The following is a 131,573-nucleotide window of genomic DNA, read 5'->3' on the forward strand; positions in this document are numbered from 1 at the left end:
ACGTCAGGAAAAAGGATATTGAAAGTATCTTGGAAATTCTCCTGTCTTTCTTCCAGATAGCATCGTTCTCCCACTTAAATGCAACCAGCATTTTGATTTTTATGGTTACGATGTCCCTGCAGTTTTTATTTTTACCTCCTATATGAGCAATAGAGTTCAGTCTGGCTTATTTTTGAACTTTCAAAATAGAAATACACTATACATATTCTTACATATCAAGTCTTTTTTATTTTTACCTCCTATATGAGCAATAGAGTTCAGTTTGGCTTATTTTTGAACCTTCAAAATAGAACTATACTATGCAGACTCTTACATATCAAGTCTTTTGCTCAACTTTAGGTATGAAAGACTCATCCATGTTGACAAAATGCAGGTTCATTTTGGTATATAATGTTCTCTTTAAATTTTAGTCAAAAAAATTGTCTTTAAATTTCCACTATTATTATTCTTTGACCAGGGATTACTAGATGTATATTTCCTTAGTCCAGAAATATGGAGATTTTCTAGTTTTCTTTGTATTACTGAATTTAGCAAAATTTCATTATGGTCAGAGAGCATGCATTGAATGATTTCAACCTTTTCCATCTGTTACTTGTTTTATCTCTTGTTAATGGCCAATTTTCATAAAAGTTTATTTTATGGTTGAAAAGAATGTATAATCCACAATCATTGTTAATTTATCTATTATTTAAACTTATACTTCAAAAAGTCTATTCTATCGATAGATTGGTTAAAAATATTTCTAATTTAATTACAGAGGTATTTGTTTTTTCCTTGTATTTCTGTCAATTTTGTTTTTTGTCATTTTTGCATCATTTATTTAAAGGAAATTTGATGAGGTGAATACCAATTTAAAATAGTTAAATTTTTCTGGTTCATAGACCTGTTTATCTTTCTCAATTAATCTTTCATATCTTTAAAGAAGTCATTTTTATCAATTATATTCTTTATCTTTAAGCTTTTTGCCTTAAAGGCTATTTTGTCTGTAATCAATAGAGGCTTTTTGCCTTAAAGGCTATTTTGTCTGTAATCAATCAAAAAACACTAGCATTTTTTTGGACAGTGCTTGCTTGGTTAATCTTTTTCCTTTCAAAATTTTGTACTACTCTATTTTACAAGTGTCTGTCATTGATATCACGTAGTTTTAAAAAATGTAATCTGACAAATATTGACTTTTTGTTGGAACACGCACAGCACTTACATTCAAGGCTATATTCCAAATTTATAAAATATAGAAATAATATTAACATATTTCTATATTTTATAAAATTCCAAATTTATTATTATTATTATGTACAGTAAATATAAATGTTTATTAGGAATCGTTGGGGTTCTAGAATCCTGTTTTGATGTCTCTCAATTCTGAAAAATCCTCAGTTCACCCACACACATGCACATCTATTCACAGTACTTATTGACAAAAAGTTTTCAAAGTAGTCGTTTAACTATGCCAATATTATGCTTTTTGGTATGCAAATCGTCTCATCTTGGCCAATAAAAACCACTCTCTTGAAGCACCTGCATGCACACACATGACTTTTTTTTTTTTTTTTTTTTTGAGACAAAGTCTTGCTTTGTCGCCAGGCGCCAGGCGGGAGTGCAGTGCCCCCCCCCCCCCAGCTAATTTTTGTATTTTTAGTAGAGACGGGGTTTCACCATGTTAGCCAGGATGGTCTCGATCTCTTGACCTTGTGATCCACCCGCCTTGGCCTCCCAAAGTGCTGGGATTTTAAGAACAACATAGCAGTATTATTTTTAGCAATATGATATTGAACATAGCTTACAATTTTCTTGAAGACTTCCTTGTCCACAAGGTACATTCCACTGTAGACACAGTTTTAAACTCATTCGAAATATTTTCTCTGAGATTATAGTATCATGTAGATATGTAGCTAGATCCATTTATTGTATTTTATTCTCAAATTTAACAATTACTTTTCGCATTTTCATTTAACTTTATTTTACATTTCATAATATTTCTAAAATTTGTAAATTTTTGACTTTTAAAGTGGCCATTTAGAAAATATTTCCTGTATTTTTTAAGGTATCACAAATATAATCTGATTCTGTGGAGTAGTGTTTTACAAATGTTTGTTAGATCAAGCCCACTGATAGGATTTTTCAAATTTTCCATACAGGTTTCTGTAAAGGTCACATTTCCATGACTGATTTTCTTTAACTGGCCTTCTAGACAGGGATTCTGCCTCCTGTGAAGCTCCTTGTAAACCAGCCAAATCCGGCCACTTAAGGCAACAATTTCTGGCCAGCCACAAAAATTGAATCCCCATTCCCTGATAGTGCCAAGGAAGCAAGCAGCAGGATTTACCACATCAGTGTTTATCTAGCCATAATTTATTTACCACACCAATGTTTATCATCAGTGTTTGTGGCTAGATAAACATTGGTGTGGTAGATCCTGATGCTTGCTTCCATACCAAATAGCAGCATCTTCAAGACTGGGACACCAATTCCTAGTCATACCAAGGATGGGCTTATCTTCCAACAACGAACACAAATGTGGAGATGCCACGAAGATGGGCTGGATATACATTCTGTTACATTATATTGCTATTATATCACAACCCGTGATAACACCAGGGGAATAGTTATAGCTTTTAAAAAGGATGCACCTAGAAGTCTTGTTGCCCAAGTATCAAGATCTCTGCTGTAGTTTTACTCTGGCACTGCTAAATTGCTCTATGCTGCTAATCTTATTATGAACAAGACAGGATATACAAGTTTGCTATGGATCTGTCTTCCTGAGTTTTCCTCCAGTGAATGCTGATCCAGCAGACCTTGTGCAGGTGCTACCTGGTCATTTGCCCTTGTTTCATGACATTTGCTAATTTATTGCCACTTGATCAAACAGTTACCTAAAAATATCACATAAATTGTCCTTCTGTTGTATTGATTAGTAATATACTTTTTAGTGCACAACTGGGCCAAATAAGCATGTCTTAGAGTTACTGCCGTGGTGGGGATTTGGGGTTCTGACAGATGCAGTCACTGTTACAGCAGGTGGTTTGGCTCAGTCCCTAGAAGTGATCAGTGAGACTAACCTGCCTGTCTAGCTCCAGCTCATAGGAATAGAGATTTTCCGTGATTTTTTTAGCCTTTTTTAACATGTTGTAGGGCTTGCCTATCTTCTAGCTTCCAATAGTGATCCTGTCTCTGGCCAATCATTTCCTGTGATGCCATTTTGGTTTCCTTTAACTTCTAGATGCCAAATTCCTTACTGCCAACTTCTGTATGAACACACTGGTAAACTCACAAATTATCTCCTGCCAAATATTGTTAATATGGCTTTTCTTTTTTATTTTATTTATCCAACTTTTTTTTTTTTTTGGTTTGTAATAGAGGAGGTTTTTAAGCCAAAACCCCAGTAATCCATATTGACCTTTTTGTAAATGTGCATAATTGACTTTATACAAATTCTAAGCATAAAGTCTTTTAAAATAATTTTTTTATTACTCGAATGTTGTCAGCTTTAAACTGTTTATTTTGTTGCCTTATCATCAGATTTCTTTATGCCATTTGGAATTTTAATTTTGTCTTGAGAGAGAGGCTGTCTACTTACTCATTTGTTTTACTTTCCTTATGTTCACCCTTCCCTGTCTGTTAGGTTTGTGACTGTCTTCACTGGGCTTCTGAGGCCCTGCTCCAGAAGCAGGTCTTATACTCATGACTAGGGCATTCATACCACAGTTATTTTCTAGATCCAGCAACTGAGTGAGTTGGTATTTAAGGCTAGCCTTGACTGAAGCTATCTTTTTTCCTCCTAACAGGGTATATAAACTTCAACCCCGAGTAGCCATTGAAAATCTTCCACTTACTATTTGTGAGGAAGAATTCTGTCACAATCTTTGGATGCATGCAGTGACACCTAATCTGACCTCCTATTACACTGTAGGGGACAAAGTGACATCTGCTATTATACTATAGGGGACAAAGTGACATCTGCTCCTACTTATTAGTAAGGGTTTGCCGTCATCATCAATTTATTACTGTGTACCTGATTCCAAAGAGGTGTTTATCTTGATTTGAATGCAATGATTTTTTTTTTATTGCATTTTAGGCTTTGGGGTACATGTGAAGAACATGCAAAATTGTTGCATAGGTACACACATGGCAGTGTGATTTGCTGCCTTCCTTCCCCTCACCTATATCTGTCATTTCTCCCCATGCTATCTCTCCCCACCTCCCCACCTCCATCCCTTCCCCATTTCCCTCCAATGGACCCCAGTGTGTAGTGCTCCCCTTCCTGTGTCCATGTGTTCTCATTGTTCAACACCCACCTATGAGTGAGAACATGCGGTGTTTGATTTTCTGTTGTTGTGTCAGTTTGCTGAGAATGATGGTTTCCAGGTTCATCCATGTCCCTACAAAGGACACGAACTCATCATTTTTGATGGCTGTGTAATATTCCATGGTGTATATGTACCACATAATTGAACATACTTATTATTGCTATACATTTGAAATATCTTGTGCCATAAAGAGTGCTCAAAAATGATGAGAACTTTTCAGTAGGATAGAGAAGACAGCTCAAAGTGATTTACACAGGCCAACATTGGGTCAATTTAACATCAAAATAAGTAACAATAATAATAGATTAAAAATAGTTGACAGGACATGGTGGCTCACACCTATAATCCCAGCACTTTGGGAGGCTGAGATGGAAAGATCACTTGAGGTCAGGAGTTCAAGACCACCCTGGCCTATTGGCAAAACCCCATCTCTACTAAAAATACAAAAATTAGCCAGGCATGGTGTCAGGTGCCTGTAATCCCAGCTACCTGGGAGGCTGAGGCAGGAGAATCACTTGAACCTAGGAGGCGGAGGTTGCAGTGAGCCGAGATTGCATCATCACAATCTGGGTGACACAGCAAGACTCCATCTCTAAAAAAAATAGTTGAATAAAATAAAAACCCATGAGTTTTTAGTGATATCAATAAGTAAATTAACAAGGAAATGATAGAATGCCAACTACTAACTGCAAAAGAAATGATAAAATTTTAAAATCATTATTGGAAAGAGAGAAAGATATAATAAATACAATAAAATGTTAGTTGTCGAATTTGGGTAAAGGATATTCAGATGTTATTTGTATTACTCTTGTGACATTTGTCTTACTTTGAAATTATTTCAATATAATAGTTTTGATATAATATATTAAAACTGAAATTATTTCAATATAATAGTTCAATATAATATATTAAAACTGTCTCAAATTGTGTTGCTTTAAGAAATGCTGAAAAAATTCAAAATTAGAAAATATATCTACATAAATATAAATCAAATCAATATGTTTAAGGAGGAAATATATACAAATATCTTAAATTTGATAAAAATGTTAGGTAAAATTTTATGTTCATTTGTTTAAAAATAACTTAATATTTATAAAGGTATCATCTCAAAGAGAAATTTAGCCTTATGAACATAATAAAACATGAAACCTTTTCATTAAATTTAATTTTAAAAATGAGTATCCGCCTTCATCATAGGTTTTAAACTATATTTGCAAATTTTGTTTCTTCAGTATTATAAGAGAAATATTGAAAAGATTTTGAAAAACATTATTTTCATAAGATACTATCTCGAGAAGCAAAGATAGGCAATAGGAAAACTATTAGGAATTTTTATTTATTAAACAAAAATCAGTGCCATTCTGTATCTGCTCAGGTAATTGCTTTAAAATATGTTGAAAAATAAACCCATGGTAAAAAATAGGATGTGGCCTTTGAGTTATTGAGGAATTTAAAATTTTTGGAAGATGGAGAGCAGATAAAAGTTTATTTTACAAACAAAATAGATGAGTTGAGGAAAACAGATGTGAATACATACAGAAATGCTATAGTGAAGTTTGGTTTCAATTGGCCTGAAAGAACTGTTAGAGCCAGCTATGAATGAGTAGGGAGGTAGGGAGAAAGAGTGCAAAAACTGCAAGTATTAGAAGAAGATTTTACAGTGACCTCTTTCTCTGCCCCCCACAACTCCAGCACCTGAAACTGTGGGCAGCCTGATGTTAAACCCCAGATAGTCTGTGGATGGACCAGAGAGCATCAGGGTCAAAGATATGTTTTTGAGAAAAATTTTCTGGAAACCTAAGCTGCTGTGAGACATTTTTTCCCCCTTCTGTAGTATGGAGTGATTCTACTCTGTATTTCTGTGGGAAGTTCACCCTGTAAATCCTGCAAAACAACAGCAGAGCTTATATGTCATATGAAGTCTGAAGAAAGCAGGTCTGATTAAATTTGGGAAGCAGAAAGCTTTGGCTCTTCAATGTAGAGGAGAGGGACATGAATATTTCTCTTGGTTCACTTGTTTGTTTTGTTGTTGTTGTTTTGACACAGGTCTCACTCTGTTACCACTGCTGGAGTGCAGTGGCATAATCACAATTCACTGCAGGCTCAATTTTCTGAGCTCAAGGTATCCTTCCAGCTCAGTCTCCAGAATAACTTGGACCACAGATACATGCCACCATGCCTGGTTAATATTATTATTTTTATAGAGACAGGGTCTTCCCATGTTGCTCAGTCTGGTCTCGAACTCCTGAGCTCGTGATCCTCCCACCTCAGCCTCCCAAAATGCTGGGATTGCAGATGTGACCCATCACACCCAGCCTCATGCTCCTCTTTGAATTCTTAGAAAAGACTATGGCTCACAGGCCATACATGAGAGAATGCATGTTTACAATAAATATTTTACATTAGTATGGTAGATTTGTTATAATTAGTTAACCAATTTAAGTACATTATATATTTTATATAAAGTTTATATAAAGTTCATAATATATTTGCTTAATTGTTATCTAATGTCCTTCTTTATTCTAGGATCCCATACAAGATACCACAATATAGTTAGTCATCATGCCTCTTTACGCTCCTCTTGGCTGTAACAGTTGCTCTGACATTCCCAGTTTTTGGTGACCTTGACAGTTTTGAGGAATATTGGTCAGGTACATGGTAGAATATCTGTCTATTGGGATTTGTCTGATATTTTACTTGTTATTAGATTGAGGTTGTTGACGTTTGAAAGAAAAACCATTGAGGTTAGGTGCCATTTTATAATATTTAATTAAAGGCATATAAAGAAATGGTGTGCTCACTCTCTCTCTCTAGCTACAAAATGGATGTGTGTGTGTGTGTGTGTGTGTGTGTGTGTATGTGTGTGTGTGTGTTTTAGCTTAGATATGTGATAACTTGAAGATCAAGTTATTTTATGTTAGCATCTCTAAGCTAACATAAAAAGCCCATGTTAAATTATTTTGTAAATATTAAAGCTTTTTAAAGTATACTTTTGACAGATTTTTAAAATCTTTGTAACAAATTACTTGATATTTTTTTCCCAAAGAAATAATGATTTAAAAACAATAATAAGGTTACCTATTACCTATTTATTAATGATCAGGTAGAAAAATGAGATCATAGGGTTGATTAAATGCAGATAAGTTTAATATTAAATCCAAGAAACTTATACACTGACTTTACAAACTTTGTTGCACAAACATATCACATCATCACTAGATCAATACATTGGTCATCTTAGCTAATTTTTAATCTAAATGGCTCAAGCATAATTTCAAAAGCCTTTAAGGAAATGTATTGAATAAATGAACCACAGTGAACTGAGCTTTCTATTTTATAATATTGATAGATCTCACTATGGTTAAATGAAAGAATGTTTATATATTAACCACAATTAAATTCCAAATGAATATTATTTCAGTGTAAGCTGGAAAGTTCTAATGTCAATTAAAAAATATAATAATTATCATTTATGTAAATTCTCAAAGCCCTTTGGTTTCATATGTTTTATTTATATTTCTTTTACCCATATTTTATAATAGTAAGATTAACCATAATTAATAGCGTGATACAAATTTGTCTTAATTCTCATCTTTCATGCTCTTTCCCCAGAATTCAAGTACATGACTTTTGCCTTTTTACAATCCTGTCACTTAATAAATCTCATTCTTTGGAATTAACATTTGGGTATAAGAGAAAAGAGTGAGTTTAACATTTTATCACTTCTGCTGAAATAATATTTGCTTTGAAACGGGCATGAGAAACATACCTTAAGATATAATATTCTCCCTTATTCATGAGGGATACATTCCAACATCCACAGTGGGAGACTAAAACCACAGACAATCCTGAACCCAATTGCTGTGAATTGAAACGTTTCTTTTCATGTCTTCCACCCACAAATATAATGCCTTTTCCATCTTAACTAAATACCATGCACTGTGGCTATAAATTTTGCAATTTGATGTGTGACAGAAAAACCAGCATACAATTATTTTTCCTTTTTTGTAATTTTTTGGATAGAAGGTTTGTTCTTATAGATCTTAGAAACCTCAGCATATTCCTTATCAAGTTGAGAACTTTCACCTTAACACTTTAAGAAAGAACTTTAAAACTTCTCTTTGGCGTATCTGAATTATCAGCATCACTATTTTTTTCTGCTTTGTGGCCATTATTAAGTCAAATGAAAGCTACTTGATCATAAGCACCATGGTTCCTTGAAAGCTGATCTGAAAATAGAGCCAGCTGCTAAGTGGCTAAGAGGCAGGAAGCATAGCTGGAGTGGAGATGCTGGACAAAGGGATGCTCATGTTCCTAGAATGGAATAGGATGGTGTGAGATTTCATCAGCCTTCTCAGAATAGCATGTAATTTAAGGCTTATGTTCTTTCTTGGATAAATAAGCCACAAATGATACACTAAGGAACAACAACAAAAAAGTCTATGAATTATTTATTTCTGGAATTTTTCATTTAACATTTTTAGACTCTGGTTGAACATGGGCAACTGAAACCTTGAAGGGAAAAACCGCAGATAGGGAGAAACTACTGTGTTAGTTCCAAGAATCTAAAGAGAAATTAAGAGGAAGCAAAAAGCTAATATCTATGATGTTACTTGCTCTGGGATGGCTAATGACAAAAGGTAAAATCACCTGGCAGGTGGGTTTCTTAGTGGTCCTTCCAGCATAGATCATTTCTAGAACGCACTAACATGTCATAACCGACTTTTGATATTTGTGCACACTACCATGTGTCCACTCCTGTGCTCTCCCCGATATCTCTTTGCCTCCAGTCTTTCTATCTTTTCCTTCCAGGTTTCTGACCAGCTGACCAGGACACTTGTCACTGTCCAGGAATCCATTTACATTTTCACCTCTAGGTACTTTTCCTTTCGCACAAAGTGGGTACCAGGTGCACGCCTTACAGATCCTCATCATATGTCAAAATGTCTTTGATAGCTATTAAATGCATTCATGCCTGGGCCCCACTTTAGAATGTAGTAAACATGACAACAATTTCCTGAATGAAATAACGAATATGTGAATGACTGAGCCCACGAGAATAAGAAAATTTCAACTACTTTTGAATGAACTCTTAACAAATATAAGCCAGATTTCATGAGTAAAATGAGGTTTTAGAAGATATGGATTTAATATTTCCTAGATATGATTATGGCATTTTTTCATAACAATACTTATTAAATGATGGGGAAAATACACAATTTGGAAATTTTATGTATTCATTAGCATTATTTCTTTCATCTAGCCTTTTACCTGAATTTACAAGATACACATACATTTCCCAAATTCATTTGTTTTCCATCACAGTGTTACCCTGCTCAAGTATACTTTCATGCTTTGGTTTACTTTGCATACTTTTCCTAGTATTCTCTCTTTTCTAGTTATATTCAATAAACATTGAAGATACTTTTTGTTAATATAACCCTTGCCATGAAGCTCTGTCTACTACAAACCTCAATGAGTTTTACTTTTACTTGAATTCTTAGAGCGTTTTATCATTAAACTGTGTGTTATCTTGCAGTTTATTTTTTACATAACTTAAAAGGCTTTGTCCATCCCAAGCTGTAAGCTCTCTGAAGGCAGGAATTAAGATTTCTTCTCATTACATATACTTCCTAATCTGAAAAAGTGCCCAGCAGAGTAGATGCTCAACAAACACTCATCACATAACAAATTCTCATTTTCTGTATGTTTCTCTTTTCTGGAATAATTTTTTTAACCTAAATATCTTAGAAGTTAAAGATGCTATTTCTATAGCTGTAATATAAGCCCATTTATTACTGTAGAAGATGAAACTAACATTTTTCTTTTATTAAGCTATATAAATTGGTAATGTGTGGTAATATCCTTTCAAAATAACAATTTCAGCAGAGAATTATTTAATTAATGTAAAAATTATCTGGTCTCGGAAGCATACTTGCAATAATAATCATTCTAAGCTTTAAAAATTCTACTTTATTCTAAGATGACAGTGTTAATATTTTTTGGTTACGATCTAGTGATTCCCTTGGGCCCCAAACATGTTGAACATTTTATAACATTTTAGCTTTCTAACCTGTAAACAAATAAAATATGTTCAATTCCCTAGGGAGACATTTTATTTCTGAAGTTTTATGAACCTCTCTCTGTTTTTTCCCTCAGGGTTGACATAAGTTAAGTGGCTGGTGTTATATAATTTACAATGTGGAAGAATTTACTGGATAAGGAGATTCAAAGTGATTACTTGCTCATTATATATATATATATATATATATATATATATATATATATAAGTTGCAACACTCTGTTGGGTGTTGAAAGTAAATACATGGACCTTGCTTTCTGGGAGCTTACAATTTATAAGAGATGAGATATTTCTAAATAAGATCAAAACTGGTGATTTAAATTGCATGTGACTGATGTAAAGAATTTCATAGTCATACAGAAGCAGGAAGATTATTCCTAGTTTTATTGATCACTGAAGATTTAATGGAAGTGGTGGCTGGCCATTGGGAATTCATTAAAATGTACGTAACATAGAGAAAAAGAAAACTCCTGCCAGAGATTGAACTGTGACAACAAATGCATGGCATTGTAAAGGAGATAGTTTAATGAGATTTAACTGGCAACAAATTGAAGACTGTATTAGTAAAGATGGTTTGTCAGTACAACTGTTATGTTAAGGAATAAGCAGCAGGAATAGAAGTGAAGGATGAGGTTAGCCTCTACACTAGAATTAGAATTCACCACTGAATGGACTACAGTTGTTGACAGAGAAGGTGAAGTTAAAGCAACAAATTCAATCCAAATATCTGGGAGTGTTGATTGTACAATAAACAGAAATACATAATCAGGAAAGACCTATCTGAGTCTTTGTGAAAAAGAAGATGAGTCCAAATATACCAAATTCCTACAGGAAGAACATCTTGAAAACAGGAGTAAGGAAGTAAAGATTCTGAGAGTTCTGAGATGAAGAGGAAGAAATACAATAGAGATTTTAGCAGATGAATTCAGTCTCGTTGATAAGGCTGTGGCAAGAGCATTTGAGAGTGGGTGGAGACAACAAGTTAACCCTGGATCAGTATTACTGATTGTTCCTTTGGCCTCAGGTTCCAGTATAACTGGACGTGGCACTTGTACTGATCCTGTCTTTATTTAAATTTTGATATTCTGTCTGCCATGGATTTTTTTGCATTAATTTGATGCATTAAGAATCTTTCATTGAAATGTTTATCTTCATTGTTGTGTGTTTTGGCACCTCCTTAAATGTTTGACCTGATAAAAAACATGATTTCATAATTAGGGAAACATCTGCGTGGCATTTTATACATAATAGAACAGCATGTTGTGATGAACACAAATTCTCAGTGAACTAAAGGTATAACAGAGGTTTCTTTTTCTTTTTAATTATGCTAAAAATGTATAATGTAAAGTGTACCATCTTAACCATTTCTAGTATACAGTTTAATAATGCTAACTATATTCACATTGTTGTCCAATGGATTGCCAGAACTTTCTCATCTTGCAAAACCGAAACTTTTTACCCATTAAACAATAACTTCTAATTTTCTCCTGTACCGAGCTCTTGGCAAATAACATGCTACTTTCTGTTTCCATGAATTTTACTGCTTTAAATAACTCATGTATGTGGAATAAAACAGTATTTGTCCTTTTGTGAGTGACTTATTTCACTAAGCATAATATCCTCAAGGTTTATTTATGCTGTAGTCTGTGACAGGATTTTCTTCCATTATAAGGCTAAGTATTATTCAGTTGTATGTGTATTTCAGATTTTGTTTTTCATTCATCCGCTAATGGACATTTGGGTTGCTTCCACCTCTTGGCTAGTGTGACTAATGCTGCCGTGAACATAGTATGCAAATAACCCCTGAGAGCGTATTTTAATTCTTTTGGGTATATACCCATATATGGCATTGCTGGATCACACGGTAGTTCTATTTTTAATTTTTTAAGTAACTGCCACATTGTTTTCCATAGCAGTTGCTTCGTATTCTAATCCCACCAGCAGTGCACTAGGCTCCAAATGCTCCACATCCTCACCAAACCAGTTAGTTGCTTTCTCTTTTTGATAGTAGCCATCTGAATGGGTGTTAGGGCTCATTGTAGTTTTGATTTGCATTTCTCAAATAATTAGTGATGTTGAACATTATCTTATATGCTTGTTGCTTATTTATAGATCATCTTTGGGAAAACTTGTATTCAAATCCTTTGCCTGTTTTTAATGGGATAATTTTTTTTTATTGTGGTTTGAGTTGTAGGAATTCTTTTTTATATTCTTGATATTAATCCCTTATCAGAGAAATAATTTGGAAATATCATCTCCCATTCTGTAAGTTTCTGTTCACTCTGTTGATTGTGTCCTTTAAAGCTCAGAAGTTCTAAATTTCGATGTAATCCCATTTGTCTGTTTTTGCTTTTGTTGCCCATGCTTTGGTGTCATATCTAAGAAATAATTGTCAATCAAATATGAAGTTTTCCCCCTGTTTTCTTTTATATATTTTATAGTTTTGGGTCTTATGTTTATATATTTAATCCACTTTTAGTTGATTTCTGTACATATTAGCCTAATTTCATTCTTCTGCATGAGGCGATCCCATTTTCCCAGCACTATTTGTTGAAGAGACTGTCTTTTGACCCTTGTTAAAGACCAATTGACTGTATACGTGAGGGTTTATTTCTGAGCTCTCTACTCTATTTCATTGATCTACATGTCTGCCTTTATGCCAGCACCATGCTATTTGGTTACTGTAGCTTTGTAATATGTTTTGAAAGTAGAAAGTGTGACTCTCAACTTTTTTCTTTATTGGGATTGTTTCAGCTGTTTGACTTTCTTGAAATTCCATATGGATTTTAGGGTTTTTTTTTCTAGTTATAAACAAATTGTCATTTGGATTTTGATAGAGAATATTGAATTTGTACAACACAGGTAGTGTCAACATCCTAAATATACTGTCAATATACATCAATATGCATGTCTTTTCATTTATTTGTCTTCGATTTATTTCAACAATGTTTTATAGTTTTCAGTGTACAATTGTTCACAACCTTGGTTATGTTACTTCTAAATATTTTTTTCTTTTTGGTGCTATTATGAATAGAATTGTTTTCTTAATTTCCTTTTGGATTGTTCATTGCTAGAGTATAGAAGCTCAAGTGATTTTTGTATGTTGACTTTGTATCTTGTGACTTTGCTGCCTTCATTTATTATTGCAACTGAGGATTATTAAAAATGCATATTTGATAAGCAGTACTGTGGACATGAAATTATGAGAATCATCTCACTAAACTCTACCTTGGTCAGAGGACATGAAAAATTATATTTAGTAATAATTGCAACTTAAGAGAAATTCTGGAAAAATAAAAATTCCTAGAAACTACAGGATTATATTTGCTTTTATTAAAGGCAGACTGTCTTGTCATATAAGAAGCAGCTTTAACATCTGCTACCATAGATAACAGGGGATAGATCACTATATAGTTATATGAGTAAGTAATTTCTACTTAAAGAATTATTTTGTAATAAGAATTTAATGGTCCAATAATTTAATGGCTGGACTTGAAAAACTAACAAGACTCTCATAAGTTTCTAAGTATAGATTATATAATAATATAATGTTGGAATATCAAGATATTGAAGTATTTTATTAATAATTTGTCAATAATATATAAATATATCAGTGAAACTTAGGTAGATCTATATTTTATTTTAGCATGTATTAGATAAATTTATGTTTTACTTTGGATGTCAAAGTAATTCTCTAAAAGGTTAATTTCTGAAATAAATGTGAATACAAATTTATATATGCATATAAAATAGAGTATTGAGAAAATAGCTATCTGCAAATTAGTATTTAAATTTTTAAAAATAAAAATTCATAGTTTCTTAATAGCCAAACTTATGTTATTTTCAGATTAGCTAGAAAAAAATCAGTTTGTTTATTTTACCATTATATAGGTTTTCAAAATATCCTAAAATAATCAACTAAAATTTATGTATCCTTTAGATACTACTCATATTCTAAGAATGGCAAAACTAAGTATATAAAAGGCAAAGGGAAAATTAGCGTTTGTCACAATGGTTACATGATATCACTATGAACAACTATTGATTTATCAAAGTCACAATTTGGGTTATTTAGCTTGCAAACTGCAATCAGTGTTCACTTCTGTATGCCAGATGAGTGGTGATGTATAATGAAATTCTGAGTCCCTACAGTGTATATTCAACTTCCACTATTTCTGTCTGAAGCAAAGTAAGTTATGGCTAGGTGATTTTGTCCTGAATTATTCACATAAACACTCTTCCCCTGAACTTACTTTTCCTTCCCTGGCACCATGAAAACAACTATATTGAATTTACAATTGGTGATTTCAAGTATGTGCTGGGGAGAAGGACATGGGAAGAAGTAGGAAAATCTGCTCTGTTCAGCTTTGGTGTATATCAGCCCATGCCCAGGAACTTAAATTTAGTATAGGGAAATCTCTCATCAAGAGGCTTAGTATTTAATAGATTTAGAGAATAAAACCATTTCCACATTCTCATTTCTTTCAAAGTATAGTGTCTGCTTTATTGACTTTTAGGTATTTAGGTGGTGGCAGCCCCAGGTACCAGATCTTATTTGAGATGTCCTTTTTTTCCATTTCCATTGAGTTCCATGCTTCTGGCATCCTGTTATGACAGGGGCTCTACTGGTGACAACATCTCATTATCGCTTATGAATAATAAATGATTTTTGAATTATATTTCTTTTTTCTTTGCTTTTATGTATATTTCAAATTACAAATTAAATGTCTTTATGAGTTAAATGGCTAGTAAGATTTCTAGTAATTCCGAGATCAGATTTAGTAATGTGCTTCTTTCAATGGATATGTCCATTTTGTCCTTGCTAAATATATTAGCATAAAATTGTTTATAATAGTCCCCCAAATTTCTTTTAATACCTGTAAGATATTTAGTAATATTCTCTTTTATTCCTAATGTTCATAATATTTATGTCTTCCCTTTTATTTTTTCATGATCAGTCTAGCTAAAGGCTTGTTAATTTTATTGAGCTTTTCAGAGTCAGCTTTATGGTGAGCAAAATAATGGCACCTAAAGATGCCCATCTGCAAATCCCTTGGAGCTATGTAGCAAAAGGGACTTTGCAGATGTGATTGAGAATAAGGTCTTGAGATAGGAGAATATTCTAGATTATTCAAGTGGTCTCAATGTAATCACATAAGTCCTTAAAAGTGGAGAACCTTTGCAGCCTGGGTCAGAGAGAATTGTGACTTACGAAAAGTCAGAAAGGGGCAACATAAGAACAACCTTAAAATTCCCTTCTGGCTTTGAAGATGGAAGAAGGGGTCTAATGGAAACACTGACCCTTAGGAGTTAGAAGCAGGTCTCATTTGAGAGCTGCTAAGAAAACCAGGCCACCACCCTGTAATTGCAAGAAACCGCATTCTGCCAACAATCTGAGCGGAAAACAGATTTTCCCCCAGAACCTCCAGAAAAGGACACAGCCTGCTAACACCTTGGTTTTATTCCGGTGAGAGCTGTAGCAGACTTCTGATCTTTAGAACTGTAAATTAATAAATTTTTATTATTTTTCGCACGGATTTTATGTTACCTTAAGCTGCAAACTTTGTGGTAATTTGCTACTGGCAGCAGTAGGAAACTACATGGTTTAACTGAATCTCTCCATTGCCCATTTTCTATCACATTAATTTCGGGTCTTATATGTTATCTCTTTCCTTCTGCAACTTTGGGTATATTCTGCTCTTCTTTTTCTACCATTTTATAGTGGGAAGATAAATAATTAATTTTAAACTTTCTTTTCTAATATAAACATTTAGAGCTATATTTTTAACTCTAGGTAATACAGTTTACAGCTCTATCCTGAAACTATATTTATGTTCTCATTATTAATTTACAAATATTTTCAAACTCCAATTGTGATTTTCTTTTTTACCAATGTGTTGTTTAATTTCCAAATATTTGAGAATGTTGTGGATACTGTTCACTTACTAAATCTGAATGACATTCACTTCTAGCCAAAGAACATATTCTGTATGATTTCTGTTGACCTCATGGTATTGAGGCTTGTTTTTTTGGTTGTTGTTGTTGTTTATTGTTTTTGTTTTTGTTTTGTTTTGTTTTGTTTGTTTTGAGACAGAGTTTCGCTCTTGTTACCCAGGCTGAAGTGCAATGGCGATCTCGGCTCACCGCAACCTCCGCCTCCTGGGTTCAGGCAATTCTCCTGCCTCAGCCTCCTGAGTAGCTGGGATTACAGGCACGTGCCACCATGCTCGGCTAATTTGTTGTATGTTTAGTAGAGATAGGGTTTCACCATGTTGACCAGGATGGTCTCGATCTCTTGACCTCGTGATCACCCCCTTGACCTCCCAAAGTGCTGGGATTATAGACGTGAGCCACCGCACCCAGCCTTGAGGCTTGTTTTGTAGGTTGGAATATTTTCTATCTCGCTGAATTTTCCAAGTGTACTTCCAATTTTTCTATGTACAGCATAGGGTGTGTATTCTGCTCTTGTATGGATTTTTAAATGTGACGTAGGTCAAGTTGATTGATAGTATTGTTCTGTTGTTTATTTTCTCATTGATTTTCTTCTTCTATAATTACTGATTGACGAATGTTTAGTTCTCCACCTGTAGATTGGTATCTCTGTTTGGTTCTGTCAATTTCTGCACATATCTATTGAAGTTTTGTTATAGGATACATATACATATACATCTTGTTTCAACACAACTAAATGATTTACTTTTACAAAATGCTTATCTACCTTTGGTATAGTTTTTGTTCTGAAGTTTATGTTGTCTGACATTAATATAATTCCTCTAGTTTCTTTTTTTTTCAGGTTTAAACACTGATTTTTTTACACTTTAAGTTCTGGGGTGCATGTGTGGAATGTGCAGTTTTGTTACATAGTTATACATGTGCCATGGTGGTTACTGCATCCATCACCCCATCATCTACATTAGGTATTTCTCCTAATGCTATCCCTCCCCTAGTCCCACAACCCCTGACAAGTTTTGTTGTGTGATGTTCCCCTTCCTGTGTCCATGTGTTCTCATTGTTCAACAGTCACTTATGAATGAGAACATGTGGTGTCTGGTTTTCTGATATTGTGTTAGTTTGCAGAGAATGACAGTTTCCAGCTTCAACCATGTCCCCTCAAAGGACATGAACTCATTCTTCTTTATGGCTGCATAGTATTCCATGCTGTGTATGTGCCACATTTTCTTTATCCAGTCTATCACTGATGGGCATTTGGGTTGGTTCCAAGTCTTTGCTATTGTAAATAGTGCTGCAATAAATATACATATGCTTTTGTCTTTGTAGTAAAATAATTTGTAATCCTCTTGGTATATACCCAGTAATGGGATTGCTGGGTCAAATAATATTTCTGGTTCTAGATCCTTGAGGTATAGCCACACTGTCTTTCACAATGGTTGAACTAATTTAAACTCCTACTAACAGTGTACAAGCATTCCTATTTCTCTGCATCCCCCTCAGCATATGTTGTTTCCAGACTTTTTAATGATCACCATTCTAACTGGGATGAGATGGTATCTCATTGTGGTATTGATTTGCATTTCTCTGATGACCAGTGATGAATATCATCATTATTAATTTCATAGCCATACTGGTTTGTTATTTTAGTGATTGTTCTGGGATTTGTGATTGCATCTACAACATATTAAAATCTCCATTCAAATAACATTTTATCATTTTATAAATAAAACCTTCCATTTACTGTTCTTGTTCTTTGTGATATTCTTGTACTATTTTTACCTATTTAGGTTGAGCATCCCCTATCCAAGTTGCTTGGAACCAGAAATGTTTCAGATTTCAGATTTTTTTTCAAATTTTTGAATATTTGCATATACATAATGAGATTTCTTGGGGATGGGACTAAAGTCTAAACAAGAAATTCATGTATAATTTATACACACAGCCTAAAGGTAATTTTATATAATATTTTAAATAATTTTGTGCACTCATCAATGAGATTGGAGGTTTGGAATTTGCCACTAGTAGTGTCATGTTGGTGCTCAAAAGTTTTGGATTTTGGAATATTTCAAATTTCAGATTTTTGGATTAGGGATACTCAATCTATATTCTAAACCTCATAATACATTGATACACATTTTACTTTATACAGTTTTATCTTCATATAAGTTTAAAACTAAGAAAACGTTAAAATTCTACCATTTTCCAGTGCTCCTAATTTTTTGTGTAGATCCATGTATCTTAGGTCATTTCCCTTAAGACTGAAAAACTAACTTCCTTTAGCATTTTTTTAAATGCAGGTCTTCTCTTGATGAATTTTCTTATAATTCTTAATTTCTTTAATTAAAATTTAAATTAAATTTTTAAAATTTTAGATGAATTTTAATTTTTAATTAAATTTATTTTCTTTTATTTTTAGATAAATAATTTGAGGCTGTTTTTTTTCCCCTAGCACGCTAAAGATGCTAAAACTTTGCATTGTCTTCTTAATTACAATGTTTCTCACATGAAGTCTATGATCATTCTTATTATTTTCCTTGTATCTATTCAAGAGTTTTCTTTTTGTCATGTTTCCAGCAATTTGATAGTAACATCTCAACATAAATGCCATGCTTTGCTTGGAGTGTGTCTCCCTATGCTGTGGTCCAGAAAGTACATTTAGGTAGAAAGCTAGGGAAATCACAGGACTCACTTCATTTGTACTTTTTTTCTCTCGGAGATTATAGACCCACATGGCCTCTTGTTCAGTGTCTGAAAACAGTTGTTTCATATACTTAAAACGGTTTTTATATTGTTTATAGTGGTCACATAATTTTTGAGTCTGTTTTTTCATCATGGCCCAATGCAGAAGTCTATACTGTGTTTCTAACCTATGTCTTAAAAAGAATAGGCCCTACCCATTCGATTTGTGCAATGTGATTATGTTGAATTACAAATAATAATGTAGTTACTTTCAGTAGTCCAATTTTTTTTCCTTTTCTTTCTTTTTTTTTTTTTGAGATACAGTTTTGCTCTTGTGGCCCAGGCTGGAGTGCAATGGTGTGATCTTGGCTCACTGAAACCTCCACCTCCTGGGTTCAAGTGGTTCTCCAGCCTCAGTCTGCCAAGTATCTGGGATTATAGGCATGTGCCACAACACCTGGCTAAATTTTGTATTTTTAGTAGAGATGAGGTTTCACCGTGTTGGCCAGGCTAGTCTCAAACTTCTGACCTCAGGTGATCCATCCACCTCGGGCTTCCAAAGTGCTGAAATTGCAGGTGTGAACCACTGTGCCTGGTCTGTAGTCCAATTTTTGATAAGTTATATATCTCTGATTTAAGTAGGATAGAATAATATTTCTTCTGCTTCTTATTCTTCTACCCTTTATCTGAGCCTCAGAAAAGTTTCTCTGCTTAAACATCATACATAATCTTTTAGGTCAGGGTCATATATTATATCTTCCATAGTGACTTCCCTACATTTTTCTCAAGAGCAAGAAATCTTTTTATCCTCAGTCTTCTCAGAGCATTTATGCATACCTCCTTTGCTAGGGCAGTTACAACTTGAAGGCAGGCGTATCTCTCATTATTACAGCTTACTTGCAAATTCCCTAAGCAAAAGAAGCAAATCATATTCATCTATTAAACAGCCATGATAGCCCAAAAGAAATGTTTTTAAATTAATGAATAAATTTAACTCTTTTGATTGGTTTTGCATTCACTTACCAACATTCCTATGTATTGTATGTAAGCAAAAGAGAACTATACTTTCAAAGCGTCAATAAAATAAATATTAAGCAATGTTTTAGAATTAAACTTTGGAAATAACTGAGTCATGCTTTAAGTTTACAGCTAAATGACCTACAGGTACAATGAAATTCCCAGTAGTTTATTTCTCCCTGCCAAAGAATATTACTAATCTATGATAGAAACCCAGAGGCACATTCTCTACAGAATTCTTCTTTTTTGGTACTTCTGTCAATCATAGGCATAATTAACCCAAAAATTGTTTTGCTTCAGTTTTCATATGTACTGAGCAAACTGAAAAGAAAATTAAGACTATTGTTCTTTCTTTGAAATAAAATGAAAATAAATGAAATAACTTTTAAAGATAAAAGGATATACTATATAGCACTTAGAAACAAACATTTATTTTTAACAAGAAAACTTATTGTTGCTTATTTTTTTTTGTTAGATTTCTAAATCTACAGATAAATTGAAAGACCAGTACAAAGAATATATGCACAGTCTTCACCTGGATTCACTCCCAATTGATCAATTTTGACGTTTTTTTTTTTACTCCCCTCAACACACATTTGAACTTTTGTTTCTGAAAATTCACCTTCAGCATTCATCTGCAAGAAGTATATAAACCTTCGAAATTAACCTAAGAACAATTTCACTAATTCAAAAATACTACAATATATACAACCAGTATTTAAAAAATTTCTCAGTTGCACAAGACATATATTTTAATAGTTGTTCATTTACTTGCTTTTTATTCATTCATCTTAGGTAATAAGATTCAGAATTCATAGCAAAAGTTCACACACAGCCTTGAGGTGTTATATATCTTTTATCTATTTAGATATATAACAGTAGAAAAGCCCCGAACCTGTTTGTTTTGCTTTTTATAATATTGAGTGTTTTGAAAGATCCAGTCCAGTTCCCTTGTAAAGTATGATATTTTCTAGACTGATCTCATAACTTCTCATAATTACATTGTCTAGACATTTTGAGCAAGAATACTATATTATCAATATTGCAGATTTCTTATTGCAATATATAGCTTTAAAATGTCAGATCTTCGTGCTACTAGTAATGCTATGATTGCTGATTGTGTTTAAGAAGAAAAAAGTAAAATTTACACATTTAAAATTACTTATTTTGTATTGTTTAATCATACCAAATAAAGGCATTTAAATGAATGCTAAATATAACATTGTTGTTTCTCCATTTCATTGAGTAGCGTATAAATTTAGCACGAATACACATTTTTAATCTTAATGTTAGCATTATAGCTTTGCTATATTAGACCAATGATATGTTTCTTTTGAATATGTAAGTTATTGTACTAAAGAGCATAGAAAGGTAACTTTCAATGAAAAAATAAAGGCATATATAATCAAGATAAATTTGATTGGAAAAATAATACAATTTTAATGAAGAAGTAAAATTACAAATTAATATTAGGAGCATGACTAGGACAGCATGCTTGTCATTTACAGCTATTTGATGAAACTGATTTTTATACAATTTTATGTCTCACAGTTTTAAATGAGCCTAAATCACCAACAATCTTAATTATTTGATAACAAGGAAGAAATGACTATGCTAAATAGCTTTTACTGACTTATTGGCTATATTTTGAAGCAATATAGTATGCTAGAAGTTTTGATAAGTTGTCATAGAAAGTTTTTGTCAGTAATAGACAAGTAAAATGAAATGCTGTTATGACCTTTGTTTGCAAACCTACCTCTTATCTTCCCCATTGAGTTTGCCAGAAATAAAGCATTAGTTATTACATAAAACACCCTATTGAAATGCAATTTTATGATAAAAAAATATAGACTGGCAGAGTAGTTTGTCATTAGAATTAGCCTAGGGATAAGGAGAGCTGATTTATAATTATGAACTCTCCTCTGAGTCATGGCTTGAAAACAATAATTTTTTCTCAGTTCTTCCCTCTGGGGTTGTTAATATAAAAATATTTCTTGTCTGTCTGCCTCTGAAATAGATATAAAAATGACTTTGGACATCTTTATCACTTTTATTTACACAGTGAAAAATACTCTGAAATATTTTTAAACTATTTCAATGACTCATTTATTCAACAATTACTTATTAATAAGATACTAGGTTCTGGGTTATTGTTGGCTAGGCATGAAGAAGGTAACATCTTCTATGGAGCCGATATATTTAGAAAGCCAAATAATATAAATACATTTAAATAATACAATATCAAATAGGAACAATTACCTAAATAGAAAAAAAGCAAGATAAAGGGAGAATGATCAAAAATGAAAGGTATTTTATACAGGGTGGTTAGGAAAGACTTTTCTGTCCCAGTGGCATTTTAGCAGAGACCAGTGAAATGAGAGAGTAAACTATGAGCTGATTTGGAAGAAAGTCGCGTAAGTCAGATGAATGAGCAAGCAAAAGCCCACGAAAAGGGAAAGATCTGTAGTTCCCAGAAAAACAAGGAGGCCAGTGTCCTAAGGCAGACTGAACACAAGAAGAATGAATGGGAGATGTGATAGGGTTCTATTAAAGCTCGCAGGTTAAAAATGAACTGGGATTCTATCAGAATGTGAAGGAAAACTTTTAGTAGTTGTTCTCAACTTGGAGTGATTTTGCCCCCAGGGGACATTTATCAATGTCTGGGGAAATTTTGGTTGTCACAAGTTGGAACTTGTCACTGGCCTCTAGTCATCTAGTGGGTAGTGGCCAGGGATGCCACCAAACATACTACAATGTGGGCACAGCTTCCACCTCCTACAAAACACTGTCCAGTCTAGAATGTCAACAGTGCTGAAGTAGAGAAACCCTGAGGAGCAAAGCATCTCTTGGGCTTCTCTGTGGAAGATAGAGGCAGAGGTGGACATGCAGAAGGTTGATTAGGAGGGTAATGCGGAATGGTGGCTTGGACTATAGGAACTAAGAGTGGATGTGGTGAAAAGATATCTGATCTGAGACGAATTTTGGAGTCATGTCTTTGGGCATTGCAAATCAATTATATGTAAGTATAAGAAGAATCAAGGTTGATTCTTGGGTCTTTCCCCTGTGCAGCTATGAGTCTGGTGGTAACATTTGCTGACATGAGGAAGAAAGCCCGAGAGAGAAGCATGAGGAGAGAAGATGGTGAGTTTGATCTAGGACAGAGATAGTTTTGGTGGTTAATATTGAGTGTCAACTTGATTGGATTGAAGGATGCAAAGTATGTGTCCTGGGTATGTCTATGAGGATGTTGACAAAGGAGACTACTAACATCTGAGTGAGTGGACAGACTGGGAGAGGCAGACCCACTCGAAATCTGAACGTGCACCATCTAATCAGCTGCCAGAATGGCTAGGATAAAAGCAGGCAGAAAAACCTGGAAAGACTAGGCTAAGTCTTACAGCCTCCATCTTTCTCCTATGCTGGATGCTTCCTGCCCTTGAACATCAGATTCCAGGTTCTTCAGCTTTTGGAATCTTGGACCTCTTGGACTTACATTAGTGGTTTGCTAGGGGCTCTTGGGCCTTTGGCCACAGACCAAAGGCTGCAGTGTTAGCTTCCCTTCTTTTTCTTTTGAGGTTTTGGGACTTGGACTGCCTTCCTGTCTCCTTAGCTTGAGGAAGGCCTATTGCGGGACGTCACCTTGTGATCATGTGAGTCAAAACTCATGAATAAATTCTACTTCATACATACATCTATCCTATTAGTTCTGTCTTTCTAGGGCTTCCTAATACCATAGTTTAGGATTCCTATCAAATGTCCAAGTACGGCCATCAGGTAAGGCCTCCTCTGGAGCTCAGAGGAGATTTGGTGAAGATAAATATTTGGGAATCATCAGAACATAGACAGTATCTTGTACCACAAAGCCAAATCAAGTCAGTATTGAGGGATTACAGATGAAGAGGAGATGGCGAAGGACCAAGCTCTTGGATACGCCGACATTTAGAGGTCGGGGAGACTAGAAGGAAGCACTGAAAGAGACTGACAAAGAACACTCAGTGAGGTCCTGTTTTGCCAATGCCAAAAAAACCAAAAGGATTTCAAGAAGAAAGGAAGGATCAGTTGTGTCAAATGCAAAACATAAATGGAGAATTTACAAAGAAATATATGGACAGATAATCATACTAGTAAATAAACCAAAACTTTAATAATGAGATATTATGTTTCATTGATAACATTGGGAGTCAAGGGATAATTTGTGCTTTATGAATCCCTGCAAGCTGGCTTTCCAGAAACTCAATCTTCACCTACCCTTGCAATGCTCCCAAAACACTGGCATGGTCCAGTACCTAAGGCAATCAGTCCTGATCAACCCCAGGAACTGGACCGCATGGGAAGGCTTGGTACTCTTACAGCCAATGAAAGCTGATGTAAGTCCTGTCACCAGGTTGCTCTGATAACTAACTGTAATGAAAGGCTTTGACCCCAGACACATGAGTTTGCTGGGAAGAGTCAGGGAGGGGATGGAGCTAAGGTTCTGATATATCATATTGCTCCTATAGCTCAGTCCCTGATCCTATTAGGGGAGAGCTAGATGCTTTCCTAATCATAGAGTTAAAAGCCACACAGTCTGTGGGTCAGGGACTGTCTCACTGAGCTGATATTCTTTCCTGCCAGATCACTGCCCAGTGCCTCAGATTGTGATAGGGCAAGGAGGCAAGGGTGGTAGGGGGACTAAACCGCTATTGCTCCCATCTCAGGCAGCTTTCCCTATGAATCAGATCCAGGAGATGCTGATGTACCTGCTGAAGAGACTTTTGGTTTCATTTGCATGTAAATATTGACAAAAATAAAATAGTGACTAATGTCAAATATTAGTGAGTACATGAAGAAATAAGCATTTGTTCACTTGTTTTACTGTATATTCTAGGATCTTCCTCAGGTAAAATCTGACAGTGGTAAGTACCAAAATATAAAAGATAGAAATGGTTGGTTCCAGCAATGTAACATCTAAAATAAGTCTTTCTCATACCTCTTACTGAGTTACCCCAGCATTTGCCATGGTGTAGGTTCTCCTTCATTGCAACAAAAATAAAACCAACTATTCAACTATGGGTGTGTCCCTAGTGGTGTTTGAATGGCAGGCATTGACAATGCATTGGTTCTTTGAATGGACAAATTTGTCTTTGTGAATACTTTAAGCTGTAAGATCTGTTGTTTATCGTGAAATTTGTCAGAATCAAAATGAAGTCACTTGTGTTAAAAACAAAATAAAACCCTAATAAACAGAGCTAGGAAAGGCAATAAAAAGTGAGTTCTCACACTTATATGTCTAATTAAACTATCACAAAAGACTGCAAAAGCCACAGTTTTGCAAGCTTATACACAAAAAATACTTCTGCACGGACATCTGCCCAGCAACTGCCTGTCTAATATCGGCATTGTGCAATGCTTGTTAATGATCCTTGTAGCCAAGGATAATTATCTCCAAAAGAAGTATGTAATCCTCCTCATTTTTTCTTTAAATTTTTTTGGTCTTCTTTTACCTTTTTGAATATGCACATAGTTTACTACAACATGTGTAGGCCCACTGCAGTCCTATTTTACCCAAATAAATATCTTTTTGTTTTAGATAGCCTGTCTCAATTTGTTTTATTTTATTTTATTTTATTTTATTTATTTATTTATTTTGAGGCGGAGTTTCGCTCTTGTTACCCAGGCTGGAGTGCAATGGCGCGATCTCGGCTCACCGCAACCTCCGCCTCCTGGGTTCAGGCAATTCTCCTGCCTCAGCCTCCTGAGTAGCTGGGATTATAGGCACGCGCCACCATGCGCAGCTAATGTTTTGTATTTTTAGTAGAGACGGGGTTTCACCATCAATTTGTTTTTAAAGTTGACATAGTGTCCAGATTTGGGCTCTGTATTAAGTGACTTGACAGAGGATTTTAAAAGTTGAGCTCTGCTCTGGCATGGATGCTGTCAGAAAAAGGAGGATAGTTCTAAGACTGTATATCACGATAAATCTAGTCTAGAAGATGAGCAAAATGAAATGAAGCTAAAGCCTAACTGGTAAAGAAGCAGTAGTCACACACATTAGACAGGATATAGAGTTGTTTGATCATTTTTTGTGGTTTGGACAATACTCATGATTTGTCTGTGTTCAGATACGATTACACAGTGGTTTTGTTTTTGCTTTGATTCTTCATGGCCACAACCTTGTTTGATGTCAGTGTGAAACAGCACATGACCAACATGAGAATACTATGACATAGTTAGGAGTGGCAAGCCAGCTGCTGCATGGCAGAAGCAGTTTTTCTTTCTAGCATTGATAAAAATGAGTGATTTCTCCGTGTGAATGTGCTTTCTCCTTAATCTTGGCATAGATTTATTTTGTTTCTTAATTTCAGGTAATAGTGAGGAATTTAGTATATATCATAGTTTCAGATTGGAAATGCTATTTTCTTCATTCATAATGGTAATTACATTTCTCTGTGTAAAGTTTTTTTCTTAAAGTTTGTCAAGTTAAAATCTCAGAAGTTTAACTTTTGTTGTTTCTCACTGCATGTGATTTGCAAGACATACAGAGAAAGTCCGAGATAATGAATCTCCCCTTCAGAAGATCTAGGATGATAACTTTTACCAGCTCCTGTAAGTTTTCTCTCTAACTCTGCTGGTATGGCCTGATGGTAAAATGTTATCTTAAAGGCTCAGAAAAACAAGATTTTCCTCCAGTATAACTTGATTCTGTGCTCTTGGCCTTTTTGAATGTGTCTGAATTGTTTCATGTAACTAGAAAACTTCCCAGGCTGTTACTAAGGGCCAGATATTACTCTAATTAAGGTACTCATTTTCTTATTTACATTCTTCTATAACATGGTGTACACCCATAACCTTAGACATATTCTTATTGTATCTGATTAAATTCAAGTATACTTTTCATCAGGTTCAACTTCTAGGTTATTAAAATGGGTTTTCAAGAAGAAGAAGCAATCACACTGCAGGAAGTTTTTCTTTAACTTTTTGGTAACTGACCTAAGAAATAAGGCTTTTTTATTTTATCAAAATAACTTCCTGTGTTATCTTTGTTAATTTTTAATTACTTAGGAAAACTGAGCATTAAAAGGATTAAGGTTTTTACACTGATGTAACATTCTGTATTGCTTTTGATGTCCTTTGATTATCACTTTAGTTAAATTAATGACTATTATTTCACAGTGATCCTATTTTTAGTCAAGTGTTTGAAAGTTTTGACATCTTTGGCTGACTTCCCCAGGATCAAAATTTTAAATTAAGACACTTTGACCTAGGATTAATTTTGAGATTTTTAAAGTGGGCTCTGGAGAGCCTCAGAGAATGTATCTCTTATTTTATAAAAATATTAAATAATTAGGATTATTTTCATGGGAAGCAAATTAAAGGATCAGTGATGGGAGATCTCTCTTCAACTCCATTTATGGGTATGTTATTGGCATTAATGTTCCAAAATCACATAAAACTCTTAGAAATTAATTTATCAGGTACACTTCTGGTTGTTAAGATTGTATGCTACAAAAATAACCAAATTTCATTGTCATTCTGGTTATAGTGAACTTTAATCAGATTTTTAGCCATGGTTATTCTAAGTCTCTGTCATCCACGTTTTTAATTTTTCTCCAAAGTCATCAGACTCATAAAAAGACTCTAGCAAGTACTGTTAAATACAGGGCTCAAATAACTTAAGACCAATAGACTAAGTGAATTAATTTTTTCAGAATTTTGACAAAGTAATTGATCGGTTCATGAAACTTGAACATAATGTTTTCATGACTTATTTGATATAGTATTGGTTATTAACTTGAATGGTTTGTTTTCCAGATTTGAGGATTTTTTCCTTAAGCTATCAATAGTTTAAAACAATTTGGTAAAGTATATTTTTGTAAACAAAGGTGGAAGCGTTTTTGCTTTTTCTCCATACTTAATCCCTCTAAAATTTGGAAATTAATCATGACTATTCTTGTTTTTTATTGCAATATTATTATTTGCATAACTTCAATAAAAATTTGGTTTCTATATCAGGATGTAATTCTAACAATTGGGTATATTACCAAGGCTTTGACTGGAATATCATTTTTGAGAATATATGCATAAAATACCTGGCAAGAAGGGTCTCCAACTTTCTAATGAATAAGTAAAAATCATAATTTCCTCACAAGTCTAGGAACTCTAAGACTCTAAATAAAACCTGAAGTCTGCATTGGTTTGTCTTCCTAGCTTCAAGAGGTTTCTAAATGTGAGATTGCTATGTGATCACTGCAGAGAAAAATAAATGTTTCTAAAGAAAAGCTATAATGTGCCTGTTGATAGATAATAGTTCTGTGCATTACTATTGAGTTTTTGTCTTCTCCTAGGATCAGACTAAATCCTGAATTATTTTAGATTCCTCCAATCCAATTTTATTCCATGTAATTTCCAAAAATAGACATTTCTTCTTTCCCATAGCCTTATATTCTAAAACTAGATAAATTTTAAGGAAAAAATCCTGTGTCTGATGTAGAGGTCACTCAAATATTCACAAACTGTTTAATGCCATAAACAGAGATATTACAAAGGCAAACCAGAACAAGAAGTTGTCATTTTTATGCTATAGAAAGCTTTCCAAAGACATTGGAACAAGAATCCACATAAAATTAAACTCTTACTCTGCTTAATGCTATCCTCTTCACTTGACAGGTAATAGTCATTTAGTTTATTTCATTGGCTGTATTTAAACCTCAGTTCATATTATTATATTACTATTAATTTTACTTTGTATTTTCTCTTTAAAAAATTTGTAGCTGTTTCTTGTTATATTTTTGCAGAAATACAACTTCTAACAGAATAATGCTGGCCCAGCTCTTTGAGATAATAACGAAAGACTGTTGAAGAGATAAAATTGAAGTTAGTAATGAAATCCAGGTAGATTTAGTCTAAGGGTCACTCCCTTCAAGCTTCCTTGTTGCTCAAAGGTGGCTTAAAGGGTTTTGACGCAGACCTCTAGTTGCCAATTGCTTTTGCCAATGTGGTACCAGACCAGCAACCTGGGACAGGGTCATTCAGCATAAAGGAACTGTAAAAACCTAACTAATGCATGATTGGTCATGGATGCTTTTACATAAAGATCTTGATCAATGGGGAAATGTGAAAGTTGTATGTTGTATGAATCCAAATGGAGTCACTTGTGTTAAAAAAAAATAATAATAATGACCCTGAAAAATAGAACTGGAGAAGCCATAAAAGGAGGGTTCTCAAGCTTGTGTGCCTAATAATGAAACTATCATAAAAGACTCTGCAAAAACCACTGCCTTGCACAAAGGGCATTAAAACCTAACACAAACAATACTTCTTCGAGGTCACATGCCCAATAGCTGCCTGTCTAATCTCAAACTAGCTCTACCCTTGTTAACTGGTCCTTGTAGCTAAGAATAATTTTTCTCAAAACATTTATGTAATCCTCCTCATTTTCCTTTAAAAATCGTTGTCTTTCTTTACCTCTCTGAATATGCACATAGTTTACTATAGCACACATATTCCCATTGCAATGCCCTATTTCTGAATAAGTATAATTTTTATTTAAAAAGCCTCTCTGAATATTTAGGCAGACATTGTCTAGTCATATCAAAGTTGTCAAGTTAAACCATTCTTAAACAAATGGTTGATGGTACTTTCTGGAGACTGAGACCTCTGTGCCTTGACATTAAATAATTATATTATCCTGAACAAATTATTTAACCTTTTCAATTTTAATTATTTTAACTGTGAAGTCTAGAAAATAATACCTCTCTGAGAGGATTTGTTAAGGATCAAATGAGATAATATATGGAAAGTATTTAGCAATATTCCTATAATATAGTAATTACTGAATACCTGGTAGTTGAATTGACTGTTATTGTTATGCTTATCTTTTCTATTATTGTAATTACATTCAGTTTTGCAAAATCAAAAATATTTTTGATAAATTCTCTTTGTAGATAGCTTTACACACTATGTCTAAATTGAATACTTTTGCTGTATCAGCAAATATTTTTTAAAAAATGAACATCTACTTTAATGTGCTGTAAGTTAGCTGCATTGTCTTTTATTGTTACCCTTTAGCTATATTACTGTTTTAAATCATCCTCATTTCTTTAATTTTTATAACAATTATATATATGATTTTCAGTTTCTATATTTTCCTATTTCAGGATATAATGAACAGAATATTCCACAAAAGAGTGAAAAATCCAAACTTAAGGAGTGTTACTTTGAGGTTGGCCTCTATTCTACACAGTTTACTTATACTTTGCCTGTAGTTCACTGTGATTTTTTTTTTCATTCATACCTTCATTGGCTTAGGCTATAAACTTACTAGTCACCCCTAGTTCTTTTCTTCCTATAACTACTAATCACTTTTCTCTCCCTTCCCCTGAGCTGAATCATCACTCCAGCCACTTCCAATTTAACAGTATAGTCTTTAAAATATGTAATGATCTCATAGTTTGTCTTCCTCTCTGTGGAATCACATCTATTTCTAACCTGGACTATCACAATAGCCTCCTAACTGACTTGGCTGTTTCCAGGACTTTTGCCTCCCTGCTGTATATTTTCTGCCCAGTAGCTGGAATAATATTTAAAAATAGAAATCATATCATGTCAAAAATATAAATCATATCATGTCATTTCCCTGCTTAAAACTTTGCGATGGTCTCAGTAAACTTAAAAAACATCCAAAGTTTTTAAAATGGCCTACCTCATTTAGATCTATCTCTTCCAACTCATTTTCCAATCTTTTTCTTTTGTCATTATTGGCTTCTCTTTAGATCTTTGTTGACTATCCATCTAAAAGGATCTCTCCCACTAATCACTTTCAAACTCTTTATTCTATTTTTCAATAGCATCTATCACTACCAGACGTTACTTTACTTGTCTACATCCACTTTTTTTTTTTTTAAACTAGAATGTAAGCTACAGGGGAGCAAGAATGGTGCCTAAAACAGTGGCTGATGATAGCTGGTATTCAGTAAGAATGTTATAAGTGAACCAGATATCTTTCATATTTAAAGTTTTTTCCTAATCATACTATTTTTCTTGTGCAAAATATACTTTACTCAGTTAGTTTCATTTTGTCCATTTTGCTGATATTACTTATTTGAAGCCAGTTATATAGTATGTCCAAGCCCTAAGGGAAAATTTTAAATAATCCTAAATTTAATATAAACTCATACAATTTCTTACCTATTATCAATATAGTCACATTATTAGAATACATAAATCAGTATTTATAGTGGATCCAAATCTTTTATATATGTTTGTGTACACACACACAAACACACACACACAGAGCATTAATTACTATACTCTTTAATAAATAAACAGCTCTAAAAGGAAAAATTTTGTTGTCAATTTATTAATGTAATAAGTACATAGTAACATAATAACAAGTAAAATATAAAACTTTTACTTCCCATCAGTTTATCAATCTGCTTGTTATTAGAGAAAATCATATGAGTCTAATGGAACTTCTTAGCATCTAGTTATGTTGAGTTTAATTTTTATTCTTCTCTTGTAGAAAGTTGAAAGAAAAAAACAGTTGTAAAACATGTAGAGATGTTCAAAGATCTAAGGGTAGGATTACAACACCAATCAACCTTCTTCTCTTCTCCAACTCATCAAATCTCACAGAATGATGGAAACAAAGGGAAAAATCCTAGCCATGAAGGTAGCTAGGGTTGTTAACATTAAACATGACAAACAATTCCCAACAATGCAAAAACTTTGTGGCAATTTGGTCAGATAGAGCACAATTTATGAAAAATGTAAAGAAAGCAATGAAAACCAACACTTACTGCCCTTTCCAAGAGGCCAATCTATTGTTGAAGAAAGTAAAGATGTTCTAACAAAGGGTCATCAATATCCTTTCATGTCAAGAGACAAAGAGAGGCATGAGGAAAGACGTAGGAAGATTTATTCACCAGTCATCAAGATGTCTCCCCTCTCTTTGCCATACCCAAATTAACAGAAGTTATTTATTTTATAAGATCATGTGTAGAAAAACTTAGAATCGGTACTTTTTTAAGTGAAGTTCCTTTGGTTTTTATCTCATGAATGATACTTAGATATTATCTGCACTATTTATTTCTGGTGAGCTTTCTGTCTTTAATGCCAGCACTATTTCAAAGTTCCAGCAGAAATTTGAAATTGCCTCCAAACTGCTCATTCCCCATCCCAGTCATAGGAGAAGCAGATAAAAAGATGTTGCTCTACGGAAAGTCTCCTGGTCTGGCCTGGTCATTGCTTCTTCCTCTAAAGTTGTCAGAAGGTGATTGATTATGATGAAATCAAAACTTAGCTTGTCATTTCTCATTTTGAGTATGAGGAGATTGGCTTCATCTATTCTCAAATAGAGCTCTTAGAACATGACAAGTACAAAAAAGAATGATCATGATATAAGCTATAAAACTAAAGAACAGACTATGCTTTTACTCCATTCCCTTTTCAAACTTACACAAATGAATCTAGAGGGAATGAAAAAATATGACCTTGCTGACTAATGCTGTCCATGCTGCAGATCACTGGGTCCATATGTTCACAAGAAGGAGGGGTTATCAGATAGAAACTGGTCAAAAAGCTCTTTAAGCCTGCTACGGAGGTATTTTTCAGTGTTCTCTGGCAAAGTAAATATTGGAAGAGAAGAGAATTGCTACGTACATCAAGTCCCTTTTCCTGAACAATCTGTGGTCATGAAAATAAAATGCTAATTTTCCATTTTTACCAATAAGTCTGTTTATAATTGAATAGAATCACTTTAGTGAAAGAGAATCATCTTAATATTTAGGGAGAAGCCTGGAGATAATGAAAGCCTAAGAAAGAGATGGGGATTGATGTACTTGTGAGCAACTCTGCGGCTGCTGACCCACTGTCAAAAGGTGAGTGGCTACATGTACCACAGGTAACTGCTCTAAAAATAATCCATATATATACATATATATAATTTGTTGGAGAAGAGAAGGAGGTTGATTGGTATTGTAAACCTGCTCTTATGTGTATGTATGTATATATATATATATGCATATATATATATATATATATATATATATATATATATATTTGAAAAAGAATCTCACTCTGTTGCTCAGGTTGGAGTACAGTAGCACCATCTCAGCTCACTGCAGCCTCTGCCCCCTGGGTTCAAGCAGTTCTCCTACCTCAAGCCTCCTAGGGTGCCTACCTGGATACTTGTATTTTTAGTAGAGACAGGGTTTTACCATGTTGGCCAGCTTGTCTCAAACTCCTAACCTGAAGCGATCCACCTGCCTTAGCCTCCCAAAGTGCTGGGATTACAGGTATGTACTAAGCCCGACCAAAAAATTTATATTTGTATTTTTATTCTGTCTTTTTTACACTTAAAAATGGGAATTTTTAATGCACATATAACATCTAAAGCTTTTATCTATTTGTACCTTGAAAATAAAACCACACATTTTCTCAAAATTCTTATTGTAAACACCAGGATTTTAGTAGTGTTCTTGACAATGGTTATTGTGATATGACTTAAACTTGAATGGTTATTTCTTGACACAGGTGACAGTCCTGGGTTCATGTCATGATATCTCATTGAGCTAGCTGTTTATGATTCATGGACTTTTCTACGTAGATGTTAACATTTTATGGACATATTTGTTCTAAAAGAGCTTGAGTAGTTTTTTTTAATATGGGTTGTTTGATGTAAATTAGAGGGTCTTTTTGTTTCTGTTTCGCTGTGATATGAAAATTCATGAAATTTTTGACAAGCAGCTAGGCACAGCAGCAACCTGGGGAGCCATGGCAATAAACAAAAGCAAGCGCTGCTTCACCTTGTTATTAGTAAAACAGATAATGGCAAATCATACTGAGCATCAACAATACACACTATTAGGCTCTGACTATACCACTCTAAATTCATATCTATCTTTAGAGAAGGCTAAAAAAGGGATCACCCTCAGGGAAAATCTGCTTCGAAAAGCCAATAAAATAGAATGAATCAACATTTTTCTGTGGATAATAACTTTGTAGAGGAATATAAGGATATGCTTTGTTGTTCTTGTCTTTAGAATGATCACAAATAACTATATCATTTATTAAAATCACAGGTTATAAAAGCTTATTTCAAAAGAAAAATATGTGGAATGAAGTAACATCAAAAGTTTCCATGTACATTCAAAGATTCATTTGGATTTGATGAAGATAAATTAATTCAGTGATTCACATAGCCAGTTAAGTTGCTAAATAAATTTGAAATTAAAATTAGATTAGTGTAATTTCATTTAAATATTATCTATTTTTCTTCCAACTGAAGCCAGAGCTCAGGTTTATCATAAATATAAACAGTAAAAATTCTAGAACACTGGATAATATAAAATTTTTCATCATTTTAATTTTGTTTTCTATTCCTTAGTTATAAACAGCACTATTTACTATTAAAGTAGGAAATCTGACAAGGGGATCAAATAGATGACTTTTCTCCAAGTACTGTTTACATTTTATAATCTAGATGTATCTGTTACAACCTTAGTTTTTCAGTCACTTCTGTTCTGAATCTGATTCAGTATGCATTCACAAACTTTACAACTCTTACTATTTTAGTTTTACTTCTAGTCTGATTTTCTAAACTTTAGCCACAGATTTGTATACAACAGTAAAAGACAAAGTATTCATAAAAGACAGTATCTTGTTATTTTAGTAGGCTGTGTAATATGTTCAAAATATTTTTTAAAATCTTAATATATAATCTTTTATTCAGGCAGTTTAAATGTTGTTTGAGAGAACATAGGTAGAAAAAGTCATTACAATGTGCACTAAGATTAAGTTTTGCATTGGGAAGAACTTTTAGGCTATATATTAATCTTATAGATGGCTAATGTGGAAGATACAAAGCTCTCATCACCAGCAAACAGTTTTAGGCATTTTTCTGCTTTACTTTTCATGGTTTTGATGCAGAATATATACTCCTGTATGGCATGGACCCTTCTTACTCTTACCCATGTGAGTTTGGTCATTGTTATCATGGACATGAAAGTACATTTATTATTTTTTTTAACTTTCAGGCGTACAATCTTTCTCCTTAAGTTATGTTGTTAAAATTACCATGGTATATTTCCAAGTAAGGATAATAACCCTGCTCTATGGTGAAATTAGTTCTGAAAGGAGGGTGTGGTACTTAGTAGCTTGTTCTCACTGCCATAATTATAGCCTGCTGGGAAAAAAAATACTGTAACTTATAGCATATGGATATTTAACACGATAATCTCTGAATAAAAGAACATATGCATACCTAATATGCACAGTGCCATTTGAATCCTTGTTGGATTGAAAAACTTTGCCTACTTTTATATTTTTTAAATCTTTAATTTGGCATCAAAGTTGATCTTAACTGTGATTCCTTAGAATGAACTTTCTCTCCCATTTTCTTGGGCATAAAAAATTCTACTGTTAAGAGAACTACAACTAAGAGCTTCTATCAAAAATTTGGAAATTCAACATCATCAAATACCATAGGAAGTAGTGTTTTGGTTTAGATATAGTGGGTCACAACTGTCTTAGTCAAGCTGCTCTAACAAAATACCATAGACTGGGTAGATTAAATAGCAAATCTTTATTTCTTTCATTTCTGGAGGCTAAGGAGTCTAAAATCAAGGTGTTGGCATATTCAGGGTCTGGTGAGATCCCTGTTCCTTGTTTGCAGACTTTCTCCATTCTGTATCTTTAAATGGCAGAGTGAGATAGAGAGAGAGAGAGAGAGATCTCATGTCTCTTCCTCTTTTTATAAGAGCATTGATTCCATGATGAGGAACCTCATTACCTAATCTAAAACTGATTACCTCCCAAAAGCCTCACCTGCAAATACTATCGAATTGGGGATTAGGGATTCAACATAGGAATTTTTGTAGTGATACAAACATTCAGTCCATATCAACAACACAATCAGTCTCAATTGAAAGATTGGGTTAGGGAATTCACAGATGATAGTGACATTTCCTCAATTTTAACAAAAGTTAAAAACTCAGCAAAACTGAAACATCTGGTGAGTTTAACTTACACAATTCTCAAAAAACAACAAAAAACTTCATGAATCTTTTTCCTTCTTAATTGTCCTGCCCATCAACATCGCTGAAACACTCTCCCCTTTTTGAAATGCTGCTTAATGCTGGACACTCAACAAGTTTCTTTATGCAGGAAAATTAATATTCGACTTGTCCTTGGTCACTAAGAGTTTCTGTGATTTTCCTTATTTCAAAGAAATAGCATAAGAGCAAAGTTTTTGACTTCGTCTTCCACAATGAAATGACAAGATTCTTTTGAGTAAAAACAATTCGAGATACCTTTACAGTTTATTCAAAAGTTAAAACATATGAAGTAAAACTGCCTATGAAGATAAATGCTAATTTTGACAATAAAAGAGTGAAAACTATTATGTTTTTAAAAAGTGAGTATAAGAAGTAGGGAGGGAGTAAAAAATGAAAGGAATTACTAAACACCAATTAAAGTACACCAGAAGTAAATAATTTATATTCTTCTTCTGCTTTCCATATGAAGCAAAAGAAACAAAGACTATGTTTCTTAAATAGGTAATGTTTCCATTTTCAGTATAATACATAAAGATTTAATTACAGAAAAGATTGGAGCATTTGTTATGTGCCGTTTTCTTCTCAGATCCAGTCTTGGCATTCTCCTCCTTTATTCTCTATCTCATGTAACTGTGTTTTCCAGGCGTCCATGCTGTATTAGTCCATTGTCACAGTGCTACGAAGAAATATCCAAGACTGCGTAATATAAAAAGGAAAATCTTTCACTGACTTGCAATTCCTCATTGCTGGGGAGGCCTCAGGAAACTTACAATCATGGCAGAAGGCAAAGGAGAGATAGGCACCTTCTTCACAGGGCGTCAGGACAGGGTGAGTGCAAGCAGAGGAAATGCCAGATGCTTATAAAGCCATCCAATCTTGTGAGACTTACTATCATGAGAACAGCACAGGGGAAACCACCCCCATGATCTAATTACCTCCACCTGGTCCTGACCTTGACACCTAGGGATTATTGGATTTGCAGGGATTACAATTCAATATGATATTTTCGGTGGGAACACAGCCAAACCATATCATATGTCGACTGGACTTCTAGTTGGTTTAGTCAGTGGAAGGCACAGGAAGACTGGAGGGTTGAAAGAGCCAGAATATCTCTTTTCTTTTCTTTCTGCCCCTCTTGGCATTTTCTATACCATCTGCATCCCCTTCATTGCTCCAGTTCCCCCATGAGATTGCCCCTTCCTCTGTGGTCTCAACTCTCACTGAACAGGCTCATTACAGTTCATGAGCTTGCAAGGCGGCCAGCCCCTGAACCCTGCTAATATGCACTCCTCTCTTTGATTCTCTAGCCCTAGGGGTGATAGTGAATTCCAGATCATCTCTGGTTTCTTAGCTCTTCTATCACTTGTGTAACTGACAGATGATACTAAATTCCTTCTGATTGAAATATCTCAAGTGGTTTCAATCCTGGCTTATAAGATGAGTAGTAAAATCTCTACTGATTTTTAAAATAAATTTTATTTTTTAAAACAGTGATAGATTTACAGAAACATTGTAAAGAGAGTACAAAGAGTTCCCATACACCCTGAATCCAGCTTCCCCTATTATTAACAATTTTATATTAGTATGTTACATTTGTAATAACAATCAACCAACATTAATATAGTATTGACCAAAATAATTCCATTCTATTCAAATTTTCTTAGTTTTTATCTGATTTCCTTTGGGAAAGCTGTCAGAATCAAAATGGAGTCACTAGTATTTATAAAAACAAAACAAACCTTGACAGATAGCGCTGGGGACGGCCATGAAGAGAGGGTTCTCATGCTTGTAAATATGATAGCAAAAACTATCACAAAAGAATGAAAAATCCACAACCTTGTACAAAGACCCTTACACACAAAAAATGCAAGGACATCTGTCCAGCAACTGTTTGTCCAGCCTCAAACTAGAGTTGCTCTTATTATTGATTTATAGCCAAATCATTTGTAGGTAATTATTTCAAAACAATTAAGTAATTCTCCTCATTTTTTTCTTCTTTATCTCCTTGAATACACATAGTTTACTATAGTTTGCATATTCCCATTTCAATGTCCTATTTCCAAATAAACATCGTTTCTTTCATAGAGCTTCTTTCTCTGTTATTTAGGTTGGAACTTTTGTTTTTGAGATGGAGTTTCACTCTTCTTGCCAAAGCTGGAGTGCCACAGCATGATCTCAGCTCACTGCAACCTCTACCTCCCAGGTTCAAGGGATTCTCATGCCTCAGCCTCCCGAGTAGCAGGGATTACAGACATGTGCCACCACGCCCAGCTAATTTTTTGTATTTTTAGTAGAAACAGGGTTTCACCATGTTAGCCAGGCTGGTCGTAAACTCCTGACCTCAGGTGATCTGCCCTTCTTGGCCTCCCAAAGTGCCGGAATTACGAGCATGAGCCCCCACGCCTGGCCAGGTTCACACTGTTTTATGTTCCAGGATATTACATTACATTCAGTTGTTTCTTTTGACTCTTTCAGTGCAGACAGTTTCTTAAATTTTACTTCTTTTGAATAAACTTGGCAGTTTGGAGAAGTACTGCTCAGTTATTTTGTAGAATGTACCACCCTGATGGAATTTATCTGATGTTTCTCATGATTAGACTGAGTTTTGGGGAAAATGACTGCAAAAGTAAAAATGTCATTTTCATCATATTTCAAGATCCATACTAACAACTTGATTGATCACCATGGATATTGAACTTGATCACCTGGCTGAGGTAATGTTTGTCAGGTTTTTCTATCATAAAACTGTCCCCCTCCTCTTTGCATACTATACTCTTTGGAAAGGATCACTATGTGCAGCACACATTTAAGAAGTGTGAGCTCTCTGCTGTATTTTAATCCTGTACCTTATCCTAAGGCTTAAAGATAATGCTGCTTAATGACACAGCAGCATGGAGAGCCTCAGTCTATTCTACAGAATTGTTTGTGCCCATCTTGGCTGTGAATTGCTTTCCTTATGTAATGTAAATGAATTACAGTATGTCTGTGGCTTATACCACAACAGCTTTGTACTAAAAGGAATTACCACATTTCCTAATTGAAATTAAAGAATCCTGCGTCAGCCAAAAGCTCCCTCATTCTTCAAAGAAGGGTTGTTATCTTTAAAACTTCAAAATTTGCTTTCCCTGGAAAGGACCATTCAATATTCATATGATAGAATTGCCCCATTATCCAGACATGCCTATTGATAGAAACCTTAATAGCACAAGAGGCTCTGATGAAATGAATATGTCAGATCCATTGATCATGTAATTAGCAATACAGACCAAGTTATCAGTTGCATCTCTGTAAAAATAGTAGAACTACAGTCCAAAAAAAGGTTGCATAATTTAGTCTCCGATAATTGGGGACAGTGGTGGGATGGTCTTCACCTTGTTAGCTTTTATTAAGACTGTTACAGCAAGCATATTGTACTTCTGCCATGGTGAGCATGCTGTCATTAGCTTTGGGAATAAATAGCTTTCATTCAGCTAAATTATTCATAACCATTTGAATGCAACATTCCTTTTGAGAGTTTTTTTTTTTTAATGTTTCCTCCCAAAAAGTGCTAACAACCTTAGTTGCCAGGCATAATGAAATGATAATATAAAGTAAAAGTACCTTCTGTTAAATTTTACATGGTACTATACTGGGTCTGAATCAAATTTTCCATTCTACAAATATTTTCTGAACAGGTTTAATGTGCCAGAAGCTGTTCTAAGTGCTAATGTTGTCTAGGGAAGTGCTTCTCACAGTGCCAGTCTTCAATGGCCATTAAAATACAAAGACTAGAATTGGCAAAGGCTCTCAAGATGTCTGTGGCTTCAGCTGTGGTTTTCAACTGTCCTCATTTTTTATCCCAGGGAGGTTTCCCTATTCTTTTGCATACACAAATAGGTATTTCACAGCATAGTTATTATATTCTCATCATTAATAATATTTTTTTCAAAGAGATAGAGTCTTGCTCTGTCACTCATGCTACACTGCAGTGGCACAATTATAGCTCACTGCAGCCTTGAACTTCTGGGCTCAGCCTCCCTCCTGAGTAGCTGGGTAGCTACATGCATGCACTACCATGCTCAGCTAAGTTTTTCTTAGATTTTTAGAGGCAGGGTCTCACTATGTTGCCCAGGCTAGTCTCCAACTCTTGGGTTCAAGTGATCCTCCTGCCTCAGCCTCTCAAGTACCTGGAATTACAGGCATGAGCCACTGCACTTGGCTCTACAATCTTTTTAAATTACAGGATGTTTTGAACTATGCAATTCACGAAACTCCCCAAAATGGAACCTACATATGCTTTGCTATTCTGCTTTTCCTCTTTTACTTCTTAAAGATTATGAAAAAGACATGTCACTGCTTTAGACCATACTCTAATTGTGTAGAGTGTTGACTCTCACTAATTTTCTTATACTTGCTTAATAATAAAGAGATGATTTCATAGAATATAATGATACCTAAAAGCATTAGTAAAAGTTCAAAATCATGAGTGCATCCATTAGGAAACTGGGCCAAATAGGTTATGCCCAGCTTTTTTTTTTCTCTTTTATATTCAGTTTTTTCTGAGATCATAATTCTATCAAAATTACCTTTTTATTTTTCCAGAATCAGTATGCAAAATGGACTTTTGCTCTTTACACCAATTATTTTTTTGCTCAAATAAATTATACTTCACTTTGTGCCCACTGACACTCTGATTTTTAACATTAATTATGCATTAAAAAGTCAGTAATTTATTTTCATTCTCATTGATAAACTCAAGGCCATAAAATTATTCTGAAGGTACTTTCCTTTTGAGAGGAAATACTTTTATCTGAGTCTTCTGATATAGCTCTTTAAATTTTAAATATTATAGCAAATAAATTAATAGGACAAATGGTTGAGTGATGACAATTTCATAATCAATAGTAATTTGCATCTACATAGTTTCATTTTAAGTGAAATTACTATACTAGTTCATTACAATCCAATAATATTATGTGGTTTATTGTCTGTCATGACAAAGTCTTTTGCTATGCTCCAAGAAAGTAGTTTTATATTTTTCATAAAAGATAGGCTTCAAAAGCTGTAAAACCACCATTTTTTGCAATGCTAATGTAATCGTCTAATATTGAAAATATCTATCTGAAAAGTCTATCTTTACCATATGATCAATGATAGAGGTACTATTTAGACAAAAATATTTAAACCAACTTTGTTTCTTCTTCAAATTGAGAATATTTACATTTATCTAATTCTTTAGAACTTTTGATAATTCTTTTGTTATCAAGAACAAAAGACCTTAGAGTATAAATAGGTTGACTAACTAATCTTTTAGTTTCCTGTTTCATGTAATCAAAATGGAACAATATGTCATTTTAATACAAGTTTAGTACATATGTTTCACATTAAAATGTCTCAAAATAACAAATGCAACCAGTAAGCAATAAAGCCTTCAAATTTATATGTAAAATAAAATATTTTTATTTAAAAGGCATTAATAATTTGGAGTGGGACCAATATTTGAATAGAACATTTTGATTTATCACTGTCAGACAGAAGGATATTACTAAAAGATAAGTAGAAATTGCTGTCAGGGAGGCCCCCTACAGAATTATATGTAAGTTGGTTAAGAATAAATCACTTCTTCATGAAGTTCTCATGCTCTGTTTTTCAGCTCCATCAAGTCATTTATGTTCTTCTTCAACCTGGTTATTCTAGTTAGCATTTCATCGAACATTTTTTCAAGGTTCTTAATTTCTTTGCATTGGGCGAGAACATGTTTCTTTAGCTCAGAGAAGTTTGTTATTACCCACCTTCTGAAGCCTGCTTCTGTCGATTCATCAATCTCATTCTCCATCCAGTTTTGTTTCCTTGCTTGAGTTCCCTTCCCTTCCATCCATTTTTGTTCCCTTGCTTGTGAGGAGTTCTCCTTCCACTACAGGAGAAGAGGCATTCTGGTTTTTGGTGTTTTCATCCTTTTTGTACAGATTTCTTCCCACCTTTGTGGATTTATCTACTTTTGGTCTTTGAAGTTGTTGACTTTTTTATGAGGTCTCAGAGTGGATGTCCTTTTAATTGATGTTGAGGCTATTTCTTTCTGTTTTTTAGTTTCCTTCTAACAGTCAGGACCCTCTGCTGCAGGACTGTTGGATGTCCACTCCAGACCCTTCTTGCTTGGGAACTACCCACAGGGGCTGCAGAACAGCAGAGATTGCTGCCTTTTCCTTCCTTTGGTAACTTCATCCCAGAAGGTTACCCTCCAGATGTCAGCCAGAGCTCTCCTGTATGAGGTGACTCTTTGTATATACAGGGGTCAGGGAGCCACTTAAGGAGGCAGTCTGTCCCTTGTCAGAACTCAAATGCTGTGTTGGGAGCTCTGTTGCTCCCTTCAGAGCTGCTGGGCAGGGATGTTTAAGTCTGCCTCAGCAGAACTCACAACTACTCCATTTCCCTGGCACTCTATCCCAGGAAGGTGCGGCTGTATTTACAAGTTCCTGACAGGCTGCTACCTTTTACAGAGATGCCCTGCCCAGCAAGGAAGAGTCTAGTCACATTCTTCCTGCAGAGGTGTTGTTGAGCTACTGCAGGCTCCCCAAAGCTGCTGTGTAAACTTCTTTGTGCTTCTGTTTACACAGGTAAGGTTAGAGCTGCCTCGGTAATGGCGGACACCCCTTCCCCCATGGAGCTTGACCATCCAGGGTCGAGCTCACACTGCTGTGCTGGATGCAAAAATCCCAAGCCAGTGAGATTAAATTTGCTGGTCTCTGTGGAGGTGGGACCCCCGGAGCCAGATCACCTGGCTCCCCACCTTTAGCCCCCTTTTTCTCAGGGGTATGGGCAACACTGTCTCACAGGCATTCCAGGTGCCAGTCAAAATGGCTGCTTAGATTTTTGCTGGGAACTTGCAGTGCCAGCTGAATCAGCCACCCAGATTCAACCTGCTACGCCTGTCAGCAGGTGGAAATCTCTTGGTCTGTGGGCTGCAAAAACTGTGGGAAAAGCACAGCATATGAAAGAGCTCCAGAGTGATTGAAAATGTCCTCAGTGGCCTCTGTTGGGTAGGAGAGAAGGCCCTCCAGCCCGTTGCACTTCCTGGGTGAGGCAGCACCCCACCCTGCCTCAGTTTGCCCTCCTTGGGCTACACCACTGTCCAACCAGTCCCATTGAGATTAACCTGGTATCTCAGTTGGAAATGCAGAGATCACTCACCTGCACCACTCTCCCTGGGAACTGCCCTTCAGAGCTGTTCCTATTCAGCCATCTTGGCACAAGTCCTTACATTAAAATTTCTTCACTTTCTATTTTTATCGCCTAACATTTATTGTTGGAAATGTACCAAGAGGAAAAAATATTAGATAATTGTTCTCTTAAATCATTTAAAATATTAGACTTCTGCATTTGCATATTGTTGGAAACTCTTCATGGGTATAGTAAGTAATTCTAAGTAAAAATTCTCCTATCTTCTTAAAGTATAACCAGTCAAATAATAACATAGTACATGCAATGAGGATGTTTTTAAAATGATAAAAACCTTATTCAAGTCTGCCAGGAAAACTGATCTTTGGTGATTAGTAACAAAATACTTTGAGGAATCAAGTATTCAGAAGTAGAACACTTTCTTTGTAATAAACCCAGATATCTGCTTTGTGATTTTTATTATGTAAATTGACTCAAATATCTCTTTCTTCAATACATCTTAAAAGAAGAAAATAGGGATATAATAATATTTATCAGCTAGCTCTCTGGTAGACTATTATGAAGACTAATTGAATACTATTTATGCTGTAATGACAACCATTTAATCTAAATTAAAGTAGCCTGAATTCTACTTCCTTCAGAGGAGTGGTGGAGAACATTATTCATTATTAACTATATAAATGATTTTCCTTAAGATTCTAACCAAAGTAGACATAATCTTAGAAGAGAGAGAGAAAGACAGGGATACTCGTATTTCTTACCAGATGACTAAAATCCATCAATAACGAATTATAAAATTAATAGCTAATATTTAAGTTCACTAATGTACCATGCACTGTTGCATATTATATACACTAACTTACTGAATGGCCACAGAAATATTACAAGGAGATATTGCTATTATCCCCATTTAACAGACAAGGAAACCAAATCACAAAGCTGGTAAGTAACATGTTCAATATCACAAAGCTAATAATTATAAAACTAGAATTCAATCTAGGCTGTTACTTTTTTATTTTCTTATTGTTTTTAAAGCATCTTTTGAGGCAGTTCACTATGCTTGCTCTTCCTCCAGTACATTGTATGTTTAACAGGAGGCAATCAGTTTAAAATAACAATCCAATCACATCATTACTCTGCCTAAATATTCCATGGCTCCCTATTGCTTTCAAGAAAAAAATCTTCAAATTCTTGGCATAGTTGGCTATTTACCATCTAGCCAAATATGTCCTTCTAGCCTTTACTTCTATACTACCTAATTCACACACACTGAATCCAGATATGCTGAACTACTTAGTTATTCTAATAGAGTTATAGAATAGCTCAGTGGTTAAGCAATGTTTTAATTGTTTTTAGTGGTTAATCATTTCTCTCATCTCTGCACCTGTAAATATGGTGTTCTGTCTTCTTCGAATACCCTTTTTCTAACCAACTGCCTGACAATTTCTTACTCACACGTCAATATTATTTGCTGTGCTAAGCACTCTAATAATAAACAGTAGTCAAAATGTCACCTCTTCTAGGGGGTCTTTACTCCTGAAGCACTAAAAGAAACTTGTTAAATCTTTTCACAGTGCCTGTATTTTACTGGCTATTAGGGGGATGTAATTTTTCATTTACTTGCTTCTAAGCCCTAAAGGAAAAACATTATTTGTGCTTACAATTCTCTGGAAATAGAGCAAATGCTCAACAAACACTTGTTGAATAAATAGTATTGACTAGCTTAAGAAAATAATTTATTGGCTTAACTATTACCACCTGATCAATTACTGATAACCACTCAAGATATTTTAAGACTAGCAAAAATGAGATACCCTTGCACATTTACTCATTCATTTACCAAATATTTACCTAGATTCTGTTATGGCTTGACACATTGCTCGGTTTCGGGGATAAAGGCAACAACCATAACAAAATATTTAGTTCATACTACTGATGTTTAAAATCAGGATTTGATGTGCTAATAATCCATGATTTTCAAATAATGATACAATTATTTGTTAAAATATCAAGACATCCAGTTAGGGACTCATGGATTTTTAAAAAATCAATAGATTTTAAAAAAATCGATTAATCTGCAAACTCATGTACATATGCTTAAAATACGCATGGTATTACAAAAGTAGAGACTGAGTTTACTGAAATAACACAGTGAAGTCTTTGCATTATTTTATATATCAGGAAGCACCAAACTTAGCTGATTCTTGAAGCTAGAAATACTTGACAAGAATAAGTCAACACAGATGCACACAAGTGTGAAGACACACAAACACACATACTGGATTAATAAACAGAATAGAGCATAGAAGGAACAGATAGAAGTAAATATCTGTGCTTGTTATTGGTTTACCTGAGAGCTCAAAAGCAGAGATTGGAATAGGAGCCTATCAGGTGTAGTTGTATAGGTACGTGCTTAAAGAACACAGGTGAGATTCTTAGGCCTATGCTCTAGGATATTGATTTCCAATAATTTAATCTGTCTCTTTTTTCCTCTTCTCACCTGGAGAAAGAGGAAAATGTACTATTCGATCATTTAATATTTTTAACTTCTTATAGTCAACATTTTTGACTTATAGTCTACATTATCTTTATGACTTATAGTCTACATTTGTCTTAGTTCATTCAGCTCTGATCCACACTTGGTGACCCTTCAATGGCCTTATCTCAATGTTCTTTCTCCTTAATTTTTCGAGGCACTTAATGTTAGGTTGTCCTTTTTAAAATGCTTTCTTTGATTTCCATTAAATTGAATACATTCTTTACACGTCTCTCAAAAGTATCCTCATTTTTTTTCTCAGAAGTATCTTCCTTCTCCTACCAGCTAAGCCTCCCTCAAAGCTGTTTACAAGAATTTCTCTTTCCAGTTTTCCCCTTGATAAGTTGACTCAATCCTATAGCTTCAACTAATACCTCTATGTGAATAACGACCAAATCCTAAATTGGAAATACAATCTCTCTGGCACTCTTTAATTCCATATATTAGCTGATTACTCAGAATTCATCTTAAATTCAACCTCTCTAAAACTGAATCAGCATCTTCTCCGGGGTGTATGTCTTCCCCGTAACTTTCTATTTTATGTTGATGGTATGGGCATCTTCTAGTTACTAAAACTCTAAATCAAGTACAGGAGTCACCTTAGCCTCAATTGCCAATTCCTGCAGCATGTACCTCCATAAAACATCCTGTCTTCTCCCCTTCGTTTCCATTTTCACCGCTTCTTCTTTAATAAAGTTCTCTCACCAAAACTGTACAAAATCCATTGCCTGTACCCACTTCCACATTTAACTGACTTTGCTTACTGCTCTTCTTAACTTAGTTGTCTCCCTGGGATTTGGTGTGTTGCAAGTTTAGGTAAGGCTCCTACATAGCTAGTCTCAGCTATAGATCCACAAAACTGGTCTCAGCTATGGGAACGTCTCACTTCAGGTCCTGAGCCATAGTCTTCATATCATGGGAAGAAAGAACACACAAATCATCTCAAGTTATGGGTAACCCAATGAGCATAACACACTATAGAGATACAAGGAATAACTAAGAAGTTCAAGACATAGTTATTTTAGAGAAGTTAATTTTTTTCTCATTCTATGACTTTAAGAAATGAATCTCAAATCTACTGTAAACAAATCCAATACATACAAATAACAACAATAAAAATAATGGTTACTGATTACACTGTTAACTATTTCTTTTTTCACATGCCTATTCCTCAAGTTTCTACATTAGCATATTTGTCAAAAGAATAGCTTAGTTTAGGCAGCTTAAAATGTTAGAAGAAAAAACATTAGATCTGGAATCAGAAAATATCATAATTTTTTTTTCTGAATCATGGCCAGCACACACACACACACACACACATACACACACACACACACACACAAACACACACACACACAAATAATAGGGAAATAATATCTGTCCTGATTAATTCCCAGAGATATTGGCAGGCTCCAATTGGACAGAGGTAAAATGATATCGAGAGGATCCCAAACCCGAGTAATCCAAACGAATCACATGGGAGATTTCTGAGGCTCCCGGCCCTCATCCTCATTTTTAGAGGCACTGTAGATGATCTGCCACTTGGAAACCACATTATACAAATTGTAGGGTTCTCTGCAGGTGAAAATTATTATTGTATTGCCAACGACTACAATCTCTAACATATTCTTTTGCAGGTCATCACAGTCATCATAGTTTCTGAGTTCAAAAGCATTGTAGATATCTTTGGATTACTTTTAGTTATAGAGTTTATATAAGCTGTCATCCTAAATAAAAATTTAAAAACTTCAGATAACAAGTCTTAGCCTTTACTGTAAAGGAATCTTTCCTTCTAGAAGAGGGCTGATGTAATTGGACAAATCAGAGCTGAGAGCTCAAAAGCAGAGATTGGAATAGGAGCCTATCATGTGTAGTTGTACAGATACATGCTTAAAGAACACAGATGAGATCAAAGAAAATGTTTTAAAATGCTTTGATTTTAGAAGTATGGGTAACATGCTAAAGGGGCACGAGGGAAATATACTCTCTTTAGGGAAAGTTCAAAACCATAGAACAGCATATGCAAATACCTAGTACTGAGAGGGTGAATACTTGAGAAAAGTGTGAGTATGAGCTCACAATGGCTGCAGCATAAAGGTCAAAGGTGACTGATGAAAGAAGAGGATGGGAAAGAGGCAGGGCACAAATCAGAAAGTATGCCGTATCTAATCTTTTTTTTTTTTTTTTTTTTTTTTGCTGAGAAAATGTTTAAAATAGCTAATTTTCTTGTGACAAAACATGATCCTTCTCTGGCATTTCTACTTTTGGTTAACCCTAACCTACCTGCTTGACCAAGGCAGAAACATTTGATTCACACATATCATATGTGTTATTAGCTGTGTGTGAACTAGGTAGATATTTTCTTGTTCCAGATATAATGCTTTTCCTTCTAACATTTAAAGAACACAGGTGGATTCAGTGTGTGTGAATTAGGTAGTATAGAATTTAATTTAAGCTAAATTATTCGTATGTCAGAAAACCCAGAAACATATTTTAGAGTTAATAAAATGTATTGAATGAAAAAATACTTCTCACTATAATACTTCTTGGTATTTCTGAATATTGCTTTTCCAAGAATTGTAAGTTTTTGTTTCCTAAGCATTCACTGTAACTGGATAATATATTTTTCCAGAGATGGCTGCTTTAATTTTACCTGTTACATAATTGTTATTGCAATTTGGTGAATCATGATGTTTTTGAGACAGTGGCTTAAATATAAGAATGAACTACTGATATAAAAAGCAAGCATGGAACTCTACATTACTTCCTTGCATTACATACAACTAGAAATTTCTACGATGTAATATAGAAATTTCTATTAGTAACATAGAAATTACTACTTAGAAAGGTAGGACCTTTCAAGATTAGGTATAATATAAAAGAGAGGTTAACCAGAAAAGATATCTAATGATATCTTTGTTTATTATTATTATTTATTAACCTCATTCTGTAGTACTCAGCAAAAGATTACTCACATTGTGGTGACACATAAAACAAGGTCAAACCATTTTCTTTGGAATAACAACAAAAAGAAACTAGAATATTTAGAAACCAATTTCTTCCAGGTGCTTAAGCTCCTCATTACTTTGAGATGGTCCCAGGTCAGCACACCAGGCATTCATGATTAGGCCTCAATTAACTTCCACACCATTCATCAAAGGCCCTCCCTGTGTTCTATGTGAATGAATTTCAATTTTCCTTGTGTAGCGTTAGCAAGGCGTAATGGATAATCACAAAGGTTTGCAGCTCAGACAGATGTGGGTCAACATGTCCCTGTCACTTGCTGTCTGTGTGACTTGGGTAAATACTATCTCCAGTAAGACCTTGCTGCTCTACATGTCCCCTGCAGAGCAGCAGCATTGCCATTACTTGGGAGCTTGTTGGAAATGCAGACTCTCAGACCCACCTCAGGAACAGAGTTGGAATTTGCATTTATAAACAAAATCCTCCACTAAAATTGGCATTGAAATTTAAAAATCATTGCTGTAAGCCACAGTTTTCTCATCTTTGAAAATAAGGTAAAGTAGGGTTTAAAAATTCTTTATTTTTATTTTTATTTTTATTGCATTTTAGGTTTTGTGGTACATGTGAAGAACATGCAAGATTGTTGCATAGGTACACACGTGCCACTGTGATTTGCTGCCTTCCTCCCCTTCACCTATTTCTGGCATTTCTCCCCATGCTATCTCTCCCCAACTCCCCACCCCCTGTTGTCCCTCCTCTAGTTCCCCCACAACAGACCCCAATGTGTGATGCTCCCCTCCCTGTGTCCATGTGTTCTCATTGTTCAATACTGGTCTATGATTGAGAGCATGCGGTGTTTGATTTTCTGCTCTTGTGTCTGTTTGCTGAGAATGATGGTTTCCAGGTTCATCCATGTCCCTACAAAGGACACAAATTCATCATTTTTTATGGCTGCGTAGTATTTCATGGTGTATATGTGCCACATTTTCCCTGTCCAGTCTATCATTGATGGGCATTTGGGTTGGTTCCAGGTCTTTGTTATTGTAAACAGTGCTGCAATGAACATTCGTGTGCACGTGTCCTTATAGTAGAACGATTTATAATCCTTTGGATATATACCCAGTAATGGGATTGCTGGGTCAGATGGAATTTCTATTTCTAGGTCCTTGAGGAATCGCCACACTGTCTTCCACAATGGTTGAACTAATTTACACTCCCACCAACAGTGTAAAAATTCTTTTAAGGGTGCTTTTCGGGATTAAATGGGGATAACAATTAACAAGGGCTTAGCATGATGCATGAAATATGAGCCTAGAGTTAATATTATCAATAATTTTCAAAAGCACTTTTTGAAAGTTTCTCATTTTAAGGGAAATTATTCCCATTTTAAGGAAAACAAAGCTTAAGGAATTTTAATAACATCTTTTGATCATATGCTGGTAAATAAAGCCACCAATAAATCTCCATAGTATGACCACACATTTGTATATTATACTCTGATGTACAGCACAAATATACTTTCCTCATTTTTCTGTAACTGATGATATTCTTCATAGTGGGAAGGGGTGGAAAGACAAAACTTTGACATTTGTGTACTTATCGCAATCTCTTCTTGTTTGGATAAAGTAACAATGCATTGTTTAATGCATCGTTCTTTTTTTTCCTTCTTCATGCTAATGTGGTATTTTGTCCTTTGAAGGTTAAAATAAGAAAGGGCCTCTCTGCCAGGAAATGATGGGTGAAAACTGGACTCATCATCTAAATCCAGTACCTTCTGGCCTTTCAGAGAAATGTACTGTATTCTACTGCTGAGTGCTGACTCTGATTGCCTAATTCCTGTGCACAGTGGCTTGTTATCCTGACTCAGACTCTCTCAGGACCCCTGTATTTCCGCAGTGGAGAATATGGATTTGTTTGGTTTAGCTGGGTTTCATTTACAGCCTGTGGAGAATGAGGAACAAGACTTCAGACTCACCGATTTGGCCGCTTCACTCCATTAATGCAGTTCTTTCCCTCCCATGTTGAGTTGGCTGTCGCTAAACTCCAAACACGGGGTGCCTCTCAGTGTTCATGACAAGCAACTGCAAAAACCCCTCCCATTGCTTTCGAGAGCAGTTGTACAGATGGTTACAATTCACCTACAATTCACCATATTCCCTTTCTCAGAGAGGTATTCAAATACTCTCTCTGCTTATCTCATAAAGCCTATGCTTTAAACAAACCAAGCTAAGAACTGTTTTTGTACAATTTTCAGGGCTTCCTAGCTCCATAGTTTGTCATGGTGTTTCCTTTGCCTGAAGTATCCACTCTCATACCTATCTGACAAGTCCAAATGGTACTTATTCTGTGAGACCTAGCTCAAATGTCATGTCTGTGATGCCTCTATCTGTGATAATATTTTCTCTTTGACTCCAAAGTTCTTCCTTTGGATCATGTGGTTCATATCTTACATGTCTTGCCTCTTCATAACAGACATAAATAAAAGTTTTCTAAGTTCAGGAACAGTATTTCACATGTTTATCTAAGTTCTACCTACTCCCCATCAAAAAACTAGCACATGACTTTACTGGTTAGTAAAGAGTCAACCAACATTACTGAGTGACTGAAGCCAACTTTCAGAAAAGGCAGAAAATAGCTAATGTAGAAAAGGAGGAAGACAGTTGTCTAGACTGGGATTTAGAATCATAGTCTCCTACAACTTGAAAAATACTAGTTGAATCTTTTCATAGCATATTATTTGAAAAAAATGGAAGCCTACATAAGTAAAGGATTTAAAATGAAAAGACTGGGCTAGATTCTAGGGCTCCCAATTTCCATTCTGGCATCTTTTTCAACTTAAAGAACCGATTATTTTTTAATTATAGTAACACTATTATGGATAAAAATTTTGAAAAATGTATCCATGATCATGACTCCAGAATAAATAAATTGCTATTATTGAGATGCTCATTTGAGCATTATCCATAAGAACGTGTAGTTTTTCATAGATAATTCTGATTTACCTAAAATATCATGTTTGCTTTATTTTCACTTAATATTACCCTACATTACTTTTCCTTTGTTATTATTGCCAGTATAATTAAAACTTTTCATGGCCACATAAAATTTCACTGAGTTAACATACCAGAGTGCTCCTAGTTTCCCACTATTTAGTTAACACTAATATATAACTTTCTGCTTGTAACTTTTTAATTGATTCCAATGGGTATATTTCTAAAACTGAGTTTCCTAAATCAAAATCCATAAATATTTTTATTGATTTTTAATCTGCATGATTAAGCTGTTTTCCAAAAGTGTTGTTTCTAAAAGGATTATGCTTTTATACCCATCCGACAAGCATCTGTTATTGCTAATTTAAATGAGAAAATGGTATTTGAATGTCACGTTAATCTGCATTTTCCTGATTATTAGCAATGTCTACTTCTTTACTCTTTGTAATTCTACTAATTGAGAAATTATCATTTATTTATGTCTTTTGCCTTTTGGTCTTTTTTACCTTTGATGCAAGACTTTTAAGTCTTTTTTATCTTTGATGCAATTTTTAAAATCTGATTTTTGCCCATCAAGAAAAAAATAATAAACAAAACCAGCAGCAACACTGAGTTAAAAACAAAAATATTGGATCAAAAATGACCGTAATTAAGGTTATAGTCTTCTCTGCCCTTCTTCTCTTAATTGCCTTCCCACTAGTCACTTGATTCATTTCCATTCCTTTCTTGGGTTCACGTTTGCCTTCTTCTTCCTGTTGTGCTTTCTTGAACTGTCTTCCCAAAGCTTCCATGTAGTTTGCAATATTCTGCTCTTTTGCAAGGCATCATATCAGTTTATCCTCATATTCCTTAAGGTGATATTTCCCACGGTGGAGAACAAGGTGGCATACTATTAGTGGAATATAAGATAATTAAAAATGTTCTATAGACAAACTTTGTAAAAATTAATAACATTGTATTTAATCTGTCTTATTATCTACCTCCTGTTTATATCAAGCTACACTGATTTTCCACTTATGTGAATAATTTATATATAAAGGTAATAATGATATATATCTTTTTTGTAAGTTAGACTTTTATTCCTTTCTTATGTAAGAGGAGTGCTGAGCTAGACCAGTCCAAACTGGAGATGAAGCTTTCTGAGGCTGTCAAAAACTCAGGTTCCTTTCATCCTGTTTCTCTGCCACCTTCAGCATGTGGTATACACCCAATTGTTCAAGGTGGTAGCCTGAGTGCCACCATATTTAAGCTAGCCGTGAGAAGGAAGTATGGCAATGTCATCAACTGAGCTAGGGTAGGTTTTGGGAAGACCGTGATTCTAGCTTTAGATATGCTGAGTTTGAGGAGATGTAGATGTTGAGACAGCTATTAACATTGTCAAGTAGGAGTCTGATACTTATAGAGGAAATCTAGACTGGAGATGTAAATGTGGGGATCACCTGCATATACGTGGTAATTGAGGCCAGTTGTGTGGATAAGAATGCATAGAAATTAGTCCATTAAGAAGAGAGTGAATCTAGCACTGAGCCTTAAAGAAATAACTATGTTAGGCCAGGTGCCGTGGCTCACACCTATAATCCTAGCACTTTGGGAGACCAAAGCGGGCAGATTGCCTGAGCTCAGGAGTTTGAGACAAGCCTGGGCAACGTGGGGAAACCGTGTCTCTACTAAAATACAAAAAAATTAGCTGGGTGTTGCAGCATGTGCCTCTCGTTCCAGCTAGTTGGGAGGCTGAGACATAAGAATTGCTTAAACCTGGGCGATGGAGAGTGTAGTGAGCCGAGATCACACCACTGCACTCCACTGCACTCCAGCCTGGGTGATAGAGAGACTGTCTAAAAAAAAAAGAAAAAGAAAAAAGGGCCAGTGCGGTGGCTCACACCTGTAATCCCAGCGCTTTGGAAGGCCAATGAGGATAGATCACGAAGTAAGGAGATTGAGACCATTCTGGCTAACACAGTGAAACCTCTTCTCTATTAAAAACACAAAATTAACCCGGCCTGGTAGCAGGTGCCTGTAGTCCCAGATACTTGGGAGACTGAGCCAGGAATCACTTGAACCTGGGAGGCGGAGGTTGCAGTGAGCCAAGATTGCACTCCAGCCTGGACGACAGAGTGAGACTCCATCTCAAAAAAAAAGAAAAAGAAAAAGAGAAAGAAAGGCCTATGTTAAATGGCTGTGTAGGAAAATAAAAATAAAAAAGAGCCTGTAAAGGACACAAAAAATGTGTAGCCAGAGATGCAAGGTAAACAATCAAAAAACAGGGTATTATGAAATATATGCTAAGAGGAGAAACGGTTACAGATAGAAATCAAGCTGCTCAAAGGCCAAATAAAATGCAGACCGAAAAATATCCATTGTATTTCTCAACATGGAAGTATTGATGATTTTTGCAACATTGTCCGCTGAGAAGGTCTGACTGGAGTGGCTTGCTAAGTGGACGGGAAGTGAGGAAATGCAAACAACAGATTGGACTGCAAAACAGTGCAGGTGTTCCTGGGAAGGGATAATGTAGGTATCACACTTAAGGCCTTGCAGAAAAAACGTGAGATTTTTATTTTGTTTTGTTTTAAATGGAAGATCTTGACATATATAAAAGCCAGGAATACTTCATTTCATAAGAAGAGAAGAAAATATATGAGAGAATATGAGAATCCTGAAAATATGGGAGAGGGTGAGAAGAAAAGTTCACCATTGTAGACATGGGCTTTAGCTCAGAGGAAGAAAGACAAGCTCTTGTATTAAACCAGTTACAGTGAAGAATGATGCATGAAAGCGTGAAGTTAAAGTGGGGTGTGTAGGTGTTTACAGGAGAAGTACTGAGGAAGAGGTGCATTTCAGGTCCTTCCCTAGTTTTGTATAACTTTTTCCTGCTTATGGACATAGTCTGTTGTTTTCAGTGGTGATACGATGGTAGGGATGGGGAGCAGGACAATAGTTCTGGCAGTGTGTTGTTTCATGATACAGAAATGGACTCATAGTTTAAATGATTGTTACATAACTTTTATATTTCTTTTAATTTGTAATAGAATCTTGGCAAGCTAGACATTACCTCGCTGTCTCATCAAAAGCATGGCTATCGTTCTCATCATGTTAATGACTTATTTTTCCAGTAGTAAGATAGTAAGAGGGATTATGTAGGGTAATGATCCACAGTTATTTTTGCACTTTGATTCGAGAATTGAGATTGAATACAAAGTATTTTTCTCTTCTTAGTTTTATTTTACTCAACTAATTTATCATTCTCTGCCATGACTCCTGTGCTATCTCTTTAATGTCTTTTTCTTTTCTATGACTTTCTGTGCCTTGAGTATCCTGATAAACTTCAGAGAAGTGAGACCAGTAATTTTTCCTTGAACTTGGTAAAGTCTTGGGAGAAATACCCCTTCCTGGATCCTCAATGTAGTCATCATTCCAGTTTTAAACACATGCACCACACACCACACACTTGTCAGAATCTGCAACTTTATTCCAAGACCAAGGAATCCTATTTTAAAAGGTCTGTCTCACCATAGGCTTTTTTTTTTTTTTCTGTATCCCACATGTACCAGTGATATTGCCACGGAAATGTAGTAGATAAAGAAAAGAATTTGGCTTCTGGAGCTGTTCTTTCATTTAAATACCACCTCTGTAATCTTAGACAAGTCACTGAACCTTGGTGCCTCTGTGTGGATTGGAAATAATTACATACCAACTCTTCACAAACCTAGGGTACTCTCGGGAGGATGAGGTCCACTAGTCTCCTCACAGGTTTCTCATGCTTAAAGCACCTTTAATTATCCCCTTCTCAATAATTGTATAAACCTGTAAGTTAATCCATTAAAGTTTAGTCAGGATCTCTCTATTAGCAACATCCAACTGGGCAGACAGTCCTGTTAGGATCATTGTGAGTCACCCCAGGTTCTCTGCTTTCCATTTCTGATTATGCTGTGAATAGATTTCCAGAATTTCAAAGGGATTTGCTTGCAAGCTAAAAGATCTTTGCAAAGACTCAAATAATAGGGTCTGCTTCAGACAGAGGGAGGGCTTGCAACGTGCAACGAACCTCTCAGTCCCATTAGAACCTTAAAGAGGATGATAGCTCACATTTAATGTAATGCTTAACTTGTACCAGGACCATTCTAGGCACTTTTGGACGTAGACAAATAATTCTGTTTTCTCCTACTGATTAATATCATCATCTCTATTTTACAAACGAGGAAACTGAGGCACAGAGAGGCTAAATCACTTGCCCAGGATCTGGAGTCAAGTCATGACGATTTTGCTAGACCTACAGATGCTTCCTTTTCTTTGCTGCACTCGGATTCTGGATTCTAAGTTTCACAAGAATGTACCTGGGTGCCCCTTAGCGGGATATGAAAAGCTTCTTCGGAACCCCAGCGGCCAGCTGGTGCCTCCGAGGGAGTGACGTCTCATACTGAGGGGGCCTGGGAGGCCGGAGCGAGCGCAGAGCGCGCAGAGCCAGGCCGCGCGGCGGGGCAGCCGGGAGCGGAGCAGGAAGTCCGCGGCGGACAGGCGTTGGTGGGGCTGAGCTGCCAGACCGCGAAAAGTAGCTGGAGCCGAAGCAGAGGAGCAGAACCTGTTGCTGCAGCTCGGCTTGGTGGATCCTGGTTCCCTCCGCCGTCAGGGCTCGCCGGGAGAGGTAACAGCATGCGCCGGTTTGGCGCGCTTGAGGGCGCGGCCCCTCTCCAATGCCCAGCGTTTGCCTTGAGGACACATATTAGCGATTGCGGACTGAGGCTTTGGATTTTGCGACTTTACTCTTTCAACCTTTTTCAAATCCCTTCCTTTGGTCACTGGCCCGACATTGGGACACTGGGGGGCTCCCCTGCCCTGGATGTCTGCGCCACAGACGGCTGTGGCCCCGGGCTTGCAGACCAGGGACCTGGGCAGGGGACATGGGGCGCCTTCTTAACCTTGAAAGCCCCCCGTCCCGCCAAACCCTCTCCGGGGCTATATTGTAACTTTGTTGAATCTCCTTAGCAGATTTGATGCTAGCGAGTTTTTAGACTGTTTTCATCCGTGATGCTTCTGAGCAGTGATCTTTGTGTATCCGAGGCTTCATCCTGTGCGCTTCCACTTTCCAGAAAGGCTAAAGGGATGTTTCTGAGCTGCGTCCAGGACACCAGCGTCTTTACTGAAGGCGTTTGGAGAGGTTTTTATTCCCTTTTGGGAGTGAGATAATTTCCAGACAATGCCAATTTAGTTCTGCCAAACCATCAGGCATTTTCCAACAGTGCCTCTGTAGGTCAAATTTAGGGTCTGGAGGAGAGGAAAATAATCTCCTACAAGCTGCCGTTCTAGTTAAAGACAGAACTACTAACTAAAAACCCAAAATACACTTGTTCACCTCCCATTTCCCCTCAGCTAGACTGTAGGTATTTGAAATATTGATTTGTTTTAAACAATCTTAATTATAACATGAATCATACAAAGATGCTGGTTTCCTTAATCAAAATATTCAAAGTTGCTTTTTAAACCTATGTCTACATTTCTAAATCCATTGACACCAAATAAACTTCAAGTGGTAACAACCAATGAGAGGAAGGATGGAAAAATCAATGGTTTGTAAACTGTGAAGGACACATTTTTGTTTTCCTCTAGATTTTTAATTAAACCAAAATAAATTGAGTAAACTTATCATAATAATGATAAATCTAAGTTATGGTTGAATTTACAAAATGGCTATAAAGTGCTCAAAAATAGTGCCATTATCATCAACAGAAAGGCAATTGTATGCAGAGTTTAATTAGAGTCATCTGTTAAAAACTTATATTGACTGATCATTTAATAAAACAGTGATGCAAATATAGTACTTGCTGCACTATAAAGGCACATATTAACATGAAAGAGTGGCTACTGTAATAATAAAAAATGTGGTTTCATTAGTGCTTGAAAATAACATGTTGCTAACATATCACTATTTTATATGCTTTTTGTCAATATGAGTTTTTACAAAATCCGTACAATCCAATAAGATCTTTCTACTAGCCACGATTTCTTCATGTCTATAGAAAACTTCAGAGCATTTAAGACTTAAACTGATTTTTTCTTCATCTACCTATTTGTATGCCTTATCTGGTAGTTTTATTCTTGGTGCATTTTGTGAACACATTACAAAGTACTAAAATTATATATTAGAAATTCATGTTTTATTTGAATGATTCTTTTATCCCATAGTTCCTATTAATCATACTGCTCACCAATATTCTCTTTTACAGATGTCAAAGACTATAGGTTAAATAAATATGAATTCAGTATAAACAGATGAATGATTTCTTCTTGAAATATCAGTTTATTTATTGCAATTGCTCTTTGGCTGTGTGTGTGTGTGTGTGTGTATGACTTTTTTATGAGAATTCCATGCAAATGCCTCTGTGATAAATATTTATAAACGTTTTCACTGTATTGCATTAAAATGGATTTCCAGCTATAATATGGAACACAAAATAAAGACAACTTCATGCCTTGAAGCTTCAGATACTTAAAAAATAATAATTTTGTAAAATAATACCCTCCTTATTATGGAAAAAGGACACAGATTTTAGCTAAATACTTTAAAACTGTCAAGCACATTCAAAGAAAATGGGATAAATATAATCTCACATTCCTAAAAGATATCTGGATTAGTCTATTCTCATGCTGCTATACAGGACTTGCCTGAGACTGAGTAATTTATAAAGAAAAAAGATTTAATTGACTCAAAGTTCTGCAGGGCCGAGGAGGCCTTAGGAAACTTACAATCATGGCAGAAGGAAAAGCAAACTCGTACTTTTCACATGATAGCAGGAAGGTGAAGTGTCAAGCAAAAGAGGGAAAAGCCCCCTGTAAAGCCATCAGATCTCATGAGAACTGGCTCAGTATCATGAGAACAACATGGAGGTAACTGCCCTTATGATTCATTACCTCCCACTAGGTCCCTCCCATGACACATGGCGATTATGGGAACTACAATTTAAGATGAGATCTGTGTGGGGACACAGCCAAACTATATCAATATTTATATGGTATTTTAATAATCTTAACAAATTTTTCTCTTAAACATATGAATTTTATGTTTACCGTTAATCTGATGTTAACAGTTGATTTTCTTTTCCTTTCTGTTTCCCTTTGATTTTAACATCTAGCTTTGTGGATAAATTGGTTCTTAAATGAATTTTCCAATTGCCTTGAAACTGAACATTAAGGGTTCAGGGAGCCTTTCACTTCATTAACTACAAGGCAAATGGAAGTATACTGCCCATACAAAGAGATGCAATTGGCACTATGGCAGACAGCTGTTTAGAATGGGTCTTGTGTCTTTGCTGTGTGGAGTTTTCAAATACAAGATTTCTAAAAGTAAAGAAATTAGGTTTCTTCACAGTCAGGCTTCTAACTGGCTCTGTGCCTCAGGCAAATCATTTAACTTTTCTATGCCTAAGATTCCTCAAATGAAAAAGGAAGAATTATAATTTGATTTCTAAAATCCTATCGTACCTCTAGGTTTTCCTGTTTCTATGGTAGAAGGGCAGAGGATCCAGAGTGAGAAAGCTCAGATATCCCTGCTTTGCCACTTGAGAGCCTCTGCCCTTAGGCAAGGCCCTGAAATTCTAAGACATCAACACCTCCTCTGTAAATGGCCTAATGGAAGGAATGAATAGAATAATCTATTGTACAGGATACAGTGTCTGGTACATAGGGGATGCACAAGAATGTTTTTAAAGCACCCATCTTTGAAAAAACCTAAAGGAATTTCTGCCTTTGGCAGGGGAGGAAATGAACAAAAAGCAGAGGAGTCTCTCCTGCATCTGCAGCTGGCCAGTTCCCAGTATAGTTTCTATAGTATGCATGAGAGATCCAGAAAAGAGAGGGCCAGAGCCTCAAGCATAGTATGAATGCCTCCTTGATATCTTCCCATACTTTAGCAGTCCCCCTAAAAGCAAAAGTGAGTCAGGACAGCATAAATATTAAATTTAATGCCACACACATGTGACAAGGCATGTCCTATGTTAGTTTCTATGTCAAACTAGGCTTGATTTTATTACAGCTAAACAGCTACGTTGTATAATGACCAGCAGAATAATTGCACAATCCATATCACACCACACCAGTAATTAGAAAAGGGAAAGAAAAAATAAGCAAACAAAATAACTCCTGAAATGCCAAAAAAAAATTGTTTATCTTTCAACTGCATTTCCATTCAATATTTAAGTTTTCAAAATTATGAAAGTATATTTCTTACATTTTTTCTTCTTCAGCTGTTGAAAGAGTCTCATTTAGGTGTCTGCATGGAGTCTGGGTTCCATGTGGCAGTTGCAAACTAAAGCACCTGATGTTAGAACTGATGTACCTTTTTCTAGTCCCTCAAACAATTCTCAGTTGATCCATGTGTTCAGAACTCTGGAGGGTTTACCAAGCATATTAGAATATTACAGTTCTGGTTGCATTCCCACAAAATTTAGAAAGCATCAATAATTTCCCAAAGCCAGCTGAGATCAAAATATCTAAACTTAGGTGAGCTGTAACCATAAAATATCTAAACTTAAGTGAGCTGTAACCATACACATTATCTCATTTAATCCTCATGATTTTAAAATTGAGTATGCTCACAATCCCCTTTTTTGTGGATAAAGAAACTGAGGCTCAGAAACAATTTGCCAAAGTAAACATGTTTACTAAGTTGAGGAACTAGGCTAATGAGCTCATGTAGTCCCCCAGTCCACAGGCTTAAATTCTACACTGCAGGGCTCCCGAGTATATGTATGTAGTAACAATAGCTTACAATCAAAGTATCAATTTCTGTACATACTGATCCTTTCCAGATGAAAGCTGTGTACCTAGGAAGAGATAAATATTATAGTCTTAATGAAGATTTCTAAGTGGAAGTAAGAAGCATCAGAGTCATTTGTGAAACTTTTTCAAATGTTCCACCACAGATTAGTGGGCTGGAGTTGGGTTTGGGTATGTATATATATATTTAATATATATATATATTTATATTTTATATAAACTTATTTATATTTAACATTAATATAAACATTTAAGTATACATGTATATAATTCTGAGTTAAAATTATTTTCATGATATCCCATAATGAAAAAAATGTGTTCCAATCCACATTGCTGTTTTGCAGCCATAGACAGACCAATCTTAAGAATCTTAAGTGTTGTCTTGGACAAGAGAATTTGGAAAAATTATAACAAGAGGATAAACATTTTTTTTAAAATTTAGCCTCATCAGAATGTGAGTTAAATCAAATAGTTGTATATATTAGAGTGTACCACCTGCAAACATAGAAGGAAACAACGACAAATTTCCGATTAAGAGCTTGCACATGGCCTTAGGATTCTATGTCTTGGGGGAGTCTGTTACTTACAAAAACTGCTTTATCTTTCCAAGAGTGCAATTTCAAACACCCTGTCTCCTTGCTAAATGTAAACATTTCAAGAGATGATACTTGTAGCACTCAGGATTTCTCTCAAATTCCCTGCATTCTCTTAAAATATGGAGTCTCATTTAAAATCTTTAAAGTACCTCATTTAGGCCAGGTGGGTCATGCCTGTAATCCCAGCACTTTAGGAGGCAGAGGCAGGAGGATCCTTTGAGCCCAGGAGTTTGAGACCAGCCTAGGCAACATCGTGAGATCCTGTGCCTACAAATTAAAAAAAAAAAAAAAAAAAAAAAAAAAAAAAGCAAAACAGAACAGAAAACTAGCTGGCAATGGTGGCACACAGCTGTAGTTCCAGCAACTCAGGAGGTTAAAGTTAAGGTGGGAGGATCTCTTAAGGTCTAGAGGTTGAGGTTGCAGTGAGCCATGATTGTGCCACTGCACTCCAGCTTGGGCAACAGAGCAAGACCTTGTTTCAAGAAACAAAAAAAAGAACCTCATTTAAAGTCTCTAAATTTTCCTTCACATTTTTACTTCTTGTCCTTGCATTCTTGGCACACTGATAATAAACTGATGAGGGGGTCTCTCCAGGATCACTTCTTCCGCTCTATGTAAGAGGCTGTATCTCACTTATAATAGGCAAGTCTCTCAGCAGAGTTTATACCTTTGCATTTCCCTTTCTCCTTACTCAAGATCTCCTCTTCTATCTGGAATTCCCCAACCTCCACAGGTGTGCAAAGTGTTTGTTTCTGTCCTTGGGTAGCCATTTATATCATTTATATCAGTGTTACTTAAGGCTTAGAAGCCTTTGGCTAAAATCCTGTTTGAGAGAGTTCCCTTTGTTCCTGCATTTTTTTTTTTAACAGCTGGAAAAACTTCATTAAGTAATTCCTGACCTAGAGTATGATATATGCTTCTTCCAAAACAAGTAGCCCTGTGCTTCCCTTAATACTGAAGTATCAAAGACCAGCATGAGCTTGGCCAATGTCCTGAGCTTGCTTTTCTTGATATTTTGATTATCCAGGTTATAGTAACTTCTTCTAATTCATGTTTTCCTACAGAATTAGTGCTCCGAAGCCTTACAGGTTCTCTCTGTCCCTATCCTCAGCTCTTATCACTTTTTTCCTCCTTTGACACCCTCAAGCAAGCTCATTCCCAGTTACAGCTTTTGCACTCGATGCTCTCCCTGCCTGGGAATTGTGCCCAGAGCTGCACAGGAGGGGTTCCTTAAGTCCTCTTTTCTCAGGTCTGGCATGCCTCTCCGCACTGCTGGTCGTCACAGAATTTTCCGATTTGTGTCAAAGCCCACTTGCTAGTTGAGACTATTTCCATTTATGTGTTTACTTATTAATGATTTTATTCCCCAAAATGAATATAAGCTCCATGAGAGATGTACTCTATGGTTTCATATTTACTGCGGGCTTTAGTGCCTAGAACAGAGTCTAGCACACAGTAAATACTTAGCAAATATTTGTTCTTTGAAAATTTTACTTCCATTTCCCTATTACATTCTCCTGCATCTTTCTATAGGTCCAGACATGTTGCCCAAAACTTCAACCTTAGGCTGGTCCCATGCTTCATTCCTTTCATTTTTTTTTTCTCCTTTCTGTTGATCCTACCTTAGCTAAAATACCAATCAGTATATATTTTTTCCTTTAATATGGAAAAAAAAATTTGAAAAAGCTATCATTGCATCATTTTAATATATATTCAGGTTCCGTAGTATCTGTATATGTTGATTTCAAAGAATAATCTGAATCTGAGTTCTAGGAAAAACTAAAATTAAAAGTAGCACATTTACTTTTTGTTAAAGTTACATTATCCATTCCATTATTTTCACTGGCATGATTTTTCACCTTTAAAATATATTCTGAAAATATCTACATATAAGAGATATAATTTTGTATAAGTGCTTAAACTAAATTATAATGTTCTTTTTTAATTCTTAATTTTTAAATTTCCTTTTATAACTGCCTCTACCCACCTCTTCTCTTCTACTTCCATATTACAGGTAACTCACCTTAACAACTGGATTCTATTATGTCAGATGTTCTCTGCTCTTACAGCCATTCACGTATATACACATTCAAATCAATCTTTTTGTCGTTATTTAAAAAAATATGCATCTTGCATTCTTACTCATGAATACTTTGTGGAAAGCCCTCTGTGTCGATTGTTATAAATTCAATTCTAAAAGGCTATATAATAGCCCATGATATGAATAATAAGAAACAAATTCAACCATTCCCCTCTTTATAAACATTTACTTTGTTTCCAGAGGTTTTTATTTTGTTTGGTTTTGTCACAAAACAAGGCTACAATAAAAGTAGTTATCTGAAAATTATTTTATCTCCAGGTTTAAAGAGCAAAACTATTTTTCTATTTTAATGCATGTTGCCTTATTGCTTCCTAAGTACTACATACAGATGTTTACATTTTTACTAGAAGATTATGACACTGTTCTTTACTTATGTCCTTACAGCAATAGGTGTTGTAGCTGTTTATGTTATTAGTTGTTCAATTAATTTGAACTTATTACCTACTTGTGAAGTTGAATATATTTTTATATTGTTCAGCTGTTTGGACTTCTTATGTAAATCATTTATCAGTATTCTTTCTCACTTTTTACTGAGATATTTGTCTTTTTCTCAATTTATATGTTCTTTGAATATTGTAATTAAATGCTTATCATAGATAGTAAATATTTTCTATATTGTCTGCTGCCTTTGTTCATAACTTTATTGTGTACATTCAAAATATTTTATAGATAATAGATTTAATTTTTATTGTGTACATTTTGGGATTCCAGTGGTGATTAATATGATTTTTCTTATTCCTATGTTAGACATGTAGTCTTCTAGATTTTATTGAAGGATTTTTATTTTTTAAAATTTTAACATTGTTTTTTAATTCAAGCAGAATTTTAAAACACATGCCATAGTGAGCTTTCACTTCTTCCAAACAGATTACTAAATATTTCATTCTTCCCCTTCAAAATGAAAACCCACTTTTGTCATATTTTAAAATCTCATATATGATGGAATCTATATTTGTATCCTTGATTTTGTTTCACTGTTCAGTTTCTCTGTTTCTATCCCAACACCAAATTGCTTTGATTATATTTGCCATAGACTATTTATTTATATCCTAAAAATTATTTTCTGATATCTCCTTACTGTTCTTCTTCACAAATTTTCTTAGCTTTTCTTGGGCACATATTCTTCCCTCTGAACTTTTAAAAAGCATATTCCAAAACAAATCCTGCTACTGCTTTGCAAATGTTTTTACCAAATGAGCTGTTTATATATAAATATTTTAAATGCATATTTTATATTAAATTTATATGTTAATTTGGGGAGACTTGACCTATACATTATTAAAATTTCTTTTTAAAAAATTAGGCATGTTCAGTTTTAAAGAAATTAAAAAATTTTTAATTGGATTTTATTTTTTATGTCATTATTTTATATTATTTTTACTGTTAAATTTATCTGTATATATGCTACATTTTAGTCATTGCTGTAAAAAACATATATATATATTCATATATGTATTCATTTTAATTTCTAGGTGCTATTGCTAATATTAAGAATGGCTGCTTTAAAAATTTTTTAACTTATTTTAGGTTCAGGGGTACATGTGCAGGTTTGTTACAAAGGTATATTGTGTGATGCTGAGGTGTAGGGTATAGTTACCCAGGTAGTGAGCAAAGTATCCAGTAGGTAATTTTCAGCCCTTGCTCTCCTTCCTCCCTTCCTCCTCTTGCAGTCGTTAGTGTCTGTTGTTCCCATCTTTATATCCATGTGTTTCCAATGATGAGCTCCCTCTTACAAGTGAGAACATAACTTAGTTTTCTGCTTCTACATTTACTTGCTTAGGATAATGGCCTCCAACTGCAAAGGCCATATTGCTGCAAAGGTCATGATGCTGGGTTTTTTTAATGACTGCATAGTATTACACAGTGTATATGTATCACATTTTTTAATCCAATCCACTGTTGATGGATACCTGAGTGATTTCATGTCTTTATTATTGTGACTAGTGCTGCAATGAATATATGAGTGCAAGTGTCTTGTTGGTAGAATGATTTATTTTCCTTTGGACATATATCAAGTAATGGGATTGCCGATTGGAAAGGCAGTTTTATTTTTAGTTCTTTAAGAAATCTCCAAACTGCTTTCCACAATGGCTAAACTAATTTACACTCCCACCAATAGTATATAAGCATTGATTTTTCTCCACAACCTTATCAGGATCTGTTCTTTTTGGACTTTTTAGTAATAGCCATTTCAATTGGTATGAGATGATATCTCATTGTGGTTTGATTTGCATTTCTCTGATGATTAGTGGTGTTGAGCATTTTTTCGTATATTTGCTTGTATGTCTTGACAAGTGTCTGCTCATGTCCTATGCTGACTTTTCAATGGAGTTTTTTTTTTTTCTTTATTTGTTTAAGCTCCTTATAAATTCTGGATATTAGACCTTTGTTGAATTCATAGTTTGCCGATATTTTCTCCCACTCTGTAAGTTGTCTGTTTACTTTGTTGAGAGTTTCTTTTTCTATACAGAAACTCTTTAGTTTAACTAAGTCTCACTTGTCAAATTTTGTTTCTGTTGCAACTGCTTTTGAGGATTATGAATTATTTGCCATGACCACAATATGACTTGGCTGTGTCACCCAACCAAATCTCATTTTGAATTATATTTCTCATAATCCCCACTTGCCGTGGGAAGGACATGGTGGGAGGTAATTGAATCACGGAGGCAGTTACCTCCATGGTGTTCTTGTGATTGTGAGTTCTCATGAGATCTGAAGGCTTTATAAGGGGCTTTTCCTCCCTTTGCTTGGCACTCCTTGTTGCTGCCATGTGAAGAGAGATGTGTTTTCCTCCCCTTCTTCCATGACTGTAAGTTTTCTGAGTTCTTTTCAGCCCTGCAGAACTTTGAGTCAATTAAACTTCTTTCCTTTATAAATTATCCAGTCTTGGATATGTTCTTATAGCAATGTGAGAATGGACTAGTAGAGTGTATTGGTACCACAGTGGGGTGCTGCTATAAGGATATCCAAAAATGTGGAAGCAAGTTTGGAACTCAGTAATTGGCAGCATCTGGAACAGTTTGGAGGGCTCAGTACAAGATAATAAATGTGGGAAGTTTTGGAACTTCCTAAAGACTTGGAGGGCTCAGAAGTCAGGAAGATGTAGGAAAGTTTGGAACTTCCTAAGACTTGTTGAATGGCTTTGACTAAAATGCTGATAGTGATATGGATGATAATGTCCAGGCTGAGATAATTTCAGATGGAAATGAGGAATTTTTTGGGAACCTGAGCAAAGGTGACTCTTGTTATGCTTTAGTAAAGAGACTGGTGGCATTTTGCCCCTGTCCTAGAGATCTGTGGAACACTCAACTTGGGAGAGATGATTTAGGTTATCTGGCAGAAGAAATTTCTACATGGCAAAGCATTTAAGAGAAAGCAGAGCATAAAAGTTTTAAAAATGTACTAGCTGATGATGCAGTAGAAAAGAAAAACCCATTTTCTGAAAAGAAATTTAAGCCAGCAGCAGAAATTTATTTGAGTAATGAGGAGCAGAATGTTGATCACCAAATCAATGGGAAAAATGTCTCCAGGGCACATCAGAGACCTTCATGGAAGCCCCTCCCACCACAGGCCCAGAGGCCTGGGAGGGAAAAATAGTTTCTTAGGCCAGGTCCAGGCCCCCGTCATGTGTTCAGCCTTGGGACTTGGTGCACTGTGTCCCAGCCACTCCATCATGGGTAAAAGGGGTCAATGTACAGTTCAGGCCGGGCTTCAGAAGGTGTAAGTCGCAATCCTTGGTAGATTCACATAGGGTTGGTCCTTCAGGTGCACAGAAGATAAGAATTGAGCTTTGGAAATCTCCACCTAGATTTCAGAGAATGTATGGAAATGCCTTATGTCCACGCAGAGGAATGCTGCAGGGATGGAACCCTCATGGAGAACCTCTGCTAGGGTAGTACAGAAGGGAAATGTGAGACTGAAGCCCCAATACAGAGTTCCCACTGGAACACTGCCTAGTAGAGCTGTGAGAAGAGGGCCACTGTCTTCTAGACCCCAGAATGGTAAATCTACTGACAGCTTGCCCTGTCCACCTAGAAAAGGTGCAGACACTCAGTGTCAGCCCATGAAGGTAGTCAGTAGGGGGTTGGGGGGGGCTGTACCCTGCAAAGCCACAGGCTTTATCCTGCAAAGCCTACCTCTTGCATCAGTATGACCTGGATATGAGACATGGAATCAAATGAGATTATTTTGGTAATTTAACATTTAGTAATTGCCCTATTGGATTTCAGGCTTGCATGGGGCCTGTAGCCCCTTTGTTTTGGCTAACTTCTCCCATGTGAAATGGGTGTATTTACCCAATGCCTGTACCCCATTGTATCTAGGAAGCAACCAACTTGCTTTTGATTTTATAGGCTCATAGGTGGAAAAGACTTGCCTTGTCTCAGATGAGACTTTGGACTTGGATGTTTGAGTTAATGCAGGAATAAGTCAAGACTTTAGGGGACTGTTGGAAGGGCATGATTGTGTTGTGAATTGTGAGGACATGAGATTTGGGAGGGGCCAGGGGCAGAATGACATGGTTTGGCTATGTCCCCATCCAAATCTCATCTTGAATTGTAGTTCCCATGATCCCCACGTGTAGTGGGAGAGATCTGGTGGTAGATAATTGAATCATGGAGACCCTTACCTCCATACTCTTCTCATGATAGCAAGTGAGTTCTCATAAGATATGATGGTTTTATAAGGGGCCTTTTCTACTTTTTCTCAGCACTTCTTCTTGCTGCCACCATGTGAAGAATGACATGTTTGCTTCCCCTTCCACCATGATTGTAAGTTTCCTGAGGCTTCCCCATCCCTGCAGAACTGTGAATCAATTAAACCTCTTTCCTTTATAAATTACCCATTCTTGAGTATGTCCTTATAGCTGTGTGAGAATGAATTAATACAGCTAATGTTAATAAGTATATTTCCTAGGTTTTCTTCTAGGATTTTTATAGTTTTAGGTCTTACATTTAAGTCTTTAATCCATCTTTAGTTACTTTTTGTATATGATGAGAAGTAGGGGTCTAATTTCATTCTTCTGTATGTGGTTTGCCAGTTATCCCAGCACCACTTTCACAATATTGATTCTTTGAATCTGTAAGCATGGAATGTTTTTCGACTTGATAATGTCATCTGTGATTTCTTTCAGCAGTGGTCCCTTTTATCCACATCCTCACTAATGTAGGTTATTTTTTGTCTTTTTAATAGTAGCCATTCTAACTAGGGTAAGATGATATCTCATTGTGGTTTTGATTGGTATTTCCATGATGATTAATGATGTTGAGCATTTTTTCATATAGCCACTGGCCATTTGTATGTATTCCTTTAAGAAATCTCTATTCATGTCCTTTGTCTACTTTTTACTGGGATTACTTGCTTTTTTTTTCTGTTAAGTTGTTTGCATTCCTTGTATATTCTGAGTATTAGTGCCTTTTTGAATGAATAGTTTACAATTATTATCTCTTATTCAGCAGAGTCTCTTTACTGTGTTAATTTTTTCCCTTTGCTGTGCAGAATCTTTTTAGCTTATAGTAATCCCATTTGTCTATTTTTGTTTTTATTGCCTGTGTTGAGATCTTAGCCATAAAATATCTGCCTAGACAAATGTCCTGAAGTGTTTTCCCTATGTTTTTCTAGTCATTTTATAATTTTAAATCTTAGATTTAAGTCTTTATTTCATGTTGGTTGATATTTGTGTATGGTGAAGGATATGGGTCTAGTTTTGTTCTTTTGCATATGGATATTAAATTTTCCCAGTACCATTTATTGAAGAGGGTGTCCTTTTCTTTATATATGTTCTTGTCCTTTTCTCAAAAATCAGTTTACTGCAAATATCTGATATACTGATTTTGTTTCTTTCGGATAAATACACAGTAGTGAGATTGCAGGACTGAATGATATTCTACTTATAGTTGTTTTTGAAAAGTCTCCACATTGTTTCTGTTGTAGCCCTACTAATTTACATTCCCACAGCAGGAAGTATTTCTGGGTTCTCTATTCTGTTCCATTGGTCTATCTGTCTATTTTTATACCAGTACCATTCCTCTTTTGGTTACTATTGCCTTATAATATATTTTTAAATCAGATAGTGTGATACATTTGCCTTTGTTCTTTTGCTCAGGATATCTGAGCAGCCAAGTACAGATGCTCCTCAGCTTTTGATGTATAATACACCCATGGCTAAGTTGAAAATACTGTAATTCACAAATGCGTTTAGTATAACTAACCTTAACATTGTAGCTTACCTTAGCCTAGCTGAAACATGCTCAGAAAATTTATATTAGCCTACAGTTGGGCAAAAATCATCGAATACAAGCATATTTTATAATAAAGTTTGAATATCTCATGTACTTTATTGAATCCTGTACTGAAAATAGAAAAAATAATAGTTGTATGTATACTCAAGGTATGGTTTCTGTTGAATGCATATGGCTTTCACATTATCATAGAGTAGAAAAATCCTAAGTCGAATCTTTGAATGTTGGGGACTAGCTGTATTAATGAAGGTATGGAGTAATGAAGATTTTTTTTACTTGCTTTGATCACTTTGGAAAGCAATCTGATTTCATACAACTAAAAATGTATATGCCCAATATATATGCATAAGGAGATATGTTTAAAGATGTTTATTGCAGTATTAGTTATAATGAAATAATGAAAAAATTAAACCATTAATTAAAGGATGAGTAAGTAATATGTAATATAATCATGTGGCAAATACCTCAGGTAAGCAAAAACACAACAGTTGCCATGACTTGGGTAAATGAAAAGACTCTGGATAGATTTGAGTCCTGGTCCTATCATAACTTTGGATAATTATGTATTCTTCCATTTTTAAGCTCTATGAAATGTAAATAATGCTATGGTTTGAATGCTTTCTCCAAAACTGATATTGAAATTTAATTGCCAATGTAATATTACTGAGAACTGCCTTTAACAGATGATTAGGTCATGACAGTTTCATCCTTATGAGTACATTAATGTCATCATTGCAGATGTGGGCTAGTGATTACAAGAGTGGGCTCCTGATAAAAAGATAAGTCCAGCCCCCTTTTGCTCTCTCTGTCTCACATGCTTACTTACCCTTCCACAATGAGGTGACCCTCACCAAATGCTGGCACCATACTTTTGGACTTCGCAGCCTCCAGGGCTATGAACCAAATAACTTTATGTTCTTTATAAGTTACCCAGTGTGTACTGCTCTATTATAACAGCAGGAAACAAAGGCATAATATTGGTACTGAAAAGTGAGGCTGTTGTTATAGCAAAGTGCTGAAAAGGTGGAAGAAGCTTTAGAATTTGATAATGGGTAGAGGCTGGAAGAATCTGGAGGAGCAGGCTAGAAAAAGCCTAGGTTGCTATGAATGTAGCATTAAAGGCAACTCTGCTGATGTGTCCAAAGAAGAGGAGAGCTGTAGGAAAACATAAAACTTCTTAGAGATTATGTAAGTGGTGGTGACCAGAATGCTGATTGAAATATTAAATGTAAAGGCTATTTCGATGAGGTTTCAGAGGGAAATGAAGAACAATGTTTTAGATACTGGGGTAAAGTCCATCTTTGTTTGACAATTGTAAGGCCTTCATTGAATTGTGTCCAAAGCCTGAGGACTTTGCAGAATGCAGGGCTTAGGAGTGATGAACTGGGCTATCTGGTGGAAGACATGCTCAAGCAGCAAAGCATTCAGGCTGCTGCACGGCAGCTTTTAATCATATACAGTGAGATATGAGAGAAAAGGGATGACTGCAATAGAGAATTTATAATTTAAAAAAAAAAAACAGAGCAAAAGGATTTGGAAAATTCACAGCCTGGCTATGTAAATACTTTTTTAAAAAAGAAAATTTTAGAAGAGAACATTAAGGGTATGGCCAAGTGACAATTGCTAATAAGATTAATATGGATAAAAGAAGCCAGGTGCTATGTATCAAGACCATGGAAGAAAGTTCCTAAAGGCATTTCAAATATCATTGAGGTTGCCCCTCAAATCATAGGCCCAGAGCTGTAAGGGGACAGAATGGTTTCTGCTGATGGGCTTGAAGCATCCTTCATGAGCTCACTGCCCAGAGCTAACAGGTCTCTACTTGTTGCAGTTCTAGAAATGTGCCCCTAGTTTGCACTGTGAGCATCTCATACCTTATATCTAAGATTTTGATTTAACCCTTTTCCAAGTGGGCATGCCCAGTCTGGGATCTGGGTTAGCTCTCCCTGATCTACTTTGCCCCACTGTCCACGTTTCCCAAATCACAGAACTCATAATCTTTGTGATTACTTGCTCAATGTTTTGTCTTTATGGAGGATAGTTAGCTTAATGCAAACTGTTAAGCCTGAGTACTCTAATTCACAGCAGAAAATCCTAAATGAGTGATGAATGAATAAAAATTATACAAGTTTATGTTGATATATTAATAATAGTTGGGTCTTAAAGAGTTTTGCGAATAGTAGCTTTCTTTCTACTCACCTGAATTTAGAGCTATTTAGAAATACACACAGCAGTTTATATGCTTGCATTTAAGATAGATGCAAACATACAGACATCAAAATATTAGCTTTATTTCTGCTGAAACTACTGTCTGAGAATGTGTCTAGGGACTGTGGGCAAGGAATAAAGTTATTCCTAAATTTGACAGATTTCCTCCATTCAGTCTCTCTGTATCTTGATCACCTTGGGCACATGTTCTCAAGACTTCCTGGGGTTGTGTCACCAGCAATGGTCCTCATGTTTGGCTCAGAATAAATCTCTTCAAATGTTTTAAAGAATTTGACTCATTTTGTTAACAACAACCAAGTTATCTATATATAGAAAACAATAATCATGAGACCAACAATACTGATTTTAAGCAGAGATGTTTCTCAAGCTCCCAGATCTCCAGGCTTTGTGGAGAGCAAATGGATCTGGGGGAAAGAAAACAGCCTGGAAGGGATAATCAGAGAACAGAGAGCCTAGGGGTGTATTGAAATTGTCCCCAGAGAGAGAAAGTTTATGCTAGGAACAAAAATACATAAATATTACTGGAAATTCTATAGGAAAAGTAATTTTTAATACCTACCAGCAATGTTTTGTAGTTTTAAGCATATGAGTTTTGTATATCTTGTCTTAAATTTGTTTCCATGTATTTTAGTTTTTGATTTATGATAAATCAAGTACTTTTAAAATTTTTACTTTCAGGTTTCTTTTGCCAGTTTATAGAAATGCAATTATTATTTGTAAATTGAGTTAGTGTCTTAAGAACTTACTAAATTTTTATTTATGATGACTTTTATATAGATTCAGGATTCTCTATAAACACAATCATGCATTATACCAATAAAAACAGTTTTAGTTCCTTCTTTCTGATCTGGATGTCTTTTATATATTTCTTTTTCCTAATGCCCTGGCCATATCTCCAGTACAGTGTTAAAAAGAACAGACATCCCTGCCTATTTCTTATCTAAGAGCACAGTATTCAATTATTTTCCTATTGATTACTATAGTAACTCTATGTTTTGAGATCTCCTTTCTCAAATTCCCTTTTCTCCTAGTTTTTAAAATTATAAATAGTATTGAATAGCATGTTCATATTTTGAGTCTACATTTATGTAAAACTCAATATTATTAAGATTTTGATTCTCTTAAATTTGATCTTTAGATTCAGTTGATCTATAAACTCTATGGATCTCTATTCAATCTGTAGCTTCAATCCAGCAAAATCTCAGCATGCTTTTCATGAAGAAAATAACAAGCTATTAATGTATATGGAAGAGCAAAGAACCTAGAAGAAACACATTTTTAAATGAACAAGTTTGGGGGACTTAGACTACTTGGTTAAGAGGTTTGCTGTAAGCTGCAGTAATCAAGACAGTGTTATTGGTGTAATCATGGGCATGTAGACAAACAAAATACAGTCACCAGCACAGAAATATACCTACACTTATACGGTCAATTTATTTTAGACAATGGATCCAAGGTAATTCAATTAGAAAAGACTAATCTTTGTACTAAATACTACTGGAGCTACTAAATATCTCTATGAAAAAAATTAACCTTAACTCTTACATTACACCATACACAAAAATTAAATTGAAATGGAACATAAATGTAAACATATAAATGAAAACTATAAACCTTCTGTAAAAATCATAAGAGAAAATGTTTGCAAACTTTTATGGGAAAGGTTTCTTAAATATAACACAAGAATCACAAACCATAAAAGAAACTGACACAATTAACTTTATCAAAACTTAAAGAAAAAATTTCTTTTTTTGCTCTCTAAAATACACAGTTAAGAAAACAAAAAGACAAGCCATAGAGTGGGAGAAAATGTTTTGTAAAATATGTATTTTACAAAGTACTTTATACAGAAGATATAAACAATTCTTTAACTCAAGAATACAAAGAACCCTCACAAACAGAGATATTAATAGCTAGCTAATAAATTCATGGAAAAAGTGCTCAGAATCTTGTCTTTATGAAAGAGCAAACAAAAAAAAAAGCAATGAGACATCTCTATACCATGCATCCTCAACAGGGGTGGAGATTGAAGGTGGCTACACTAAGTGATGGATCTTCACTGTAGATGAAAACACCTTCTATTGGAAGTAGATGCCATTGAGGACTTTCATAGCTAGAGAGAAGTCAATGCCTGGCTTCAGAACTTCAAAAAAGAGCCTGATAATGCAGCTGGTGACTTTAAGTTGAAGCCAATGCTCAACTTTTATTATGTCAAAAATCCTAGGGTTCCTAAGAATTATGCTAAATATACTCTGTCCATGCTTTATAAATGAACCATCAAAGCCTTGATGATAGTACATCTGTTTACAGCATAGTGTACTGAGTACTTTTAGCCCACTATGGAGACCTACTGCTCAGAAAAAAAGAGATCCTTCAGAACATTACTGCTCATTTACAATGCACCAGGTCACTCAAGAACTGTAATAGAGATATGCAAAGAGATTAATGTAGTTTTCATGCCCACTACCACAACATACATTCTTTAGCCCATAGATTAAGGAGTAATTTTGGCTTTCACGTCTTATTACTTAAGAAATACATTTTTTAAGGCCATAGATACCACAAATAGTGAATGATTTCTCTGGTGGATGTGGGCAAAGTAAGTTGAAAACGTTCTGGAAAGGATTCACCATTTTAGATGACATGAAAGAATATTTGTGATTTATGGGGGGGTAGGCAAAATGTTAACATTAACAGGAGTTTGGAAGAAGTTGAATCAAATCTTCAGGGATGACTTTGAGAAGTTTAAGACTTCAGTGGAGAAAGTAGCTAAAGATCTGATGAAAATAACAAGAGAACTAGAATTAGAAGTGGAACCCGAGGGTGTGTCTCAATTGCTGCAATCTCATAATCAAACTTGAACAGTTGAGGAGCTGCTTCCTATGGATAAGCAAAGAGAATGGTTTTTTGTTTGTTTGTTTTTTAGAGGGAATCTACTGCAGGTGAAGATGCTGTGAACATTGTTGAAATGGCCACAAAGGATTTACATATAAATGACACTTGAGTAAAACCACAACAAAGTGATACATTGAAGTTTATTGAATAATAAAAGAATCTACAAGTTCATACTGAAATAAATAAATAGAAGAAAGCTCTTCCTTATATAGATTGCCAGCTAACAAATACAAAATAATTAATCCACTTTAAAAATTACCATTTGGCAGTCACCATAATAATAATTGACTCAGGTGGGAGACATCAATGAAGGCTAAAACTGGTGGGTGCAGGTTTACTGACATATGAGTTTCCTAGGGCTATAGTAACATATTATCATAAATTTGGTGGCTTAAAATAATAGAAATTTATTTTCTCACAGTTCCAGAGGCCAGAAATCTGAATCAAGGTGTAGGAAGGGCCAAGTTCTCTTGAAAGATCTCAGAGAAAATTCTTCCTTGCTTCTTCCAGCTTGTAGTGACTCTAGGCACACCTTGGTTTAAGGCAGCATAACCTTTGGCTTTGTCTTTACATGGCCTTCTCTGGTGTGATGTCCGAATTTCCCCCTGCCTTTCTCTTATGATGTCATCTTCCACTGGATTTAGGGCACACCCTAAATTTGGGGTGATACCATTTTCAGATCCCTAATTATGTTTGCAAAGACCCTTTTTCCAAATAAGTTTACATACATAGGTTCCAGGTTGACAAATCTTTGGGGGAGTCACAAGCCAATGCACAACAGTGAAAATAGGATATTTACAGATTATCTTCCACAATATAGTTTTTGGGTGTTTTGTGTTTTTGTTTTTGTTTTTTTTTTTTTTTTTTTTTTTTTTTTTTGAGATGGAGTCTCACTCAGTTGCCCAGGCTGGAGTGGGCACAGCAGCTCACACCACAGCATGTACTTGCTGCAAAACCATCTCCTGCACTGGGCCCCACTCAAATTTAACAACTCTAGCATCACTTCAACCTACTAGCAGATACACCAGTAAATCTGTTACAACATATTTTTCAGATAAGCCAAATAAGCCCATCAAGTGCAGTAGTTCTTAGTTGTTGAGGAGGTACAAATTCCTGGAACTGTCTTTCCCTTTGGAGGGAATAACTATTCTTGCCATAGACCATCATTCTTCTAGAAACGTTATCCAGATGACAAGTTACTATTTTGTGTGTGTGTGAGAATTGTATCTTATCCTCCAGTACTTATGTGTCTTATTAAGGTGTCTCACGAATTAGCTGATTACTGCTCACCAGGTCTAATTAATATGATTTCATTGATTTAGTAGACCAGTGTAATGACAATATGGACAAGGGCCCTGCAAGATACATTGTGACAGAGTTAGATAAAAGACATAGTTTCACATAGTGCTGAGATAAAATATATACTACTATCTCTGCACAGTGAAAACAAACTAGTTCTTTGACTAGTTTGTTACGTTGCATGGAGAAAACATATTTGTCAGACTAAGAGCTGCACACCAGATTCTAGGGGCTTCTATCCTGCGGGATTTAAATTTGCAATAAGTCTGTGTCATTTTCCAAGACCTATCTATCTTCTTAAATAGGCAATTTAGCAGGGATGTAAGAAGAATCAACAACTCTGTGTCTTTGAAGTCTTTGATGGTAGCACTAATCTCTGTAATGCCCCAGTGATGTAGCAATTGCATTTGGTTTACTGTCTTGGCGAGGAGGAGAAAATTACAGTCTTTAACTTGGCTCTTCTTACTCTTATAGTATTAACTCTATGGTGCAGTGAACTAAAATGGGGTTTCTTCTCATTGCTGAGTATGGATATTCCAACTTACATTAATATTTAGTCACTAAGGAAAGAAAAGAGCATGGCATATTTGCAGACCTACTGTGTCTACTGTGAGACAGACTCAGGCTAATGTTCTATTATTAGCAGACCTCTATAAGCCTCCACTGTAACTTGTGGCCCTGGATTAATCTGGGAACGTACACATTAGTAATGACCACAAATCCTGAAAGACCTGGTTTTTTTCCCCCAGAAAATTTTCACTTTAATAATTAGCTGTGGTTTCCTTTATTAAAATATCTGTAGAAATATTTAAGTGATGCATGTTGCTTTCTCAAGTGGATCCAGCTTCACATTTATTAAAGAGATTATATGTCTGTGAACTGGCTCTGGTCTGAAAATTGGGTGAGAGACCATACTTTTCCATTATAGTGACTTGAGAAAATGTCCAATTTTTATTCCTAAAGTATAACTTTAGTAGAAAGTACACCTACTTCAATTATTGAATCAGTAGCATTTTGTAATAATCTCTGTGTGTCAGCTAATCTTACTACCTTATTGAACCTGCTTCCCATTAGAATAAGCAAATTCACCTTTATCTGGTAGTTAAATGATGGCCCTGGGTCTCTGTCTGTCTAGGATTCCATAAGAACTATTGTAATCATGGAGCCTCTTTCAATGACACCATCTCGAGCTGTCATATGTCTACTGATTTCAGAATATAACCATACTCATGTATGCTGGCATGTCACTGACCAGTCCATTTTCCAATGCTTTGGTAAAACATAAAGTTCTCTGGGCTCTCCTAGGGATACATTGAAAAGGTAGATTCCCTCCTCAATATGACAACAGAAGTGTTAACGAAGGTAATTTTATTTAATGTAGATTAACGGTGAATTTAATGCACCAAGAAAACAGATTTATTCTAGTTTCATAAATGAGTATATTAAATTCTGAACCTTTGGGGAAAACAATGTATGTACATATAGATGTTGAGCTGAGAATTTAAAACCCTGAGCTTGTCATCTTTCTTATTATTTTGGGATTTTTCCAATGAGGTCAGAAGCCAACCCACCTGAGTTCTCTTCATCATCACTTTTCTACTAAAGTCCCCATATGGTAACTCCTCAGTTGTTAATTCTAAACCTTACCTTTAATGGACATTTCATTCTATCAAAAAACCTGTGATAATTTAAGTAAGTTTTTTGCCACTGCGTGTTCCAAATTACAAATATCACATTTTTCACTGGAAGTCATTTATGTACCCTACACATATTAGTCACCAGCCTCTTACTAGAGAGTTTAACAGCAAAAGGCATTAATTCAGAGGATATATGCTCACAAATGCATTAGAAGTATTAGAGGATCAAAGATCAGAGAAAGCTGCTGCTGACTATAGAGTTTAAAAACATCTATCAAGTTTTAGAAAAAATCAGGAAAACGTGGAACCAGTGTCTCCACTGCAGCACAGACACTCATGATTTGCAGAGGACCTGGAGGCTAGTGAAAGATTTTCGATCTGCTGAAACTCATAGATCTGACTGTCACTGATGGAAGAGCAAAGTAGAGCTTTCTGCCTGTCTTCCACCTTCCAAAGCTCATAACTGCTTTTTGCTGTTGGATCTAACCCAGAACTAAAGAAAGTTCCTTGTTTCCAGCCCTGTGATACAGGAAAAGTAGATAAAAGTCTCAGATGTGCTAATCTATTACTACACAAACTGACAAAGTGGTTAAGAGAATGGGCTTTGAAACCCTGGAGCCAGACCACCTGGATTCAGAGCCAGGTTCCTCTACCTGCTAGTGCTATGACCTTTGGCAGGGTGTCCAATTTCTCTGTGCTTCAGTTGTGACTGTTTTGAACTGTAGCTAATCTCCCCCAAAGGTTTTTAAGAATTAGTTCACATATACTATGATAATGCTTGGCATATGTAAGTATTCCTTTGCAAGGACATGGATGAAGCTGGAAGCCATCATTCTCAGCAAACTAACACAGGAATAGAAAACCAACCACCACATGTTCTCAGTCATAAATAGGAGTTGAACAATGAGAACACAGGGACACAGGGAGAGGAACATCACACACCGGGGCCTGGCAGGAGATAGGAGGCAAGGGGAAGGAGAGCATTAGGACAAAGACCTAATGCACGCAGAGCTTAAAACCTAGATGACAGGTTGAGAGGTGCAGCAAACACCATGGCACATGTATACCAATGTAACAAACCTGCACGTTCTGCACACATGTCCCAGAACTTAAAGTAAAATTTAAAAACTAAGTAAATAAATAAATTAGGAAAGAAAAAGATAAATTATTACTAACATATATGAATGTAGAAAATGGTTTTACCAAAATGCAAATAAAATGATTGGATATTGCATAATCTGTTTGAAACTGTTTGGTATTCAAATTTTTTTTATTTGAGGTATTTCCACATGAGCCATAATTACTTAACCATTTTAGGTTTACCTTATGTTTGAGGCTAAATATACTAGCAGCTAGCTTATGTTTAATCAGCATTGCTTTTACATAAAGGACACTAATCTGAAAGCTCAAGGTAATATACTTAAGTCATTAAGTATATGAAAATACCACAGCTCTTTTTACTTTTCTGGGTAGGATCATAATTTTTTTAATGTCCATAAATAATTAAGATGCCTCTAAAGGTTTGCTTCATAACTATAAAGTGATTAAACAAAATCTTCCAATTTGAATTTCTCTAGAAGCATTGGGCCAGGCGTGGTGGCTCACACATGTAATCCCAGCTACTCAGGAGGCTGAGGCAGGAGAATTGCTTGAATCAGGGAGTCGAAGGTTGCAGTGAGCCGAGATTGTGCCACTGCACTCCAGCCTGGTGACAGAGTGAGATTCTATCTCAAAAAAAAAAAAAAGAAAAGAAAAAAAAATGATTGCAACTTAATCAGTTAAACTTTTCACAAACTGACTGTAATTTCATGTTTTAAATTCATTCAAGAGTAGGCATACCATAATAGATTGTAATTTTTAAAAAAGGTCACGACTCTTTATTCTTTCCTGTGTCTGTGTTTTTTCGAATGTGAAATTGGAGCTTCTTCCATAAGGACATGAAGTCTTCCCTATCCCTTTAATCTGGGCTGCACATATGACTTTTTTTTTTTTTCATCAACAAAAAGTAATGGTATTCCAGGTTGAGGCTTTGTGAATCTTTCTTGCTCCTCTGCCTTTATCATGAGAAGATGTTCAAAGTAGCCTGACAGAGAATGAGACTTGTAAAAACACATGGAGCAGAGCTTATTCAGCCCTGTTGTCTCAATCAAAGCCCCAGATATGTGAGAGAGGCCAGTTGAAATTAGCAGAGTCAGCCTTAGCTGACCAATGGGGCACAGATGAGCCCAACCAAGCCCACTTCAGATTAGCAGAATTTCCAGCAGACTTTTGAGAAAAAAAAAAAAAAAACCATTATAGGTCTTGAAGGTTGCATAGTTGCTTGTGATCATTTGCAGCAACAGGTAACTGTCCATACACAGTGACATGATTAAAAACTGAGCAGTAAGTATATTTAAATTCAAAAATATTTTTGTTTAGCAATGTTAGGAAAGTAGCAGTTTTATCTTTTTATGAAATATACAATGTAATGCTTTCAAAAACATTAATTTAGGGAAAATTTAGAGCATCAGCATTCATAACCAAAAGTATGTTTGCAGTTCTTATTCTACCAAGACTCTATAATACAAGTCTAAAGAATTTATTCATTGGCAAAATTATATGATAAAACATACAAGTCAGAAGCAATTATTCATTACTTGAATTTTGCATTCTACACCAACTTGCTGCCTATGTTGAAGCAAACAAGGCAATCTGAAGAAATAAATGGTCTCTCTTTAATAATGTTGTGCAGCAGGGAAGTCAGCTTCTAAAGAAATGATTTCAAAATGATTAAGAAGAAAAAGCTTTGTAAGTATTTTAATGGTACTAAGTTACTCTGAGGATAAGTAGGAGAAATGTTAAGTGTGGAAAGCAGAGCAAGGTTTCAAGCATTCAGCAGGCGAGCTTTCAAATTATAATATCAGTTGGCATAAATAAAAATAAAAGCTCTTTTCAATATTGCTTGAGAAAGGCAAAAGTGCTTATTCTCAATAAACCCACTTTAATTCAGTACCAGGTGAAGTTTTCCAGCTGGGGTATATGGAGCATAGAAATGACTTACAGAAAGAGAGGGTTCAAGATAGTTCTAGTAAATTTAATATTTTACCTATAATGTGTTAGCCATTCTGCTAGGTGCTGAGAACAGAGTTGGCCAAAGAAAATGATTGTAAATCTGTGTGAAATGCAGAGTAATAGTATATGCAATATGTGAGAAACAAAGTTTGTCTATGTGATTAGAGAATGATCCACAGAGGAGAAAAACCTATGACTGGGTCTTGATTTATGCTTACAGTTTATCATCTAGGAAAAAAGGATTACAGTATAAAAAGGAACAATATAAACAAAGGCAGAGGGATGTGAATGAGTGAGTCACAATGGGAAATTCCATTCACCAGGAGCGTGGATAATTGGAGGCAGAAGAGGATGGAGATAAAATATGGTAGTACTGATGGTACATTTGTTACAGTTATTTTTCTGCAGATGAATTAGTGCAAAACTTACTTGTTTAAAACAGTATTTATCTCAGTTTCTTTGGGTCAGGAGCTGAGCATGGCTCACCTGGGTCCTCTGGCTCAGGATCTCTCAGGCTGCCATCAAAGCTGCTGTCACCTTCATCTGGAGGGACAGTGCAAGGAGGATTCACTTCCATGCTCACTGGTCATCAGAAGGATCCAGTTTTTGTGGGCTCTTTTTTTTTTTTTTTTTTTTTTGTATTTAAAATATATATATTGAACCAAAAAAAGTTTTTACAAGATAAAAAACAATCTTCCACAATGCAATTAATTGCAGATCACTGAAATTTTAACTCTTTAGATGATTTCAGTTCAGTTTTTTGGTTTCAAAATCTAGAGACAGTCAAACAAAAAGCATAGGCAGAATCTCTATTTGTTTTTATGTTTCTCTTTCTTGCGTCGACTACTTGTTGCACTGTTTAAAGATGATGATGAAGGTGCTCTTGCATGACCTGTGGCCTTCAGATGGTCAAAAAGTTTATTTCAAGATGGAAATTCACTATGGCAGGTTGTACAGTTGATAAGACCATCACTCATTGTTTGTTGTTCAGCAGGTACTTTGACAGGTTTTTTCGTATCTTTGGTTTTCTTTCCTTTGGGTTTAGGAACACTTTTAGCTTGACTTTTTGGATCGTCACATGGTTTAATGATCTCTGTGACACTGACATTTTCCTGGGGACTATCTTCCAATTCTTTGGCACTGTCTTGATTTAAGTTTGTATCTTCTGGATCAACCTTTACTCCTTCTCCAGTTCCATTTACATTGAAATTGTCATCATAATTCTATGCTGGTTTCTGTTTCTTTTTCTTCTGTTTTTTTAGAAAGCATTTGTTTTGGTGCATCTTCCGTTTATTTTTTTATTTTTTATTTTTTTAATATTTAAAATATATATATTGAACCAAAAAAAGTTTTTACAAGATAAAAAATAATCTTCCACAATGCAATTCACCTAATGGATTTTCATCAATTTGAGGTCTTGAAAAATTTTCTTCCTCCTCCTCTAGCTGTTGTTTTAGCAAGGCCACCATTTCCCGATGCTTCTTTGACTTCTCGTGGTTCTTCATGGCCTTTTCTGTCTTGAACGATTTGTCACATGCTGGACAGTAGAGGTCATCATAGAGCTCAGTGTCCTCGGCCTCATCACTGTCTTTACCATCCTGCCCATCTTTGAGTTCATGTTCTTCCATTTCGTTTTCATCCGACCCATCTCCAAACTCCTTCTCGTACCGTGCCTCCGTTTCCTGGAGCTCCTTCTCCAAATTGGCCATGGTCCTCCAGCTCTGTTCTCTGTACTGCTCCGCCAGTTTGGCCTGCTTTAGCTTCTGCTGCCGCCTCATCTCTTCAGCTTTCCTCGCCTTTTCTGCATTCTGTTCTTCCACAAGTTTCCTTTTTTTTTTTTTTTTTTTTTTGTTTGTTTGTTTTTTTTGAGACGGAGTTTCGCTCTTGTTACCCAGGCTGGAGTGCAATGGCACGATCTCGGCTCACTGCAACCTCCGCCTCCTGGGTTCAGGCAATTCTCCTGCCTCAGCCTCCTGAGTAGCTGGGATTACAGGCACGAGCCACCATGCCCAGCTAATTTTTTGTATTTTTAGTAGAGACGGGGTTTCACCATGTTGACCAGGATGGTCTCTATCTCTTGACCTAGTGATCCACCCGCCTCGGCCTCTCAAAATGCTGGGATTACAGGCTTGAGCCACCGCGCCCGGTCTTCCACAAGTTTTCGATGCACCTGCACTCTTTTGTCTCTTTTACGAATGAAAGCTACCAGCTGATGGACAAGCTCGTTCTCTGCCCTTGCTTTATCCCGAATCTTTTTGTTTTCTTTTTCCATGGCTCGTTTTTCCATGGCCTGAGCCATCCTTTTAGTCCCTTGCCACCCTCAATAGGCAGTTCTCAACTTCTCAGGAGAGCCAGACAAAGAGTGTGAACAAGAGGGGTGTCATTTTTTTGTTACTAATCTCAGACGTGACTTCAGTCACTCTTTGCCATATTATATCTATTAAAAGCAAGTTACTGGATCCAGATCACTCTTAAGGAAGTGGGAGTGAGGATAATGCAAGGACATAGATAGCAGAGGGGAGAGATAACTGGGAGCCGTTTTAGAAGCAACTCCCAAAAGACGGTAAAAGTATTTCCATCCATCATGTGTGATAGTACCAGGAAAAGAGGTGGATGATAGGGATACATGAAATTGATGAGACAGACTATTGGTAAATTACAGGGAACATTTTAGTGTTTCACTGAAATGAATGGAGAGCCTGGGTAGGTGGGATACATTGATCCCTGTGCATGGGGCTAAAAAATGCTAACACTGATCACCTGAGACATCTAGGAAAAGATGGGCTTCAAGTGTCCATATCATATGGTGGAGACTTGTTTCCTACTTCTATGCAGGCAAGATGCTGCTGGAGGGATGCTTGCAGCCTAACCTGACTGCCAGGTATGAACAGGGAAAAGAGGAGAAGGACAGAGTGCACTCTCATTGCATCTGAGGTGTCCAGTGGCCCAGGAGAGAAATTTGAGGCAAAACAACCAGCACAGGTGGTTCAGAGAGGGGGCGGGGGAGGGGAACAAGATGAAGGCAATTTTCACAAAAATAATATCCAGGATATTTTAAAAGATAATTTAGAGGATTAAAAAACTTCATTAAAAAACATTATTTTTGAATCAAATCATTCCATGGTCAAGTGGAAAGAGATGATGTTAACAACCGAGAACTGAATCAGAAGCCTGAAATATCAAGTTAAACAATCCAGTCTCTGAAAAAATCAAAGACCAAAAAGAATGTGATGGAAATAATGAGTGCAAACATGCAAATAATTCTTAAAGAGGAAAAAGGTATTGAGAAATTATAGGCAATCATTAAATATATGTGAGAAATAAGCAAGTGTTAGGTCCCCAAGGCTCCAGGGGACTAAAAGCACATGGCTTTACTGAGTGTACCCCAAGCAGCACCTGTCATGGGTAGAAATTGGGTATCTACAGCTCTCCAGACTGGCATTCTACACTGGTGGCTGTACAGATCTAGGCTTTCTGAGGTGGCTCTGCCCCCATAGCTCCACTAAGCATTGCCCTACTGGGGGCTCTCTGCAGCGGCCCCAACCCCACAGCTCTGCTGGGCTTTGATTGGGTCAGGGCCTTTTTCAGCACTCGAGCTACAGTCCTCTCCCTGGACCCCGAAGCTCTCTGAGGGGCATCCTTTGAAATCTTGGTGGAGGTGAAATCATGCCACCACAGGTCAAGCACTCTATGAACCTGCAGAATTAACATCATGTGGATACCACCATGGTTTAAGAATCATGCCTTGCAAGTGGTGGTCTGAGTTCCACCTGGCCCACTTTAGACACAGCTAAAGTGGCCAGTGAGTGCCGTGCCAGAATGTGGAAAGAACAGACTTACAGCAACCTTAAGTGGAAAGTCTTGAGGTCCCACAGACACCCTGGGCCCCTCTCTTGCAGCTGTTCTCAAGGCCTAGCACTCTGGGCATTGGATAGGCAGTGCAGCCTCTAAGATGTCTTCAGAGTCATGCTCCCATTGTCCTAATGAATTAACACCTGGCTTCCTTCTATTCATAATAATTTTATCAAATGATCTCTTGGCCATATCCTTGGTTTTCTCTCCTAAATAAGATTTTTAAATTTTGTATAGGGCTAGGCTGAGCATTTTTTCAAATCTTTATGTTTTGCTCTTATTTTAACTATAAATTCCTTCTTTAGAACTTTAGATCTTTTCTCTCTTCTTGCATTTTACTATAAACAGGAGAATCCATGTAGCACCCTGAATACTTTGCTCCTAGAAATTTTTTCCACTAAATATCCTAGTTCATTGCTCTTAAGTTCCGCCTCCCACAGAGTCCTAGGACATAGTCATTATTCAGCCAATCTCCTTCACTTTAGATTGAGGACAGCTTTTTCTACAGTTTCCAATACCTTGTTTCTTATTTTCATCTCAGACCTCATTAGAATAGTCTTTGCTAACCATATTTCCACCAGCATTCTGTTCACAAGCAATTTAAGTAATCTTTGGGAAGAATGAACATTTCCCTATAGCTCTTCTTTTCTTCTGAGCCCTCATCAAAATCACCCTTTACACTCCATTCATGGCAATACAGGCTTTTTTCAACATTTACTTCAAAAGTGTTCCAGCCTGTACCCATTACCCAGTTACAAATCTACTTCCCCGTATTTTGGTATCTGTTATAGCAACACCCACTTCTTTGGTACTGATTTCCATCTTAGTCCATTTTTATGACTATAACAAAATACTGCAGATTGTGTAATTTTTAAAGAACATAAATGTATTTCCTTGCACTTCTGAAGGCTGAGAACTCCAAGATCAAGGTGTAGGCAGGTTTAGTTGTCTGTTGAGGGCTGTTCTCAGCTTCTAAGATGGCACCTTGTTGGTACATGTTCTGTAAAAGAGGAGTGCTGTGTCCTAAGATGGCAGAAGGCATATGGGTAAGAGGGCCAAACACTGAGTAAAGCCATTTTGATAAAAGCCTTAGTCCCATTAATGAGAAAAGAGCCCTCATGCTCTAATCACTTCTTAAAGACCCTATAGTAATTCTTAGTAATATCATGTTGTCTATTAAGTTTCAACATCTGAAGTTTGGAGGAGACATGCTCAAGCCATAGTACCACTTCTATGAGAGCAGGACCCTTCCTGTTTAGCTTACTACTAAATCTGTCCCTGTGCCTAGTACAGACAGTGGCATATCATAGGCATTCAATAAATACTGTTGAATGAACCAATTTTTGAATTAATGAATGAATATATTAAAAAATAGAAAAATTAAATAAATCAATTTCCATAGAAAAAAATTGGAAGGGGATTAGCAGATGGATTCAGCTGAGACAGCATAGAGCAGTAGTTCTATGCTATAGAATAGAACTTAGTAATGCTTAAACTCTAGAATATGACTACCTGAGTGCTTGTCTTTTTTTTTTTTTTAATCTTTTCATTTTTTTCTGTATGGCTCTAGATACATATTATTTGATTTCTTTATTTCCAGGTTTCCTCAGTTGTGAAATTAGGATGTTAATTATAGTTTCTGACATATAAGGAACATCAAAAGGATTGAATGTCTTAATAAGAGTGAAGCATGTAGATCAGTGACTGGTGTGTAAGTATTGTAATATTCTTTTGATCTTTTGAAGAAAAGATAATACCAACGCTACTTAAGCCATTCTGATGAAGAAATGATAAGAATAGCATTAATATGCTATTTGATAAGAATAGCATTAATTAGCATTAATGTAATGCGAAGCATTATAAAGACTAAGTCTCACGTTTAACTAGAGAAATATCATTTATGACTTCAGATTTTTAAAAGGCAAAATATTGGCAACCTGGAAATTAGCCACATGTCAAAAGAACACTGGAGTATGACCTATGAAAAAAATACCTTATGAATGCAAAGGTGGTCAATAGTAAATTATCAAATTATATCATTATGTAAATACAATATAGCATTTTAAAAACTATAATTGTATCATTAAATTGTAAAAAGGCATTTCAAATAATTCAGCATTTTTTTTTCCTGATTATAGTACTAAATAAAATAGAAAGTAAAAAAAAACTTTTGAGTATAATACAGGGTCTTCAACATTCAACTGGAAAAATTCTAAAAAGTGAACTTTTAAAGCCATTTTTATTAAAATAGGAATCAGATAAGGATGCCTATGATCACTGAAGGTGTTGTTATTACTATTAATCAACATGAAAGTTTTAAAGCATTTGCAATAAGTTAATACAATTAAAATTGACAAAAGATATAAAGTCAAAAGCTTTTTCATACATTAGAAAGATATTTAATGTACAGAATATTTCTCCAAGTTAACAAAGAAATAATTAGGAACAGAATTTTTGGAAATATGAATAAGAAATTCACAGTAAAGTAAATCTAATTAGCAAGTTAACATATGAAAATATGTTCAACCTAGTAATAACAAAATGTAAATTCTTTTAAAAGTTATACAATACTTATTTTTATTTTTATTTATTTTTTTAATTGCATTTTAGGTTTTGGGGTACATGTGAAGAACATGCAAGATTTTTGCATAGGTACACACATGGCAGTGTGATTTGCTGCCTTCCTTCCACTCACCTATATCTGTCATTTCTCCCCATGCTATCTTTCCCCACCTCCCCACCCCCGTCCCTCCCCCATTTCCCCCCAACGGATCCCAGTGTATAGTGCTCCCCTCCCCATGTCCATGTGTTCTCATTGTTCAACACCGGCCTATGAGTGAGAACATGCAGTGTTTGATTTTATGCTCTTGTGTCAGTTTGCTGAGAATGATGGTTTCCAGGTTCATCCATGTCCCTACAAAGGACACAAACTCATCGTTTTTGATGGCTACGTAATATTCCATGGTGTATATGTACCACATTTTCCCTGTTCAGTCTATCATTGATGGGCATTTGGGTTAGTTCCAGGTCTTTGCTACTGTAAACAGTGCTGCAATGAACATTCGTGTGCATGTGTCCTTATAGTAGAATGATTTATAATCCTTTAGATATATACCCAGTAATGGGATTGCTGGGTCAAATGGGATTTCTATTTTTAGGTCATTGAGGAATTGCCACATTGTCTTCCACAATGGTTGCACTAATTTACACTCCCACCAAAAATTAACTCCAGATGGATTAAAGACAAACATAAGACCTAACACCATAAAAACCCTAGAAGAAAATCTAGGCAAAACCATTCAGGACATAGGCGTAGGCAAGGACTTCATGACCAAAATGCCAAAAGCATTGGCAACAGAAGCCAAAATAGACAAATGGGACCTAATCAAACTCCACAGCTTCTGCACGGCAAAAGAAACAGTCAGTAGAGTGAATCGGCAACCAACAGAATGGGAAAAAATTTTTTGCAGTCTACCCATCTAACAAGGGGCTGATATCCAGAATTTAAAAAGAACTAAAACAGATCTACAAGAAAAAGACAAACAAGTCCATTCAAAAGTGGGCAAAGGATATGAACAGACACTTTAAAAAAGAAGACATACATGAGGCCAACAAACATATGAAAAAATGCTCATCATCACTGGTCATTAGAGAAATGCAAATCAAAACTACATTGAGATACCATCTCACACCAACTTAGAATGGCAATCATTAAAAAATCTGGAGACAACAGATGCTGGAGAGGGTGTGGAGAAATAGGAACACTTTTAGACTGTTGGTGGGAGTGTAAAAGTTATACAATACTTTTTTATGTCAGATTTGTAAATATAAAAAATGTGATCATAAAAAACATTAAAAATAGCTGACATTTATAATCAAGTACCGATTTATGCTAGAGACTGTTCTCATGTTCTATATATAATTAATTCACATATTCTTTATAACAAGTATATTACTAAAACTAATGTTAATTTAATATTTCAATACTTGTGTTTTATTTCTATTTTATACCCAATTAAACCAAGACATAGAGTGATTTAGTAATTTACTCAGGGTCTCATGGGTGAAAAGTTGCAGAGTTATAATTGATCTCAAGCAGATTGGCCCCAGAGATTGTTCCTTTAACCACTACCCTAAATTTTCTCATTGCTGTCAGCAATATACGTAAAGTGTCCTTCTTATATATAGCTTATTGAAATAAGAATTATTATAATTTTTATAAAGTAACCCAGAATATTTATTGAAATTAGAACTATAGACTTTGATCCCTCATTTCACTTCTAGGTTTAACAATATTTACTTGTGAATAAGTATTCCAATGGGAATAAGCATAAACAAAATCAGGGAGATAGAGGAATATAAAGTTTTTAAAGGAAAAATGAGGAGGGTCACATAAGTTGTTTTGAGAAAATTATCCTTGGCTACTAGGATCAGTAATGAGAGTGGCATCAGTACAAGTTGGACAGGCAGTTTGTTGGGCAGATATCCTCATGGAAGTATTGTGTGTGTGTGTGTGTGTGTGTGTGTGTGTGTGTAAAGCTGGGGTGGCCTTTGTGCAAGATTGTGTTTTTATGCAGAGTGTTTTGTGGTAGTTATTTTATCAGACACACATGCCTAGAAACCCTCCCTTCATAGCCTTCCCCAGCTCCACTTGTCAGTATTTTTAACATAAGTGATTCCATTTTGATTCTGACAACTTTCACATACTTTATAAGAAAAAAAAAACAAAAAAACAGCCCATGAAGGTAAAGATGTATACAAGATTGTTTACTGCAGCATGTAGTACTAATGAGTAGATGCATAGCAATAGGTTTAATGATTGAAAAATCGATTATATACTTGTAATGGACTTTGTGGTTGTTTATTTGATATCCAATCCCATTTTCTTATGATCAAATTTATTTTGACAATTTTTCAACCTTCACCCTTTTGCCAATAGTTCATGCTCTTTGAGAGGGCGAGTAACAGTTGACTGCATTTCTAGTTTTAAAAGTGGTACATGTGCTTGAGGCTTTATTACTGTTAGCAAATTATCAAAAGCAAATAATGAACAGTGATGGGGAAAAACATAATTCTGGACATCATCTTTAGAAATTATGATTCAATAACTCTAGAGTTACTTCTCCAAAAATCTATGTTTTGTTTTGTTTTTGTTTTTGTTTTTTTTGTTAACCAAATTCTCCAGGTGTTTGTCATGCACAGACATGTTTTAAAATAAGCATGACTATAATAAATATCAATGCTATATGGTAAATATCACCTAGCAGAGACTATGGATTCATGGAGGAGTGTGTGATTAATTACTAGGATCAGAGGTACAGACAAAAGTTGACACTTTATTGTTATTTGAATATTAAGTGAGATTTTATTTTTTGTAAGGAGTGTGTGTGACCCCACCCACCCAAAGAGCAGATAGTACAAAGTGGATTCCTGGAAGATGGTGGAGTATGAAGCATGTGAAATATTTCTCCCTAACTAGACAATAATTGCACTGGCACAATCTGTCTAATGAAACTATTTTGGAGTTCTACACTGTATTAAAGGCTTGCAACTGAAGACTTGAATAAAAAATTGCAGTTGATTTTAGTAAATTTCAGTTCCTGGCACAGAAGCATTCATTCCCCACCTCTCAGCCACATAACAGGTAGATCTGCACATGTCCCTGGAAGAGCTTGAATATAGCTTGAAGAAGCAAGGGTGCCCACAAAGGACCCTTTTCTCCAAATACCAGGGATCTATGCCCTGATTGTTATTTCTGATTACAGATGTACAAAGAGACTAAAACCATTGTTGTTTTACCTCCTTTCATTGTTGCAAGCCCTCCCCCTCTCACTGAAGTGACTGCCAGGGATATTAAGAAGAAGAAAACTTCAGTTTTATCTTTTTCCACTTGCGTGTCAGACATTGAAGACTAGCTCACTGAAAAGAAACCACATATACAAGAAAATTAGAAAGTCATCACAAGTGCCCAGGGGAGGGTACTGGCTCAGAAAAGACCAGAGAAGACATTAAGTTTGCCCCTCTGGCTTATTCTTGGCACAGAATAGCCTGCAATGATCAAAAAGCAAAAACAAAAAGCAGCAAATCCTGGTGAAGAGGAAGAATCCAATTTCCAGAGTTACTACATTATTAGATTAACATGTCTAGTTTTCAACAAAAATCATAAAGCATATTTAAAAACCAGGAAAATATAGCTCATTCAAAGGAAAAACAATACAAACTGCCCCGGACAAAGAACTGATGGTGGTTCAATGAGACACAGACTTTAAACAACTGTCTCAAAGATGGTCAAATGATCAAAGCAAGACATAAAGAATGCCAAGAAATCAGTGTTTGGAAAAAAAAAAGAAAGAAACATAAATGAAGAGAGAAAATCTAAAGAGAAAGAAAAAAAGACATTTTCGAGCTGGCAAAGAAAATAACTGAAATGAAGTAGTCATTAGAGGGATTCAAGAGCAAATTTGAGTAAGCAGATAAATCAGCTAACTTGAAGATAGGACCATGGAAATTATTGTCTGAGAAACAGAAAGAAAAAAGATCGAAATAAAATGAACAAAGACTATGGGTGCTGTGGGACACCATCAAGCAGATTAACATATACATTATGAAGATCTCCTAGGGGAAGAGAAGAAGAAAGGTGAAGAGAGAATATGTAAAGAAACAATGATTGAAAACTTTTTTAATATAATGAAAGACATGAAAATAAACATCCAAGAAACTCAGTAGATTCTGAATAGAATAAACTCAAAGAGACTCAAAGTGAGATACATTATGATCAAAGTATCAAAATCCCAAAATAGATATGTTGAAAGCAGCTTTAGAGAGATGACTTATCACATACAAAGGATCTCAATACTATTATCAGGAAATTTCTCATCAGAAACCTTGGAGCATTTCCCCTAAGAATAAGGAGATTAATGTGTAGAAAGAAAGAAAGAAAGAAAAAAAAAAAAAACCAGCAAAATGACAGCAGTAGGTCCCTACTTATCAGTAATTGATTTTAATGTAAATGAATAGAACTCTCCAATCAAAAGTCAGAGATTGATTGGCAAAATAGAGATTTAAAAATGATCCAACTATATGCTGTCTACAAGAGACTCACTTTAAATCCAGAAGGCAGTGGACTGAATATATTCAAACTTCTAAGAGAGAAAACAAACAAAGAAACAATCTGTCAACCAAGAATTGTATAACTGATTTAATTGTACATTTTGAAGAGTATAATTGGATTGTTTGTAACACTAAGAATAAATGCTTTAGGGAATGGCTACCCCATTGTTCATGATGTAATTATTACACATTGCATACCTGTATCAAAATATCTCATGTACCCTATAAATATATACAACTACAATGTGCCAACAAAAATTAAAAAATTGAAAATATTCTGTAGCTGGTAAAACTATCTTTCAAAAGCTTACCACTAGAACTTCCCTACAAGAAATGCTAAAGGGAACCCTTCATGTTGAAGTTAAAGAACACTAAATAATAAGACATAAATATCTCAATAAAGGTGAATACATGTGCAGTTATAAATGCTAGTGTTGTGGTAACCTTGATATATAATTCCACCTTTTGTTCTGTACTCTAAGAGACTTATACATTAAAAAACCAATTATTAGTGTAAAAGTTAGTATTATCATAACTTTAGTTTGTATATAAGCATTTTATTTTGTACATAATGTTAGAGACAAATACATTAAAATGTATTAGTTTATGTTTCTTAAAACACAATGTATAAAGATATAATTTTGTGACATCGACAACTGAAAAAGGTAGGGTTGAAGCTGAAGCTGTTAAAGGTGCAGCATTTTTATATTATTAAAGTGAAACTGGTATAAATTCAAGTTAGTGTAACAATTTTAGGATGTTATATGTAGTCCCCATGATAACTACAGGAAAATAGCTAAGGAGTATACACTAAAGGAAATGAGAAAGGTATATAAATGTTTCACTACCAAAAAAATCAGCTAAACAGAAAAAAGATGGTAATGCGGAATATGAGGAAGAAAACAACTATAAGGAATACAGTGGTTCCCCCATATGTAGGGTTTCATTTTCTGTGGTTTCAGTTTCTTGTAGTCAACTCCAGTTCAAAAATATTAATCAGCATTCTTGTATTTTGAATCAGAATTAAATAAAATAAGGGTTACTTGAACATAAGTACTGTAATACTATGACAATTGAGCTGCTAACCAAGATGGCTATGAAGTGACCAATGACAATCCAGAGGAAGATTTCATCGTGCTACTCAGAATGACATGTAGTTTAAAATATATGAACTGTTTATTTTGGACTTTATTTTGAACTTTTCCAATTATGTCACAATGCCTACATCATTCACCTAATAAATCTAACCATATAGGTATTTAATTATTTCACTTCATCACAAGAAGAAGAAGGATGAGGACAGTTAATATTTTGAGGAAGAGAGAAACACCACATTCACATAATTTTTATTATAGTATACAGCTATAATTACTCAATTTTATTATTACTATATTTCTGTTAGTCTCTTTCTGTGCCTAATTTACAAATCAAACTTTATTTTAGGCAGTTGTGTGTAGGAAAAATATATAGTGTGCATAGGGTTTAGTACTATCCATGATTTCAGGCATCCATTTTGGGTCTGGGAACATATCCCATATGGATAAGGGGTACTACCATATAGAAAAAAGAATAGCTAAATGACAGAAGTAAGACCCTACTACTTATCAGTAATTGCTTTTAATGTAAATGAATTAAACCTTCCCATCAAAAGACAGAGGTTGGCAAAATAGATGAAAAAAATATGATCCAACTATAGGCTGTCTACAAGAGACTCACTTTAGAGCCAAAGACACAAATAATTTGAAAGGATGAAAATGGATGTTCTATGTAAATAGAAATAAAAATTCAGAAAAAATAACCATACTAATATCAGACAACATAGACTTTAAATCAAAAAGATATGAGACAAATAAGAATATTACATATTAATAAAAGATTCAATATGGCAAAGAAACAATTATAAATATGTATATTTTTGTGATGGTTAATACTGTCAACTTGATTTTATTGACGTATACAAAGTATTGACCCTGAGTGTGTCTGTGAGGGTGTTACCAACAAAGATTAACATTTGAGTCAGTGGGCTGGGAAAGGCAGACTCACCCTTAATCTGGGTAGGTAGAAACTAATAAGCTGCCAGCATGGCTAGAATATAAGCAGGCAGAAAATGTGAAAAGAGAGACTGGCCTAGCTACCCAACCTACATCTTTCTCCTGTGCTGGATGCTTCTTTCCCTCAAACATTGCATTGCAAGTTATGCAGGTTTGGAACTCAGACTGGCTCTCCTTGCTCCTCAGACTGCAGACAGTCTATTGTGGGACCTTGTGATTGTGCGAGTTAATACTTTATAAACTCTCCTTTTTATATATCTGTATTCCATTAGTACTATCCCTCTAGAGAACTCTGATAAATAGAGATTTTGGTACCAGGAGTGGTTCTAGAAGAACAGAATATTAAGGATGAAGTTCTTTCATTACTTTTGGAGTTTCTGGAGTTGGCTGCTTAATATGATTCAACCTAAAAATGCTAAGGGCTGTACTTCTATTAGTATGGAGAAAACTGATTGTTATTGGCGTGAATTGTTTAGAGAATTATATGAAATAAATGCATTTGATTAATTGCTCATGAGAGACAAGGAGTTTGGTTACTCTATACATAATCCCTTCGACCATATGTAGAGAACCAAGGAAAATAATGAAGCTGGTTGGTTGTTCCTAAGTTCAGTGGACAAAGTGATAAAAGAAACTGATGAACTCAGGGATTCTGTTTCCTGGCTTCAGAAGCAGATACTGAGCCTCACTCAAATCTGGTAAGATTGCCCTGAATGGGATTCCTATCTTCTGTAGAGAAAGAGCTGAAATTGTGTCTCATAGAGATACAAGCTTTTATTATGCCAGTGGCTGACCAGAAACAAAAAGTGCATGCACACCTTTGCCAGGTGTCTACTGTTAAAGTGAGGGCATTGATTGCAGAAGAATGGGATACTGCAACTTGGAATGCAGATGTGTGGGAGGATCTTGATGAAGATGGGAACACTGAGTTTGTAAACTATGGTGAAACTTTTTTTGCCAGAAGAATCAGCTTCCCCATCCCCATAAGTGGCATAATTTAATGTTGCAGCTTGGGGAGTTAAAAAAGTTTCTAATAGTTTATTTGTTTGGTTAGCTGAAATATGGATTAAAAGATGGCCCACTGTGAACAAGCTGGAAACGCCTGATCTCCCTTAGTTTAATGTGGAGTAAGGGATCCAAAGGGAGATTGGGATGCTGGAGTGGATTAGTCACTTTAGACTTAGTCATCTCAGCTGGGAGGGTCCAGAAGATATACCCTTGACCAATGCCTTGTGAAATAGATTTGTGAAGGCACTCACTTTATGGCTAAAGAAGTGTGGCAGTGGGCTTATGCTCATGAAATTCACTGGGATTACCATTTTCTCCATCATCCTGAAGCAGTTGGATTGATAGAATGGTGGAATGGCCTTTTGAAGTCACAATTATAACATGAATTAGATGACAATACTATGCAGGGCTGGGGAAAAGTTCTCCAGAAAGCCATGTATGCTCTGAATCGGAGTCCAGTATATGGGACTGTTTCTCCCATAGCCAGGATTCACAGGTCTAGGATCAAGTGGGGGCAGTGGAAGTGGCACCACTCACCATTATTCCTAGTGATCCACTAGCAAAGTTTTTCCTTCCTGTTCCCATGACATTAGGTTCTACTGGCCTGGAGGTCTTAGTTCCAGGGGGAGGAATGCTGCCACAGGAGACACAACAGTGATTCCATTGAACTGGAAGTTAAGGTTGCCACCTGGACATTTTGGGCTCCTACCTTTAAGTCAAGTGGCTAAGAAGGGAGTTACAGTGTTGGCCGGGGTGATTGACCCAGCCTATCAAGATGAAATCAGTCTACTACTCCACAGCAGAGGCAAGGAAGAGTATGCATGGAATACAGGAGATCCAGTAGGGCATCTTTTAGTATTACTGTGCCCTGTGATTAAGGTCAATGGAAAACTACAACAGCCCAATTCAGGCAGGACTGCAAATGACCCAGACCCTTCAGAAACAAGGGTGTGAGTCACTCCACCAGGAAAAAAAGCCATGACCTGCTGAGGTGCTTGCTGAAGGCTAAGGAGTACAAAATGGATAATAGAGGAGAGTCATCAGTACCAGCTACAACTAAGTGACCAGCTGCAGAAATAAGGGCTGTGAATGTAAGGAATATTTCCTTCTTCTTTTGTTAAAAACATGTTTGTACATGCATACATTTGCACCAAGAAAATATCTTCATTTTACTTCCTTTCTCCCTTATCATGTGACATAAGATTTATTGACTTCACATCAGCATTTAAGTATTGTTAAATTTATGAAACAGTATTTGAGTTGGGGATTGGTGAATTTCTGGTTGTGCAAGGGATAGTTGTATTATGTTAGGCATAATTATGACATTATTGTTTTTATTTGAAGGTTATGATTTCAGGAGATGTGTACAGGTTCAAGTTGACAAGGGATGAATTTGTGATGGTTAATATTGGGTGTCAGCTTTATTGGATTGAAGGACACAAAGTATTGTTTCTGGGTGTGTCTGTGAGGGTGTTGCCAAAGGAGATTAACACTTGAATCCATGGGCTGGGGAAGGCAGATCCACACTTAATCTGGTGGGCTCAATCTAATCAGCTGCCATCGAATATAAAGCAGGCAGAAAAATGTGAAAAGGCAATACCGGCCTAGCCTACATCTTTCTCCCATGCTGGATGCTTCCTGCCTTCAAACATCAGACTCCAAGTTCTTTAGTTTTGGAAGCTAGACTGGCTCTCCTTGATCCTCAACCTGTAGACAGCCTATTGTGGGACCTAGTGATTGTGTGAGTTAATACTTAATAAACTCCCATTTATACATATATATATATATATATATATATATATATACACACATATATATATTACATTAGTTCTGTCCCTCTAGAGAACCTTCACTAATACACATTTAATAACAGACTACAAAAAACATGAAGAAATGACAGAACTAAAGGGAGAAATAACACAATTCCACAATAACATTCAGAGATATCTATACCCCACCCTCAATAATGGATAGAACCACCAGACAAAATTATAAGTAAGGAAATAGAGGACTTGAATATATACAAGCCCATAATAACTAACTACATCTAACAAACATATATGGAGCATTCTGCCTGAGAATAATAGGATACACATTCTTCTCAGGTGCACATAGGACATAAGCCAGTCACAAAATAACAAATACTGTATGATCCCACTTATATGAGGTACTTTGAGTAGTCAAAATCATGGAGACTGAAAGCATAATGGAAATTGTCATGGGCTGGGAGCAGAAAGGAATGGAGAGAATTACTCAATGAATATAGAATTTCAGCTTTGTATTTGCAAAGAAAATACAAAAGAGTTTGTATTTGCAAAAGAAAAACTAAAAAAAGTTTTAGAGATGATTGGTGGTGATGGTTGCATAACACTATGAATGTACTTAATATCCCCAAAGTGTGTGCTTATAGTTTAGTTACTAAAAATAATAACAAATAAATCTCTCTCTCTCTCTCTCTCTCTCTCTCTCTCTCTCTCTCTCTCATGTGTAAAACATTTGAAAATTTTCACAGAATATCTTTGGGATTTAGCAGTCACCTGATCTTATCCTTCAGCTATTTGTGTATTTTTTGGGTATTCAATGGCCTTGGTTATGCTACTTTGTGAGGAAGTAGGACATCTTCCCAAGTAGTTATAGAAGTACAAGTAGGTCTTCCATGAAAACAAAAAAAGAGTCTCACAGCAAAGAATACTAGGATTTGGAAATTATTTTTCTTAGGATTTGGTAATTATAAACAATACATAGATTTTATCGTTCTTTGGTTTAAGGGAGCTTAAAGGTCTTACTTTATCAGCACCACTAGCACTAGCCAGGGGATAGAAATTTTTCTACCTTCCTCTTCTCTCTTCCAGACAGTCTTCATCAATCCATATAGCCATTTCCCTCATATCTAAGTCTATTTCCTCCACGTCCCATTGCCTCAAAGATTTGCTGTGTACTATCATCAATGGGTAGAAGTCATCTTGTAATTAGATCTTCATTATATTTTTTACATCTACTTTTTATTGCTAAAAATGACCCAAGCCATTAAGATTTATCAGATTAAAGCATAGTTCTGCTTGCACTGTCAGTCTGTGGTAACACAAAGTCTCAGACTGCAAAGCAACATGTTCAAAACTTTACCAGTTCTGAAAATGTACTAATAATTTCAAGGATATGAGCAATCAAGAAAATGTACTAATAATTTCAAGGATGTGGGCAATCAAGAGGCTCAGACAACCTTGGCGGTGATGAGGGGTGGGGTGGGGTTGTCTGTGACAGCACCAGTTCCCTGGCACTTTCCATGTTTGAGATGTAGTCTCCGGTTCAAATAGAAGATGAGGTCTCCTGGTGGAGTTTTGCTTGGTTGCCTTACACAGCAGGAGGTATATTTAAACTGTAAACATATTTCCACTTTATGCCTCAGTTTAAGGGACATTTTCTAGGGAGCCCAGGATCATAAATCCTTAGGTTCTTAACTTATCAATATTTTCTGGAGGCAATCCTTAACCAAGGATATTCTGTCAGGAACTTTTCATAGATAAGGACTTTTCTGGAAATATGAACAGCCTATTTACCCAGAGGTTCGGTTATCATGTTGACAAAGAGATTGTATTGGGTCACTTGCCCTTTCATTTTCTCCCAGGGTCAGAAATGAATAACCAGTCAGCAGCTTTAACTTCTTCCATCCAAAAAAGTGTGTATAAATATAAAATTCATTGAATTTTTTAAAAATGAATACATTCTCATAACCAGCACCGAGATCAAGAAATATCCCTATTCCAGCTGCCCAGAAGCCTCCTCTCATGCTTGTTTTCTGTCACTACTCCAGCAGGGGCAAATAACTGACATGATATAATTTTATAATAAAAATGTGTTATTTTAAATTGTTGATTTGTACCCCTATAATAATTCACATGTAGATAATCATATACATTTGTAGATAGTAATCTCTTAAATTATAGAATGAGGTCTAACTTCTGTCTGTTACATGAAAATAAGAAGTTTTTTAAAGCATGTAGCTTCTAAAACTTTTCTTAGGGTTTGGCAAATGTAAATAATGCATAGATCCTCTTGTTCTTTGTTTATATTATTTGAGTACAACATGAATATATTTGTGCTATAAAAATTTAAGCAATAAAAAAATAGTAAAATGTAAAAGCTTTTTCATCACCTTACAACATAATCCATTCCTGTCCCCAGAAGTCACCGTTATTAATATATATTTTTCTATTTAGAGTTTTGCTTTTGACATGAAGAACATATTATAGAGCATTATATATCAGAATAGACTTCCTATGATTATCATGGCTTTACTTTATTACAGCACAGAGGTTAAAGTATCTGAAGTCAGACTATCTGACTTTAAATCTTGACCTTGTTACTTCCCTGCTGATGACTTATGACCAGTTACTTGCTTTTGCCCCAGTTTCTTCACCTAAAAATGGTAACAGTGATAATCATAGTATTGTCTCAGAGTATTAAGTGAATTAATAGGGATCAAGTTTATAACAGAAGCTAGCTGAGGTCAAGTGTTCAGATATATTTTGCCATTATTAAGTTGTTATATTGTACATTTGATTATTAATATTGCTAAAATTCACTTAAATTTTTGTCTGTTTATGGTCAATTACGTTGTTTCTAAACTTTTTCTATAACAAAGTTACAAAGAATGTAATACTTTCATGGCTTTTTACTCATGGATGTATTTACATCAATAAATTATATTTCTAGAAATGAAAAGGTCAAGTGGAACATAATGCACATTTTAATTTGATTGGCACTCCCAAATTCACTTTCAATAAGTCTTATCATTCTATCCCTTACTAACACTGTATGAGAATATTTGTTTCCCTGCATCTGTTGTCAGCCAACATCAGATATCATTAATCTTTTAAATTTTTGCCAGTGTGATGGATGTGAGTTCTGATTATTAGCAACATGTTTGCTGTGACTGGGAGGGCATGGGAATAACTGCGTCTAAACAAGTTCTTAGGACCGAATCTTCTCAGCATGTGTGTTTTTGGTCTCATAGGCAGAGGTGTAGTGGGTACTGTTGGATTCAGCTGATCCAAAATCAGCTTCCCAATTTACCTCAAGTAACTCCCCTGGGCTGATTCCTATTTCTTTATGTTGTAACTCTGATCTTGGAGCCGCCTCTAAACCCTCCCTTTTCATGAAAGTTCCTTCCTAGATGCATTTTAACCTAGAATTTTCTACAGTCTTGTTTCTCTTTATTCAACCTTAACAGCCTTCTGTGTTTTGGGTCTTTAAAAGCACTCTTCTTTTGTTGTCCAATGTATCTATACATTGTTTTTTTAATAGTCTTCAATATTTTCTTTACAACTTTTAATTTAGACTTTGCAAAAGCTATTATTACATTAAAGTGATTTTCACTTTCAAAGAAGTCATTAAAATTGATCATTCCAGTTTGGGACAATATTGATATCTCTTGGCTTATAAGGACAATGAAACTATAGTATTCTAATACACAAATAATTAATCATTTTTGCACATTGATTTGTACATTTATTAAAATAAGAATGAAAGGATGCCAGAGTAGGATATCCCTAGCAATATGTTTTCCACTGCACGTTTATTGTTTTGAAATTATTGTGTAGATTGCATGCAGATATCAAACTTTAATGTCTGTAATAAAGAAAATATTTTTCTGTAACAAGCTGTGTGATATGCTTGTTTATATATTTCTTTTATAGATATTTTTATTTCAATGGATTATATTCCAAATTTATTATTATATTATTGAGTAGAATTCCACTCTAAAAGTGATTATTTAATTATAGTCTTCACTTAAGTTTGACTACACATAGATATAAAGATGGGACAGATGGACACTGGGAGCTGCTGGAGGGAGAGGGAAGGAACAGGGCAAGGGCTAAAAGCTACCTATTTTGTACTATGCTCACTACTCAGGTGATCAGATCATTCCTACCCCGAATCTCACCATCATCCAATATACCCATGTAACAAACCTGCACATGTAACCCCCTGAACCTAATAAAAGTCGAAGTTAAAAAAAAAGTACTTTTGAAATAAAAAACAAAAAGAAAATATTTCATTGACACTATAAAATTAAGAGGGAATCATAAACAGTTCACTTGAGGTGTAAAAGCATAACAGTCATTTAAATAGTGGGCTTATTTCTTTTACAGGCATTAGTCTGAGTAAATCTTTTGTGCAGGCATATTTATAATTTTATATTATACTGTCACTCTGGCCTTCTGCATTGCCTCGTTTACCATACTTCTTTTGTTTGTGTCATATTTTCTTTTCAGTTAAGTTGCAGTCACTTAATTCCTTTTCTTTCTTAACCTTTCTAATGATACTCATTTTTACATTTGTTTTCTTCTTTTGATGCTTTGGTTCAATCTGCTGGCATATGAATACATGATCAATAATCAATTATTAAAAATAAAGAGGTTTCATCTTTAAAGTTTTGACAGTTCTCATGATGTGAATGTACCTATCACAGTCACCTTCAAACAGCTACCATAATATCACCGAATGTACGTTTGGGCAGAGATGTGCACAATTGGTTCTCATTGTAAGCTCGCTTCAGAACACCAGTATCTGTATTCCTCATTACAGTGAAAGCTGAGATGTAGTCTGATTCACTGTTATATTCCCCAGTTCTTAGAACAGTACCTAGCACATTGTCAACACAGTGGATATTTATTAAATCAATGAATGAATGAACAAAAGATATTCCCCTCAATTCCAAGAAAGAGTACAGTGAAGTATTTCCCTGATGGAATGTCCCTGTGATTCTAGCCCTTTTCCGCCCTCTTCAGGAATCCAATGACGAAAGAAAATATAAGTATTTTGGTACCCAGCCCTTGAGATCACTTTCTGAAAGAATGATGTTAACATTAATGAATAAAAAAGAAAGAAATAAAAAGCACACCACACATACTTTGTGTTCTGGTAGCACTAGCCCTAAATACAATGTGAATAAGGTAACAAAAGAGTAAACTGAGATATATTAAAAATGGCTTTAAAACCAGAAGGGAGGAAGAAAGGAACAAAAGAAGAAAGGGGGAAGGGGGAAGGGGAAAAATGAAAAACATATAGAAGAAGGAAAGGAAAATAATACGAAATATTCACGAAGTGCCTACTCTGAATTATGTACCCTTTTATTTGCTTTATATAAATTATATTGTAAGGTTGAAAATATGTGCTCTGGAGCAGAGCTGCATAGAAAGAAACGTACTTCTGATTTGTGCTGATGGTGTGACCTTTAGCAGATTAGTTAATTTGACCATTGCTTCGGTTTCCTATTTGACTGTCCTACCGTAAGACTATAACAAACCAATGCAGGTAAAAATGCTTAACACTGAGTCTGACATTTGGTAAGCATATAATACATTTTAACTACAATTATTTGATGAAAATCTAAGAACAGCCCTATGAGGTTTGTATGCTTATTATTTTTACTTGTTTGATAAGGAATCTGAAACACAAACAGATTAAATAATTTACTCAAAGCCACACAGGTATTAATCATGCAGCCATCTTCCAGGAAATACCAATAGAAAACAGGATGTAGGGTTTGAGTGTAGGCAATTAGCCTTCAGAGCCGACTGTTTTTAAACCCTATGTTATTATAAGAAGATATGCAGGTACCTTTAGTGGAAGAAAATTTGAGAAAACAAATGATGAACAAACAAGAAATTACAAAAGAAAAATCTACAATCAATGAAACAAAAATTAAATAATGAGATTAATTAATTCATTTAACAAATACTTATTGGGCACCAATTATTGGTTCAACCATGCTTTTAGATACTGAGAATTTAACTGTGGACTGGTCTCTACTGTCACAGAATATACTTGATAATACAGCATAAAATGACATAACAAAGTGGAAATGCTGTTTGTAAAGGTAGCAAAATCTTCAACAGAAAAATCAATATTATTAGAAACTAACAATTTTTGAAAGATAGGATATAGCATATCAACATATGGAAAATAAGTATCTATAGTAGAGAATATAACAGTGGAACTGTTAATGACTTCTGACCTGAAGGAAGTACTGAGATGGAAATTGAATAGAATTTGTTTTCTTTCAGAAAAAAAAATCAGTAGAAAATATATATGCTGATATAGGTAACAAAATTTGAGGATTAAAAAATCTCTTCTAGACAATAGATTAAAAAAAAAGCATAGCACCAATAAGAAAATACAAATATTGGATTGGGTTCTAATTTTTTTGTACCAAAATTTCCAATAAATAGTGGAGCCTGTCTGCAAAGGATATGAGCAAAAAATAGTGGGATCTAAATATGTTGTACATAGATTGTTATTCATGTCAATGGGATAAGGAGTTGGTCTCATATCTGTATTAACTCAGCAGATACAATAATTTGGAAACTTCTTGAGAAGTTTGTAGTTAAATATACACTGTAATTACTTATAATACTATTACATGCAATATGACAATTTAATACATGGAGAAGCTGCCTTATTAAAATATTGAAATAAGCATTGAAATAAATTAAATGTAGAATACGGTTATATGTCTGAGCAAATATAATTGCAGAATAAAAAATAAATGTTATAATTACTAAAGAAAACTCCAATCTCTTAACTATGTATATAGAAAATATGAGGAAAAGATCTCAGGTAATACTACAAAAATTGGGGAAGGATAAGTGGTGTATTGGTTTCCTATTACTGCAGTAGCAAGTTGTCACACTTAGTGTCTAACAAATATTTGTTACCTTGTAGGTCTGAAGGTCAGAAGTCTAGAATGGTTTCCACTAGGCTTATCAAGATGTTGGCAAGGCTGCATTTCTTTCTTTATATTCTATGGAAGAATCTGTTTTCTCGCTTTTCTTTTCCAGCTTCTAGAGGTTGCCTGCTTTCCTTGGTTCATGGTCCTTTTCAATTTTTAAAGCCAGCAATGGCCCATCAAGTTGGTCTCACCTAGAATCGCTCGAATACTGATGCTTCTGTATCTCTTCAACTGTTAAGGACTCTTATGATTATGTTGAGCCCGCCTATATAACCAAGATATCCTACTTTAAAATAAGCTGATCATCAACCTTAATTCCTCTCTGCTATGTAACCTAACCTATTCCAAAGTTCTAGAGAGTTGGACAGAGACACTTGGGAAGCCATTATGCTGCTGACCATGGGTGGTAGGAAGTTTAAATTTTATAGCTAAGGACAACAAGCATTCATTCATTTCTAAGGTAGATAAATATTGAAATATTTTACATTTATAGGTTTTTCCTAATTTAGAAATTGATATTTCCTCAGGATAAGATTATACATTTTTGACAAAAATTTTGCTAAACTGATGTTAAATTCTCATGCATTACATCAAGGAACATATAATATATTTGCATCCCATTATCCAAAATGTTATCTTGGATCGTTTAACTAAAGTGGTATTTGCCCAGTTTTTTCTAACTGAAAGTCGCAAGTGTTTTTTGTGGATAGATAATTTCAGACAATGTAACTATCCTGTTTCAAACATTTGTCCACTACTTTAAGCAGTCATTTATAATGCTTTGCTGGAACAGTGTGGGGAGGTCAATTGTATAAGCCCACTGTCAAATTAATTTCCATTTATGGACACATATAACCTTCTGTTCAATTAATTAACCAGGTGTGCAGAAAAGAGATAACAAGCAGGCCGGAGGCTGCTACCCTTAGAAAAGCCTACTTGCTAAGTTGGCCCTTGGTTGGAGTCTGGGAACTTAAATAATGATCACTTCCTATACTGTTCTGCATACATTGTGTATTAATAGAATTATGCTAAGTGAAACCAAGACAAGTAACCTAGTCCTATTTTAAAAGACTCAAAATATGGTGGCTGTGTTTGCATACAGAAGCATATTAAAATAATATTCAGGTCAGGCACACTGACTCATGCCTGTAATCCTAGCAATTTGGGAGGCTGAGGTGGATGGATCACTTGAACTCAGGAGTTCAAGACCGGCCTGGGCAACATGACAAAACTCCATCTCTACTAAAAATACAAAAATTAGCTGATCATGATGGCATGCATCTGTGATCTCAGCTACTTGGAGGGTTGAGACAGGAAGATCACTTGAACCTGGGAGATTGAGGCTACAGGGAGCTGAGATGGTACTACTGCATTGCAGCCCAGGTGACAAAGTGAAACCCCTGCAAAAAAAAATAATAATAATTAACTGAGTCAGAACAGAATATGGAAAATACAAAAAGCTTATTTCTTTAGGAGTTTCAAAGATGTAGACATATCTTGTTCAGATTATCAGGACAGCTAGAAGCATGAAAGTTAGCTTTAAATTAATAAGTGGGTCTTGAGAGATGATACCTGAAGGTAGAGGGAAAGAGAGTTTTGGAAGGCAAGGGAAATGGATAGAGTGCATGCCTAAAGAAGTGAAATATAGAGTGTATTAGAAATAACATACAATAATTATTATGGCACAAATTGGAATTTTCAAATGCTCTTGGTTAAAATCCTAATTATTTGAGTGCCTTATTTATAATTCAATTTCAGGTAAAACTTATAGATTTTTATAGAAGAACCATAAAAATTCCATGGGATTTTACGGGTGTTCCTCTTAAACTCAAGCACAGAATTTATGTTCTACTGGTTCCTAATTATGCTTTTCTTTTCTGTCTCTTCTTTGTTAAGGTTCATCATGAATGAGACATGGGATTCAAACTCTTCAGAAAACTGGCATCCCATCTGGAGTGTCAATGACACAAATCATCTGTACTCAGATGTTAATATTACCTATGTGAACTACTATCTTCACCAGCCCCAAGTGGCAGCAGTCTTCATTATTTCCTACTTTCTAATTTTCTTTTTGTGCATGGTGGGAAATACCGTGGTTTGCTTTATTGTAATGAGGAACAAACATATGCATACAGTCACTAATCTCTTCATCTTAAACCTGGCCATAAGTGATTTACTAGTTGGCATATTCTGCATGCCTACAACACTGCTGGACAATATTATAGCAGGTATGTTGGCTTTTGTGCAGTTCAAAGATAATATGAAATGTGTGTCTTTTGGCAGTGGTGGAAGTGTTGTTCATTCATTCATTTATTTGCAGATATTTATGGAATTCCAGGAACTGATCCAGGCACCTGCCCTCCTGGGCTCTACATTCTGGAGTAGATGGACAATAAACAAATGGTAACTAGAGAATGGAAGGATTCTAGAGGAAAATGAAAGTGATATAATAGAAACAGAATATGGAGGCTGCTATTTTTATAGAGTATTCACTGGAGGTCATGAGAAAATAAGATTTAGTATATCTTACCTGAAGCCTTTGAATTTTCTTAATAATGTTCAGGGCCCATATAATATGTTAGAAATATTACTATGAACTGTGAAGTCTAAAGAACTGACACATCTGATTTCAGTTAATGCGATGTCTTCAATCTGACGTAAGTAGAAATACAGCCCCTCATGTGGTTAGCTAGGGAGATTTCCAACAGTTATTGAGAGAAGATGTAACAATCACTGATTTTTCAAAAAGTGGTAGTTTATGTGTGCAACATAAGTCAGTTTACATTGTAAAGCTTAGGGTAATACCCTATATTACTTCTGGGCCCACAGTACTACTTTTTCAGCACTACTTTATACGCTCCTGGAGTGCAGGAAAAATGTAACATAAGTAGAAAATTAGGCCCTTGTGTGGTTAGCTTCCAGTAAGTACACTGTCTGTACACAATATCAGCTTAATAAGTATTTGTTGTATTAATTAAAAAGCAGTGCTCACAGTATTCACATTCCAAATCTGTAAAGTAAAAAGAGAACATTAGCTGCATATGAAATATGTTTAGAACAGCATAAGCCATAACAAAGCTCATATACTTTTATAGCATTCAGCATCAATTTATTGAAAGATAGAAAAAGATAGAAAACTCTTAGGAGTTTTCCTGTTTTCTTCCTTTCTTTAGAGTGGGACTCAGGGAGAGTTCAGAGCACCAGTTCTATCAGTCACATACTGCTTAGATCTGAGTTTTTGTGACGTTTATCATTAAAAAAAAATTATCGAGGATGTGAGGAAAGGACCGTTATCTTGACCCCTTCAAAGGACTGGTGAAGGGGCAACTCTCTTACTCAACCTGCAACTCTCAAACCCCTTGTGGGAGGGGGAGCATGCAGGTGAGTGAGTGCAGGAGACAGAGCAAGTGCTTTTGGGAGCCAGAGGAACTCATCCTGTACCAGTCACACCGCTGGGTCTAGAGGTTGCCTGCAACCTCTGGAGCCCCAGAGGGCAGACAGCTAAGTGTTAACCAGCTCGGTGGAGGGTCAGGTTGACAGCATTTTGCATCTGCCTTCTTGGTACCTGAGTTCCTGTCCAGCATCCAGGAAGAATCAGGTCTCACAAACGAATTGAAGGATGGTGAATATGGAAAATTTTATTGAGTGGTGGAAGTGGCTCTCAGCAAGATAGAGAGCTGGAATGAGGATGCAGTGGAAGATAATTGACCATCCCCAGCTGAACTCCTCTCCAACCATAGTCTCGAATGTCCAGGTTCTCCTCCTCTGGATGTTCCGATGCTTCTTGTCTTCTCTCCTTCTCTGCCGCAGCACTCTGCTGCTATGCTAGTGGAACCAGGGGTTTTTTATGGGTATAGGATAGGGGGTAATGGCAGGGCAAAACAGTTTTGGAGAAGGCAACATTCTGGTGGAAAAACAGGATTGCATGTTCTCACTTAGAACCACAGGTCCAGGCTTGAGGGTGGATCCCTGGCCAGGGACTCCATCCTTTTCTAACTAGTATTTCCCTGCCTCAAGTCCATATCAGTTACATTATCAAGATACTGTGCTAGACTAAAAGAGGGCGTACAAATTGATAAAAAAATTATTGTTGTCACTCTCAGGCAAGTTTTTTTTTTTTTAATTTAACTTCTATTTTCAATTCAGGGATACATATGCGAGTTTATTACATAGGTAAACTGTGTTGTGGGGGTTTGCTGTACAGATTATTTTGTCACCCAGGTATTAAGCCTAGTACCTATTATGTTTTTTCCTGAGTCTCTTCCTCCTTACTCCCTCACCCTCTGATAGACCCCAGTGTGTGTTGCTCCCCTTTGCGTCCGTGTGTTCTTATCATTAGCTCCCACATATAAGTAAGAACATGTAGTATTTGGTTTTCTGTTCCTGCAGTAGTTTGCTATGGATAATGGCCTCCAGCTCCATCCATGTTCCTTCAAAGACATGAGCTCATTCTTTCTTATGTCTACATAATATTGCATAGTGTATATATACACCACATTTTCTTTATTTGGTCTACCATTGAAGGGCATTTACGTTGATTCCATGTCTTTGCTATTGTGAATAGTGCTGTAATGAATATACACATGCATGGGTCTTTATAATAGAACAATTTATATTCCATTGGGCTTATACCTAGGATTGAGATTGCTGGGTTGAATGGTACTTCTGTCTTTAGGTCTTTGAAGCATTGCCACACTGTCCTCCAGAATGGTTGAACTTATTTACATTCCCACCAATAGTGTAAAAGGGTTTCTTTTTCTGCACAACTTAACCAATATCTGTTATTTTTTAACTTTTTAATAGTAGCTACTCTGACTAATGTGGAATGTTATCCTCTGTGGTTTTGATTTGCATTCCTTTAATAATCAGTGATGTTGAGCTTTTTAAAATATGCCTGTTGGCCACATGTATGTATTCTTTTGAAAAGCTTCTGTTCATGTGCTTTGCCCACTTTTTAATGAGGTCGTTTATTTCTTTTAAATTTGTTTACGATCTTTGTAGATGCTGGATATTAGATCTTGTCTGTTTACTCTTTTGGTATTTTCTTTTATCATGTGGAACCTCTTTAGTTTAATTGTTAATAGATTATATTTGTAAATTTTTGCTTTTGTTGTGATTGCTTTTGGTATATTCCTCATGAAATTTTTACCTGTTCCTATGTCCAGAATGGTATTGCCTACTACTAATATTGGCAGTTGTCTTCCAGAGTTTTCATAGTTTTGGGTTTTTAAGTCCTTAATCCATCTTGAGTTAATTTTTTTATATAGCGTAAGGAAGGGGTCTAGTTTCAATCTGTATATGGCTAGCCAGTTATCCCAGCACCATTTATTACATAGGGAATCCTTTCCCCATTGCTTGTTTTTGTCAGCTTTGTTGAAGATATTTGTAGGTGCGTGCCCTTGTTTCTGGGTTCTCTATTGTGTTCCATTGGTCTATCTTTCTCTTTCTGTACTAGTACCATGCTGTTTTGTTTACCTTAGTGTCATAATATAGTTTGAAATTGGGTAGCATAATACCTTCAACTTTGTTCTTTTTGCTTAGGATTGCCTTGGCTATTCAGGCTCTTTTATGGTTCCATATGAATTTCAAAATGATTTTTCTAGTTCTGTAAAGAATGTTATTGGTAATTTAATAGAGATAGCATAGAATCTATAAATTGCTTTGTGCAGTATGGTTATTTTCATGATATTGATTCTTCCTATCCATGAGCAAGGAGTGTTTTTCCATTTTTTTGTATTGTCACGGATTTCCTTGAGCAGCATTTTGTAATTCTCTTTGTAGAAAACTTTTACCTTTATGGTTAGCTGTATTCCTATATATTTTATTCTGTTTGTGGAAATTTTGAATACGATTGAGTTCCTGATTTGACTCTTGGCTTGACTGTTGTTAGTGTATAGGAATGCTAGTGATTTTTGTGTACATTTATTTACTTTTTTTAGCCTGAGATTTTAAGGAACGTTATTTTGCCAACAAAAAGTGCTCTCAATATTTTACATCATATACATTTTAAATTACATTGAATTATTATTTTAAAGTTCTTGCACACACATTACCCATCCTTGGCCAGGCACGGTAGTTCACACCTCTAATCCAAGCACTTTGGGAGGCCAAGATGTGCAGATCACTTAAGGCCAGGAATTCAAGACCAGCCTGGCCAACATGGTAAAAACCCATCTCTTAAAAATACAAAAATTTGCCTGATGTGGTGGCGTACACCTGTAATCCCAGCCACTTAGGAAGCTAAACCCATCTCTTAAAAATACAAAAATTTGCCTGATGTGGTGGCCTACACCTGTAATCCCAGCCACTTAGGAAGCTGAGGCATGATAATCGCTTGGACACTGGAAGTGGAGGTTGCAGTGAGCTGAAATCACGCCACTGCACTACAGAGTGGGTGACAGAGTGGGACTCTGTCTGAAAAAGAAAAAAATTACCCATCTTTAGCTCTATGTTTGCATTCTCAGGAGGCACACACCTTTGGGAATTTTTGTTTTTTTATTTTTGGTAATTACTACTATGTTTCTCTCCCTGCCCTGCCACATTTTTTTTTTTTTTTTTTTTTTTTTGAGACAGAGTTTCGCTTTCCTGGCCCAGGCTGGAGTGTGATGGCAAGATCTCGGCTCACCGCAACTGGTTCAAGCGATTCTCCTGCCTCACCCTCCTGAGTAGCTGGGATTACAGGCCTGCACTGTCATGCCCCGCTAATTTTGTATTATTAGTAGAGACGGGGTTTCTCCATGTTGTTTAGTTTCTCCATGTTGATCATCTCAACCTCAGATGATCCACCTGCCTCAGTCTCTTGAAGTGCTGGGATTACAGGCATAAGCCACTGCACCTGGCCAATTACTACTATATTTCTAAATAACGTTTCCAATATTTTTCTCCATACTGTCAGACACACAAATTAAGTTGCTGTAAACTTTCACCACATCAACACAAACATACATACTGTTCACCTTTTCTCATTCTCCTGATATAACTATATCATGATTTTTGTTTAAATCTACATTCAGAATATACATTCCTATTTTACATATATCTTATCCCTGCTGAGCCTTGAAAAGTTATATCAATTTCTCTCCCATAAAATGTTTTTTATTTTCCTGAATTTATTAAGGGTATATTTTGATTTGCTTAGTTTGAGTGTGTACCCATTAGTAATGTATCCTAAAATTCTCTTCCAGAAGTGTTACTCTCTTGTCAATACCTTTAAACATATCAGGTATCTATAAATTTACATGCAGTTACCTCTCCTGGTGCATTCTGTTCTCTTGTGTCTATAAGAACGTTGTTACTCTCCAAGGCAGAGCCACTTCTGCTCTGCGATATCTCTTCACTGATACCCTAACAACTCTCTTTACCTCTCTTTGTGTTCAATCCCATTTTCTGGATGCCATGTCCTCTTCTATCTTGGTTGATTGCTTTTTGAGAAATGGTTTATTGAGATGAGCTCTTATATGTCTGAAAGTATCATTATTCTGCCCTCACAGTTAATTAGTTAGATGTATGAAGAATTCTAGGTTGGAAATTACTTCTCTCAGAATTTCACAGGAATTGCTCTATTGCTACTGCTGTAAAATATAATATTACTGCTGAAAAAAATATGATCACATTTAATTCTTTTTTCTTTTGCTCATGATTTGTATTGTTGTTTTTCTTATGGAAAGCTTTTGGAACTTTCCTTTATCTCTAATGTTCTCAATTCCATGAAACTATGCTTTGAAGTAAGTATTTTCATTTTGTATTTATTGTTCTGGACATAAATTAGGGCTTTTCAATCTGAAGATGAGTGGCCTTTAATCTTAATATTTTTTGTGGAGTTCTTTTCTGTTTTTCTTTCTTCTACTCATATTAATCAGATATTAGAGATTCTGGATTGCTCTTTTATTTTTTTCATCTTTTCTCTTCAATTTTTTGCCCCTCATTCTTCTGTTTTCAAAGATTTTCCCAACTTTCTCTTCTAAACTTCATGTTGAGCTCCTCAATACCTTAATTTTTTAAAGTTATTTTTATTTTCTGCATATTTCTTATAGTATCGTGCACATGTTTCATGGGCAAAATGTGTTATTTCTCAGAGGTTAATAGTATTTCTTTTCTGTTTTCCATTTTTTATATATATAATCCAATTTGGTTTCCCTATAAGTATTTTTCTTCCTATATGTGTTAGTCTTTTTCTCTTATGTTTGAGGTTTTCCTAGTATTAACTATGCATTTTTCGTTGCATTTAAAAAAGATTGTTTTAAGTTGTTTTCTTTTTAACTAATATGAGTACATAATAGGTGTATATATTTATGGGGTACAAATGATGTTTTGATATAGGCATATAATATGTAATAATCACATTAGGGTAACTGAGATATCCATCATCTCATGCATTTATCATTTCTTTACATTAAGAACATTTTAATTCCACTCTTAGTTATTGCTAAATATATAATAAATTATTCTTGACTGTAGTCACCCTGTTGTACCATCATATACTAGATCTAAGGCTAGGTGCAGTGGCTCACACCTGTAATTCCAACACTTTGGGAGGCCAAGATGAAATGATCACTTGAGTCTGGGAGTTCAAAACCATCCTGGGCAATATAGTGAGATTTCGTCTCTACAAGAATTAAAAAAAAAAAAAATAGTAGCTGATGTGGTGGACATGTATTCTCAGCTACTCAGGAACTTGGCATGGGAGGATTGCTTGAGCCTGGGGCCAGCGGAGTGGGGGTGGGGAGAGCAGATGGGTTAAGACTACAGTGAGCCATGATCACACCACTGCACTCCACCCCATCTCAAAACAAAGAAACAGGCCAGGTGCGGTGGTTCCTGCCTGTAATCCTAGCACTTTGGGAGGCCAAGGCAGCCAGATCATGAGGTCAGGAGTTTGAGACCAGTCTTACCAAAATGGTAAAACCCCCATCTCTACTAAAAAGACAAAAATCAGCCAGTCATGGTGGTACATGCCTTTAGTCCCAGTTACTGAGGAGTCTGATGCAGCAGAAGAATCCCGTGAACCTGGAAGGCAGACATTACAGTGAGCCAAGATCGTGCCACTGCACTCCATCCTGGGTGACAGGGCAAGACTCCATCTCAAACAAACAAACAAACAAAACAAAGAAACAAAAATAAAACGTCACCAGAAAAAAAAAATTACTAGATCTAGTTAACTGCTTCTTAGCAGCTGTGTTTCAGAGTGAGGCATAGTGTGGCTGCCTGATAGTTCTGCATGCCTGGAAGTTCAGGTTAGGACCACTATCCACTTCATTAGTCTGGACTATTTAATGGGAAATTCACAGCTGTCAAAATCTACATATCAGTGTTTTTGAACAGGTCACTTTTTCCAGAAGGAGAGTCTTTAACATACTGCCATAGGAATGTGAGGCTGGCTGTTGCATTCCACATCACCATGCAGTGCAGCAATATACTTTCACTTAATCCTTCTGCATCACAGTGGCACTCCTTACCCCTGCACCTGGTGACTCGAGGTTTAGAGTACTTATAGTTCTGCCGCCTCAGAGAGTAAACCTCCATTCTTCTATTGACATGGGGGGAAGCCACTGGCATCTAAATGGATTTATACATAATTTCCATCAATCAGGTTATTTTCTCAATCTTACATTTAGTAGTATCTGGAACTTTAATTTCTATGGATTTATGCTCTTTTATCCTACAGCTATCATTTCAGTAGAATTGTGTGAGGGAGATAGGTAAAACGTATGGTTAATATTCCATGTTCAACCATTGGCTACACAAATTTTTTTGAATTTTTGTTGACAATGCTATCATAAGCTAACACATTTTAGGACTGAAAAAGACATTCCCCTTTGGTTTCTACTCACTAGAGTCACTCAAGCATTTATTTTAATATAATCTGGATAGGTGATTTTTAAAAGATAGATTTGAATTGTTTAAGTTATTTAAAATTACTTTATGAGTAAGGATTTTATTTTTTGGAAAACAAATTGCAGAAAAAATTTTTTAAAATTTTAAAACTCAGAAATGCATAATATTCATCTTTTGGGAAATAAGAATATTTGCTAGGAGAAAAATATTGTTTCTTTTCTGTAATAGCAGATGAGTATTTAGAATATCAAACTACTACAATAATTTTAATAATTTCTTTTATAAATTTACAGTAGCTAAGGTTTAATAGGAAAGTAATTCAAATAGACTACTTTTATTCATGCAAAGTGCTCTTTATTCTGGATGTACCTCTAGGGTAAGTTGTCTCATTTCATTCTATGTAAATATAGTTTATTCTGTATGTAATTCCTGACTCCTTACAATTTATGGGATGCCTTTCCAAACTAGAAAACTGACATTCTGACTGTTTGTTCATTTAAAGGGCATTATTGCATCAGAATCAATGGCTTAGACTCTGGAGTCTTACAGCTCAGGTTTAAATCCTTAAAAGGCTTCTAACTAGCTGTGGCAAAGTATGTGATATTTGTTTATTTGTTACCTCGTCTATATTGTGAGGAATATAACAGAGGCTTCAAAAGCTTGTTGTGAGGATTAGATATGTTAACAGACATAGACCACTTATAGTGCCTAGAATGTGATGACTACTGTGTGAGTTTTGACCTTATTGTAAGTATACTGAAAAACGGAGCTCTGGAGCTATTAGGGAAAATGCTAACAAACATTGTTCTCTGCCTGCCATGTAGAAAACAGTCGCATTAGTCTTGATTCCACCCCTTTATGTTTTTATCGTCAGTGAGATTTTTAAAATATGATCTTTTGAAAGACTGTTTCATTTTCCTTTCAGGATGGCCATTTGGAAATACCATGTGCAAGATCAGCGGGTTGGTCCAGGGAATATCTGTGGCAGCTTCAGTCTTTACATTAGTTGCAATAGCTGTAGATAGGTAAGTCTGCACCAAACTCTGAATCCAGAAAAATGGGCATGTCTGTAACTAGTATACCAGAAAAATATATAACCTACTATATTTGGACTTATCTTTTCAAATTGTATTCAGAATATCTACCTCTTTAAGAGCAATATACCTACTAAAGTTTCAGTAATAATAAAATAAAACTATCGAATTTTCCATACTTTAAATAATTGGAGATGGTAAAATTTTTCTATTTTTCACACTACAGTCTAGAATGTTCTAACAGCAGAAATGCAAATGTGCTGAAATAGATTGAAATTTTATCTAGATTTTAAGATCAAAAGTCATTCATTCATTCATTCATTCATTCATTCATTACACATCTTGTTGAGCATTTACGCTGTGCTGGGTACTGGGCTGGGTTGTGTAACATCTAAAACAAATAGAAGTGCTGCCTCAGGAAGGCTACAATCTGGTGGAACAGATGCAGTTATTAACAAATACTTACAAATTATGCTTTCTAATAGGGGACCAGTGTTTGACAGCTATGCAAAAAAGATAATAAACAATTACACCTGTTAGGACCAGGTGTGATGGATTCACCAAGTAGGTGAGACTTTCTGATTCCTTGAGGAGTCAGAAATTTACCCATAGAAGAAATTGGGAAAAGGCCATTCCTTAAGACAAGTATTGTCTTATGACATTGAACTAGAAAGCACTTGTTCAGAAGTGCAGAGAGGTAGTTCAGCTGGAACAAGGAAGGTGAAGTGGTACATTCATCCACAGAGAGAGATTTATTATGAGAAACTGGCTCACATAATTATGAAAACTGATAAATCCCATAATATGTTACCTAGGAACTGGAAACCTAGGAAAGCCTGTGGTATTATTCAGTCCAAGTCCAAAAACCTGAGAACTAGGGAGAGCCAATTTACAATTGGCCATTTGTATAAATTGCATTCTGAGGGCAGGAGAAGATGATATATGAGATGTCCTAGCTCAAGCAATGAGGCAGGAAAGAAGGGGGCAAATTCTTCCTTCCTCAATTTCTTATTCTATTCAGACCCTTAAAGGACTGGATGATGACCACACACACTGGGAGGGCAATAAACTTTACGGAATCCACTGACTAAGATGCTAATCTTATCCAGAAACACTTTCATAGGCACGTCCAGAAATAAGATTCAATCTGGGTGCCCCTTGGCCCAGTCAAGTTGGTAGATTCATTATCCATCACACTTTTGTAGCAGAGACTGTCAGTGCTCTGGCAAATCCCTTACACCTTTCAGTGGATTCTGTCTTGCATCCAACTGCCAGTATCTTCATCTCTGTATCTCAAATCAAATTGTGCAAAGTCTCAGTTCTTAAGCAAAACAGACAAGAAATGACAGATAATTAATACCCCCAGAATTAGCTCTCAACTAAAATATCATGAGAGTTGATGAACTCAGCTTTCTGTCCCCTTAGGTTGCATAATTCTGCAATGAATGGTTTGATTCACATCCCTTGCTACTTACTTTCCCATTAATAAATTACTTCTCTGTACTTTCAGTTATCTATTGATATATATAATGAACCACCCTCAGATCGAACCACTTAGTGAGTCAAAATGACAGCAATATTTATTATGTCATGAATCTGTGATAGGTACAGATTTAGTAAGTACAGCTTGTCTCTGTTCTACTTGATGTCAGTTGCAGCAGCTTCAAGGTTAGGGCTGAAGCTTCTTCCACTCTCATGTTGGTACCTAGTCTAGAGAGACTTGAACATGTGGGAGCTAAGAGAGTTGTGTCTCTATTGGTCTCTCCAAATAGGCTCTCCAGCAAGGCTACTTTAAGGCACCTGGATTTCTTGTATGTCAGTTCAGGGCTCTGAAGGTCTGTATCCCAAAAGAGAGTACCAGCAAAAATCATGATGCAGTATCACTTCTGTTGCATTCTATTCATCATATTGAGTCATTAATCCTTAGTAAAGTAGAAGGGAATAGAATTTGGAAGCGATGTTAAAGAACTTGGACATGTCTTAAAACTACCACGTCTTTATTCCTTGTACTTGTAGTAAGTACTTTTTTTTTCAGGGCTAGCTTTTGCAGGAAGCCAAACTAAAAAACTCGCAAGCCGATTTCTCCTGACTAAATCCTTTGCCTGAATTTTACGATTACATTCAAAAGCACCTACTGTACAACTTTACCTGCACATTCCACAAAAGGCATCTTAAGTTAAACATGTCCAGAACTGAGCTACTTATTCCAAGCCCCAACCCACACACAAACAAAATAAAAGGCAGCTCTTCTTCTCATGCTCCCCAAATCAATGAATGACAGGATCACTCACTGAATTCAAACAAAAAACCTGAGCTTTATCCTTGAATCTTCTTTCTGTCTTCAACTTCTTTGCTGTCACTCTCCAAGTCCAATTATTTCTGAATGTTAACTAGCTCTGAACCAGGCCACTGTTATTTGTCACTTGGAACACTGAGACTATTTTCTAACTGGCCTTAGGACTTCAGGAAACTAGCCTCCAATTTATTTTTTTCTCAAAGCAGCCAAATAAATTGTAAAAATTATCCTGCCCTTCACCATGTAAATTCTTCCATGAATTCCACCATGAATCCCTTTTGATTGTTAAATAAAATCCAAACATTTTAGCACAATTTTAGTAATTATTATAGTTTTTAATATTTTTAATATTTCCATTGACTATTTCTCAGCAGTGACTATTCTCTATCTTGTTCGTCTTTGCCTTCCTGCAAATACACACACAAACACTTATATAAGTATGTATACCAATATATGAGCATATATACACATAGATGTACATTTATTAAACAAATATGTAAGTACATACATTTGTTATAAGAACAAATATATACATACATATATGTACGGATATACATATGTTCTTTTATATTTGTTCATTTTATTGCTAAGAGTATCTGCCTTAATTCATTTATTCAAATTTTGAGTTTATCTCATATATCAATATATGCGCTTATATATTTAATAAATAAATGAAATAACAACATCCAAAACCCTATTAGTTGGTATACAAAAAGAGCAAAATACATAAACCTGTGCCTATGAAATTACCCATAATTTCAGGTAGGTGAATGGGAGGATTCATGGATTAGAAGACGGGAAAAACACTTGGAGGTGAAGAGAAGATCTTATGCATGAAGGAGTTGTAAAGAAAGACAACAGAGCTGTGAAAGCCCGAGCTAACCAGTCATTCTATGAAAATAAGTTAGATGAGTTAATTTGGCTGCCCAGCCACTTAAACCTCTACATTTTCTCATCTACAGATCTAGAATATAACAATTTTCATACCATTTCAGTTTTATAGAGTCGTAAAAATCAAAGAAGATTAAATAGGTAATGGGTACTTTAAAAAAATATAAAATATTACACAGTTGCATAATAGTATGATTATCTTATGATTAACATAATGAACTTCAATAATAACAATAACGAAAATTCACAATGTCAAAATCATGGTAAAATGACTCAGGCTTACTCTACATAGTGGTGCTGAATTTTTGCGCTCACCAGAGGACATAGAATGTTAGGAAGGCTCATAATCAGAATTCATAATGAATACACTCAGATTTTTACAGCTGTATAGTAAATCACTAAAACACTTAGAGGTTTCAAACAATATTTGTTTATTACATCTCATGATTTTGTGGGTTAACTGGACACCTCTGTGTTCACCCCTTGTGCACCATGTGTTATAGCTGGAATCACTCATGTTGCAGCATTATTACCCTGGGAGCTGAGCTGGGGCTGGAACATGCAAAATGGCCAACCTCTTAACCCCCAGCTTCTTTCTCCACATGTCTTTCATTTATTTGAAGCTTCTTGGGACTTGAAGCCTGGATTTCAAGTGGAAGCATTCCAAAAGGACCTTCCCCTACATGCAAGTGCATAAAAATCTTCTGCTTACATCACGTTTGCTAATATCCTACTGGCCAAAGCAAGTTACACAGATGATGCATAGGGGAACACACAAGAGCCTGAGGGATAAAAGGTTCATTGATTGCTGCTGATTAACAGTCTACCACAGCCCAACAGAGCTACCCATCTAATGAGCACACTGTAGAGGTTGAGTTTGAGCTCTGAAACCAAACTACTTGTGTTAAAATCCTGTGTAATTATCAGCAAGATTTTTACATGTCCTAAGTCTGTTTTCCTGTCTTTTAAGCAAGGAGGCTTAAAGAATAGTCCTTGTGGCCGCGCACGGTGGCTCAGGCCCATAAACCCAGCACTTTGGGAGGTCGAGGCGGGTGGATCACCTTATGTCAAGAGTTTGAGAGCAGCCTGGCCAACATGGCAAAACCTCGTCTCTACTAAAAATACAAAAATTAGCCCAGCGTGGTGGCATGTACTTGTAGTCCCAGCTACTTGGGTGGCTGAGGCAGCAGAATGGCTTGAACTGGGAGGCAGAGGTTGCGGTGAGCTGAGATCGTGCCGCTGCACTCCAGCCTGGGCGACAGAGCAAGAATCCATTTCAAAAAAAAAAAAAAAGAAAAGAAAAGAAATAAAAGAAAAAGAAAGAAAAAAAGAAAGAAAAAAGAGACAGTCCATGCAAATCAATGGAACAGAGTCTGAAACGGTTTTAAGCATTCATGTTATTATCTTTTATTATGAATAGTGTCTGCTATACTTCGTTTGTTCAAATTCTGAGTTAAAATTGATCTCATATATCAATTACAGAAAATGACAATGCATGCCTTTCTACAATAAATGGTAACTTTCTGTATTTTTAAGGGGACTGTGAGGTGAGAGGCCTGTGATAACATAGATAAATTTGGCGTATGACTTGGTCAGAAGTTATAAAGCAGTGCCTCATTTATATTTGCCTTAATTGTAGGTTCCGGTGTGTGGTCTACCCTTTTAAACCAAAACTCACTATCAAGACAGCGTTTGTCATTATTATGATCATCTGGGTCCTAGCCATCACCATTATGTCTCCATCTGCAGTAATGTTACATGTGCAAGAAGAAACATATTACCGAGTGCGACTCAACTCCCAGAATAAAACCAGTCCAGTCTACTGGTGCCGGGAGGACTGGCCCAATCAGGAGATGAGGAAGATCTACACCACGGTGCTGTTTGCCAACATCTACCTGGCTCCTCTGTCTCTCATTGTGGTCATGTATGGAAGGATTGGGATTTCACTCTTCAGGACTGCAGTTCCCCACACAGCCAAGCAGAGCCAAGAGCAGTGGCACGTGGTGTCCAGGAAGAAGCAGAAGGTCATTAAGATGCTCCTGATCGTGGCCCTGCTTTTCATTCTCTCGTGGCTGCCCCTGTGGACTCTAATGATGCTCTCAGACTATGCCGACCTTTCTCCCAATGAACTGCAGATCATTAACATCTACATCTACCCTTTTGCACACTGGCTGGCATTTGGCAACAGCAGTGTCAACCCCATCATTTATGGTTTCTTCAACGAGAATTTCCGCCGTGGTTTCCAAGATGCTTTCCAGCTCCAGCTCTGCCGAAAAAGAGCAAAGCCTAAGGAAGCCTATGCCCTAAAAGCTAAAAGCCATGTAATCATAAACCCATCGAATCAGCTGATCCAGGAATCTACATTTCAAAACCCACAAGGGGAAAACTTGCTTTATAGGAAAAGTGCTGAAAAACCCCAAGAGGAATTAGTGATGGAAAAATTAAAAGAAACTACCAACAGCAGTGAGATTTAAAAGAGCTAGTGTGATAGTCCTAACTCTACTGTGTGTTAAATATTTATATACCATTGCTTTTCATGGCTTTGCACTTAAAGTTTTTCAAAGAATGTTCCAAGTGAAACATTTACTGAAAGCCCTCTTTACCAAAAAAAAATAAACAAAAATGGTCATAAGATCATAAACAATCTTATGCTTTATAAAAATACTTATGGTGACTCATACATGTTTGCATGAATAAATACATTTCTAGAGACCAGTCTACAAAGCCTCATCTTTCCCAATTTAACCATTTGTGTATGACTCAAATCAAGCCCATGTGTGTGTGTGTGTGTGTGTGTGTGTGTGTGCATGTGTGTATGTGTGTATATTTTCCCAAAATGATGATGATGAGCAGTGCTTTGCATGAAACTATATTTTATTAGTTTCTCCTTTTGATTTTGGGTTTAAAATCCAAAATTAATAAAATTTTAGACTACAGGATTATTAATCTGCTTATGTTTTTAAAATGTACTTAGTTTTCTAAGAAATATATTTGATCACATGAAATTCTTTGCTACTGATTTTCTCATCTCCATTACTTCATTTTGGTTAATCTACAAAGGCAAGATATTATAGGTCCACGGGTAATTATATCACAGAGGACCTCACTTCCTGTGTGTTGGAAATGTAGTAGTGAATAAAGGAACACATATTTCTTTATATTTAAAAGCTGATTTTTTCTTTGAGATGGATTCTCGCTCTGTTGCCAGGCTGGAGTGCAGTGGTATGATCTTGGCTCACTGCGACCCCTGCTTCCCGGGTTCAAGCTGTTCTCCTGCCTCAGCCCTGCTGAGTAGCTGGGATTACAGGCGCACACCACCAAACCTGGCTAATTCTTGTATTTTTAGTAGAGACGAAGCTTCACCTTGTTGGTCAGGCTGGTCTCCAACTCCTGACCTCATGATCTACCTGCCTTGGCCTCCCAAAGTGCTGGGATTACAGGCATGAGCCACTGCGCCAGTCCTAAAAGTTGATTTTTAAAAAAGAGTACAAAGGAGTTTTGTTGGCTTTTTCATATTTTCATAAGTGAAGTTTATGCCCTAGCAGAAAATGCATTAGTTACAGAGCTGATTGAGGACTCCAACTCAGTGCCTTTTCTAACAGAATCTCTGATGTAAAGAAACAAACCCTTTAATAACGCAGCAGTTAGCAGAAAAACGGCACCTTTCCTTTGACGTGTTTAATCACAGATGTTTAATAATAATCATAAAACTCTCACATAAAGAGCAAGAACAATTATTTCAAATTTTCCACAGAGCACGTTTAAATCTAGCACCCTGAGTTTAGTAAATTCGTATTATTGTTTAAAAAATAATGGACAATCCCTGGATTCAGCTGTTAGAATTATCTGATGATAATAGTTGTCAATGTTAGCTTTTATTTTAGGGTGAGGTAAGTCCCTAGAAAATTGGAAATTATAACAAAACAGTTTGGCAAATAAAAATAAATTTCTGGAAGTGAAGCTATTATATTTTTTCAGTCATTTTTGTGGTTCAAACTAAAAGCATTTGCTATGGTTTGGATGTGGTTTGCCTCCAGCAAAACTCATGCCAAAATTTGATTACCAATGTGTCAGGGTGGGGAGTTGGAACCTAGTGGGAGGTGTTCAGATTATGGGGCACCGCCCTCATTAATAGATTAATATCATTTCCCAGGAGTGAGTTCTCACTCTTGTAAAACTTGATTCATTATGGCAAAAGTGGGTTGTTATAAAGCAAGGCTCTTCCCATGTTTTGTGTCTCTTTGGACATGCCTGCTCACTTTTCTGCTTCTCTGCCATGTTGTAACATAGGGCATGACCCTCATGAGAAGCCAAGCAGATGCCAGTGCCATGCAATTCAACTTTCCAGTCACCACAGCTGTGAGCCAAATAAAGCTCTTTTCTTTATAAATTACAAAGCCTCAGAATTCCTTTATAACAACACTAAATGGAATAAGACAACTTTTCAACATTCTAGTCTTTTGAGAAATAATTGTTAAGTTTTGTTGTTGTTGTTGTTTTGTTTTGTTTTGTTGTTTTGACAGAGTCTCACTCTGTTGCCCAGGCTGGAATGCAGTGGTGGGATCTCAGCTCACTGCAACCTCTGCCTCACAGGTTCAAGTGATTCTCCTGCATCAGCTTCCCAAGTAGCTGGGATTACAGGTGTGAACCACTGCACCTGGCTAATTTTTGTATATTTTTAATAAAGATAGGGTTTCACCATGTTGGCCAGGCTGGTCTTGAACTCCTGAACTCAGGTGATCCACCTGTCTCAGCCTCCCAAAGTGCTGGGATTACAGATGTGAGCCACCACACCCAGCCAATTTTTATTTGAATTGAACTATGTGTTCTTTGAATATACAAATATTATTTCCTGGAATTATGAAGGGCAACTCTTAAAAGTTGTAGGTATAGAGTTTGATCATATATTCTTTTACCTTGATTTACTGAAATATTATTTACAATCAGTGTGCTCAGGCATAGAAGATTGTTTTGATATTGACTATGACTTTCTTATGGGCCTCCTCACATGGATACACATTCTACCATTTCTTATGGGCCTCCTCACATGGATACACATTCTACCAGCACTTGAAACTCATTATAACTAAATTTCATGTCCTACCATTCATCCGTCTGCTTTTATCACCTTCTATCTCCTGTTACCTCTTCCCTAATGGTTGCAAAACTTTCCTTACTGTATCTTATCCTGACATTCAGACTTGCATCTTTTAGTTATTTCTGTAGTTGGCAAAGGCATCTTCCAGAAGTGGAGTATTAATTGGCTTTCTTTCATTAATAAATAGTTTGACAAATGTAAGTTAGTCTCTGGAAGTGAATCTATTATATTTTTAATAATAGCTCTCTCTTTTATAATAGGCTCTCTGACTCTTAAAAGATATGTATTCCCAAAGCCCACCATGGCCTGGCCCTCATCTCCTGGTTATATCTCTGACACAAATTGTTTTCAAAACTCAAGTCAGAAATGGTCAGCCTAGATTGTTGTGGTTTTTTTTTTTCTCATTTATTACTTATTCACTGCTTCACTCCCTTATTTGACTATCTTTTATCCAAGAGCTGTTCAAAAGCCACCTCTCTCAGAAAGTCTGCATTCTTACAGCAGAAATGGTTACTACCTTTTCTAACTACTATGTACCTCTTATATATGGCAACTTAACTTGTAATTGTTTTGTCTTATGCTTGCAACTAGAATATAAATTTCTCAAGGGCATGATGAATTAGACCTTACTTATCTTTAGATCCCCTCGTGTGGATCACAGTAATAGGCAGTAGATATTTATTGTTAGATAATTGCCACAGGCAGAAATCATCTGTCATGTTGCTTAAGAGGAATGTCTGATTCTGAACAAGGAGAATTCTGCATAGAGATTCTAGTACACCTGTAACAGACAAAGAGCTTTTCTATAAATTGAAACAACAAAATAAGAGATAAAGAAAGCTACAATGTCTTGAACATGCATAGCCACTAAGATATAGATTATGTAGTCACACATGATTTGCTACCTAATAGTTTGGTGCTTTGTACAGGCAAATTTTCTATGCCTGAATTTTCTTATCTGTAATATGGGAATAATAGTAGTTCCTTTCACCTGGTTTGATGTGAGTATTGAATGATGGGGGGACGTTTGTATGATAAAAAGCAGAGAAACTATAACTTAGCAAAGGCTAAATGATTATTGCTGTTTCAATGATAGTGAAAAGTATTAATAGGAGTAGTAGTCTCAATATCATTCTAGATTATATTTTATATGTTTGATAACCCTCACTAGAGCAATCCAAGGTATGTATTATTCCCATTTTACAGATGAGAGTACCAAGTCTAGGAGAAGCAGGTTTATCCAAAGTTATAAAGCTTGAAAGTGGTACAAATGAGTCTGTATCAGAATGAATTCCAAGACTTTATTTTTTCCTTCTATATCATATCATCCATGTGCTATGATGAACTTATCTGGACTATTTTTAACCAGTTCTTCAATCACCATTTTTCTGATTGTAAAATAACACCTGGGATACTTACAGAATTTGTGAGAAACAGAATAGTACAAAGATTACACATAATCCCTCTAGCAAGAAGAAGAAAAAAAACCTACTGAAAACACATATTTCAGCTAGCACTTATATCAGCACCTTGTACATAAATTTTTGCCAATATTGATTATTTCCTAAAGGTAGATTTCTAGCAACAAAATTACTAGGAGGAGCATTTCTATAATACTTTCAATATGTACCCTGTTATTTTTCTAAATATTCATATAAAATTCCAGTTTTGTGCTTGATCATCTCACAATATTTTTAACACGTAAGTTTTTCTTCAACTTTGCTACTTAAATATGTGAAAAATCATTTAAATGTGTTGCTTTGATTACTAGTGTAGTTGAACATTGCTCTGTTTCCTACTAATTTATATTTCTCCCTCTTCCTATTCTTTGACCATTTTTAGTGTATTTTTTGTTTCCTTTTGTATTTTTATTCATTGTTATGCATTTTTTTTATTTGAGGTGTAGCACCTTCAATGACAGGCAGAACAATCTTTCTAAAATACAAATTAGATGTCACTTTCTCATTTCAAAGCCTTCAATAGTCTCCTTTCAAATTAGGAAAAAAACAAACTCTTAAGGCTTACGTACATTTACCTTTTCTGTCCTTGCCTACTTCTTAACCTCATCTTGAACTCCACACTCATCATTCACACAGACTGTCTCTTTCTCTGACATTGTCAAGCCCTTTGCTGCCTTTGTGTTCTGCACCTGTATTCCTCCTGCCAAGAGTGTCCTCATTTCCCTTCACACACCGGCTCCCTCTTGCCTTCAGTGTTCAACTGAAACCCATCTGACCCTTGCCTACTTCCTCCATAGCACTTCTAATTATCTGCAATTATCTTCAAAATTAATTTAATTACTTGTTTAATGTCTATATCCCCTACCAAGAAGCAAAATCCACAAGGGCAAGGATTTTTGTATTGTTCATCATTGTATCATTCAGTGTCTAAGAGAGTGCTTGGCTCATAATGGACACATGATAAATATTTGAGCAAATTAATTAACCGGTTGCAAATATTTTCCAGTTTTTAATTTTCATTAAATTTATTTATGAATATTTTTTATTTTTACATATTGAAATCATTCAGAACATAATAGAAACATTAAATAATATACAAAAGCAGATAAAATAAAATAATTCTTTATTCTACTGTAACTGATAATTATTCTTGCTGTCATTTGGGGGCATGGGTACATGCTTTCTTACACTATGATTCTGGGGCATATACTTTAGTACCTTTCTATGTACTTAGTGTATCAAGAAAATGTGTTATGTTGTTTAATAGTCATCAAAATATTTTATTTATTTTTACTCCACTTTCATTATGTATTAAACTTCTTCCCTGTACCTGGAAAAGTTTCTTAACTTTTATAAAATGATACAGTTATTTACACTTTGTAAAATATTGGGCATATTTATAATCATCTTAGAACACACTTTCAAGAAATGCAATTGCTTGTCCAAAATGCATGTACATTTCTTAATGTTTTAATGCAGAGTGTCAAATATCTCTTTAAAAGATTTCTAACATTTAATACCTCACTTAGTGATGTAAAACTTTGTTCACTCTCTCTCAAATACTACACATTCCATAAAACTAGTTGTTTTGCCAATTTGATAAGAAAGAACTTGTATCCCTGTGTGTATTGCTACACAACTGAACATTAAAAATTAATCTATATTTAACTTGATTCATTTGTATTCATTTGTCTTCACTTGTGTTCATTTGCATTTCCTCCTCAGTCAATTCCCTCTTCATGGTTTTTGCCCACATCTCCATTTATTTTTCTTAGCAACTTGTAAACACACTCACTAATTGAAGATATTAATCTTTGACTAGGAGACAGATGCCCATGGTTTCCCTGATTCAACATGTGCCTATGTGCACATGTATGCCTATAAATATGAGGGTAAAGACCTTCGCTTTGAAATAGTTGGGTTTTTTTTTAAGTGGCTTAAAGAAGGTAGATGATTATTGCCCTCTCATAAAATTGTACCTGATGGCATCAGTCTGGTTTAGTGCAGACTTTTTTTTAGGAACCCACATTACTTCCTTCTGATTGCTAAAGAGCAGGAATCAGAAAAACACCCTCAAATTTGGCCTTTAACTGTGTTTTGGTAAATTCAATCTTATTAAAACACAGTTCTGCCCATTTTATTTACAGATTGTCTATGTGCTACAATCAAAGAGCTGAGTAGTCGAATCAGAGACCATCTAGTTCACAAAGCCTAAAATATTCATTAACTGAATAATTAATGGAAGAATTCATTAATTCCTCTACAGAGTTTTGTTCTTATCTCCATGGTCATAACTGACCAGTGGGCACATCCATGTATAAGAACATGGGGAGAGAAAGGAAGAGCTGTAGGGCAGGTAGTGGGTCACTAAATTGTGGAAAACCTGGAAAGTATACAAGTCATTGCTGCTTATATACAGTTAGCCAAATGTACTCACATAGCCGTGCCAATCTTCAAGGACAGCTGGGAAATGTAGTCTTCAGGTAAGCAGCCATGTGCCCAAGCTAAATTCTACTACTATAGAAAAAAGAACAGATTGTTTACGTTTTTACATACAAATATGCTATTTTTTATTTTTGAAATCATTTTTAATCTTGATTTTAGAAAGTACTTTCAAATATTTACAAAAGACATTTGCTTTCTGTGGTAGGTAAAATAATAGTTTACTCCTTTCCAAGGTATTTATGTCTAAACAACAAAAACTCTGTATCTTATTGAGCCTTATGCACCAAAATTTCATATAATTTTTGTTTGACTTCAAACTGTCTCATATGTGTTGTTTAATCTTCAGTGTACTGCTGTTAAAACAGAACTCAGAGATACCAAGGGATTTGTCTAAGATCATACATCCAAACTCACAGGTCCATGCAGTGCCGAGGTCCGTGCTCATTCAGTCATACTTCTAAATGGAGGTTCCATTTTTAACATTTTATTTTATTTTAGATTCAGGGATATTTGTGCTGCTTTGTTACATGGGTATATTGTATGATGCTGAGGTTTGGGCTTCTATTATTGGAAGTCATCTAAGTAGCAAACATAATACCAATATGTAATTTTTCAACCTTCACATCCTCCCTCGCTTCCTTCTTTGATTTCCAGTGTTTGTTGTTGCCATCTTTATATGCATTAGTACCTAGTGTTTTGTTCCCACTTATAAGCGAGACTATGTAGTGTCTGGTTTTCTGTTTCTGCGTTAATTTGCTTAGGATAATGGCTTCCTGTTGCATCCGCATTGCTGCAAAAGACATGGTTTCTTTCTCTTTTATGGCTGCATAGTATTCTGTGTTGCATTTGTACCACCATTTCCCTTATGCAATCTACCACTGGTGTGCACCTGGGATGATTCCATGTCTTTGCTGTTGTAAATAGTGCTGCAATAAACATGAGTGCAGGTGTCTTTTTGGTAGAAGGTGGTTATCTGTGAACGCACATATCCTGTTATTACTAACTGCTTCATAATTATTAAGGAATGCCGGAGGTCAGCTCCCCTCCAGAGTTGGGACTAAAAGCCTACTGGTGTACTCAGGCACTCTGTGCACTGCCATAGACCTTAATTGAAACTATTTGTGCTCACGTGGGCATCTAGTTTAAATGGGCACTTTGGGTTAACTACCCGTAGGGCTTGTGATTGCTAAATAGCCTGTTTGGCTACCAGGAAGGCTGTCTTAGTGGCATCATCCAAACCCAGGCAAGAGGGGCATTGTGGCTTTTAAACCTGTAAGAGAATTAGAGGTTAAAATAACATTATTATTATTATTATACTTGAAGTTCTGGGGTGAATGTACAGAACGTCCAGGTTTGTTACGTAGGTATACACATGCCATGGTGGTTTGCTGCATCCATCCCCCATCATCTACATTAGGTATTTCTCCTGTTATCCCTCCCCAATCCCCCCATACCCTGCTATCCCTCCCTTAACCCCCCACCCGCTGACAGGCCCCAGTATGTGATGTTCTTCTACCTGTGTCCCTGTGTTCTCATTGTTCAACACCCACTTATGACTGAGAACATGTGGCATTTGGTTTTCTGTTCTTGTGTCAGTTTGCTGAGAATGATGGCTTCCAGCTTCATCCATGTCCCTGCAATTGACATGAAACTCATCCTTTTTTATGGCTGCATAGTATTCCATGGTGTATATGTGCCACATTTTCTTTATCGCAGTCTATCATTGATGGTAATTTGGGTTGGTTCCAAATCTTTACTATTGTGAGCAGTGACGCAATAAACATACATGTGCATGTGTCTTTATAGTTGAATGTTTTATAATCCTTTGGGTATATACCCAGTAATGGGATTGATGGGTCAAATGTTATTTCTAGTTCTAGATCCTTGAGGAATCACCACACTGTCTTCCATATTGGTTGAACTAATCTACACTCCTACCAATAGTGTAAAAGCGTTCCTATATCTCCACATCCTCTCCAGCACCTGTTGTCTCCTAATTTTGTAATGATCCCCATTGTAACTGGCATGAGGTGATATCTCATTTCTCTAATGACCAGTGATAATGAGCTTTTTTTAAATATGTTTGTTGGCTGCATAAATGTCTCCTTTTGAGAAGTGTCTGTTCATAACATTCACCCACTTTTTGATGGGGTTGTTTGCTTTTCTTTCTTGTAAACTTTTTTAAGTTCTTTGTAGATTCTGGATATTAGCACTTTGTCAGATGGGTAAATTGCAAAATTTTTTCCCATTGTGTTGGCTGCTGGTTCACTCTAATGATAGTTTCTTTTGCTGTGCAGGAACTCTTAAGTTTAATTAGATCCCATTTGTCTATTTTGGCTTTTGTTGCCATTGCTTTTGGTGTTTTAGTCATGAAGTCCTTGCCTGTGCCCATGTTCTGAATGGTATTGCCTAGGTTTTCTTCTACGGTTTTTATGGTGTTAGGTAGCATGATTTCTGAGGCCTCTGCTCTGTTCCATTGGTCTATATCTCTGTTTTGGTACCAATACCATGCTGTTTTGATTACTGTAACCCTGTAGAATACTTTGAAGTCAGGTAGCATGATGTCTCCAGCTTTGTTGTTGTTGTTGTTTAGAATTGTCTTGGCTATGCAGGCTCTCTTTTGGTTCTATACGAAGTTTAAGTAGTTTTTTTCCAGTTCTGCGAAGAAGGCCAATGGTAGCTTGATGGGGATAGCATTGAATCTATAAATTACTTTGGGTAGTATGGCCATTTTCATTACATTGATTCTTCCTAACCATGAGTATGGAATGTCTTTCCATCTGTTTTTGTCCTCTCTTATTTCGTTGAGCAGTGGTTTGTAGTTTTCCTTGAAGATGTCCTTCATATCCCTTGTTATTTGTATTCCTAGGTATTTTATTCTCTTTGTAGCAATTGTGAATAGGAGTTCACTCATGATTTGGCTATTTTTCAGCTATTGTTTTATAAAAATGCTCATGATTTTTGCACATTGATTTTGTATCCTGAGACTTTGCTGAAGTTGCTTACCAGCTTAAGGAGATTTTGGATTGAGATGATGGGGTCTTCTAAATATACAATCATGTCATCTGCAAATAAAGACAATTTGACTTCATCTTTTTCTAATTGAATACATTTTATTTATTTTCTTTCCTGATTGCCCAGGCCATAACTTCCAATACTATGTTGAATAGGAGTGGTGAGAGAAGGCATCCTTGTCTTGTGCCAGTTTTCAAAGGGAATGCTTCCAGTTTTTGCCCATTCAGTATGATATTGGCTGTGGGTTTGTCATAAATAGTTTTTATTATTTTGAGGTAAGTTCCATCGATACCAGGTTTATTGAGAATTTTTAGCATAAAGGGCTGTTTAATTTTGTCAAATGCCTTCTCGGCATCTATTGAGAAAATCATGTGGTTTTTGTCTTTGGTTCTGTTTACGTGATGGATTATGTTTACTGATTTGCGTTTGTTGAATCAGCGTTGCATTCCAGGGACAAAGCCAACTTGATCATGATGGATAAGCTTTTAGATGTGCTGTTGGATTCAGTTTGCCAGCATTTTATTGAAGATTTTTGCATCAATGTTCATTGTGGATATTAGCCTGAAATTTTCTTTTTTAGTTGCATCTCTGCCAGGTTTTGGTATCAGGATGATATTGGTTTCATAAAATGAGTTAGGGAGGATTCCCTCTTTTTCTATTGTTTGGAATAGTTTCAGAAGGAATGGTACTAGCTCCTCTTTGGACTTCTGGTATAATTTGGCTGTGAACCCATCTGGTACTGGACTTTTTTTGATTGGTAAGCTATTAATTGTTGCCTTAACTTCAGACCTTGTTATTAGTCTATTCAGGGATTCAACTTCTTCCTGGTTTAGTCTTTGGAGGGTGTAACTGTCCAGGAATTTATGCCGTTCTTCTCGATTTACTGGTTTATGTCCATAGAGTTGTTTGTAGTAATCTCTGGTGGTAGTTTGTATTTCTGTGGGATCAGTGGTGATACTCTCTTTATCATTTTTTATTGCATCTATACTATTCTTCTCTCTCTTCTTTTTTATTATTCTGGCTAACAGTCTATCTATTTTGTTGTTCTTCTAAAAAAAAGTTTCTGGATTTATTGTTTTTTGTGTGTGTGTGTCTCTGTCTCTTTCAATTCTGCTCTGATCTTAGTTATTTCCTGTCTTCTAGCTTTTGAATTTGTTTGATCTTGCTTTTCTAGCTCTTTTAATTGTGACATTAGGGTGTTGATTTTAGATCTTTCCTCACTTCTTATAGGGGCATTTAGTGCTATAAATTTCCCTCTAGACACTGCTTTAAATGTGTCTCAAAGATTCTGGTATGTTGTGTCTTTGTTCTCATTGGTTTTTAGAACATCTTTATTTCTCCTTCATTTTATTACTTGTCCTGTAGTCATTTCGGAGCAGGCATTCAGTTTCTGTGTAGTTATGCAAGACCATGACCTATGGTGGAGCTATGCATACTGTGAATGTCCATTGTTGCCCTCCCATGAAGGCAAACTGTTCCTGGCTCTCTGGAGCAATGTCAGTGATGAAGAATACATTAGTCAAGTTCATCACTAAGTTGTACTGTCCCAGTTCCATTGTTAAGTGACCCATTGAGTTTATGATGGAGGGTCCAGCTGCATGCAGAGGCTGTGCTATCTTATTCTGTTCTTGATAATCCACTGTTATTCACTAAGTCCCATTAGGCTTATTTTTACTGGCCATACCAGGGAACTGGAGGGACTATGCATTCCAGGCACCATTTTTACCTTCTCTAACTTCTTAATAGTCTCAGATGTCTCTGTATATTCCCCTGACAAACAGTACTGATGAGTAGAAGTCACCCTTTGGGGTTGTGGCAGAACTTGGGGCTGGTGATGTGTATGTTCACGCAGTACCAGCTTTACTACACAAACTTGGAGTCTGAATTTTCCAGCTGTGGTGTGTAAGTCCAGACAATGCAATATGTCCACCCCCAGAATATATTCAGGTATGGCAGAAACACACACAGTGTACAGGTGGGGAGCCAAGTGGCCAATGCCAAGATGCAGAGAAAGGTTTTACATTCACTGACTGGCCCCTATAACCATCAATGAATGCAGCTTTGCCTGGAAACTTATCCAGGTTCCCATAAATAAGACTGCAGTCTGCACCAGTATTTACTAATGCTAGGACCTGCTGTACATTAGTGTGGCACTAGCAGGTTGCCAGCTTCACATATAGCCTCTGGTTATTGGTTCCCTCCACTGAGCCAAG

General features: G+C 35.7%; 1 protein-coding gene and 1 pseudogene across 1 annotated transcript; one reads left to right on the top strand and one right to left on the bottom strand.

The window, feature by feature from the left end:
* The first annotated feature begins 56,181 nt into the window (after nucleotides 1-56,181).
* On the top strand, nucleotides 56,182-120,057 carry NPFFR2 (neuropeptide FF receptor 2). Its single transcript, XM_003931959.4, has 4 exons — nucleotides 56,182-56,358; nucleotides 105,184-105,515; nucleotides 114,047-114,146; nucleotides 118,982-120,057. Exons 2-4 carry the CDS (start codon nucleotides 105,191-105,193, stop codon nucleotides 119,814-119,816), a joined length of 1,260 nt encoding a protein of 419 aa, XP_003932008.3. The 5' UTR covers nucleotides 56,182-56,358; nucleotides 105,184-105,190; the 3' UTR covers nucleotides 119,817-120,057.
* Nucleotides 81,232-82,831, bottom strand: LOC101046011 (dnaJ homolog subfamily C member 21 pseudogene; annotated as a pseudogene).
* Nucleotides 120,058-131,573: the final 11,516 nt, after the last annotated feature.

Source organism: Saimiri boliviensis, chromosome 3 (assembly GCF_048565385.1).
Source record: "Saimiri boliviensis isolate mSaiBol1 chromosome 3, mSaiBol1.pri, whole genome shotgun sequence".
NCBI lineage: Eukaryota > Metazoa > Chordata > Mammalia > Primates > Cebidae > Saimiri > Saimiri boliviensis.

Bases quoted from the DNA above. Each gene is read 5' to 3' on its own strand.
- NPFFR2 (XM_003931959.4), top strand. From the start codon at position 105,191: ATGAATGAGACATGGGATTCAAACTCTTCAGAAAACTGGCATCCCATC. The intron at 105,516-114,046 runs GTATGTTGGCTT...TTTTCCTTTCAG, and splicing joins GCTGGACAATATTATAGCAG to GATGGCCATTTGGAAATACC. The intron at 114,147-118,981 runs GTAAGTCTGCAC...CCTTAATTGTAG, and splicing joins GTTGCAATAGCTGTAGATAG to GTTCCGGTGTGTGGTCTACC.